At 38.7% G+C, this 117,932-nt stretch overlaps 4 protein-coding genes across 12 annotated transcripts; 2 read left to right on the top strand and 2 right to left on the bottom strand.

The window, feature by feature from the left end:
• Positions 1-1,936: 1,936 nt before the first annotated feature.
• Positions 1,937-40,130, top strand: WDR64 (WD repeat domain 64). The gene is given in 21 exon segments (XM_054062334.1): positions 1,937-2,016; positions 3,122-3,138; positions 4,091-4,212; positions 13,074-13,145; positions 16,123-16,233; positions 17,493-17,685; positions 17,688-17,706; positions 18,216-18,298; positions 18,301-18,346; positions 22,593-22,648; positions 23,750-23,891; positions 31,118-31,239; positions 32,725-32,876; positions 34,832-34,895; positions 34,898-34,948; positions 35,541-35,589; positions 36,252-36,435; positions 37,839-37,890; positions 38,542-38,587; positions 40,020-40,093; positions 40,096-40,130. Coding segments are annotated over 21 exon segments (1,770 nt in total).
• A 456-nt stretch (positions 40,131-40,586) lies between these two features.
• Positions 40,587-46,895, bottom strand: LOC104057993 (uncharacterized). Of its 4 annotated transcripts, XM_054064002.1 has the most exons (3): positions 46,587-46,766; positions 44,318-44,491; positions 40,588-42,146 (listed from the first exon to the last, which is right to left on the bottom strand). In XM_054064002.1, the coding sequence occupies exons 2-3, from the start codon at positions 44,356-44,358 to the stop codon at positions 41,147-41,149; spliced, it is 1,041 nt and encodes a 346-aa protein (XP_053919977.1). In that variant the 5' UTR covers positions 44,359-44,491; positions 46,587-46,766; the 3' UTR covers positions 40,588-41,146. The 4 variants fall into 4 exon arrangements, with proteins under 4 accessions (XP_053919976.1, XP_053919977.1, XP_053919978.1 ...); XM_054064001.1 differs by lacking the exon at positions 44,318-44,491 and having other exon boundaries at positions 40,587-42,146; positions 46,587-46,895; XM_054064003.1 differs by lacking the exons at positions 44,318-44,491; positions 46,587-46,766 and adding an exon at positions 43,833-44,305.
• Positions 44,317-75,764, top strand: EXO1 (exonuclease 1). Of its 6 annotated transcripts, none has more exons than XM_054063995.1 (14): positions 44,317-44,406; positions 60,328-60,504; positions 62,796-62,915; positions 63,770-63,893; positions 64,658-64,795; positions 65,000-65,212; positions 65,993-66,180; positions 67,046-67,142; positions 67,747-67,963; positions 68,912-69,161; positions 70,380-70,857; positions 71,335-71,436; positions 73,584-73,777; positions 74,964-75,764. In XM_054063995.1, exons 1-14 carry the CDS (start codon positions 44,342-44,344, stop codon positions 75,103-75,105), a joined length of 2,505 nt encoding a protein of 834 aa, XP_053919970.1. In that variant the 5' UTR covers positions 44,317-44,341; the 3' UTR covers positions 75,106-75,764. The 6 variants fall into 6 exon arrangements, with proteins under 6 accessions (XP_053919970.1, XP_053919975.1, XP_053919972.1 ...); XM_054064000.1 differs by lacking the exon at positions 44,317-44,406 and adding an exon at positions 46,913-46,995 and having other exon boundaries at positions 60,331-60,504; XM_054063997.1 differs by lacking the exon at positions 44,317-44,406 and adding an exon at positions 59,258-59,377.
• Positions 75,765-98,500: 22,736 nt separating this feature from the next.
• MAP1LC3C (microtubule associated protein 1 light chain 3 gamma) lies at positions 98,501-100,834 on the bottom strand. The gene is made up of 4 exons (XM_009559410.2): positions 100,710-100,834; positions 100,565-100,620; positions 100,315-100,421; positions 98,501-99,313 (listed from the first exon to the last, which is right to left on the bottom strand). The coding sequence occupies exons 1-4, from the start codon at positions 100,831-100,833 to the stop codon at positions 99,103-99,105; spliced, it is 498 nt and encodes a 165-aa protein (XP_009557705.2). The 5' UTR covers position 100,834; the 3' UTR covers positions 98,501-99,102.
• Between the last annotated feature and the right edge of the window lie 17,098 nt (positions 100,835-117,932).

Genomic DNA, 117,932 nt, shown 5'->3' on the forward strand with positions numbered 1-117,932 from the left:
GCTTGCAAAAATACATTAAACACAATATACAGTCAAACACCCAAGCATCGTTAGGAGCAATATGCCAGTAAGGAATATGTAGTTTAAAAACACAATATAGAAACATATTGGTAGCTAGCATGACGCTAGAATATAGTATATGTTAACACAATTTGTGTACGCAGTTAAGGAGGAGGACAGGGTCGAGTTCATCAGCTGATTCCAGAGAAGTATTGATGGAGGGTCTTCCCAAAGATTTCCCTTTTTAGTTTAATTTTTATAATAATTTGTACCTTTGGACAGAGTTTTGGGTGGAGCTTCAGTGACTTTAGTCATACCTTCTTCATTTACTGATTAGTGCAAAATTGTTCTCACTTCATGTTCCAAAAATTAACCTCACATTCCCAGTGGGAGTGGTTATGGGAAGGATTTGCCTCAGAGGCAGGAAGGAGGTGTGTAGCCTTTGGCATAGAGGTACGTTTTGGTATTATAATGACATGATGAGCAAAGTTCAGATAAAGTGCAAGTTTACATCCATGTTGCTTAGAGAGCAGCTGCGATTTGTTTTTCTTGGTAGGGACTATGCAGCCTGGAGAAGAGAAGGCTCAGAGGAGGTATTATAGTGACCTTACAGTACCTGAAGGGGGCCTAAAGGAAAGGTGGAGAAGGGCTATTCATAAAGGCTTGTGGGGGTAGGACCAGGGGGAATGGGTATAAAGTGGAGAGGGGCATATTTAGAATAGACATTACGAAGAATTTCTTCACTGTGAGAGTGGTGAGGCACTGGCACAGGTTGCCCAGGGAAGTTGCGGATGCTCCGTCCCTGGAGGTGTTCAAGGCCAGGCTGGATGGGTCCTTGGGGAGCCTGATCTAGAGGGATGTGTCTCTGCCCGTGGCAGGGGGATTGGAACTAAATGATCTTTAAGGTCCCTTCCAACCCTAACTATTCTATGATTCTATGATTCTATGATTCTATGATCTTCTTGGATCTATGTACATAATGCCCATTACTGATAATGGAACCTGGGTGCACTGTCATACCAGCGCCCTGGCATTCCATTACAGTTGAGTCAGAACGTACTGTTTTGGTCAGGACAGGGCTCTCTCAGTGGCAACTGCATTCCTGTCCTAGGAGCAGCCTGCTGCAAGCCTCAGATGTATTTCTTCACTGAACTTCAACCCTGCTTTATACCCAGCCTGACGGGGGGGATTTAGAAAAACTTTGGTGTCCTTGCTTCTCCCCACATTTCATTGTTTTCACACAGATGCCTCTGTTAAGTTTAGGAGCATGTACACTAGTTAGAGTCAAATGGGATATTTTGGCCTGCCTGTTGCCATCAAATTTTCTCAAACAAAACTTAATAATCTGCTTAATAAAGCAGTAACATGTCCACTAGTATAAAAATGAAAATAATCTAAGATGATGCAAGTTACCTTGGTGGGGGGAATAGAAAGCAGGGAAAACGTATTTTTCATGATTTCTTCATTAACTCCTTTTTTTCTTTTCAATGGCAGAAGTTACCAGCCTGTAGTCATTATCACTGATGTGCTTCTCCATAGCACTTTAGAATTTTGTGGTTGTGCTAATGAATGTGAATTAATGACTTCACTAACTGGAAGGTCACTGAATAAGTACAAATGCATGTATGTTGAAGCATAGCTAATGCCATGTACAGTGTTGTTCACCTTCAATTACAGTTCAGTTACATTTATTGTGCTAATAATATTCATGTAAATGTGCAGCGGATATGGGAGCAGAGTGGTGAAAGGAAAGTTGCTAGAATTTAATGTCCTCATAGTGTAGTGACAGAAAAGGGACTGCAGATATTACACAAGTAAAATGTGGACACTAACTTATAAGAATAACTAATACTTTAAAGGAACTAATTTGGGGTTGGGCTACTTTTGTTTTACAGGTAGATTTCAACAACCTGATAAGGTTACCAAGAAAGAAAGAATGGCAGAGCCACAGCAGGAAAACAGTTCTTCTGACTTCATAGCAGAACACGCTCTCTCACATTACAGCATCAAAAGATGGTAAGCCTTTCCAGTTTGCAAAATGTTATCAAGCATGAGGAGTCAGATTTAGTAAAGGATTGTAGGAACTCAAAGTTGATCATCTGAGGTGTAGTGTTGTATCCAGAACCCCGAGTAAGATAACTAACTTCCATATGAAGAGAATCTACGACCATATCATGATCCAAAGTAATAAGTAATTACCATATTAATATATCAGATACTGATATACTGGTACATATGGCCTTTTTTTTTTTTTTCTTCAAACTGTGACTGTTTAGACAACAGAAGACATACTAATAATCACAGGTGCAAATTGCAAAACTCCTTTCTCAAGCACCTTGTTTTCCAGGAAAATGTGTCCTTCTTCTTAATTCACTGCACTGAGTAGGTCTTTGAAGCTGGCTTTTTTACATCATTCCTTTCCAAAGAATGAATGGAGATTAATTCTTTAGAAAATTCCTCACAAAAAATAAATTCACTTTTCTACCACTCCAGTAGGATACCCTACAGTTCCAGTGTTCTTTAAAGAATTTAAGGTACAGTGGGATAGAAAGACAACACAAATATAAACACAAGAACTACTGCTCTTGCAGGGCAAAAATTCTGTCTGATCTCGAGTCACTGGGTAACATATAAAACAATTTTGATTAGTTAGTGAGAGTTCTGGGCTGCCACTTTCAAAAGAAAATGATAGCTGCAATCTTGCTTTCCGAATAGTCCCATCCTACTTTTGTTTAAGTATGTCCCAAGGACAAAAATCAGAAAGGTCCTTGTGTTGTTGTGGTATAAGACTATTCTGACCTTAAGATCCTGACTGAACGTAGGTGTAAGTTAAATCCAAACCTTTTTCTAAACAGTAACCATTTGAGACATAAAGCTGAGCTTTGGCCAGGCACAGGTTAAGAGCCAACACTTAATCTCTGGGCCAATTATTTGTGTTAGGAGAAAGACTAACTTGACTAGAAGTTGAGTTAGAGAAGTAATGGGAGTTTGAATGGCTGTAAGAGCTTAAGGGAGAAGAAATTGGACAGCTAAAAATAACTAATACTCTGCCACTCCATTGATGGGTTTCTTGCAATCTCAATTATAATGATTTATGCAATTAAAATATTTTTTCCTGCAGGATACTTGGATTTCTAGGTTAGAAGTCCAAATAGGGATTTTGAATACAATAAAGAGGACAATAAGGCAGATATTCAAGAAATGGAGAGAGATTTACATTAGGTATTAATCTCAAGAACTAGCTGTTAAAAAGTCCTTTTCTAGTTCTCTTTGGATTAGATTGGATGTCTTTGGCCTCTCTGTACTATGTGAACAGTAATTTATAACTTAACATCCTTGGTAAAATTCTATTATTGCTACTGTAAAACTAGGCATCCCCACCTAGATTGAGTTCCCTGGACAAGCCTTGGATCAGTAGCACCTGCTTGAGTATCATCAGGATGGTCTCAGTTCTCCTGTCACACAGCAAATATAAACGGAGAACCAAGTCTAAAAGTTAGGATAAACTTGCAATCGCTAGTCTTAAAGGTGTATTCTTACTGAACAATGTGATCTCATATTGCTAAAGAAAAGCTAGCTATAGCAGAATTGCACCCTGATGAAATCCTTGTCTGTCTCTGGAAGTTTGAAAGTTCACGTCTGTTCAACCAGCAATTGCACGAGACACCATGAAATATTGTAAAGAATCGAGGTGAAGTTTTCCTTTTCCCAATGCAAGTGGCCATTGTTGTGTGAAAGGATAAACTTTATCCCAGGACAGGTTCAGTTCAGCAAATCAGAATTGAAAAGGAAGAAAGAAGAGGTGAGAATTTTTCACCTATTCTTTTTTTCTATGTTTCCATCACATATTGCAAAGGAGGTAGTTTTGAAAAGACAGAATATTAAGACTAAGAGGGGGTATTTTGTGTTTGGGGTTTTTTTTTTGTTGTTGTTGTTTTTATTCCAAAACGTATTAGTGAATAGAATGTGAGGAGCTGGAACTTGCATGCTATTGATATTGAAGAAGAAATGAAACAGGAGATAGGGTGATAAGGAAGGAAGCTGTACCTCACTAGTTTTTGACTCCATGCATATTGTTTTTCCCACACAGGTGAAACAAAGTATGCTAAGTTCTATATAACCACACAGACACTTTTTGGTCCGGAAGTCAAGATTAAGGCCTTTTTCAGGAAGATTAGCAATAATCCTGATGCAAGGACAGAATGGCGTGAGGTAAGGATTACTTAAGGTTTATTAAATAGAAACAACTAATTGGAATCTTAGAAGGTAACAATATTAGACTGTTAATTATGTGTTCATGAGTCTGTTGGTCATGAATTCCATGGTATAATGGGAGATTTTCATGTTGTTATTTATCTTAGCCCATTCATTTCCTAAAAAAAGAAAATAAATAAACAAATTTGGAAAGCAGATATGCCTCTGAAGCTAGAAAATTAGATAAAAGGTATTGTGTTTTTTATCTAGACAAAAGCTAAATTGAAGAATTGCCTAGAGAACTTTGCTTGTTGCTATGTTGTCCCATTCAAGGAGTGATGTTTAATTTTAATAAGTTCAGAAAGAAAGGAACTTCATGTTTAGTTGGATAGTAAACAATTTACAAACTTGCATGGGCTTATTTGTTAATTAAATGCAAATTTCCAGGGAGGACATTTGAAAATAGGCAGGTAAAAACTGTCTTTGGAATTTCTTCTGTGAAGTTTTAGTGGTAATAGACATTCTGGTATGTGTCTTGAGGACTCATGTAGTTTGTATTATTATAAAATTTAGTTCTTTCTAGCTTGCATTATTCCACACCCTGTGCTTTATAATTTTAATTTAAGTAAGAAAAATTCAGTGCTCCTAGTGCCAGCACCTGGAATGTGAAGCTTGAGCACCAGAAGATCAGTATTTAGTGTAAGTGGCAGTTGTAAATAGAAAATAATCCCTAGAGACATCCCTAACCTATTTCACCAGAGTGAAGTCCAGTTCTTTCAGGCCATTGTATCAGTGAAAGATGAAGTACAAAAGAGCATTGCTGAGCCCTGCCTTTCCCCCCTTTCTCTTGTGGGTAAACAGGTGGGTATTTTGCAAATGACAGCGTGATTTCTACAAGCCTTTTGCTAAGAGATTCTCTGTACTGGATTTTCTGCTGAGTATCTCTGGCTAATTTTAGACTATTTATAAATATATCATGCAAAACAGCTTAACACATGCTAAAGACCATGCTGCTATTTCTTGCAAATTCTTAAGACCAAGATTTGCTCATAGTGTGCTGGTTACAAAATTACTCCATTAATTTCAGCAAGAAAAAATATTTCTTATTCCAAATACGTATGATTTTTCTCTTTCCACTCTTTCCAGCTGAGAGGCATCTGTCCTTATAAAAGCACACCATTGGAGGTTTGATAAGACCTGACAAGGCAGCAGTATCTGCACTATGGAGCCTAAGTATGTTCAGGTTTTCTCCTGAACTGCTTCACTGGTATGCATTGTCCTCAGGCTTCCTGAGAAAATTCAAAATCTCTTATGACTACAGTATACAATTTGTGCTCTGAGGATAAGCCTATCTTCATCTAAACCATCAGAAAAGTCTCCCCTCTTCTTTCCTCTTTCCCTTCTCTTTCCTGTTTCCTCTTCCCTTTTTCATGAGGATAAATATTCCCTTTACTTTAAATGTGAAGCATTAAAAGCATGTCAGCATTTTAGTAGAGAGTTTTTTAACAGAGAATTCTCTGTGTATTACTTCATTCTGTAGATAGGTGAGATGTAATCCATTTTTCTGTCTTTAATGGTAGTAATTAGCAAATCTTTGTGTAAGAATGAGGCAACTGTGAAAGATCTGTTTTTCTCTCCTTCTGGCTGCATATAGCTTAAGGATTTTTCAGAGTTGCAACTGCACTCTGTGTTTAGTGTCCCTTGATGGGTTTTTAATTTATCCATTTGGAAATTATTTCTGAACCCACCTAAAAAGGATACTTGCATAGTATCCACAATTTACACCTTTTGTGAAGAAGTACTTTGTCTTGTTTCTTTTAAACACAGTGCCTTTTTTCTTTTCATTTATGAGAAAATATGAACTCTATAGAAGTACCTTTTATTATTTCCCACAGAGAGCATTTCAAGCACCTGTTAAATAAAGATGATGGATTTTTACATTGTTAGAACCAATTTGTATCAAATGCATCCTTGCTCATGTTTTAATACAAGATTTGGGGTTTATTTTCTACCTGAAGACAGAATTGTGCAGATGGGACATAAATTACAATGCACAGTGACTTCCTTGTGATAACATGTATGGCAAGTCTTTACTGGACTTGAAGCTGTAAGGCATGGTGTTAACAGGTGGCATAAGCTACCAATTCCTTAGCATATTTCCATTTTACACTACACTGGAACATCATGTTGTTATTTCAAACCTTGAAGATACTCAACCCCCGTTCTTTACACATTATCAACAATTTATATCAAGGAATTTTATAATACCATCCTAAAAGCAGTTTATTCAATCCTTTCAATTTAACAAGCTCCTATATGGGAACATTTCTGGTTAATACATTTATTAACTTCATTTCTACTTACAATGCCACATTCCTCACAAGCTTTGCTTATGTCAGGCATTAAAGGTTTTCTTCAAAGAGGGTGTGAGGGAAATCTGTGAAGTAGCCAGCTGCAGAGGACATCAAAAGTCATGTAACTGCCTTCTGGTCAATTTGTCCACAAGCCCTCTTTTTCAGATAGAACTTTTGGCCGCATCCATTTCCTCTGTTATTAAATTCTACTTGTGAGAGGTAAATTTGAAATCTTTTATCTTCACATGTCTCCTACTTGCATATCACCCTTCTTCTTTGCTTCCCCTTTCAACTTGATAGGATACTTAAAGGCAAAGTCCTGGCTTTGCTCAGCACTCCTTTGAAGCTCTCTAAAAATAGGAAACAGAGAGAAGGATGTGGGCATTGAAGATTCCACCATGGTGTACGTGCAGGACAGTACGGCTGATGTCCTTGCACTCAAACACCACAGAACAGATTAGGGAAAGTGTTGTATGTATTGAATTATTTAAATGTGTGAAAAGGTCAGGGAGTAGAAGAATCACCTATAGTAAAGAATTTTTTATCTTTATAAATGGAGAGTAAACAACTCAACAAGGAAGGAGCCAAAGTATTGGTAACATCTTTGGAATCAAGTCAATGGGAAGGGCCATATCAGTTAATAACATGGGGCCGAGGATATGCCTGTGTTTCCACAGGTCAAGGATCCAAGTGGGTGCCTGCACCATGCGTTTGACCATATTTGAACAGAGAGATAATCATGATGAAGATGATGGTGATGATGGCAGTGATGATAACATGGACAGCAGTAATGCTGGGGATAGGTAAAGGTCTGGTTCCCCCATCAACAACAGCCATATTTGGGTGTCTTTAGTGAAAACTTTGAATCACACAAGTCTTGTGTGTCAATGGCTCGGCCAGAACAGCCATTTCATATTTGTCTGGTAGCACTCCCCCTTGATGACATGTTGGGAGCTATTAAAGGATGGGATCCCACAGTTTGTCAAGCTGATGCCAACATGACAGAAAGATGTTTGAAGGACATAGGGAACAACACATATCAGCTACTGGAATCAAAGATGGAGCCACAGGAACTGGAGATCTTAGGATGGGTAAAAATGGATTATTGTATGAATTTTAATTGTAGGTCATATACAGGAGTCAATACAGTTGTCAGTCATTTAATTATGTTGATGCAGAAAATAATGTTTATAAAAATGAAAGTTTATGGTGTAATGAGAGTTTGTTAACATTCCCCTGGGATATGAAGGCTAGGTAGCTCCCACCTGGGGTGGTTTTTGTATATGGTGATTGAGCTTGGACAGGTTTACCATCAAGCATTATGGGAGGTCCATGTGCCTTAGCGCTATTAGCCATGCTTACGCCTAATACATCAATGATATTTATTCACATTGTTTTGAGCCATCAGAGGAAAAGGTGATCTTTACATGCATTTACCAGTGACTGCGATGACAATATACAGCTGTGGAACTGCGGAGAAACATTTGCAGCAAGCCTGTTGCTTCCAGGAGCAGCAGCAGCAAAGGCGCTAACTCAGTTAAACAGGATGGTATGTTGGCTGGGTAAGCAGACAAACACAACATCAGAGATTTTAACAAAACTGGCAAATGGCATCGATTGTGCAAGACATGCAATGCTACAAAACTGTGCTGAAATTGACTTTTTCAATCACCACAGAAGGGCATTTCTGGATTTGCTGGTACATGATGTACAAGCTAACTTCTTTAAATGGCCAGCTACCATCAGACATGTTGAAATATTGCATTATTACAACACTAGCCAAATTCTTGCACTATTCAAATTCTCTAGCCTATTTCAAACTTCTTACTCCTCTTTGTATGGAATTTGAGAGAGGTGACATAATCTCTTGTGTAGATGTGGCAAGTAGACACATGTCCTATACAGAATCAGATGTGCCTTATGGATATGAAGCAGGGAACAGTTGAGATAAGTACTTCTCAATCCATGATGACTGTCAGACTGACAGTCCTTTACTTAGGGAAGCAGAACAGTAGCAAAATATGTTCAGGCTCATTCATTTACAAGAGAACTGAAGGAAGCTTTATTTGTTTACTGGAGCAAGCGTCTCTTACTCCAAAACCTTACTTGAGTTTCTAATCCAATAAGACTAATTACGTGGGTTACATGATTACACAAGCAAGTACAGTATGGGGTCTAGTAAAAGAGGTCAACCCTCTTCAGCTTCCTTATGAAATCTGTTGAGATTTGCCTGCAACATAATTCCCCAGAACTCTTCCTATGAGGATTCCTTAAATTTTGCCAACTGTGAGCTGACTGATCACAGCATTTTAAAAAGCCCTGTGTATAGACTTTCTTGAATAAAGCATGCATTTCATGTAGAAGATGAATATCAGTTATACTATATCAACTGCCATCAAAAATGAGGATTCAAAAAAAAATCCTCATTGAAGTGTTAATGTGCTTTTTCAGTTATTTTCTTTTGTGCAGAGAAATATTTAACATAAAATAAATGGAAATTCATCCATGATTGAAATGGTAGTTCAGCTATGAAATAGACAAAGATCAGACTATTTGAATCAGCTTCAGTCTGATATTGATTTCTTTACCTTAACTTGGCCTTATCCAGCACAGTTTGAAATATAATACTGCATTGAAAAGCTGCGGTGAGTTTTTCACTTTTGGGTTTGAGGTTTTTTTCTGCTTAAAGGGAAATCTGATTATATGTGTTATGAGCTATCTATACACTATGGAACATAAATATAAGCTTCTATCGGGAGAGAAGGATAAGATTTGTTTCACAGGTAGGCTGGGTGTAGGGAAATAGGTAAAAAATGAATTAAGAAAACTGCTGATTCCTGGAGTTCTTCAGATACAGTTTACACTGAAACAGAATAATCATTGTATTGATCACCTGTTGTCTAAGCCCAATTTACATCAACCCTAACCTCAGCAACAGCTTTTGATCTACTGTAATTATAGTGACATCCTATCTGTAATGACAGGAACAGGTATTTCCAGGCTTATTTGAATGGATTCTAATAAAATAAAATGGGATTAGTTGGTATCCTACATATTATGTGGTGGTGGTCTTTTTAAATTTTTTTAGTTACTAATCAGGAATGAAGTCAGTGTTCTGTGTTCTTTGGACTGCACCACAGGCTTCTAAGTGTAGCTGCACTACAGCTCCTCATCTATCTCGCCTCTTGACTTTCAAAGATATATATATTTACTGAGTGACGACGATTACAAATCTTTGGGTTTTGTTTCCACCCATGTCTGTAGCTCTTCCTCTTTTTCATTTTCTTTTCCTGCTTTTTGCATCCTTCTTAGCCTTTTCTTTTCCTTTAAGTGAAACTCTAGTTTTTCTGACAGGAAAAAAAAAGTAGCAAATCTGCTCCTTTGCATGTTGAGAACTATTGAAATTGGCCTGTTAAGACTGGGAAGTATTCTGGGTATTCTAGCTGAGACCAGCTGATTGAAAGAGATGGTGAAAGAGACAGATATGCTTCCCTTGCCTGATACATTCATTCTTATTGTGCTCACTAACCTATTAGTTATACTAGATAAATTACATCTACAAACTGCAACTCTGGTATATCATTAATTACCCCCTGTGAATGATGTAAATAGCCTTAATCTTCCTTCAGCTTCTTTTCTGTCACTTAATTTTTCAATGTTTCTTTGATAACAGTTACTTTCTGTAACAACTTAAATAGCCGTCTTGGTTTCTGATGTCTGTGCTCCAGTTTTCTAGTGAACATTTTCTAAAAGGACTGGATTTCATCCTTGTTCTTCGGAGTTCCCCTGCTGCTTTTGGCACTGCTGAGCCTGCCGTCAGTCTTGAGAGTCAACAAAGAGGGATGTCACTTTGTTCATTTGATATTTCTATTTTGTCATCTCTGTCTCTCATCTGTCCCCTCTGCCAAAACTCTAGCCCTGACCCTTTGTTCCTCTCTTCCTACTCTCACATATCTATTTTTTTCAAATTTACCTCTCCTTATCTGGGCTCTCTTTAGCTTGAGAAAATCTTCCAGATATATTTCCATGACCTGAAAGATCACGGCCTTGTGTGAGTGTTCCTATTTCTTTATCTTCCTAATGCTTCTCTTTTTCAAGTACTTCCATGTTCAAGGGTTTCCTGAGTTTCCAATAGTCTCCACAACAATATATTCATACTCAAAGGACAATTTTTTATTTTAAAAAAAAAACAACAAAAAATTAAATTAACTTTAAATCTTCTCTTTAGTTAAATTAGGATCTACCATTGGTTGTTTACTGGCTTAAAAATTTGAAAGACCTATGTTGGACAGACAGTGTGATTTATCAATGACTTGGGAAACTGCCTTCTGCATCTGTTTCCCAATTTTTTTAGTGGCAAACCTCTGAAATAATTGCATTTTGCTTCATTGTTTATACCCTTCATCAGCCTCTAGTAGATATTATGGGGTGAGGCTTGTTGGGGTTCCCTCTCTCCATGTTGGAGTCAGCAGAAGGCATCTATGCAGTGTTCTGCCTGCTGGGAAAAAGCAAAAAAATCAGAATAAGATACAGCATCATCTCATGTCTACAGGAAGCATGACAGGACACATCTGAGTGTCTCACTGAGAACTTCCACCTCTGTTGGCTTTAAGGCAGCTACTGGCTTAGCCCAGACACTGCATCCAGCATCTTGTCAGGACTCAAGAGTGATCTGATACCAGGTCAGTCTACCTATCATTAAACAAAAATTCCTCCAACGAAAATCTTAGTCCCCAGAAAGCTGAAGAGTCTGTTCTTCACTGCCTGGTAAATGGAAACATACTCTTAAGAAAGTAAAATGTCAGTCCCATTTTCAATAAGGGTAAGAGAAAGGACCCATGGAAGTTCAAGACAATTAGCTTCCCCTTGATTCTTGGTGGAGAGGATGGAGCGACTAATTCTAGAAATCATTTCCACACACGTGTAGGACAAGAAGGTGATCAGGAGTCGTCAGCTTGGATTTACAAAGGGATAATTATAGGAATCATGTTCAACCAACCTGATAGGATTCCACAGTAAAGTGACTAGCATGGTGGGTAAGGGAAGAACAGTTACTAATGTTTTTTGTGTTGTCCCCCATCACATACCCATGGACACCTGGACAACGTATGCATTAAATAAGTGGGCAGAGGGGTGGAAAGGCTGAACCCCATGTGATACAAAACCCAGCTGAAGCCAATTCACTAGTGGTGTAAAAGAGTGGTGTGGCTTACAGGAGCCACAGTGAGAATCAGCTGTGAGGTGCTATAACATGAAAAACAGTCTGTAATTATGAATCACAAGTATTGTCACTTTTTGATTCATGCTGGATATCATGAAGATAATATTATTATGACTTTGCAGAAGGAGCATACACCTGGAATTTAGTATATTAAATCCTGTGTCCGATTTGGATACAGGATGGAAAGACAAGGCAATATTACAAGAAATCAGAAAGAGAATGTGAGGGTCTATAACATTAACTGATGATGTAGGATAGAAAATAATTGTGTGCAGGGTAAGGAGGGAGCTGTGAAGTAAAAGATGAAGAGTGATGTTGTGTGAGAATATTTTTTTGAAGATGGACACCTGAATCTTTCACCATGAAGAAGAAAAATGTTAATTCTGTTGTATACCATGAAAGTGTTGAACTAGAAAAAAGTGTAAAGTTTTGTCTTGTGTCCAAAGGGGCATTGTTTTTAGAACTCTTGAAAGAAAGTGAGTGTATATAATATCTGTAATATGAGAAAGGAGATTTAAAAATATTTCTGCATAGATGAATGGAGATGAACTAATTTCCTGAGGATATGACTAACCTGCTCTGTGTACAGAGCTCGAGGTTTGGAGAGTATTTCACGTGAAGTATTTTTCATATCCTGGAACAGAGATGAGCTCCTTACCTGAATATCCTGTCTGGGGATCTCCATCAGGGTCGGTACAAACAGAACACTGCCTCAGGCTTAGGGAGATTGCTGAAAATGAATTTTAATAATGGACTTCATAGTCAATCTTTTTCAGGCAAATGGGAATTTACATATCTTCGTGGGAAAAAGCTTCTGTGTAGGCTATACACTATGGTGCTTTGAATCTCTCAATTTACAAATATAGAGTGATCTGTTTTGCCTGCCTTTTACTGTTTTTTCTTCTAGCTAAGGTGTAGCTGAGGAAGTACAAGTAGGTAAAACTGAAAAAAGAGAAATCAAAGATGTCTATTTACAAACAAGTATTACAAGGCAAGGCTGTACTAACAGCTCTATCAATAAGATGTTTTTGATTCCTGGAAACAATGTATGTGCTGGCTTCTTTCCAAATGCTGAAGAAAGATTGTGCCTTAGTAGTAGATCTCAGTATTTAAAGTCATATAGACATCTGATGGTTAAGGCAAACACTAGGGAACTTATTTGAAGAATAAAAAGTAATAAAAATATCAGATAAATGACTTTATAGATATAAATAGATAAATATTTGACTTTATAGATATAAATGTGTATTCCAGAAGTTAATTTGTTATAAATTACTTGATTTGTTCTATTCTGTTTTGTTTAGGTTTTTGGCTATTTCATAGGAGAAAGTGATGCCATGTCTTCCCAGCTGAAAGAAGAAAACAAGATTTTTCTTGTATCTATCTGAAGGACAATAGATTACTCATGCAGGTGACATATGTCATCTTGTATCCAAAACTATTTTTTTCTTTCATTTCAGGAGTTGCACACTTTTTTGAAAGTGCAGTAATAATGTCTCATGTCTTTTTGCATCTTATTCATACTTCTTCTTGTGTTTCAGAACATGTATTTTATTAAGCTCATTGTATCCAACACTCCACTGGTGCCCTGCCCAATTCTCCATTTTCCCAGATTATTTTCAACTTCTGAATTTGTCTGACTCAGACTATTTATTTATGCAGTTATTCTTTGCCTTTCTGTTTATTTTAAATAATGTAGAAAGAACTAGCACATCTACAATGCATAAATTATATTTAAAAATGCAACATGATTATTTTAATCAAGTATAGGATTATCTATGATATAATACCTTACTGCCTTGGAGTTGGTACAAATATGCGTGTCAGGAAGATAAGATGTTCTTAATGTTATGGTTCTATTAGTTTAGATTTTCTGTGTCTGTAAGATTTTTACATCTACCAACAAGGTAACTGTGACTGAAACAAACTTTTATTATTCCATTAGTCAGTATATATGGGAGACAAGAGAACTGTGAACTAGCATGTAAACTTACCCATAAGGAGAGCTAGATATCTTTTTTACTTAAAGTTAACTTTTTCTATATATGTAGAATATATATATATATTGTTATTTTCAATTATAAACATACTGAACAGTCCACAGAACTTGACAGAAAGTAGAGGTGGCTAATAAGATATATTCTTAACAGAAGTTAGTTTAATAGAAAACAATCTGCATTTCTTTTTTAGAAAAAGTTTCCCTTAATTCAAAATATGCTATTGGAACCAACTTTTGCATGTACAATGGAAACCAGGGAATTATGCCTTTTCTACAGCTACTGAACATAGCTGGAATGGACAGAAACATTTATCAGTTGTTTGCAAAGATGAGTTATTCAATATAGTAACACTGAACAGCTTAAAAGGCTCAAATATTCTGACAGTCTGCATGTCTCTGCTTCACTGTTACTTCACTCGTGTATGGAACTGTATGGAAAAAGGTATCATTTCAAGTACAACTTCAGGCTCGAGACGCTGTTTAAATAGAATTTGCAAATGAGTCTGCTAGATGATTATATTGCCATTTAGAGGTATGCACTTCTAGATGCTATGAGGTACGTCATACATCTGTGCTTATTGACACTTTACTTTTCTACAATTTTAATATAACCAGTTTATTAAAAATTGGCTCAGACAATGAAACAAAGCTTTTAAAAGCACTAATGTTTTCTAGAGATTTCAGCTAATTAGTGCATAATGCTTATGACAGGAGCATGTAAAGCAAGAAAGGACTCCTGTGGATGATTAAGCAACAAAGCAATACTGCAGTTTTGGTAAATGCTGAAATAATTTATTTGAAAGCCTAGTTCTCTGTCCTCCAGAGCATTATCCCTCCTAAGTACCTATGGAAAATAATTTCATCAAGTATAATAATAATGTTAAAAATAGCTCTCTTCCCCACCCCCCACATTCCCATGCTGATTTTAAGTCGAATTGCTGCCTCCTCATAGACCGGACTGATGTCACTCTGACATCAGTGACTGCAGCGTAAAGGATTTTACACCCAGCTGCTAATGCAATGAATTAGAGACCTCAAGTCTCACTTATAAAACTTTATGTTCTGCAAATGACTAAGACATTATGAAAGCAGTTGTTTACTCATTATATGATCTCTGATCTCGGTTGAACCGAGCAAATGAATTTTGACTTCTGTAGAATAGCTCTGATACATCTTGATGCAAGGCAAAGAAAACTCTAGTTCTTTAGCACTGCAGTCATCTGAGTCCTGTTGCTAGAATAATACTTCACATCACAAAGGCAAATATAGAATTGGCTTCTTTTGTGTCAGTCTCCTTCTCTCAAAGACCCAGAAAGAGACCTAGCCTTGAAATCTTAGCTAGTGAATTGTTTTGTCTATTTGGGCTTTACAGCGTATTGGTAAGGGAATGTGAAGATGCTTGCACTGAAGATACTGCTTGGTGGGACTTGTGCTGTGGGCAGAGAGTAGCCAAAATATGAGTTCACAAGCATTACGTTGACAAATAGACAGAGGCTTATTTTTGTATAATTGTTGCATTTTTAAAGCACAGATTATTAAACATATAGTGTTCTTCGATGCACATGTATCCCACAGAAGTCAATGTACATGAATGAATAATGATTGTTCTGATGTAATTAGTGAATCTAATACAATTCAGAATTTAAATGTGCCACTTCTGGGGCATTTGACTTGTAAGAAACATACAAGACGGCGAAGAGATAGGACCATATTCTATTTGTTCACCCTGGAATAAACTGATGTCCAGTGCATCTCTTACACTTTGCAAGAGAAATTATTAGACATTAAGAGCTGTATAATGACAGGCATATATGACATATGGCTAAATATGGGCAGATGCACTGTAAATCTTTGTAAATACTTGATACTATTGGGAGAATTAAAATTATTTAATACAAGTTACTTATTTTCATAAACATTCATAAGCATTCATTTCAGTAAGGTTTGTACTATTACAGCTGAAATTTTTACTCTCTTTTAGCTTTTTCTTTTGAACTAAACTATATCCAAGAAAAAAATTAATCTGTTGTTGTAATGGATGTTGTAATTTAAATTTCCTCTGCTCAGAGTGTTTTTTTCAGAGTTTCATTACATTTCAGATAAAAATATAGGTATATTGTGTCCTTTCATGTGCAACACCTCTGCATGTGAGGTGAGTAACTGAGAACAGAGGTTGAGCCTGGCACCTCTGTAGCTTCACATATGAGCTATTACTGGAGTTATAACTCAGCCGCTAGTGCAGAATATACAGAATTTATGTGGAGATAGTTTAACATATGCACTTAAATAACAAAGAAGGTTATACATTTACAGAGAAAATCTTTATTTAGCTACCCTTTTTTCATTTACTTCAGGATACTGCTTGGATCACCGGATGTGATTTCCTACCCCAACTGAAATTTGTTGTGACTGTAACTAAAATGACAGTCATTGTCTGGGACTATAAATCAGAATGGAGTTCAGAGGTGTGTTGGATCAGGTTAATGTTAAAGAGAAAGCCTGAAAAAGATCAGTCTTTGTTTCCAATGTACATTCACATTCTTTTCGTCTAACAGGATGAAGGCATTAACTTTTGTCTTTGTAGGAACTCAATGAAACAGTGGAATTTGAGATTATTAGATTACTTTAAAAGCTCAGAAGAAAGAGGAAGATTTTGTACTATGTTGCAATGAACCCTCCAAAGAATTAATTTTCTATGTATATCTAATGCATATGTGTACACATGTATAGCTAATGTGCATATGTATATCTCAGAATCCATTACTAATCAAGGCACAGGTTTCCCAAGGACTTTAACCAAGACTCCTTTGAGGTAACTTCCTGGTTTAAAGAAAATATTTCTTCATATCCTACATTTTGTTTATGACTTTCCAAGAGCTAAATCATCTTCATGTTGACAGTGTATGTCCAAGAGGTTAAAGTTTTCTTGAGTGCCTTATTACAAAATATGATTTTTGCAAGGATTTCTGACCCATACCTTAGCTTTTTCATCCTGTTTCTGCAGATTTACTCAGCAATTACAAGTTTGCTGAGAAAACCCGAGAAATTAAAGTAAATGTTTTAGGATAAGATCGAGTGTCAGGATTTTTTTTATTGTTCTCAGTACTAAAAGGCCTCTCCTCAGGCTCAGACAGGTCAATTGAAGTCTTTCTGTGAATCCAATTGGACTCTTGGGAAGGAAGGCTCAAAAATCTATTCTGCAGTGACTGTTTATCAGGTTTTGTCTAGTCAGAACTGAAACTGTCATCTGAGTAAATAGAAGCAGTTCTCTTTCAAGACCACAGGAGTAATGTTATGTCTCTTCAATGTTTCTGTGTTATGTGGACAATATTGAAGCTGTCAATTCCTATGGCATATAAACAGGTACTAGTTTAGGTGGGTAAGGATGCTTTGATTGTCTAACAGATGGAGTCAGACAGTAGAACCAATGAACTGGGTAGTGCAAATGACCCCAAATCCCATTCCCAGGACTTCTCAGCCTAGGAAAATACAACAATGGCTTGCAGCTGTATTCATTCCTACTATCTCAATTCCTGAAAATTCAAACACCTCCGATATAAAGTACACTTGGTACTCCCAGGCTGTATTAATAATTAGGACTCTGATATAATTGAAAGAACAAAGTCAAAACCTGAATGCTAATTTGATTAGATAAGCAAAATATGTTCAGTCAACTTAAGGGCTTGTGTGTGATATCTAATAAACTGTTTACCATTTTTCACAGAATAATTGCTTTATCATCAAAGCAATGGAAAATGGTCTCCTCTGGGTTTGCATGGTGGCTATGTCAGATCACCTGGCTAAGGGTAATATTCCAGTGGGAGATGACAAATGTTATGTTCACCTGCTTACTGTGATCAGTCATCACTTTGGATTGAAGCAATGTAAAGGCAAAACAGAATCACAGCTTCAGGTCTTTACTCCAAAACCTTTAATATGTAAGTTGCTTATGATAATATATTACCAGTCTGGCAATTTGCTTTTAATTTGGGTTTTCCTTGGCCTAAATGGAGGATTAGCATTTGTGTATAAATTAACCCAACCTAACAAAGAAAATGTTTCAAATTGCAATAGGTATGATTTGCTGCTTGTTGTGTGAAGGAAATGCTGCATTTTTTAATAGGAGATCTCACAAGAGATCTTACAATGGAGATTCTGCAGAGTAAAATTCCAGGGAATAACTCACGATTTTTGTTTTCCTGTTTGACATAGGCACACCTTCACTGTGCTCCATTAGATTGAAGCATATACGCTACTAGAGAAGTGACTGGTTCAACCCTAACTTTAGCTCTGCTTGCTTTTGATCTGGAAGAGTGGTTCCATATCTGCTTTGGACATTAAATGCTACCATTAGTTGTGTATAAATTCACTGAAAAAACTCCTGTCCACAAATGGGCATAGTACTGGAGATGCTAATATCCTAATAACGTCTCAATTATATCCCTAGTGTTAAATGCAAGGTACAATATGACTGGGTTGTGGAAGTTAAGTATTTTTTTGACCTAAATTGTTTTGGATCCTGCTCCTCAGACAGCATTCGTTTGTTTTGGATAACATAAAGTGACTAGAGGACAACTTGTAAGTATATGACATATGGACCTTCTTCTTTATAACTGCATGAGATCAGTGCAAGATCTCATTGCAAGATGCCACCCTGTTATATTGAAGTTGTCTTTTGTACAGGCATTGTCAATACGAGGATATAACTTTTTAAATACTTGAACATTTTTCTTTGTTAGATTTTGATATCAGAGAGGACTGTCTATATATGCTCCTTACTCATAACACTTAAAAATAAGTTACATTGTCAGTGTTGCCTGCTTCAACTTCTCAAGGAGTAAATTTTAGTTAGAAAATTGATTGTTTTGTTACATGTATATTATGTATCCATTCATTTAAAAATTATATCTACACAAAAATATATTCCATTGTTTCATTTACAGTTTCAGTTTCACAAGTTTCAGTTCCACAAGCTTAAACCAAGAAAGCAATCCATTCTGAGGACAGTGACATGGATTTACTATGCAGCCAGAAAGGGGTTGTGGCCTCATTATTCGTGCAATACCATTCATATGGTCCATCAAAGCTGTACACGATTCTGAGCCTTACTAGTCCGGGATTTTAAAAGAGTTTATAGCTCAAATAAAAAATAAATGATACAAACACAATTGGATATAAAAATAACAATAACATATAAATAGAACTTTGTCATTCAAATATCTCGGAGCATTGTAAACATTAGATTAGCTAGGCAATTCCTCTGTGAGAAATATCCAGTGATTAATAGATTTTTAAGGTGGGTAGACTTTATTTCTTGTATAACACAAGCCATAAATACTCACCTCGCAATTCTTGCATCAGTCCAAGAACTTTATTTTTTATGACTATTACATGTCTCTTGTGGAAGGGGAAAGTGAAATATGAAATAATTACAGCTTGTCGAAGGTCACATGATATTACAGGACAAAAGCTGAGAAATCCTATTTGACTTTGCTGGGAGTTTTGGAAAAATAGAATTAATTTGAGGAGAAAGTAAAAAAGACTGTGGAGCCAAAAGTACAGTCAGAAGAGTATATGCTACCACCACACTCTGTTATACAGAACATGAACTGCAAATATCTTGATTTTTCATTTAGCATGGACTATAATTGTGTCCCCAGTTCCAATAAATACATGCAGTAGATAAATGAAATTGCATTTAGACAACTGAGAAATTACACAGCTGTTACAATTAATATAATAGCCCTGAAAATAGCTATGGATCAAATTACTTTGAAACACCCATTCCATAAGCAATTGCAGTTGAAATATATGATTTACTAGTGCTAGCAGAATAAATGTTCCCAATTAACTTTGCAGCAAGCAATTGTTATTGTGTTTGAAGAGGCATGGAATGTATCTTATCTCCTATAAGTTTCTTTGTGAATAATGGCTAATGAGCAGTTATAATATTTTCTTGTAAATATCTCTAAAAAGGGAGGTGTGGATGGGATCACTGGCTGCTTCTGTTACAAACATGACTTGGGAAAGGTTTCAATTTGCTGAAACCTCTTATTCATATTGGTGTTAGAAAAGTTTCACTACAGTTTGTTAAAGAGCCAAGACAGTTATATAGAAGTATTACATTTAAGAAATAAAAGAAAAAATATGAGGATTCCTGAGGAAATCTGCCAATCAATTACCTGCATTTTATACCATCAAGAGAATTAAGACTCCTCTGTTAGAGTTCTGGAAAGAAAGATTTTCTCCCTCTAAGTAAGAGAGAGTAAACAGGCTTTTATCTATACCTGCCTACAGAGAACAGCCTCTTTCATTAACCCTTGAAATTTCTGAAGTCTTTTGTCAAATTTACTGTCATCTCCAGTCCTGGTTTTCAATATCCGTGGTTACGCTCTAGCCCAGCTAAATAGACTGCCTACTTGTCTGTATTTGAAAGAAAAAATTTGAACTTGTACTCATTCGGTTCTGTATAGATTAATTACACTGACAGTCACTATTTCTTGGCAGAGATATGTGTTAGCCATGCTGTTGCTGACTCCAAATATCAAGAAAAGATTCACTTATTAGTAGCAATGTATGAAACATTGAGAGAAATGCAGAAGTTGCTCTAAGGATGGGTTTAAAGGGGACGCTGAGTCACAATCTATGTTGTTTTTTTTAATTCCTGTGCCTTTGCAGTGACTGTAACTGAATAAGTCTGTTGAGTTTCAGAAACTTGCAATCTCTTTGTATTATTATATAACACAAAATTGATAAAATAGAGACTATGCATTTTAGAATACATTATACATAAGTGACAGAAAAATAACTGTACTAGCTTTATGTAAAATAAAGGCCACAATACACCTCCATGTCTGAAATGGACGAAGGCAGTTACTTTGATAATTTTCCTCAGTGGTGAACTACTTTAAGCACACAAAAGTGTGTGAACCCTAACTTTGGCAACAGCTATCATTTAGGATTCTGTTTGGAGTACAACTGACAAAAGATTCAGGTATTCAAGTCAGAGATTTATTACTGTAATTGAAAGTGTAGCTTGTTTCCATTGTATTTGTGCGAGTATCTAAGTCACTGTTATAAATGAATTTGCTCTTAACGAGAGATTTTATACATTATGCGAACAGCTATTCTGTATACCACTGAAAAGCAAAGTGGAATGACTGTAGACTGTATTTTCCTAATGTTTCTTACATGGGTAACTCTTTTATTAGTGATAGAGATAACTCTGTTGTGATTTTTTCCCTAGTTAAATAAGATCAAATAAAGCTCATTTTAGTGCCTTAAGAATTTAAGTAACAGCTTCTGTCTCAAATCATAGGAAACAGGGGTCTTGCTTTTAATTGCTGGGAGCCTCACTCTGAAAAGAAACAGTTCTAGGCCGGAATCTATCAATGCTCGGTCTGGGTTAGATTCAAGTATATTATTTCTATAATAAAACAGGAGAAACAGAATGATGAGTGACTCTAAGGCACGTTTCCAAGTCATGATGGAAACCGTCTTGGCCACATTACTCCTTGTGTTACCAGCAGGGTTCCTATCATTTCTTATTACTCTTGACCATCCTTTCCTGTCTTAAGCATTCACATTGGCCCACCTTACTCCTTTCTGTTGTTCTTCTCTCTGATCATGTTCTCTCAAAGCTTTACCATTCCTTCTTTCTCCCAAAGCAGACTACAGAAAGAGCATCCTTACACACATTGTTTCCCTCTTATCCAATAATTTTCTGAGCTTTTCTGTTGCAGTAGTCATATCTCGTGCTGCAGAAATGTGGCTGGAGAGTGGCAGCAGTGTTATTTGTATATAGTGTCTGACACGACGGTGCCCTGAGTGGCATCAATTCTGGCTATCTCCAAGTCTTCAGTGCAAGAGTCTTGCTTAAAAAATTGTTAATATTTTTTTAAAAAAAATTAATCTGCCACTTCTTAGAAGAAAAAAATGCCACTTAGAAGAAAAAAAAATGGCCAGGGCTTTGCTGTCCAGGCTTGATAATATGCAAGACAGTAAAAAAAGTTTGAAAAAAAAGACCTAGACATGGGAAATAATGCAATTCAAGCTGAATTGCACTGAAAGCACTTTAACTAAGGGAAAACTGTGACAGATATCAAAACAAATATCACAAAGTTCTATTATTTTTTTGAGACACAAGATTTAAAGGAAAATCCATAGGGCCAGTTAAGAGTGAAAATTCTGAAGTTCAGCCTTGGGGGAGATCTTATTTACATTGATTACCTTGTCACAAAAACATAGCCTGGAGAAATTTACTGATGACAAAGTGGGGAGGGCCAATAAAACAAATTGTGGTTAGTATTTCCTACAGGTAGAACTGGAGGATTTTACTGTAGTAATAAAAACAGAGTGAAGTATTCAGAAGGTCGATTATACAGAAACTAATAGAAGTTTTTGTTACGCACTGAAAATTGTCCTTACAGAAATAAGAGAGGAAGAGAAAAATCTGAATAAACTCCCTAAGAAAATTAGAATAGTTATGGCAGGCCAGAGCAAAGGTCTGCTTAGCCCACTATCCCATCACCAACAGTGACCAGCAATAAACACCTATGATAGAGTATAGGAATAGGGCCATCATGCAGCAATACTTGCCCTAATTACCTGTATCAGTTGAAATATATTTTCTGCAGGTAGCAAAACATTGGCTTTTTTGAATTTGACACTAGTAAAACCTCATGTTGAACTGGAATCCACTGTATGGCTGATATTAACCATGTTAGAGAAAGATTAATTGAATATCGGAAAAGGGTGAGAAACCTATCACCTAGAGACTAAACGTATCATACAGAGACTAAAGAGTGCATTTTTTATATCCTAGCAAAATGACAATTACAAGGAATACCACTGCTATCTATGAAAATATCAGGAGAAAAAGTAATAAAACAAATCTTAGACCAGTGATGTTCTGGAAGAGTCTTCTGAATAGTGGCAACTACAGAAAGAAATATTGATCTCAGTTAAAAATTTTTGAAAAGGGTAGATTTACTATTTGTTTGTGATGTTTGAAGGCTAAACTTAGAATGCAAGACTTCCTATCCCATCTAAATAGTTAGCTAATCAGAATATCTTAGAAGGGGATAAGATTTCTCAACACTGCACTTTAATTTGTCTTGACTTTCACTGCACGAAAACTACAGAAAGCATGGGCAACATCACAAAAGTTTAATAATGTTGCGTTTAAGTACACTGAAATGATGATTTGGGAAAAGTATAGAATTGTACTTCTAACAATCTTCCAGTCTGTTCCTGCATCATAACATTTCCACACTCTTGATTTGGAATTTTTACATCAGCATGTAAACCCAGGAGTTTAATAATACATTTTTAACCTCTTTGCGTTTTGAGATATTTATGGAAACTATTATGAAAATAGTACCAAAAGATTCATATATAATGCAATTAAGGAATATACCCTAAATTGTAGGTAAATTTAATGTCTGGAAATACAAATGAATATGAAACACCTAATTCTCACTTACTTCAAGACACAAAGTCACTCATCAGCAGTCATTGTTTCATATCTGCCCTCAACTTTCTTGTCTGTTCCCATTCCTGTTCTCTTTCATAGAGATGGCCACCCCTTAATTTCCTGGCTAAGTGGACACAAATGTTGTTATGACATTTTTGTAAATTAGATCTTTGAAGGAAATACAGATCTGAGCCCCAGTTCTATTTCTAATAAAGTATTCTGCTTCTATGGGACTAGTGCAAGTAGTCACATCTAGTGTCCCCAATATTCCTCTAGCAACATTAAAAAGTTCTGAAGGGAAAATCAATTATATGGTTTTAATACAAGTCTGGGGATAAGATGGAATCCAGCCCTTAGAATCAAAAAATCAAGTCCTTATGTGAGAGTTTCCTACATGGTGAAAGCAGAAATTTATCAACACTAAGCTCTCAGTTACAAAGTTTATTTCTAATAGGAGTGGCTATTCAGTCTTTCTGACTATGTATATATATTTTTTTTTCCTTCAGGTCATGACAAGCTACTTGGTTTGTGGCATCCCACTGTTCATAGTAGGCCTACGAGGGGGAAGCTATCAGGACACTGACACAGTGCAGAAATTGTGACAAATGAAGAAGATCAACATGTCATCACCCTTTCCTCTGCAAAGGTAAAATACTTCTCAACTTCATGGAAATCAATGCTATAAATTCAAGTAGGATTCTGGTTTTGTGTAAGTACTTCTGATGGCATATAGTCCTAACTCATTGCTTATCAGGTCACTTATTTTAATGAGAAAGTGAGGCCTTATCTTAGAATTTTCAAATTCTTTTTCCTTGAGAAGCAAGACTACAGTGGAACTATTTGATGTATTTTTTTTTCCGAATGTGACAAAAGAATAATTACGACAGTTGATATTAACAATTTAGTAATTTCCATACTACATCAGCAACCACCGGAATTATAACATAACCTATACCTGAATTCAGTAGTGATTACCTGAAAAATCTCCTGCAGCTTGATTTATCCTTCTCTCAATTTGCTAGTCTAATAAATCCATGGATATAACTTTTCTTACTCTGGTGACTATGTATCAAGCTCAACTATTGACCTCTTTCGGAAGAGTGTCATTTACAAGGCTTACTGATCCAGAATATTGCCCATGAACAGGAATATTAATAAAATCAGTGATAAATCTTTTTCAAGCAAATATTGCAATATTCTCCTAGAAATTGATGTTTTTCCCTTAAGTTATTGGCGGAATCATGGCATCAGTGGTCTATATAATTTTTTTCAAAATAAAACTGTTCAGGAGAGAACAATAATTTCTATAAATAAGTGCATAAAAGATTTTTAACACAAGGGTCAGTAATATGCACTGAGAGAGATTGTCTCAGTGCCATAACTAAAACGAGCAAGTACATTGTTGCCTTTCTGTTGTAAGGCCTTTTAGCATGTTTTATTTGCACAGTGTGCAAGCAATTGGTTTGATCACTGCAAATATTTCAGGTGTTTTCTGCAGCTGCAATTTTTTTTCATCCAAAGCCAGCTTTTAATTTCAATTCCATGAGTTAAGTCTTTTTATTATGAAATATGACCATGCAGCAGTTTAATCTTTTTTGTCTGTGATGAATTGTAATATGTAAAAGAAAACACCAAACAGCCTGATTTTCTGAAAGTCTAGTTAAATATGCCAAGGACCAAGTAGAACTACGCAATGCCTGTTGTATTCAAATTATTTTTAAGATCTATGTGCTTTCTTTTAGAGGACTATTCTGCTTGCTTTTCATCCGTTACTGAATAGTCTGACTGGATTTCAGATGACCTCTTCTGGCACTGCCCAATTCTGTTTATGTGGCTTAACTTTGTGAGTTAGACAGATGATTTCAAAAGTACAGATTACTCAGCAGGTCACTTGTGCCTACAAAGAAGTCCCATGTGTGTTAGTGGGGGAGGGAGGAAGAGGGTGAGGGAGGGAATGGGTGGAGTGGAGCTCTGAAAGGATTGGTTGTTATAACACAGGTTTAGGCATCTCTCAGTAAAGGCAGATCTCCAGTATAAAGAGGCTTACTGTCTCACAGTCTGCTAAAAACCCCACCTTTCTAAGTAGAAGTCTAATCTCTATTTGCAGCAAAAGCATGCTCAATCCACCTAAACGATACACAAAATCTCTAATTCTGTAAATTAGTAAACACTTAAATAAGGCTTTAAAATACTGCAAAATTTCATGAGTTACGTTCATTCAGCAGAGTGTAGCTTAGCCTTTATTATGATAAATGTACATTCTACCTCCTGAGCAAACTGGATAATTTGACTGGCAAGCCAAGGTAGACCTTGCTACACTGTGTGTTGACATTATTTTGCTGAAAATAAAACACAAGTACTATGTGAATTATTTTCTTTAAATCATATTCTTACACACCACAGTCTTTATGGTATGTCATAATTTCAAGCAGTCTCTAAACTGTGAATTTCAAGAATTCAGTCCAACCCTGTCATCCTGGTGCAAAACTTGGCTGCATCCCCACTTACCATTAGCATAAGAACCAACATGCACACTATTCTCTCACACCCTACTTCTCAGCAGTTATCCCCACTGAAATGAACCTAGGCATGAACGAAACAGAGATTCACTGCACTGTTTGTCCAAGTTCCCATCCGGATTATCAGGGAGCAGAGACTCTGGGATGAAATACAGCACATTATTTTTTCAGTGTACTGTAGAGTTCAGATATAATGGCAAAATCTACATGTACCAGTGTGGCACTTGACCTGAGCACTGTGATCAAGGTTAGCTATAGACATTGTGCTCTCAGCACTACCTGTGGAGGAAAAAAAAAAATAAAAATCTGAGGCTCACACATTTGAAATCAATTAATCCTGGTTTTGTTAATCCCCATGTATATAAGGTTTAAAGGAAACACCACTTATTTAGCTAATGCTGTAAACTAAGTATAAAAATCAGATGTATAGCTCTAATATAATACAATTAAAGTATCTGGATGACCTTGATATCCTTCACAAAATGACAAGTAAAATCACTTTTGCCCTTCTTCATTCTTAAGCAGTCAGAGAGGCATTATGCTATCTAATACATAGCTGAACGTGGCAGACAAGCTCAGTACACACTGCAGTGAGACCTGGAATTCATGTGAATAGTGTTGAGCAGGCTTCTTTATCTGTACTGTGGTGTTTTGGCCAGTGTTTAATACAGCTTTTCAGGATACATAGAAGAATCCTTCTGTGATATTTAATTTAACTAAAACCAGATTGCTGCGAGCAAATAATAACAAAATAAATGTAATTATGAGAACAATTAAGAAACTGGTTTGGAATTTTAATTCAAATGATGGTTCCACTTAAGAAAACAAAGATTCCTTAAACTGGTCCGGCACTTGAGCACTTTGTTCCAGTATTCAAGGATTGATGAAACAAATTATTAGTAAACTGCTGTCAGTCAGTTGTTAAAAAATTATGTATATAGCTAATTCTCTTATCATGAAAGCTGAACTTGCTTTCTTAGGTTTATAACGTAAGAATACCTACTAATTAGGCAAAGCCATAGATTCATAAATAATTTCTGTGTCCTTTAGTCTTGCAAATTAGTTTTTCCGTAGCACTGACACTAAGAAAGAGGGGATGGCACAGGCAGGGATTGTCATAATCCCGTGTTGGTGGACCTGATTTAGAATGTAATATTCCTGGACATAAATTTGTTCCTGATCTTCCAGGTTGTGAGGAACTTAAAGGTAACACTGTGCATAGACACAATTTCAGTTGTAGTCCATACCTATGTCTTTTTCTTCAGCTGTTCGGTTAAGTGAATTTCCTGGATCTGAAATAACAATGTGATCTATTACTTTCTAATCATAGAACATGTTCCAAATCTTGTGTTGAGATTTCTCACAAAAGCAAACTGTTCTCTGTGTTAAATTACATCCCACAGACCAATAGGAACCAAATTCATCACAACTACACTTACAATGTGCCTATCTTGACTTACGTTTTTGTTGAAAATATTTCCAAAAAGGAAATACTGCTAATTTTTTCTAAAGGTATTAACTTGTCCTTTGTGTTATTGCACCAAAACACAAACTCAGTTTTTCACACAATACATTGACTCTTTGCTGAAGTGTCAGCATCTTGCAGTCATAGATTAGGCCATTGTCATGAAAGTGTGTGTATTTAACTGTAATGCAAATTTATATAACGCTGAAATTATTCTGCAGAAAACACTAACCCAGTTTTCACAAAACATTTTTTCCAAAATGGCTGCAACAGCCTGTTTTCTTGATTTATGGCTGTAATTTCATCGATACATATCATTTGGGAGTTATAAAAAGAGGAATGAGTTATGTATTTCCCACTGTTACAACTATTTTACACCTTTTCTCTTAGGTCTGAGGCAGTGCAAAGTAAAATATCATGGCTTATTCAGACACTGAAGCAATATCTTTTTTATTGAGGAGAAACGCAGGTAGAATAAGTAAGTCCTTTAAAAAGTCCTATCTTTCAACTTGGAATTACAGTTAAGTGGTGTCCTCAGATGCTTCAGGAGATGCTAGATAGACGATGAATCATAAAGTGAGTTGGATATTTCAACCCAGGCAAGGCAAGATTGCCCTGTGGAAAAGTGTTTGATCTGCCTTGTTACTGCATTGGCACTACAGCATTCTTCTGCGAATACCAATTAATAAAAAATTTCTGGCCTTTTTTAACATGGGGCCAATCAGTGAAGAATTATTTCTACAGAGTGTAGGGTGAAGTTAGAGCAATCCATGGGGTAGAGAAATAATGGAAAACTGACCTCACACTCCAGACTAAATAGAGGAATGCTGCATCAGAAATCTATGCTTCGTTTATTATTTTGTTGCTTCATTTCACTCAGCCCTTCCTTGTCCCTTATCTGTAGTTAGTTTGCTCATTCATATTCTCCTCCTGCATCCTGAAGAAGCATTTATTACTTAATTATTTCCAGTTACAGAACTCTTTGAATGCATTCAGAAAGCATCAAGAAAAAAAGCCACTCATAGAGACATGGGCTATTAAAAACCTGGAGACGTGACAGGAAGTGGATTGTTGTCTGAAAGATGATCTTGCACTCATGGTGCTCTGTGGAAACAGGAAGATTAAGGATAATGGCAGAGACCAGACAAGACTGCATAGCCCTTTTACTGAAAGGCTATGAAGCACTGATGATTGCTTTCTCTCACGTATGAAGTGAAGATTCGAATCTAGAAGACTGGAAACTACATCTACTTCAGTTGTCAATGGAATTCAGTAAGTCAAAATTTGCTCCAACAGGTGTTCCACTGATTTTAGTAGAACACATCCAGTCATGGTGTTCATTGAATTAGACCACTTAAGTGCATCAGATGAGCAAGATTTGAGTTTACAGGCTTCAATGCATAAAAAAAAAACCCTCAAATTTGTTTGATGATTGCATCTCCATTCTGGGACATGGCAGAGTTTCATTCCATTCATAATTTCTTCAGCATCTTAATTTAATCTAGTTAATTTGAAAAAGAGTCATTTGGGAAATCTGCTCCAGTCATCCTTTACAAAAATTATGTGACCACATCTAGATCAGATATATTTTTCACATACCACTTTGAAAGTAAGAGTTAATCCTTTCGTTGCTACTCTGCTTTTATTCTCTTCAGTTTATTTGTTCTTCCCAGATATTAAGAACTTTATTCTCCTCTTGTATTTCATAATCTTTCAAGAACATGGAATGTTCTTCTTAATACTTTTCGTGTAATTTACCCAATATTCTCTCACTTCCTGTCCTATTTTCCATTATTCAAATTTGTCTCCTGAGTAGTCTGCAAAAAAACCCTACAAAATTAGGCTACAGAAAAGAAGACTAGGGGGAGATGTCATCAATATATATAAATAGCAGAAGGGAGTCTATAAAGACGATGATGGCAGACTCTTTTCAGTGGTGCCCAGTGACAGAACCAGAGGCAGTGAAAATTGAAACACAGAAAACATATGTATATTTACAACCAGCATGTAGCTGGAGTGTTTGAGGAAAATATCTGTCCTAGCTATGGTATCTTTGCAAAACAATATTTTGTTTCTCATTGTATCTGAGAATGCACAAATTTCCTTCGAGAATGGATTGTTCTTGTATTCTCAGAATGCATGAAGGAAATGATCAGTTAGATGTTTTGTTTCTGGGTAAGTACTATTAAATAATAGTTTTGTTTCTGGGTAAGTACTATTAAATAATTGGTATTTCCTACAGATGGAAATAGAGCGAGACCTTTATTCAGCCTATCCTGATTTCTATAGTTCTACCAGAAAGCTGAGATCTAGGGTTTAAGCTATACTAAAAATAAATTTCCAGACTTGAAGTCTTTTGTGTGCTTATTTTTCTACAGGGTAATGGAGAAAATAAATAAATAATTTAAAAAATGTTCAAAATGTAAATTAGATGCTATATACCTGAAAATTACTTCAAACACAATGTCCAATGTAAGAATGTCGTTCTAAGACAGACTGAAGATTGACAGGAAGAACGTAACTGGTTTTTGAGCTCTTCTGATCCAGGTGCTTATGTTCAGTCACCTCTCTCCTGCATCACTGGTTTCCTGTTTCTCACCCACACACCATTTAAATGTCCACTGAAACTGTTCTCCAGAAGACCTGAACAGTATTATACCTTTGCATTAGGGGTTGAGTAGGTCTACTGTCCACACACTACAGAGACAGATATACAGAGCCTTTATACACTTTCATTCCATAGCACCGGCTAAATATCCTGCAGGCTCATTACTATACAATTTGACTTGCTATTGCATATAACCCAGTCTGATTTCTTTCCAGCATTCCTCCATGTTTGGGAAAGGAAAGTAACCTTATATATTATGAGGTTAATGGTACTGTTTGAGGTAGTGAAATGAAATGTTCATAATTTTGAACTTTGCCAAATTACTATCTCAATAAGGCACTAGTTATAGCACCATCTGCTGCATCACTTTGTATTAATATGCTTAGAGCTAAATCCTCCTTGCCTTAGCCTCACAAGTAATCCCATTGACATCAATTTGTTCCTAAGTCTTCTAATAACCACAGGGAGTTGTGGTGCTTTGAAGGATCACCTTCAGGGATCACAAGGCACACAATGACACTCTCTGCACATAACTTACTTTGTTAAATATCACAGCACACAGAACTGCAGTTTGACCTCTGCTTCATGTCTGCTGATTTTTGTCTTTGAGGGCTCAGAAGTTCTGTATGAATTTGTAATTTTTTTCACTTACACCATGGAGCCTTCAATGACCCCCTGAACAGTTAGTTGAACAGCGTAGCAAAGGAAGACAGATAAACTGAATGCTTCAACAGATGATCAGCTTTATTTTTTGCTTGCTTCTCCTGTTTATGCCTACAGCAAATGCTATGGCCATTGCAACTTCTTTCTGCCCCAAGAGTAGCTCAGTTCTGGATTTTCCTGCACAAGTGTTTTTTTTTTCATAAGTTGTTTTAAAGATTTGCAGTACCAGCATTCTGTAAGAATGAGGAAAATTTACTGTCTTTTTCAAAACACAGATTTTCCTTAACTTACAAAAAGTTTTAGCATAATGTGAGAGTTTGACATCAATAAAGGAAGACATTGTTTTCTCTTGAGAATTATTGAGATATTTCCTTTAGAGCACTGTTTTAGAGGTCACTTTCTTATTCTTAACTAGCAGTAATTTGAAGGGATTATCTTTTGTTTTTCTATAAAATGGAGATAAAGAAATCTTTGATATTTACCTTGCTTTATTTTGGGATGTGCCATGCTTAACAATGTGATTTTTATTGAAGGCTTTATTATTATTGTCAAGAAACAAGAAGCTGAAAATCCAAACGAGGTACAGCACTAGATTTTCTCACCTCTCTCTCCCTTTAGAATTTAGGGTGTGGGAGATACAGACTCCTTCAATGCTGCAGGTCCTCCATGGTCACCAAAGAAGTTGTGGAGAGATGGAGACCTTTGCCATGGTATTTGACAGTGATTGTGTGATGCTTATCACCGATATTTTACTGCAGATGATGTGTGAGAGCAGGCCCTTTCTCCTGGAATCTGATTACCTTTATGATTACATACAACTGAAGTTAAGTACTGAAATAAAGTATATGAAATGTACAGAATACTGGGAGGTAAATGTATTAGCACACTAAGACCATTTTAAAGTGGGTCTCATTACATATGATGCTAATTTCAATAGTTTTCTGCTGAATCTTTCTGCCAACAAACTCGGTTTAGAAGCCTAAATATATGCATTGGAGTAGACACCACAAACTGTTATATGTATTTAGACATTTTGTAAGTAGTGCAAATCTTAAGAAAATTCAGCTTCTGGGCCTTATTTTAAGAATCTCCAGGATATTAAACAGTCTAGTTTTTTAAAGATTTTTAATCACTATAAGACACAGATATGAACTTGAGTTCAAATTTCAGTTAATGAGATTTTTCAAGGCTTGGTAAGTAGGAATTTTATATGGATAAATCCTTAATAAAATGAGGTAATTTTGTCCTTATAAACAATGATTGGAGAAGTGCCTAAATATCTGTAAATATCTGGTCTTGGACTCTGTTAATGATTCCATTAAAAGGCTAATTGAGTGTCTCCTCTCCCCTGAAGAGGGCAAGAGAGTGCGGTTATATGTGGGCAAATTAATTCTCATTGCTAAGTACCTGTCTTTACAGAGGAAATTTTCAGTTATTACTTCACCTTCATGCTTCATTTGAATATTTCCATAGAAGCCTTCCTTCTGTGACCTTTGCCACATATTGCTGGCCTCTGTGCCTGGACTTATGCCAAATATTAGGCAAATCCATCCTTTGCTGCATGCTCACTGTTGACTGCTGCTTCACTGCTGGTAGGACCAAAGGCATCCTGGAACTGCAGTAGGAGGCTGCCCATACGGTCTAGCTTGTGAGCTTGCATTGTAAAAACCTTGTCCTTTCTTTTGTCCTGTCGCCCCTATCTCCCTCTCTATCTTTGCAACTCTTCTGACCCAAGAGGTCTGGAAGGTGTCTGAAAAACACCATTCAGACCTTCAGTGCTGTTTAAAGGAAGGTACTTGAAAGACATCATTACCTGCAGACAGAATAGCTTTGTCTTTAAGAAGGCGGATGCCTTAATTTATTTAAGTGATATATCTGCCAGTTAGAGTTTTATTTATTTGATTCCATTCCGTTCCATGCCAACCTGCTCTGGGACCAGGGGATTTATGGCTTCTAATGTTTTGGAGTCAGGGTATCAATTCCAACAAAGGTGGGCAGGTGGTGGTTTAAGGCATGTAAATACTTAACCATTGTTTAACTGGTGCTTTGTGAGGAGTACTTGTGAATGTTTTCTAGTTTAGAGAACACGTATTCTCAAGAAACAGAAGTATACTTTTCAGAAGAACTCAAATTAACCCTGTGGCTTACATAAAATCTTTTTGTGTCCAGGGAAAGTAACTGGTACTATACATAGAATGTATATATTCTTACTCCTCTCATCTTGTCCAGGTTCAGCTGTCACTGAAATTTATCTCCTAATTCATATAAGACAAGACTGGAGAGAGGTGTCACAGAGACATGAGAAAAGCATCCGTGTTCTGATTTACAACAAAGCTTTTCACTGGATTCTCATTATCTGCTCTGAGTTGATACTGAAGGTGGGTTTAAGTTGTTACCACCTAAACAAAAAAAAAAGTAAAGTCTCAGCTTTTTTTTTTTTATTACAAGTAAGTTACTGGACAATTAGATAAGTGATTAGTGTTTACTATTCAACGTGTTGGCATTGTGGCTATTTTTGTGCTCAAACTCTGTGGGTACATGGTAGCCATGATGAATAAACTATTTTGTTTCATCAGCACTACTTTTCTCAAGTAAACACTTCCCTGACCTTCACTGACATAATTGCACTGCTAGCACCAAGGCAGACTGAGCAGGCCTTCAGAGCCACTGGATTTAATTGTAATTATATTTCCTTTGGCTGAACAGGTACACTTCGCTCGTTCCCACACCAGATTCTTGCAAGAATAGCAGTAGTAATGAAAGTCCATTGGCTATTTAGTAGCTAGAAAGGAGAATTTTAACTGTCATGATGTCAAACTATGCATCTAATGAACAATTCGTGCAAGCACAATTATACGTTATTCTTCCATTCACAAGGCATATCTGATAAGCTTCTCTTTAAAGTTTACGAAGTGCTTGAGTCCCAGTCAGCATAGTAGAATATAAATGTATAGTTTAGACATTCTATGGATTGGAATAAAACATGAAAAGAAGTTACTCTGTAAAACCAGGACTGTGTAAAAGACGCTGCTTTCAGATAAAAGAATGATTCCTTCACCAAAACTCAAAAGTTTCATTGGCACATAAGTGTGCCTAAACTATAAAACCTGACTTTTTATCCCCCCCTATTTTGTTTCTTATTCTTTTGTCTAATCTGCTTCTACTTGCCCAGCAGTTCTGGTTCCAATTTGCTGACCTTCTGTAAAGCATTTACTCATTCCAATAATTTCCTAAAACTTGTTGTTCTGAGCCTTAAGGATTTCAAGTCCCACACTGAGAAAGAAGCGTTCCGTATAATAGCCAGTTAACAGGAAAAATAAAGTGATGGAGATAATCTTTATCACTTTCAACTCTATTTGTGTTGAAATATAAATGAAAGATTAGACTTGCCTATTAACTTTGCCATTTGATTTGAACCACTAAAAATAGTTGTCATGCAAGAGTCAGAAAACTCACAGATGAATAAAATGAATAAATGAATCATTACTGGTATAATTAACAGCATGACAATGATCATCAAAGGTATTGAGGACCTGCAGTGTTCATCAACTGTTGATTGAGTTAGATGGCAAGTTTTGTAGGGAGAGGTAGCATTGGGCCAGCTTGTAATACATGCCATTCCGATGGAGAAAGGCTTGTTTGTGTAAAAGTTTGTTCATTTCATACATTTATTAAAGCTATTATTTCTCACTGTAAACCCCGTCTTCCTTAAACCACGACAGCTACAACACTGTTAGAAATACAAGATAGTTTGGGGCACATGGTGCTGCAGAAAATCATATGCAAATAGTGCATATGACATGAGTAGCTACTTCAGAAATCCAGTTGACTCTGATCTTTCCCACCACAGCAAGCATTCTTTGTACTAGTACTTCATTATAAGGCATTGCTTAAATTCCTGAAAGGACAAGATAAAGATTAGATATAATTTTTCCTACTTTTTTGCACCAAATGTTTGTAAACAGCCTCATTTTGATATTCAGCATAGAAATCATAGCTCAAACCATTCTTTATAGTTAGATTTCTTTGCTTTTGCACTCAAAAACTCATATTTAACAACAGTCTCTCTGACTTAACAAGAGTGTTTCTCATAGCATACTAAATAGAGCCTCCCCTTCCCAGACTGTCTTCTCTGGGGAGGGGGACATTTTCGGGGAAATTACATTAGCATTTCAGTGTAAGAACATGGTAGCGTGCTATTGTAACAGAGAACCTATTTCATGGGAAGTGAAAATTTGCTCTTGAAAGCATTCATCTTTCTTCAATTACACTAGAATGCATTGTGTGATGATATTAGAAGATGTAGTATAAATAATTCCCTTTTTTTTTTCAGGTCTGGGACCTAGGAACAAGATATCAAATGTATTAGACTGAAGATGCATATGGGCTGAATATTGAAGTGCAGCCACTGAAATAAATGATTTTTATCTTGCTACTGGTAAATGTGATGGTAAAACTATTAAATAAGTACCTCATTTTTATTAAATTTGTCTTAAATTACACATTACATAAGCACACAGAACTCTTTGCCTTGACTGTCTCAGTGACAAAAGAATGAATTTTGGCTTTCTTTCAAGGTAGGATAAAGTATGCACAGAAAAGAATGCACAGCTGTTGGTCTGTGGAAAAGGGTAGTGGTGAGGTGGTGCCTTGGTTGGAGTTTTTTTGATAAATGATTCGTGGAAAGGTGATTTTTGGCTGCTTGGGCTCTGGTACTTCGCTAGCCTATTCCTCTCTGAAAGACTGTCTTCAAAGTTCTTGGTCTGAAAAGGTGTTTTCTCATAGGATTTAGGAGTTAAATCTCTAACTAAAAGGCTGCAGATGGAGAGCAATAGTTTTTAATTTTTATGGTATCTAAGCTGAGTTTTATAGTGTCTGCAGACACCAAAGACTAGAATATATCTATCCACACGTTTCTTGAATGTTTTATGTATTTTATGTAAAGTACATTAGTTTTAGGTAATGTGACAAGGCCCCACCAATACACAAGTGCTACACTGAATTCTGCAGGAAATTTTAATCCTTTTGGAATCTGCTGACAGGACGGAGTAATTATTCTCACATTCAAACGTTCAAGAGTACACACTTGAAGTATTAAAATACATTAAATATATAACAGCTGCCTCATAAAAAGGAAACATGGTTTTCCACACAGCATAGTGGCTAATATCTCTTGTTTATACTTGGGAGTGGAGACTGCACCCTTTATGAATCTTAAGAGTACAGCAGAATGTCAATGCTATCAAGATTTACAAAAGTGAAGTCAAATGTTATAGCTGCTTTGCTTACTTAAGATAATGCTGTATCTCCTTCTCCCTGCTAGCTCAATGGGGCAAGTCCAGCCAGCAGGTCCCTCTGCTTCTTGCTGTACCTCAGAACCTGAAGTCTTCTGCCTGACAAACCGTACTCTGCTTGCTCACTGATGACATTAGTCCAGAAGCAGAAGTAAGGTAAGCAGTAGTCTTTTATCCTGGGCTGCAGCATAAAATGGAAATATGGGAAAAATATAGAAAAACAGTGGATCTAGTGGTGAAGGTGTTTTCTAGTAAGTTTTGTGTCCCTAAGGGTGCTTTCCTAAGAAACACACCTGCTGTTACAGCTTTTGAAAGACCAGTGACCTAGCTCTGAACCTTCAATTGGGTTTTCTTTTTTTTTCTCTTTTCCTGATTGATCCAGTTCAAGTTTCTGCTTTTGAAGCACAGGTTATTGCTGAAAGTTCATTCCCTTATGAACATTTTCTTATCCGTGTGTAGGAACAGTGAAAATTTAGGAGTCAGCAAAGATGGATGTCATCCACTGGAGATAGTTTATTTGAAGGCTAATGAGAGTCAACACACACTTCTTGTTTTGGAGCAGAGTGGGAAGATAAAAATAATTCAGGTTTTTCGAATACACTTTATTTTTCCTAATTTCATTTGCCAGCTCCTAATTTTCAAGGTAAAATAGAACTTTTTCATTAATTGGCAGATGATCTTTTAGAAACTGTGAAGGTAAAATTCACTTTCTGCATATCATCAAATTAGGTTTCTGCCTTTCTGCATAAGCATTACTATTTTCATTGGTCCATTGCTGGTTTTCAGCAATTGCAGCAGCAGATATTTAATTGCATGTTTTGGTTAATAATTTCTTCCACAGACACAAATCAGTTCTGCTTTAATAACTGCATCAGGAGGTAACAGAAAGTGTAATATGAAGAGATATTATTTGAAATAATTATAACAAGAATTGACTTTAATGTCATTTGAAAGTCTAGAAGCTGATTTTACACACACATTTACCTTTAAGAAAGGATGGTAGGTAAGGCAGAATGTCCTACTCTTGGTGGAGGAGAAATATGCCTGGAACATTACACTAGATAGCTAGCACTAGTAGGGTTATAAATCAGGAGAAAATAGTGTTCTAACACACAGTGTCTACATCCACAAGAAGCTTGTAAAGCCAGTGGCTTGGTTGTCATATCACCTCAGATCTGTAAGACTATTCCAGAAAACATGTTACTCTAAACAAGACGTAAAAAGCAAACGCAGCAAGGAGTGTGAGTTCCATGATATGACTGGGTAATATTGGTCATTGTGGCAGACAGTAATCACAGTATGTCAAACATGTAAGGCTCTAATAGGAATCGTAGTAAAGGCAAGTCATTGGGAGAATTTTTCAGAAAGACAATGAGGTAGCGTTGCAGATGTTTTATGCAAAAATAGAACATGCTGGTAAATGTCCCTGAGTAGAGTAGCTGTGGGCTTTGTTGGGTTTTGTTGGGCTTTGTTGTCTGCACAGTTGATATATTAGTGTGCTTAGGAATCATCAACTCAGAGAATCATAGAATAGTTTGGACTGGAAGGGACCTTAAAGAAAGAAATATTTCAGTACCATATGGGATGAGTACTGACGATATTCCACAGCAAACGAGAGGTAAGTGGTGAAATAGGGGTAGGTACAGCTAGACTGAATTGACTGAAGTGAAATAGCTTGTTCTTTTGACGTAGAGGAGACAGCAATTCAGAAAATTTTCATCCTTGAATATGTCACTTCCAGAATGTCCATTAGAACTCTTTCCTGCAGACTTCCTACTCTTATAATGTCAGAAGGTCAGGATTTTTTCCCTCTTTTTTTCAAAACTGGGCAGCAGCTTGATGTTGAGTCTGTAAATGAAGAGGTGTTTCCACTCCCCATTGATTCAAATCAGTAAATCAATGTAGGAAGATAGCATGCACTGAACAGGATTTTAGTTGTGGCAAAGTATCCACTCTATTACCTATTCATCTAATACTCTCACTCTGTGTTTGTGCCACTGTGTGTTTGCTTTTCTTGCTTTCCACACCCTTGTCTTTTATCTGCAGTGCTACGACAAATTTCTTCTTCCCATTACAGATTTTTCCTTGCAAACGAAAGGTAAGTTTCTCCGTCAGCCTCCTCGCTTGCTTGCAAATATACAGTCCTAGAAACCAGATGTGGCCAGCATGAATGTTGGCATTACACAAAAGATTCTTTTGTCTAGTAGTAGAAACAAAAACTATTGAAAAGCTTAATGTGAATAGTTTTAATGCAAACTCGAATCCTTCTGTAAGAATAAACCAAATTTAATCTTTCAGCTCTAAAAATGATCTTCTTAAATTTGCTATGAATTTATGGATACATTTACATACTTCCGATCATCACATTCTGACATGGGCATATATGTTTTGTGTTCAATAGCAGTGTTGAACCAGTCTCCTTCTGGGCAGAGTTCTCAGGAGGCATGGGTTACTTAGAAATCAAGCCACAGTGCTTTGGCCTTCTAGCTTAATCCATATTCCTAGTACTGGAGCTCCCAGGTTTATTAATTTATTGGTTTGACCAAACAAACATAAGTTCTGAAGCAGGAATCTTCAAAAGCAACGTGCATGGTGCCTTTAGTAACAAACCAGTCCAAATATGGGAAAAAATAATTTAGGGCTTAAAAAATCATGCAGGCTGTAGTGGTACTTTTTTAGGCTGCCTTTTAACCAAAGCACTTTGGGTCAATAGGAAATTACTAACATGCTTTACTGTTACCCCATTTAGGTTGGTATCTTGCTAACACTTGTCATTCCATAGAGTTTTTACTAATGTGAGTAGTACTACAAAAGTCAGACCAGTAACTTATTAATATAGAGAAGTGCTTGGCTGTGTTTGAAGGACTAACCCCTGTAGTCCTTTGGAAAAGTCAGCAGCTAGTTTGAAACCTCTAGAATCAAAGATACTATAATTAAGCAACTACCCTTAAAGAACCCTTCCATAAATGACATGCCTGTGTCAAACTGTGACTACTTTTTGAGAACTTTTCAAATATTTCAGAAAAAGAGAATGGCTATCATACATTTAAAACACATTATTAAACAGACTGAAAGAAAATAAAAAGCCTTCTAGCTGGAAAGAAAAAAGCCTGCAAAGAACTGGAAAGAGAAAAGGTGGCCACAAGCTGACGGACAGAAAGTTTCAGTCTTAACATTGTACATACTCTGTGTCCTGTCACCTCAAGAGCAGCTTGATTCCTCTGGATTAATTGTACCAGCTAGTGTAATGGATAGCTAGCCAATCATCATCCCAAAGGCAGTGTTACTTATGGATGCTAGGCTTTGCTCTTACAGCATATGGAATCATAGAATCCTAGAATCACTAGGTTGGAAAAGACCTCTTAGATCATCGAGTCCAACCATTCCTATCTGCCACTAAACCAAGTCCACGAGCACCTCATCTACCTGCTTTTTAAATACCTCCATGGATGGTGACTCCACCACCTCACTGGGCAGCCTCTGCCAGTGCCCGATGACCCTTTCTTATTGGGGGTCAAGTCAGTTATCTTCATGATGCTGTTTGTTTGCTTACTGGATAGTTTTCACTGAGATAATATTTTAGAATTTCGATTAACAAATCAAGTTATAAATGCTATTAACAGATGTTCCCCAAATGTGCTTATACCTGAAATAGTACAAACCCAGATGAATAGCACCAGTGCATACAGTTTAAAAAAGCAGCTCAGGTGATCTATTGAAAAATGTCAGCAGGTAGAGAGACCTATTTGCAAGAATAGTCTCAGTTTCTCTCTGTAGTTTACGATTCTTTAGGTTGTGTGATTTGACTTAATTTTCTGATTATAAGTGAATTTATCTACACTAGCAGACATTCTAGATCATTTCTTCTTGTGATTAACTTTGGAAACCAGATATGCGAGCCAAGGAAACCACACAGCAATTGTAATCAGAACTGACAGAAAGGCCAAAAAGCCATTATGACGCAGCGATTTAGCACCCAGCTGTGGTAACTAGTGTTTTTATATTAAAATATCCAGCCTTCTAAAGATGATAAGCAGAATTTGGATTGACAAAGTGTTAATGAAGGACTTCATGACACCTGTGAAGAACCTAATAAAAATTATAATTTCAAGATATATGTAATAAATTATACTTCAAAATAATTTTATTTTAGAGCAAGCTAAGAATATTGTGTTCAAAATTGCCATTTGGTAGGAGCTTTAGATTTTTTCTGTCTTGTGTGTACAGGTGGAAGTCACTGACCAGATCATCTTCGGTTATAATAAAGCCTAAAGATGTGGACATAATTCAGGACTTGAAGTTTTGAAATCTCTAGCTTCTCCAAAAGTATGTATATGACAAATCTGTTTCTGTTCTGCGCAACATACAGGAAATGCAATTACATTTCTAATATAGAAATTAGCCATAAATAACCCTACATATTGTCCTCATTCAATGGGCAAGCTGGAACAAAAACGTATCACCAGGGGGACTGAAAAAACCTCTTTGGTTTTCATTCTCACTGTTTCACATCTATTCATGCCACTATATTCTCCCTTGAGCAGAAGAGCCCGCCCGTAGTGTAATATTGCTCCCAGTAACAATGAAGTATTAAATCCCACGCTGAAGAAAATCAATGGACCAGGTCACAGGAGGGAACCATGCCGTAAAGGAGACTGTCAAAAATGCATAATATGCATGTGTAATCTTTAGCATCCTTCCATCCAGTTACAATCTTACCGTTGTGCTATTTTAACTGTGAAAAAAATACAGTGCTACAATGCTTTCATGCTTTTTATCCCCATAATTCATTTCATTAACAAAAAATGACTTAGTTTAGACTGTGTATCCTTGTTCAGCATTACTGTTTATTTGAAGAGTTCTAACTCTTAGGGCTTTATAAACAACAAATGGAAACTGGTCCCGAGCCCAAACATTTTACACAATGATATTATCCAATTGTCACAAGTAGAGATACTTCATTTCTTTGAACACATAATCTACGAAGGTACTGCACAGAATTAATTAGAAAAAGTACAGTTGTTTATTGTGTGATAGAGAACAGAGGATGCTACTGGAAAGAAATTAAGCCCAGGAAAGCATACCAAACAAGTGATACTTTCAAATATACCCACTCTTCTTCAGGCAGTGTTTTCAATGCTGGATCTAGTACAAAGCTGTGTGTTAACAGACTTGTTGGTATCAGCCGTGGATTTTCTCTATGTCAATGTCTCTCTATTCCTTCGTAGGTTAGTTCCTTTCCACCACCATCCACAATTCTATTGTAGGCTTAAATGGTCCTGGTTTATCAGTTATTCTGTTGATCCAAATCATTACCTTTATTATGGGAAGGTATCTTAAGAAGACAGCCGCTTTCAGCATGGCAGAAATTCATGGTTATACTGGCTGCAATAGTTAGTGTGCCAGAATTTCATTACAGCCCTTGCTAGTGCTTTACAAAATCTGGGACGTTCTTCCACTGCCCTCACCCACTGGGGTAGCTCAAGCTGAATGGCATCGATGGTGCCGGAACTACGGGAACCAAAAGTCTTTGTTATGTATCCACCACTATAATAGCTCCCATTTTGGGGGCTAGGATTGGATGGAGAAGGCACACAAACATAGCTGTTATTTTGTTCTTCAATATATTTACCCAAACTTCTGTTCCCTGTAACCAAAGTCTCAGATGACACATTGACTAGCTGACTGGCAAGATGGCTAATTGAGGAATATGATGTCGAAAAGACACCCGAGTTAAGGGAAGTTTTTGAAAGTGTATAACCTAGTTCTATCCATTTTTCAGGATGTGCTTGTCCATGGATATCCAGAATCAGGCCCCCTGTCATCTGCGATTTTGCAGTGGTCAAAAATCCCATATAGTCCTCCCAGGCCTGTTCTGCTTGGGGAATTCCAAAGGAGGCTTCTTCCTTTTCCCTATTAGCATCCATCTTGAACCTCTGTAGGTGGTTTATAATGATATGTGGGAAGAAGGCATTAGTAATTTTGTTGATTTCTTCAGCCAGAGCCTGAGCCACCTCTATAGTAAACCTGTCTTGATTGGTGGACACTTTGCATTTCTTATAATTTTGAATAGTTCCAGGAGGACACTCATGAGAGAAAATACAAGAGGAGGTGTTTGCATCCCAACAGCCAGCCTCTCGATCTGGGATGTCTCTGGGTTCCATTGATCCACCATGTGGGACAGAGAGAATCAGGTTCATGTTGCCCACTTGATATTCTGTGAAATTATTATGACCAAATATAACCTCTTTGGTGCCAGTGGCTTTCAAAGGCAAATATAAAATGGAGAGGAGGAACAGATGCATATTCTTAATTTGCGGCTGGAAGACTCGGCAATATGGAATATAGCAGTACCTACATAAAAGCAAAAGACAGATTTTAGGTTATTTAAGGCTGAGAATTCATGAGAGACTGTTCAGCTGTTGCTTGAATAATTAGTTACTGATTAACCTACTTTAAATTTATTCCATGTAGCACAAAGAAGAGTACTTACACGAGAAACAGAATTGAACAGGGCACTTAGTATGGCTAGATGTAACTGATGCAATGTTCCCAAAAGAGAGGATTCTGACAGAATAACAGAGTAAGGGAAATGACAGGTTACTGGGCCTCCTTCATTTTCCCAGAAAGCACAAGCACTATTCAGTCATCCTATCTGATCCCAGGGAATTACTAGATCCCAGCAAAATATTTTTTTCTCCATCAAAATTTCCCTTTTTTCACCTCTGAAATGTAAGAAAATTCTAACAAAATTTGGTAGAACATCTGTATCTCATTGACTTGCATGAAATATGTTTCCTTTACCCACAGTTACAGCAGAGTTTATGTCAGCTTAGACCAGCACTGGGCTTGTCTGAAATAAGCAGATTGATAAAAATTGAACACTACTAAGCCTTATCTGTAGCTATGCTCCAGGCTGAGTTAATTTGATAGTATTATAGATAGGTAACAGTAAGTACATTAAGGAGTGACTCTGTCCTCTTTAGTTCAAGTCTCCATTCTCTTGAAGGGAACTAAGATATCTTTAAGACATCACTAACTGTGCCTTTTTCTTTTTTTAAAGCTGTGATTCAGTTAACAGTGCTTTCTGGTTTGAAGGCATTACATCTATAGAAAGATCAGAGTCAGGCATCCATGTTGGATGGATGTAAAATGAGTGATTAAATCAATTAAGAGCAGAATAAAATAGGATACTTTTCACATCCATGAATAATAATAATAATAAAAAAATACAGGCTACAAGAAGAGTATGTAAACAGATGCATTTGCACATGAGACAGGGTGCCCTGTTGTCTGTCCTGTGCCTATCAGTACATCACCTGCAGAAATGCAGATGACAAGAAAAGCAAACAAGGGAGAGAGTAAGAAAGAAGATCTGCAAGAATCTATCCACAGCATCTGGCCTGAGAGGGTGTATGAGAGCAGTAATACTGAAGGGGCAGGGGGCAGCACGGAAGCACTCCTCCCATCAGCTGCCTACTCTAAGAAAAAGAGAGTGAAGTTTCACCCAAATAATGCAGCAAAATATACTTCTCCCTCTATGATGGAGTCCTGCTGGCAGTTTAGAGGCAACCTCTGCTGCCCACTGAGCTGATCCACACTGAGGAGACTGCATGAAAAGCAAACATCTGTCTTTCTCTCTTCTTTCTGAAAATCCCATAAAAGTCTGTGAGCTAGAAACATTCTTGAGAACCTACAGTTTTCCTGCAGAATATGATTAACAGCTTTTTTTGTTTCCTTTTAACCTTTCAGTGAAAAGGTCCTTTTACTTGAGTTACTAGCTTAAAACAAGTTTTCATCCAAGTCCATGTTTCCCTAGATTTCATTGAGATGCAGACCTTCATCTGCTAGTTCACTGTTTGCATGACAAGAAATGTTATGGAAAAGAATATTTTCAAGCATTATTCAAAATCCCTTTTCTTGGAAAGAAAAGACTGCACGTGCACAGTGTGTAAATCTAGGCACAGCTTACCTCAGTTGCAGTGGGGCCCAGCACCAAGTAAAGTAATTCAACAGCAACAACTCCTGGGTGCTGCTCACCTGCCTCAGAAGGACTCAGGTTTCTGTTGCTTCAGGCTCTCACCTTAAATATGATGACACAGCTGTTCCTTTCCCACCATCTGCCAAACTGTTTGTTGTTATCTGTGGCAGTTTGCTTGTCTTTTTGCAATTTCTTGTTAATGATTGAATCAAGCTGCTAACATTACTAGATCATGCTTTAAAGCTATGTGGAGAGAGATCTCTGTACGATTCCCAAACTGGAAGAAAGTTGCCTTGGCACAGCTCAGGCTCTGGGCAGACTTGGAGAGTTCAGAGGAACTCAATGACCCCAGACTGGTTTAAAGAGTTTTCTGGACAACATACAGGGGAAAAGTGTTACGTCACCATATTACTGGCTATAACTGCTATTCTGAACTTTGTTGTAGAAAAACACAAACGTTTCCGAAGGGTTTTAACTAGAAACGATGGTGTTCAGAGGAGCACAGAAGCACCTGCAGCTAAGAGGAATATGCTAGAAAATCTACCTGTTTGACTTCTTCAGCAAAAGGATGAGGTCCATGCGCATAAGGAGCAAAATAACTGCAACACGCTCCAAGTTCTTCGTTGACCACAGGTAAAATTACATTATTGTGAGGTTAAAAAAACCACAACATTTTAAACTTGTTTGTAATCACTGCAGGACTAGTTTGAAGACATATCTGTAAAGAAAGGGGGAGAGAGTTGTTCCTGCCTCTGCACCTTCAAAAGCGAAACTGAACTGACCGTTGCACTCAGCTTCGGCTGGGGCTCCCTCTGTCGGAGGTCTCTAGAGGCCAGGTTGAGCCATGCAGCATTATGGCACAGAGTTTTCATGTGCACCTGGATATTTCACAATGAAAGATCACAAAAAGGGGAAAAAAATATTCAATGGTATACTAGAAGCTTAGCATGCTTTTGTTCTCTATACTGACATATATTTCTAGACACCAAAAAATCTGTCGCAAGCAGCATGCCACACCAAAGGTAGGCTCTAGAATGGTTAATATAATCAGCAAAGGCAGTAAAGCTGGTAATGCAGACGGTTTTGAGGATTAATGGCAAGAATGGGTGCTCTAACACTGGTTTGGGTTTGGGGATCATCTAGGGGAAGTCTAGGAATTTTTTCAGAGACTTTATTGTAGCGAAGGTGATAGGATACATCTGTCTGTGTGCATGCTCATGTATGCATTTGAAGCCGTCCATTGTCTCTTCCTGCCTGAGGAAATATATTCCCTCCACTCAGAATCATTCCAAGGTATGTCTGGCATAGAAAAGAACTGAAACAACTAGAGATGATGAACTGAAAAGAACTCTGAGTTGCAAAATAAAGACAAAAGGACAGATTGGCAGGGAGGGATATCCTTTGGAATACAGGAAGGAGGTGAAAGATCTCAATATGAAGAATGGAGGAAATACAGCAACTTCCAGTAAGAAGGCACAGAGACATGAAAGAAAGCTAGAGAAAGATGGGACAGACTACTTTTCACGGTGAACCAGCTAAGTATATCTAAATGCAAGAGCCAAATACAATCCATGATGCTTATTCAGTTTTGCATCCATAACCGAGCATGGTATGATTTCTTTTCCAGGTGGTCTCACTTAGTTTGGTACCGATGTGCAGCAGCTCATAGCTACATATTGCTGACTGATAGTATCCCATTCTGTTTCTCATTCTATAGATAAAATTATAGAATGGTTTGGATTGGAAGGGATCTTTAAAGGTCAACTAGTCCACCCCCCTGCAGTGAGCGGACATATCTTCAACAAATCAGATCAGATTCCTGAGAGCTCCATCCAGCCTGACCTTAAATGTTTCCAGGGAAAGGGCATCTACCACCTCTCTGGGCAACCTGTTCCACCATTTCACCACCTTCATCATAAAAAGTTCCTTCCTTATTTCTAGTCGGAATCTACGCTCTTTTAGTTTAAAACAATTACCCCTATTACAACAAGCCCTACTAAAAAGTGTGTCCCCAGCTTTATCATAAGCTCCCATTTAAGTACTGAAAGGCTGCTATAAGGTCTCCCCTGAGACTTTTCTTCTTCAGGCTAAACAACCACAATGCTCTCAGCCTTTCCTCACAGCAGAGGTGTTCTAAGCCTCTGATCATTTTTGTGGCCCTCCTCTGTATCACATCAGATTTTTAGTACTTCCAGAAACATCCTGAACCTACAGGATTTTATGAGTGTTACAGGCAATATTCCTGCATGCATGTACCCACTTGACGTTCAGTTGCTGTAGCTGCAAATTGTTGCTGCAAATACACATACCTGGATATTTGCATTTAAACATAGAATCACAGAATCATAAAATGGTTTGGGTTGGAAGGGACTTCAAAGGTCATCCAGTTCCAACGCCCCTGCCATGGGCAGGGACACCTCCCACCAGACCAGGCTGCTCAAGGCCCCATTCAACCTGGCATTGAACGCTCCAGATGAGAGGGCATCCACAACTTCCTTGTGTCAGTGCCTCACCACTCTCACCATGAAGATTTCCTTCCTAATATCTAATCTAAATCTTCCCCCTTCCAATTTAAATCAATTCCCTCTCATCCTATCACTACATGCCCTTGTAAAAAGTGGTTTTCCGCCCGCCCCACCCCCCCACCCCTCCCCAGCTCTCTGTAGCCCCTTCTGGTTCTGGAAGGTCGCTATAAGATCTCCTCAGAGCCTTCTCTTCTCCAGCCTGAACACCCCAACTCTCTCAGCCTGTCCTCATTGCAGAGGTGCATCCAGCCCTCCTCTGGACCCGTTCCAACAGCTCCATATCCTTACATTGGCGATTCCAAAACAACACAGGTTCCAACTGGGATAAAGTCAATTTTCATGGCAGAAAGCTGTACTTCTGAGTGGATGCAGCATTTCACATTCCGTGAGAGCCAAGCTGCCGCCACACGTTGCTTCAGCTTCTGGTCAGATTCCGGTATGAGAAGAATGCCGCTCTCCATGTTTTGCAAGTAGGCAGGTGCGTAAAGCTGGGAGGAGCCGATCCAGGACGGATGATCCAGGCGGGCCAACTGAAGTATTCCGTAGCATAAGCGTCACGGCCAGTATAAACCGGGAAGTTTCCCGGGGAGCGCCCCCTTGCCGTGTTTCCCACCGATCCGCCGCGCTCCGCGCTCGCCCTGCGCTGGCGCCGCCGCTGCCCTGGCCGTGCGCGCCGCCTGGCGGCCGCTGCTGACACGTGGGTACTGGTTTGGATACTTTGTATAGTAGTAGTAGTTTTTATTGTTTTATTAAAACTGTTTCTATTTCAACCCACGGGTCTTCCTTTCCTTTCCTGATTCTCCGTCCACGAGTGTGGGAGGGGGAAGAGGATGAGAGAGCATCTGTCTGCTGTTTATCTGACGGCTAAGGGGGCAAAACTGGGAGAGAGCCGAGGAAGATGCTTTGTGAGGATGCGTATATTGTGAATTTTGAGAAAAAAACCAAGTAGATCTTGCCACTAGGTCCTGAGACACTTGATCTGACTTTGACAAAAGTCTCACAAACTTCAGTGAGGCTTTGCTTCGGGCACTGGAACAGGCTGCCCAGGGAGGTGGTCGAGTTGCCTTCCCTGGAGGTGTTTAAGGAACGGATGGATGAAGTACTTAGGGACATGGTTTAAGGGAGTGTTAGGAATGGTTGGACTCGATGACCCAGTGGGTCCTTTCCAACCTGGTGATTCTATGATTCTATGATTTGGGGTTGTACTACCAATAACAATCCCCCTTGGCTTAATTCTCTTATACACCCCTACCTTAGCACTGACAAACCTCTGCTGAGTAACAAGACCGTGAAGGGAGATTTCGCAGTGCTAGTGTGTTATACAAATGTTGTGTCCACAAGAAGGCTTTGCTTCTTGTGGGTACTCCAAAGGAATGCAGTCAGCGCTAGGTAGTGGGAGGAACAGTAAAAGTTTCAGAGAGACAGTCAGTGACCAGGGGTTATGTCTATGGCTCACACATCCTCACATTAACAACATGTATAAGAAAAGTTTTCTATGAAGGTAAACCAGCAACTTGAAACTTGGCTTTTCGGTATTGCAAAGACTGAGGAAGACTGTGTTTTGTCCATGTTTTCAGTACACTGAGACAAAGCACTGTGGTAGGCTTGTGTGAGGATCTGAGGCTGCTAACAAACATAGAAACAGATTAAATTGAGATGGCGGAAGCGGTGATCACCTCGGGTATTTGATTTTCTGTCTTCATAGAAATCATCATTCTCTGAGGGAGAACAATGCTGCTGGTGGATCAGCTACTAGTTAACAGCAAGAACTAAACCACATGTGTTATATACCCCTTAGGACTCTGGATGGTACACTGGTTATTGCATAATTGTGGTGATCCATACTTTTGATTCGGAGCTTCCATGACTTGTTTCATTCAGTTATAGTTGATCATCTGCTTTAACTTCTTTGACTTAATTTATGGTTCCTGTTTAGACTACTTGAGTATTGGTAAGCTACAGATGAGTAAGAAAGGAGGAACACACTCAGTAGACACTCAGTATTATCTATATATATATCAGATAAATACAGCTGATAAAGCTAAGCATCACAAAGACTTTCAGTCACTGACAGCTAGTATCATTCTTATGCATCAGAGTGAATGTTTCTCGGCATATTTCTCATGGAACTACTTATGAATCCAGACAACGAACCTTTTCCCAAACTCACATCCTGTCACTAGTATCTCAGTTTTTAAATCATCAAGACTAGTCCCTAAGTGGAAAATTTGCAAAGTTTGTGGAGCTTGTGCAAAAGCAGCAGACTGCTAAACAAGCCAAGTTAAATGGCAGCTTCAGGAGCAGAGTCCCAGGTCTGTAGCTCAAAGGCCTCTTTGTGGCCCTAGAGGGAGAGATAAAATGTGTTACCAGAAACATCTGAAAATAGTCTTTATGATTATTGAAAATAAACTCGTTTGGTGTAAGATAGAAATACATGATTATTCCACAACCTCTTTTCTTGCCATCAGTTATATCTTATTTCCTCCAAACAGAAAAACATTAAGTAAAATGTAATGAGTCACAGTGCAATTATTCCACTTGGAATCTGCTCAGGCTAATGGTTCCACCATAAAGAAAATAATAATAAAAAAACCCCTGTTTCTTGGATATGAGAACAACATTCTCTTAATTCAGACTATGTACTGGTTGATCGATAAGGAGGTGGAAGGACTGCCACTTATTAAGCCACGCATACTACATCCAAGCATACCTGAGTTTCCATTAGAGGTCGACGAGGCTGTTCTTTACTGAGCACCGTTTAATTTAAACACAGGTTGCAGCTTGTCCTGGGTTTGAGCCCTGCAGCTGGCAACAAAGAATCATGTAGTGGAGCTCACTACTCCCCCTTCTGAGATGGAAAGTAAAAAGAAACAAAGGCACAACTTGTGGGTCAAGGTAAGGACAGGGAGGGATCATTCGCCAATTACCATCAGGAATGAAACATTCCGTCGGGGAAAAAAAATCAATCTAATTTATTGCCAATCAAATCAGAGCAAGATACTGAGAACAAATCCAGAACCCTAAAAGAACACCTTTCCCCTACTATGTCTTCTTTCAAGTCTTGCCTTCTGTTCCCAGTACTCTCTACCTCCTCCCTGCCCAGGGGCACAGGGGGACAGGGAATGGGAGCTGTGGTCAGTTCATCACCTGTTTCTGCCACTCTTTCTCAGCAGGAGAACTTGTCATTCTCTTCCCCCACTCCAGCATGAGCTTCACCAGTGTAAGTCCTTCCCACAGGCTGCAGCTCATCATGATCTGCTCCAGTGAGGGTTTCTCACAGGGTCCCAGCCTCCTTTGAGACCTCCACCTGCTCCAGCATGGGGTTCTCAGCAGGCTGCAGATGGACATCCACCAGGACTCTATGGGCTGCAGGGAAACAGCCTACTCAACCATTGTCTCCTCCATGGGCCACAAGGGAATCTTTGCTTGGTCACCTGGCGTATCTCCTCCCTCTCTTCCACTGACCTAGTGTTCTCTGCTATGCTATTTTTCTCACATCTGATGACTGCATAGTTGTTTCTGTAGCATCTGGTGTCTGCAGGGCTGTTTCTCTGCATTTGGCTTCTCTCCCTCTGCTGCCATGCCATGCCAGACTGGCACGATCTGTCCAAAGAGCTCCAGCAGCCCGGCTGCAGGCAAGGGAGGTGAGGGAGCCCATGCCTCCCCCATGCTTTGGCCCTTTCTCCTCAGCTGCACCCTCACCATTCCCCCACTCCTGCCCTCCACCCCATCCCTTCTTTAATACGTTATCACAGAAGAATTATGGTTACCACCGTCACTGACTGGCTTGGTCTTGGCCAGAAGTGGGTCTGCCCCAGAGCCAGCCAGTCCTAGCTTCCAGCAGCCTCCAGCAGCTTCCAGCAGAAGATGCCCCTATAGCTCCTTCTGCTACCAAAACTATTGCAATGCAAACCCAACACACACCTGTAGAGAGAAAGTACCACCAGAGGGAAAAATGCACTTACATAACAGGCAAGTACAGGCAGAATAAAAGTAGTTGTGTTAGCAACAGAGTTAATGAAGCCTCATTTCCTGTCCTCTTCCCTCAATCTACCTGATTTCCAGATGAGAGAAACCATTTCCTTTAGCAGGGGAAAGATAGACAACAATCAGGCTTTCCAGTTCTAGGTATATTCCCTGCCTACATTGCAACTTCACATCTGAAGGAGACAGAAGAGCGTCCAAGGTCACCCTTTTCTGTAGCTTTCATGCAAAGGAAAGCCTGTAATTATTGTGACTTGTAAATCATCATCCATATGTATGCATGATCATGGCAGCAAGATGCTAGGGCGCTCCGTGACATGGAGCAAAGGTTAACCTCTGTATGCTACCACGCTAACACCAGGCACAAGTATAAATTGGGATAGGAGTGGCTGGAGAGAGGCCCTACAGAGAAGGATCTGGGAGTGCTGGTTAGCAGCAAGCTCAATGTTAGCCAGCAGAATGACTCTGGCAGTCGAGAGGGCAAACTGCATCCTGGGGTGCATCAAACACAGCACAACCAGGTCAAAAAAGGTGATTGTTCTGCTGTAGTCAGTGTTGGTGCATTATAAACCTGGAGTACTGTGTGCAGTTTAGCCCACACAATTTAAGAGGGATGTGAAGGTCCTTGAATGCCTTCAGAGGAGGGCAACAAAGCTAGTGAAAGAACTGGAAGGCATGTCCTGTGGAGAGCAGCTGAGGACTTTGGTCTCGTCTCGTTTGGAGAAAACAAGGCTGAGGGGTGACCTCATTGTTCTCTCCAGCTTCTTGAAGAGTGGAAAGGGAGGGAGAGGTACCTGAGCTCCTCTCTTAAGTTTCCAGTGACAAGACTCATGGGAATGGTTCAAAGCTGTTCCACGGAAAGTTTAAATTGAACATTAGGCAGTATTTCTTTACTGAGAGGGTAGTCAAACACTGGAACACCTCCTAGAGATGTGATTGTTGCCCTAAGCCTGTCAGTGTTTAAGAGGCATTTGGACAATGTCCTTAAAAACATGCTTTAACTTTTGGTCAGTCCTGAATTGGTCAGGCAGTTGTACTAGATGATCATTGTGGGTTCCTTCCAACTGAAGTATTCTATTCCATTCCATTCCATTCTATCCTATCTTACCCTATCCTATTTCTATCCCATTCCATTCCATTCCTTTCCATTCCTCTCCACATTTTCATGAACTGCACAGAGTATTTTCAAGACTTCTAGCCCTTAGTCAAATTACATGAAAAGAATTCTATGGTTTCAACATTTATTGAAGGTACAAATTCAGGCAAGAGGCATGAGCTTAGAAGTCTTCTATCCTTAGAAGAATGGGCTGAAAAAAAGGCAAGCCCCAGATGCATTATCTGCTAAGAAACAGGTTGAAACTAAAGTAGAAAGCCAGGAGAGCCAGCTGTAACCCTCTCAATGTCCCTGCACCCCTGGTGTAACAACTCCATCCTTTGTGAATTCCATTGTGTTGGAGGCCCCTGTGGACTCACTGGGATGAGAGAAGATCCTGTATTTTAGAGTAGGGAGCGCAACTGGAGGAGTCCGGAGAAGTGCCTCCTGCCTGCTGTCTCCCTTCAGCCATTACTAATTTAGACACATGAAATTCCAGAAAGAGGCTGTTTAGTGCCAGGGAGAAATCTAAACACACCGTTCTCCCACAAAATGGGCTGGAATGCATTTTATTTTCAGTACCTCTCAAATGTCCTTGTTCTGCATTTTGTTTTCAGTCTCACCTAATGTCCTGTAGCGAAACCTAAAGCAGAAGCAAGCAGAAGGGATTGGGGCCTGAGCAGGACGTGTTATTTCTTCTCCTTTTCTGGAAAAGCAGCCAAAAGCAGAGTGTTAGAGGCACAAATAAGAGAGTGCTTTCTGGGATGGCATTAGTGTTATGTTATTTCTCAGTGACCAGGAACAAAAGACGATTGGCACTTCTTACTGAGAAGAAATCTCCAGAATGAGTCTGTGCCTGGCACTACAGCAATTTAAGCATTTTTGTATCAATTATCCACTTTTTCAGGATTTTTAGAACATGAACAAGTGGACAGTTTCTCCCTTGACACTGATAGATAGCTTTGTTTTCATGATGAATGTCAGTAGGAGATTGCTCATGGGTGCTCCTTCTTATAGCTGAGAATTACTGCTTGAGTACTCAAAGCAGACTCAGAGAACTCAGAGCAAAGGAGCAGACTACCAAATCAAAATGTTGTTAACACTTCATGATGGCAGAGAGCAAGTTTCCACTGGCAGTCAGATGAGAGGAGATCACACAAATTATGCAAGGGATTACTCATGAGGTGCATGATTTTGCTGTTCGCTGGCAACACACGGATTAGTGATCCTTTGCCTTCACTGGAAAAAAACAGGACACAAAGAGAAGGTCAGATGATTTTGGCATCTCCAGCCAAGCATGCTATTGACAGACATCCATTTCAAATATTACATAGCTGGGGTTGAGCCCAATGAGCTTCGCATAAGGTGTTGTTTCACAAAGCTGTGTTCTCTTCACTACCACATCCTCATGAAGAAGCTGATGGGCACAGACCTTACCAGGTTTGCACAGGAGGCGAGTGCTGGAATCACTCTCACAAAAATTCCTCTTCGAAAATGAATCCAAGCGCTGTGTCCACTCAGCAGTGAGCAGATAAGAACTGTGACCAGCCTGATGAGGTTACCTGGGATTCTGATGCAGGAAATTAATACGGCTTTTCTTCTGTTCCCTTCTGTAGCTGTCAGGGGCTGAAGCCTGCAAATGGCATTAACAGTTTAAAAGAATTAGTTGGTAAGGGAGATATCACTCACATAAATCATGCTCTTAGCCTGGCCTGACTGAAGCAGATGGCAGTTGCAATATTAACTAGATAATCCAGGTTTTTAATGACTTCACTAACATTATTGATAAAATATCCTAAAAAATGAGGAGCTTCTAAAATAATTTTTGTCTGCTACTAAATATAGTTTCAAGCATATCTTTCTCTAGACTTCTCTCAAGAGTGTACAAGTATGTACATGAGTTTGCTGGTGCTATTAAGGCCTGGCTCTGTTGGTAAGCTTAAAAAAAGTATGAAAATATGTTATCCATAAATGAAAATCTCTGTAAAAAGCAGGTAGAGGGTGCTGTAACTGTAATACTATTATCTGTCTGAGAGAAATCAAACTCCTTTTCTAATGTACTGATTATATGGGCCAACTAACTGTCAGACAGACTTCCTGAAATAAAAGTGATCAAATTCTTAAGTAGTGAAGACAATATAGTAGCAATAATAAGGAATCCATTGAAAGTTTGGAAAAACTAATATAAATCAGTGACCATAGGTGACTCTCTGATTGTGAGCTTCGGCAAAGAGCCAGCTTTCATTCTGTGTATTTTAATCTGCCCAGTGAGGTCAATTCCAGCAGTGCCAGGTGATGTAGGGAAGGAAGTTTACTAAAAATCTGTAAGATGCCGTTGTCCATTGTATTGCATAGTGAGAACAAAATTTATTTTGCTTCGCCTTGGCTGTGTAAAGGTTAGCCTATATCAGACCTAGTGATCTCATTTCCTCTGTATAATTGGTGTTGAGAAAGAAGCAGTTCTAGAGATACTTTAGCACACTTAGCTTGGCATCTATCTTAAATTCCCAATAGGGGTCAACATGGCTATACTCTGTATAGCCCTTTTTCTTTATTACATGATATAAAACAATTGTAAAGGAAGCATAATTTCACTACTACATTTTCCATTTCCAGGTCTGTGTGAAATTTATTCTGCCAGCCACTATTACAAAGCTGCTCAAGGAAATGAAAACCATACAACAGGGATTTGGCATAGTAATTTCTAGCCCTAGCAAATTCTCCAAATACATGAGCTACTTCTGAAAGGATTGTGTATACATAAGTCTTGTAACCACCACAAAATGGTGCTACTTCCTAGTTCTCTCTGGTAACGATGAGAAATAAAATTGCAATGCTACAGTATCCTTTAAAGAAATAACTCCCCAAAGTATTATCATCTGACAACTTCATAGAATCAATCATAGAATCACCAGGTTGGAAAGGACCCACTGGGTCATCGAGTCCAACCATTCCTAACACTCCCTTTAACCATGTCCCTAAGCACTTCATCAACCCGTTCCTTAAACACCTCCAGGGAAGGTGACTCAACCACCTCCCTGGGCAGTCTGTTCCAGTACCTGATGACTCTTTCTGTGAAGAATTTTTTCTGATATCCAGCCTGAAACCTCCCCTGGCTGAACTTCAGGCCATTCCCCCTTGTCCTGTCCTCAGTCACTTGGGAGAAAAGACCAGCTCCCTCCTCTCCACAACCTCCTTTCAGGTAGTTGTAGAGAGCAACAAGGTCTCCCCTCAGCCTCCTCTTCTCCAGGCTAAACAACCCCAGCTCTCTCAGCCGCTCCTCGTAAGACTTGTTCTCCAGCCCCCTCACCAGCTTCGTTGCTCTTCTCTGGACACACTCCAGAGCGTCAACATCCTTCTTGTGGTGAGGGGCCCAGAACTGAACACAGTACTCAAGGTGCAGTCTCACCAGTGCTGAGTACAGAAGAAGAATAACCTCCCTGGACCTGCTGGTGACCCCATTTCTGATACAAGCCAAGATGCCATTGGCCTTCTTGCCCACCTGGGCACACTGCTGGCTCATGTTCAGTCGGCTGGCGACCATTACCCCCAGGTCCTTCTCCTCTGTACACCTCTCCAGCCACTCTTCCCCCAGTCTGTAGCACTGCATAGGGTTGTTGTGCCCCAAGAGACAATAACCCTTGTGCTTCCTTGCAAGAGACACTGTTGACCTTAAAGAGCAGTACTGTTAACCTGTTTAACACAGCTTTACTGAAACCAACAAAGCCTTTGACTCATTGTGTAAAACTCCTACTATTTTATAGAAGTCATGAAATGTAATGAAGATGGGTCATAGATAATGAGGCTGAAGACATTTGTGATGGACAAAATTAATGTGTATCGTATTAACTCTTCAGCTCCAGGGTATCCACCCTTTCAGATTAATGGATTAAAAAGAAAAATCAGAACTGGGCAAGAATTCTGTATCTCTGGTTTCCTTCAATGCAAGTTCCATGGCTACAGTGCTTCCTACTCTGAGGGTCACCTTATGACTATTTTTGATGTAATCTACAGAAAACAGTCATGAGTAGATTTAATTGAGTTGTAGATGACATTTTGAATGATGTGGATATATTATACTGTCTATCCTGATTATTGTTCTTCCCATGAACACAGCAATTTGAGGGAAAAAGAAAGGTCAGAATTCATAAAAAACATATTCTTAAAAAAGCATTCCTAATCCAAACATAATTCTAACTGCAATTGAATTTAGAACTCCTGCAGCATACCAAATATAGACAGAATCATGGAGTGAAAAAGAAGAGTTAAGAGGAATTTAATCAGTATTTTCAGTTTTAAAACATCTTATGCTGTCACCAAGGAAAAACTATTTCTATGCATTTCTAGAGAAATTACAGTTCAGATGTGCTCTTTTCAAAATGCATGGAATTTGATTCTTGCTTTCCACTGTCTGGAAACATCAGTTTTCTGCCCTGCTGGCTGAGTCATGCATGTTAGGTAGCCAAAATATCAAAAGACCTATACAGACTTCAAAATGTCAAGCAGAAAAATAAACTGTTACCTGGTAGGTATCAGCCTAGACATATTTCTCACTGCAAATTTTGTTTTAATTTAAGCAATCATACCTTTATGTTAACTAATAAGAAAATGAAGCTTTATTACATATTTCAAACTCAAACCTCATCAGTTGTTGATCATTTTTCTCCAGACAGCCTATTATTCACTTGTAACTTGAAATCTTTGCAGTGTAACTGCAGTACTGACATCTCAGATGGCTTATGTTGCGCCTAATATGACTGCCGCTGGCCCCTGTGGGGGAAATATAACCATGTACTCTGACCAGCACACTTCTAGAGGGCTGTTTACTTCATTTCCATGTCTAGCTGGGCCTTCTGGACTGGATCTCATGAGGACATATTAAACAGGTCACACAAGGATGAGCCCATAAGACAGTTCCTACCTGTGTAGGGAACAGAGGGATATTAACAAAAAAGAAATCTCTTGAAGGTATTCTAAAGTGAAATTATGCTATAGCATTTATACTAGTCATTGCATTTACGCAACATTTATTTATTTATGGCAATTACGCTATTACTTTAGGAGAGAGGGACATGCACAATCATGTGGCTCAGGAATGGAAAACTTTATAAACAGAAAGAAATAATTTCCTGTTTGTAATTACAAATGTACCAGATATTCAAACTATGTGAAATTTCAAGTGAAGTACTAGTTTGATTACTCTCCATCTGTATCACCTTTCCTTTTTTCTAAGACAGTATCATAATTTCTCAAACTTTCTTCATAGAGACAGACACGTTCCCTGATCAGGATTCAATCACCCGCTTCACAGATCTCCACAAAAAGCAGCTTAATAAAGCAGTTAAGCATCACATAAAATCAGTAGATAAAAAAATTTACTCCGCTGCGGCTGTAATTTTTATTCTAGACTGTTAACAAGACTTCTGGTCCAGTGGTCTCTTTACTTGCAGTAAGAAATCTGCCCGCATCCTTATATTTGTTCCAGTCTTATCTGACTATTAGCTCAACAAATGAAATGGACATGCAGGTTTTTATGAGTGCAGAGAAAATTCACACAGTTCACCATTGCACACGCAGTCTCCTGTTCTAATTCTCTCTCCATTCTTTTCTGAGTTTCTAGACTGCATCTCTTTAGCAATATGTAAAGATGCATTTCCTGAGAACAAGAAACATCTAGAGTAAGATTAACCTTACACTGCTTACTGTTGTCAGTAGGAAGAAATTAAGGCTGGCACTGTAGAGTCCTTTGTCATCCTGTTCTGTGGTACGTGCAGACCACATGTTGGCTATCAAACTAGGGTTTATTGTGTTTATTGTGTCAAATAGGCAGAATGAGATAATGCAACAGAGGGTTAAAAAGGAACTCATGCATGAGACGTCCCAAAACATTAACTAGACCTATGAAACAAAAAAAAATGTTATTTGTATGCCTTTTTGTGTTTAGTTGGACTATCCTTGTAAAATTCCCTTCTGCATTACTTCAAATTTCAGTATGTTATTTGCACGTTCAGAGCTTTTTGAAATTAAACCAATTCTCATAGTATGTAAATACAGATTTTAAATTCTAACTTTGACCATCAATTCTTACATTAACCCCAGAATTCCACTGATCTAACTGTCCCTCAGCTCTTCCTTTGCAGTCAGTGACCTGCTTCTGCTCTCAACATCCCCACTCACTGGGGTAGCTGCAGGACTCAGTCCCTTGTCCCATCAAAAATCCGTGATGTCTCGTGATGTGAATCCAGTATACTTAATGCTTACAGTTTTCATTTCTATTGTTGTTATCCGTGCACTGTCTTCAACTGCATGTCATGGATCTTTTGCTGTAATTGAACCCATCTAGGGCAATCAGTGTGAAAAATATTGTCAGAAACAGATTGTTCAGTAGTCTTCTCAGAATGACTCATTTGGAATACAGGTTACAGAAATAATAAAACCAGGTGGTTTTACTCATATCTCTACTTAGACCAGTAATTTTTACTGACTGGTATTCAGCTTCTTTATGTATAAATATTATCAGAAAACAACAGGCAGAAATATGTTCTTCTCCTATGGTGGTTTCTCTGCTGGTTTTGTTAGTGTTGTTTTAATTTATAACTGCCTGAATAGCTTTTCTGTATAACAGGGTACAGACGTGACCAGTCGCCAAGGATAAAAAGAAAGAACTGAAAACGAATGCTAAACACTATGACAACACAATCTTTCCAGGAGGTTTACCATGATTTTCTCCACTAGTGACTTAGTGGTTATAGAAAATTTGCATTAGGAAGCATTTCCACGACTAAGCTTTCAAATATATGTGTTAGTCCCAACATAAGGAATAGCTGTTTCCCCATTTTTCTGCAGTTTTACTGAGACAGCAGAACTGAATTTGGCACAGGACGTGCTGACTCAGTGCTACAGCTCTGAAAAAAAATCTATTCCACTGTGTTAAATGACTGCCAATGTTTTTGCAGATTCTTGAACTGGCTGCACTTTGCTAGTGGCACATTTCATGGTTTACCGCTTAATGACACGTCCCCTCGGAACCCCTTTCCCCAGTGGCTGTCCTGCAGACATTCTAGCGTACATCCTTATCTTTCAAGCTGTTTCAAATGAAAGGGAAGGTTCCAGAAAACACCCTGCCACCCAACACAGGCACAATTCCAAAACAATCAGGAGCTCAGAGCCAGCTTGGCTGCCCACTTTGCACCCCAGCACATGGTGACCCTAAAGAGGGTGCCTGGGCCCTAAGGGCTACGGCTTCAGGCTTTTATTTCCTCCCTCCCTTCCTCCTTCCCTCCCTTCATTCCTTCCTTCATTTCTCATACCCTCTATCTCTCCCTTTCTTCCTCCCTTCATTTCTCCCTCCCTCCCTCCCTCCCTCCCTTCAGTCAGTCTTCCCTCCCTCTATCCCTTCCTCCATTCATTCATTCCTCCCTTCATTCCTTCATTCTTCCCTTCATTCATTCCTTCACTTCTCTCTCCATCCATCTCTCCCTTCATTCATTCCTCCCTCCCTCCTTCCATTAATTTATTCCCCCCTTCCTCCCTGCCTTCATTCATTCCTTCATTTCTCCCTCCTTCCACTCATTTATTCCTCCCCCCTTCCTTCCTCCCTTCATTTATGCCTTTATTTCTCCTTCCCTATCTCTCTTCCTTCCTCCTTTCCTTCCTCCATTCATGCCTTCATTTCCCCCTGCCTCCAGTCCTTCACTCATCCAGTCCTTCACTCATCCAGTCCTTCATTCATCCAGTCCTCCCTCCACCACCACTCCCCCCCCCCCCCCCCCCCCCACACACACTCCCCCCACACCCTCCCCAGCCGCGCGGGGCATGCCGGGACTTGTAGTCCCTCGCGGCGGTGGGGCGGGGCCATTGCCCTGAGCGCGCGCTACTTGAAAGCGCCGGGCGGCCGCCGCGCGCCACGGCCGAGCGGAGCGGAGCAGAACGGAGCAGAGCAGCGAAGCGAGTGCCGACGTGAAGGCCTCCCCTTCCTTCCCGTCTTCCTCCCCCTCGAGAGGTGCGGGCGGCGCGGCCGTTGGGGACCGGGGTTCCCCTCAGCTCCCCTCTACCTCTCTCTCTCTTTCTCCCGCTTCTTCCCGGACCGCGGCGAGGTGGAGGCGCCATGCGGGACGGGGCCTCGAGGCGGGAGAGCTGCCTTACTGCTGCGGTTCCCGCTGCGGGTCCCGGTGCGGGTACGTGGGTGCGGGGAGGGGGCTGTGAGGGCCGCGGAGCCCCTGAGCGAGGGCCGGAGCGGGGGCTGTCTGTGCCTTGGGGGTTTCAAGGCTCCGCGTTCCTTCGGCCCCCGCAGCGATGCACCTAGTACTTATTGTTACAAAATGGGATGTTTTGATTGAAGCTGAACTAGAGTGAAGTTTCGTCTAAGTAATCGTATTTTAGAAAGGTTAGACAGAATGTCCTGCTGACAGTGTGTTTTCTTTCAAGCAGCGTTTTTTTCCAGACGCTGATCATTTTTTGAAAATGATAACGTCTTGTGTTCAGTGTGATCTGTGCTGAGCAGATGTGTCTGCTGTAATCACCTCTGTTTGCAACCTTTCCATATCTCAAAGGAAATGTCAGGCAGAGATGGAGCCGGCTCCGAATTAGCAAGAGATTTGACTGTTGTTAAGTTTCATAATAGCATTAAAATTAGGGAAGTCATAGAATATGCATAAGATTTCTGGGAAAATTTATATATATGCATGTAAGTGTGAAATAAGCTCCATAACCAGTTTTGTCTCGCTGTAGACGACTGATGAAGGTCGCTCCCTCGTGTTGCCCAGGCCTGATAAAAGATGCCTACTTTCTAAAACTCCAAAATAAGTTGCAGATTTTTATTTGCTGGTGTTTTCAGTATCGGCCAGGTTTCTCTTGTTTGTCCCAGCACCCTGCCCACAGCCTGACCTGACATTCCTTCGTGCAACAATCAAGTCTCAGCCTTGCGCTTACAATTTTTTGTTTTCCTGACAGCAGTTTAAGCAACATTATGGGGATTCAAGGCCTGCTCCAGTTTATCAAGGAAGCTGCTGAACCTACCCACGTGAAGAAATACAAGGGGCAGACAGTAGCTGTGGACACCTACTGTTGGCTGCACAAAGGTGCTTATGCTTGTGCTGAAAAGCTGGCACGAGGAGAGCCAACAGATCTGTAAGTCTTTGTTATATTTTGGTTTCGGTTCTCTTACAAATCTAAGTTTTGTTAGCTTGGCATTTCTTCAACTATAAACTAAGTTAAAGCAGTTTCACTACTTACTGTTGCTTCTGAATTCTCAGTCCCAGTGGTACTTTTTGGCAATTGAAGTGTTGATAAATAGCTTTCCAGCTGTGCAAAACAAACATTAAAGAATATATTTTGGGGAAAAACCCTCTCTAAAATATTTTTATTAAACCATCAATAGTTAGGTGAGTTAGTTTTTTTTTCCCAGTATGTCTTGTTCTCATATATAATCTAATCTCTCTAGTAAGAATCTGTAGATGCAATCCATGCATTTCAAGTCTAGTATTTTTTTCAGGAACCTTATTTGTATGAAGTGATAGGTTGTAAACACTGCTATGACAAAAGTTGTAATAATACTGAGGAATTCTAATATATGTGTTGTGTTTTGCATAAAGTGTGAGGGTTTTGCTTAACATGCTACATTTTTAGTAAGAGTAGCTTTTCTAATGTAACATGGATTTTTCACTTGTATGGTTATTTCTAAGGAAGGAAACAAACAAATTGTTGCTGTATTTCAAGGTCAGCTTTGGAGCTTAGATCAAGTTTGCGTAAGTCCATTCCCATCTCTGGAAAACTGTGTTGAACTCTTGTTCTAAACTGAATATATTTTTTAAAGAAGGTTAATCTTTATCTTCTCGGAAATAAAGATACACCGATTAGTCTAGATCAAAATTAACTTACGAAATTTTGTTTAAATGTTTGTAGTCAAGAAAGAGTTGGTGGTTTGCAAATGGGTTCAAATCTTTAACTCCAATTTCTGTTGATATAAAGAACTGTGGAGTTTAATCCAACTCTTGCTACCTGCTCTTGAAGATATTGGAGATCTCTCTGAGTCTTGAGATATAATTCAGTTGAGAAAGAAATTGACTGACAGGAGAAACATTAATAGTCATAGGAAACTTTGGAACAGTTGAGTTTAACTCCATGAATATTTTATGACCAAATCTTGTTTCCATGCACATATCAACACTGACCTTATACTGGCACCTTAACTATAATGTAGAGAGTCCTTTGACACTTTAAAATTAATCTGAATCAGAGTATTATATAGCTACAATCCTATTTCCTTCTGTCTTTCAAAAATCATGGGTATTTTTTATTTGTTTTGTAGCTCTAAATTCATTTTCTTCAGTGCTTGCATCCAGTTTCTTCAGTGCTCGCATCCATGTTCTAAGTGCTCCAAAGTCCCATTCTCCCCTCCCTGCCTCCTACTGTAAATGTTGCTTTTTCTTTTTTAAACAGTGTCCCTGAAAGAAAACACAAACTTGACTTCATTTGTCATTGCATTGTTGTAATGCACGTAGTATTTACCAGCACTTATCAGATTTTAGTTTTGTGCAGCTAGTGAAACAATCTCATACAGAACTGTAGAAACAAGTAAGGAGGTATAAGGGAATACGTAAAGCCTGGAATTCCCTACAAATATTTTAAGAAGGGACAAGCTTGGAAAGCAGTGGAGGTTTACCTCCTGGTCACTACACCGTCTTTCGTACACTGCCTATCTGTACTAACGGTGTACAGTTGGGCAGTGTACGAAAGATGTAGTGACCAGGAGGTGTTAGTACAGTGTTACTACAGGTGTTAGTGGTGTTAGTACTGTTATTACAGTTTGGGAAACTCTTGTCTTTTGGAATATTTTCAGCACTGGACCTGTATTTTTTAGCATGGGACGATATGCTTGCATGTCTGTCTGTAGCATGTATCAGCTGTCTGGAGAGAAGGGTGGATGGTACCACAAAGAGAAATTTGGTACCCCATCACTGCTCCAACTCTACGGAAGATCATTTAGTCTGACTTTCACAAGGATTTAAGGAAAGATAATGTACAGTGGGCTTGTTTGCCTCCTGCTTCCCTGGCTGTTATAAATAGAGTTGCCGAAACTAAAATGCTCATCCATGTTTTAACTTGTAAATCTTTTGGCTATGTTGAATCCTAATGTAGCAAAATCAAACTGAATTGTACTTAAGTTCTTATTTCATTTTGTGTAGGAGTAGGGAGCAGTCAGTCCAGTTCCGAGTTGGGAGGTGGGGCATTTCTATTGCCAAAAAAAGCGTTTAAATGTTGTTAATCTTTTTGTGATGCTAGGGAAATATATAGCTCATTAAGATCCTTGAACAATAGTTAGTCCTAAACTTGCAGTTCTCCTTTTACGCAAATAATACAGAATACTTTGATTAACAATAAAGTTTTTCTTTTTCTTACTTTTGTTCTCTTTGATACAGTTATGTAGCTTTCTGTATGAAACTTGTTGATATGCTCCTCTCATTTGGAATTAAACCAATTTTGGTGTTTGATGGATGCACTCTGCCTTCTAAGAAGGAAGTGGAAAAGGCCCGACGAGAGTAAGTACTTAAAGTAGTGAACTGTATTGATTAGCAAGCAAAGCAAGTTGTAACACCTCAGAATTCAGCTAGGTATCAATCTCTGCTAAACTTCCCTGCAATGTAGTTTTGTCTGGTTTAGTTTACATTTAAAAATCATACAAACCTTCTTAGAGGTTTTATTCCAAAAATAGAAATGCACATCATAAATGAAAGCACGTTTATAGAGGAAGGAAGTAAACCTCTGAGAATTAATTCCTGTAATGTACTAAAGGTTTTAGTTTACCCATCCTTGTGATGTCTGGGCAAAAATATTTCTTCCCAATATAATTTTATTTTAAAATAACACTACCTCATTTTTCTCTACTAATAATCAGATGAACTTGTTTCAGATTTGGTTTCAGGTCCTTGTATAATGAGAGTTCTCACTAAAGCAGTGAGAATTTTTCCTTAGTGGTTTTTATTTATAAATTCTCATGGGACATTATGCTTTCTTCAGCGTGGAGCAAACAATTTCCAGTATTTGAAATGAAGGAAATGATTCCTTCTGTCCTCTAAACCACTAAGTATCTAATATCAGGTACTCTCAAATTTTATTTTACTGCAACCTGAGAGTAGGCACATCTCTTCTTTTATGCTGCTGATTTCAGTTCTTGAGTTGTCACTGTTTTATGAGAAAATATTGTGCATTTCAAAATGCCTGTCTAATGATCCTTGTAAGTACAATGTCTTGTTTTTTTTAAAAAAAAAATATGGAGTAGAAGTGCGGGGAAGCGTTCATCTGCAAAACCTACGAGTCTCAGTCCTTCCTACTACTTGTTCTTTTGAATGAAAAATAATCTGAGACTAGTGGATATTTTTGTTTTATCTTTCAGGAAACGTCAAACAAATCTTCTGAAGGGGAAACAATTATTGCAGGAAGGGAGACTGTCAGAAGCTAGGGAATGTTTTGGGCGCAGTGTAAATATTACCCATGTTATGGCTCATGAAGTTATTAAAGTAAGTTGTTAATGCTGTTGATACCAACAGTTTTTAAGAAAAAAATTAAGCAGTAGGTAGCATTTCTTAGTCTCCTTTTGTATGGCTGGATCACTGCCTCTTCTATGTATGCAAGAAACATATTCCTTCCCTTCTTAGCCTCTAACTGTCCTGCATATATTGGGTTATGTTAGGCACAGTTAACAAGCTTTCACATTGCTTCAAGTTTACTATGCCCAGTTGTATTTCAATTGAAGCATCATCATTATTTATACACTTCTTAGTGCTATGAACTGACTTTGATAACACTTAAGTTTTACTTTTACCGCATAAAAACTAAACAAAATTTTTTAATTTTTTACCATGGGCTAGTTCCTGAGACTACAAAAAAAAAAGTTTTTGCTTTAGAACATTTCTAGTAGTTTTTTGCTGTCCTCCCACTGCAGTCACAGAATCTTTATCATAGTAGTATTACATTTGTTCTAGTGCTGTTTTTCTTGGTCCAGAATACAATTGCATGAGAGTGAAGCTTGCTTCTGTGGTCAGGTGGAGTGAGCATAGTGTTACAGGCCACAGGAAGTGTTTTTTGTAAACTGATCTATATAGGTCTAAGCTGCTTGAAATTTGAGTTTTGAAGATGAAGTATTGGGCTCTAATGGGTGGAGTGATTTTAAAAGATCACGGTTTCAGTTTTTTAAGGTAGAAGTTCTTATGTGTTCCAATGCCTTTAAGGTAATTACTGAAAATTGATGCAAAATACTTGTAATCTTTTTGTTTATGTACAGGCTGCACGAGTCCGAGCTGTTGATTGCATTGTTGCTCCTTATGAAGCTGATGCTCAGTTGGCTTATCTTAATAAGACTGGCATGGTTCAAGCTATAATTACAGAAGACTCTGATCTTTTAGCTTTTGGATGTAAAAAGGTATGGAAGAAAACACTGAGAGCCTTTACTTCTATCTTAAAAACAGATTTTGAGGTTGCCAACAGTATTTGATGTATGGATTTACTCTTCTACAGTAGATGATGGAAACAGATGAGAGTAGCACTCAGCCTCTCTTGTTTCCATCAAATGCAGCAGTCCAGGTTATGTAGGTGAAAATTGTTTTCACTTCCTCTTAATTTCCAGGTGTTTCTGAAAATTGACAAGTTTGGAAATGGATTAGAGGTAGATCAAGCTCGACTAGGAAACTGCAAGCAGCTTGGGAATGTGTTTACAGAAGAGAAATTCCGCTACATGTGTATTCTTTCTGGTTGTGACTACCTCCCATCAATTCATGGAATCGGGTTAGCTAAAGCCTGCAAGTTAATCAAATTGGCCAACAATCCAGATATTATAAAGGTAAACTTGGATTTGCTTTGTCTGTTGTTGTTTTGACGGCCTACAGCAGTATATGTGAAATTAACACTGAATTGAAAACGCAAAGGGTTCTTGACTTCTTCTTAAGGAGAAATACTAAAAGAAGTATTTTTAAACCTGTTCTTTAGAACAATGTCAAGTTCTGAGCTAAACACAGCTGTTTTATTTGGAGAGAGGGAGATAGTCTTGCTGCTAGGAGTGTTATAAACTTGCTCTTCAGAAAGACATAATCTGCCATCTGTGAAATTGGAAAACGTAGAGGTCAATGAATTATTAGGAACTTCTTTTAGAGTAGTGCAGTAACAATATACAGGAGGAGCTACTGGATCAATATGTAGTTTTTCGTGATGAAGAGGAGAGAAATTGTATTAGTTTTGCTTTTTTCTATCCTAAAAACATCCAATTATTGCGTATGTGTTCTGCTAATTTGAAAGATGAAATTTGATATGCATTCATTTTCACAAATACACCTCAAGGAGATGCTCTGTATTTCTGTTCTTTATTTTTGTATTTCTTTGTTGAACAAGAAGTATTTATAAAGATTTAAATTGTTATATTGATGTGATTGTAACCAACTTAAGAGTGGGGGAAATAACATATAAAACTTTTTTCCTTTTCCCTGTTTGACTTGAATCTACTTGTTGTAACAGTACTCACTTTCTACATTTAATTACAAGTAAAGATACTTAATAATTGAAATGTATGTAATGGTTTATGTAACCTGCTTAAATGAAACTGCTAAGCAATGGTTTTTTTTGACAGGTTATTAAGAAAATGGGGCAGTACTTGAAGATGAATATAACAGTATCAGAAGAATACCTAGAGGGTTTTATACGAGCCAATAATACATTTCTTTATCAGTTAGTTTTTGATCCTATCAACAGAAAATTAATTCCTCTGAATGCATATGAAGATGATGTTGATCCAGAAACACTAATTTATGCAGGACGGTATCCTTTGTATTGAAACAACAGAGTGGGAAAGTAAGGGTGAACGGATGTGTTGTCTTATACTTTTCATTGCATCCATGTTGTACTTACATTTTTCATTGCGTGTCTGCCATTGACTAACATCTAGCTTTTCTGTAATCTTAGAAAGTGCTTTGATTCCCTCCCCCTCTTTTCTCTTTTGCTCTGATTTTATTAAAAGTGCCGGGGGTAACTTAATGACCTGTCATTGACATATCTCTTCAGGCAGAAGTTATTGTTTTGGTTTTTTTTTTCTTTTTAGAATGTACCTCATTAAATATAGGTTATATGTGAACTGTTTGAGCCACTTTACAGCTGTCTTTAATTTCTCCATGTGTTAAGTGGGTTATAATCTCTGTGATTTTAATTTTTGCAATCCATGTTCAACTCATTCCCCAATCTAAGTATTTCCTGTTTTACCAGGAAATGTTTTATCTTCCTGTAGAACAAGTAGCATTTTGCCACATTTACGCAGTATAAGTTTCAGAAGGGAAAATTAGGAAAGTGAAGAAAGTGAGGGAACTGTTGAAATAGTTGCTGGCTTTGTGTGTTCTTCAAACCACCTAAACTCTGGCATTTCCAGATTAGGAAGGAAAGAGATGGTAACGTTCCTGCTGATGATTAAAGGTTTTCCTGTTGGATTTTGAGATTTTTCCGAGCACTGCAGATCTATTGCAATTGCTGTTGCACCAGACTGAGTCACGAATAGTAGTATTAATGCTTTCGATTAATCCTCTAGCAATACTTTTTAGCACAAACATGGGAAACAGCTTGTCTAAATTTTGTGCTACAGTTGTTGAAATGGAATGTAATATCCAGATGTTTTCCTTTACTGTGATGGGAACAGGCATTTTGGAGATAATACTGCTTTTCAAATTGCCATTGGCAACATTGATATTGATACAATGGAACAAATTGATAATTATAACCCTGACGCTGCACAGGTAATATCTTTGCTCTGAAGCTGTATATTAACATTTTGATTTGGGTGTGAACATCCATGGAAAAATGTGATTGAATGTTATCTGCAACTGACTTGGCAGTGAAAGCTATTCTGCTATTATGGAAACTATATGCTCCCATACATATTATTTCTCATTCTCTGTGCAGGTGAAATCTTACTTTTCATGGCATTTTACTTCAATGTTTGTTTTACTTTCAGACTTTTTTGATAAGTCCTTAATGCTATTGACAGAAGTAACTGATTTAAAAAAGAACACTCAGATTTGGATCTTTTACATATATATAACTCTGAGGAAAGTATTTTCCCAAATTAGGTTTTCTGAATAGAAATAAAATTTAAACTTAGAATTTTGTCTAAGAGGAACAGTTAGTCACTTGCACCATATTGGAATGAAGAAGTCATAACAGCACAAAAGAGAATTTTTATGGATAGCATGACAAGTGTGTGGATAAAAAAGTAAATGCTCGTGTAGTATATGTCACTCTTTTTGTGGTGCAAATGTCAAAATGTCCTTATATGCTAAATCCTAAGTAGAAGGCAAAATTATAAACCTATGTCTTGCTTTTTAAATTTTCTCTTTGTAGCCTGTGCAGCAGAGAAGTTCTGGTTGGAATGACAGACATGCTAATCATGTAAATAGCATTTGGAGCAGAGACTACAAGCTTGGCCTTAATACACAGACTGTTAATCATAAAATGCATTTACTAGATAAACCAACAACCAAAGGCATGGAGAAGATAATTAGTGTTAAAGGACTAAAACTTCCAGGCAAAGAGTTCTTGGCAAAAAGGCCAAGGAGTGGTATGTTTTTATTAAAATAAATATGTAAATAACAGTGAAGGCTGTGGGGAAAGAAGATTGTATCTTTGAGTTAACGGCATGAGGTTTTAGAGGCCTAACTTACTGTCTGTATTCTCTTTCTAACAAACTGCAAGACTAATGAGCCATAATATTAAGCCTGTGTAACAATTAAGGGTGACAGCAAACTTTCAGCAGCACTGAATTTAATTTTCTTTAGTTTGCTGTAAAACTTCAGTTTCAATTTGAAGTAGTTATGCTTAATATAATCTGTTCTATTTTTAGATTTTTTTGTTTGAATTTGTCTTAAAATAGCTTGTGAAGAAATTAAAATAGGCTACTTTTCCTAGAGTTGATATTTGGCCAGACAGAAAATTTAAAGCACGTTTTCTGTACCCCTCTAACACTGTGCTACTTGTATCCCCTCTATAGGTATTCTTTCCTCCAGCTTTCTCAGTTTCTGTAGTAAATCTGTGCTATCTTGTCTTCTATACTGCCTACATTGTACATGCTGAAATAAACTGCAGACTTGTAACAGAAGGGGCACTTCTTGGTTGCCATTGTGATTTGCCTGATAATTTAAGTATTTTCCTCTGCTTCCTTTGCTTTCTGATTATGCTACTAGGGTACCTTTTTTTGCTGATGTTTTCCTGGTTTACCAAAATTTGTAATTGATTTAGCAAGCTGCGTTTAAGTCAAATTTAGTTTTGTTTTCAAAGTGTTTAAAAACCAAAACCAAAAACCCAAACAAACCTCATGTTTCATTCAGCTGCTCTCCTTCACTCTGTCTATCTTTTCATGGAAAGTAGCGTTAAAGACTTATAAACTGTAACGTCAAGAATGTTCCTACCAGATCTTATTATTCTCTTTAAGCCTGTGAGTGTAAATACATGATGCTCAGTTCTCTCATGATTGCTTAATTCTAGAGCATGCTTCTACAATTGTCTTTAGATTTAGAAGTCGTCTCGGATGGAGATCTTATGAACCAATATTCATTTTCAAAAGCAAAAAAATTCAAGGAGAGTGATTATGATGGTCAAGCACAGAGTGTCTCAGCAATGCGAAGCCTTGATTCTTCAGGGAATTCTGTCACTCAAGAAAGCTCTAACTCCCTGCCCAGAGTTAGAAATAAATTTGCTTCCTTTCTACAAAGGAAAAACACAGAGAAAGATGCTGTAATTGTTCCAGGAACAAGAAGCAGGTATGCTTGCATCACATGATTTAATGAGTAGCAAAATACTATTCACTGTCCCAGCTGCTGGAATAACCTGAATAGTGAAAATGAGAAGAATGCTACCTCAGGCTTTTTTATGCAACTGTATTAATATACATGTATACGCCTGAGCTGTGGTGGGAGAAGCCTTTGCACTAGGCAAGCTATCTATGTGTGAGACAGTTGGATAAAATGTCCTTTTTTTGTGGTATGAATGAAGACTGTGAGACTTTCAATACAGTCTAGCCTCTGCGTTTCAAAATTAGGAATTGGTCATATTTCTTTTCCCAGTAAAGGTCATATGACATCTCAAAACAAAAAAGAAAAGCAAGCAGCAGCTTTGTGTCAAATTTGTAAGCAGTTAGTGAATTTATTGGCTTATGTCAACAGTTTTTTTTGTTTATTTCAGTGAAGACAAACCTGGTCATACTGTCTGACAAACACCTATGCCTGTCCTATCCCATTCAGCAGATGCACCTGATTTCTGTACTAGCACTTTGTGAAGAGTGACTTAGGGTTTGTCAGGTTTTTCCAATTGGCTGTGTCATGGTTTTTTTGATTGCATTTAGCCACAGCTACTTGAATTGGTTCTACAAAGCATTGTCACAATTATTTCTCTTATTGTATAACTTTTATCTTAAATAATTTGAATATTTTTGAGCAGTGTAATTTTACAGAAAAGCCTTAATACTGGCATTCTTTAGCTTTAATGCATGCTTTCCTGAACTGGAAGTTTTGTTATGTTGCATCAAAAACTAAGAGTTGACCATGGTAGGTTCTCCTCTAAAGCAATGCTCAATTTCTTAAAAAGCTCTGACTTGTTCTTATTTTTAGGAGCTGCTGCTATAGCGCTGAAAAGAACTTGATAAGAGGTGCTGAAGTGTTTCACTACTGTTTTAGCTTAATGATAATTAAAGAATATAGTCTTAAATTCTGTAGGATTTCTAGATATTTCCCTTTGTCAGATGAAGAACCTTATTAGCATTTCAGGCAACGAATGGCATATTTACCCATGCTTCCCCCTTCTTTTTTATACGTTCAGTTGTGCCTAACAGAGATAAGACTTTGCCTATTGTCAAAATAATTTGTCTGTAAGCACACAACAAAAATAAAATTAGATAGAGACAATTATCTGATTTTGGGGATGGCATGCTTGTTTGCAGTAACTTTCTTCTCCCTTGCCTTCACCTCTTCCTACTTCTTTAGGTTTTTCTGCAATGATGCAATTATGTGTGATGGTAGAGCAAAGAAGGATGACAATGATCTAACTCAAGATGCTGAGCGGGATTGCCAGGAACAGGAAATAAAACATGTAGGGGAAGGTGCTTCTCCTTTTTCAGAAACTGAAAAATCAACAAGGACTATCTGTACAGCTCCTGGAGAAACACAGAAAAATTGCTTCCGGTGGTTTAGCAGCCTCGTGAATAATTCAGGAAATCCTGGTCCATCTCATGTGTTTTCACAGCAGTTTCGCCAATGGAGAAGCAACTATGTATCCCAGGAAGATCAGATTAGTGGGGTACAAACAGAGAGTAGGGCAGTGTGTGACAAACTGGAAGAAGAATCCCTCCTCTTAACAGAACTGGAACAAACATCACAGTCTCAAAGGTGTTGTGAGCCATCAGAACACAGTTTGGAGTCTTCAGAAATATCACAAGTGTCTAACAACAGTTCAGATGCAGAAGTAAGAAAAATAGATATTGTTTCAGTATTTGCTTTCACTTTAAAAGAAATTAGGCAGCAGAGTCTTCTCTCGAAAATTATGCCCTGCAGGTTATGCAGCTTATGCTAACAAAACTTGTAAATGCTTAACGTAGGTGTGTAGAATGGATTGATTTACCAGCTTAGAGCAAGTCTGTTCTCTAGCTTTAGTTTTTCCTCCGTCTTTCTACTGCTATCACTGCAGTGGGTCATACAAAACCCTGGTAGGATAGGTTTTGTCTTCTGCTTTTGTTATTCCCTGAAGAAGCCTTTTCAGAAAGCATGTGTGTCACCATAGGGTTGCTTGCTGAAAATAAGCCCAGATTTCTGTATACATTCTTAGAATTGCTGAAAACATTATACCTTTTAAAGTATGTATGTATAGACATAAAAATATACATTAGAGGTGGAGGAGGAAAACAACCTATTTTAAAACTAAATGAATTTTCTCTCAATGCAGGAATCTGACTCTACTTCAAAACTGGCTGATGATCAATGTACTCTGTCTCCAGTATTTTCTGCTGTTAAAACCAAAAGAAAAAATACAATAATAAAGACCAAGGTAAGAATTCTTTTAACTTTACTATGAGCTCTATTAAACTCTGAAAATCACTTTTTGAGTTCTACTAGTTAATACTAGAACTCTTAATGTCAGAATCTTAAGCAATGCATACGTTGGCAAGAGAAAACTCTGTTCTTTTTTGTTTATATGAGAGGTGAGATACACTTTAACCAGGCCATCTATAATCGATACAATAGCTGCAACTTCTTTGGGGATCTTAAACATTTCAGTATAAGATAAGAAGCCAAGCTAAGGCAAAAAAAAAAAATTTCTTCATTTTCCTTCGGCACAATAAATACAGATGTTTTATCATGCAAATTGTAGTCTTGTTCATAATCCAGTTACAGCCACAGGATACAACCTAATTACATTGCTTATCTTGATAAATGTGCTAGTTTAGCAGTCTCCTTCCACTTTGACTGGAAAGAGTGCGTTCAAATTTAAAAATCTGGGAAGGTTTTAGTCAACATTTCTTGTTTAATTGTTAAAAGTCTTGTTAAACACAAATGAATCAGTATGGAAGGACAATCACTTTTCTTTCAGACCATTCATTTCGGTTATTTATCCTACTTGTTGGGCACCTGTAATTTGACTTTTATGTGGTTTCTTAGGTATTTAAGGATAAATCCACGTCCCTTGTCTTTGTGACATTTCCAAGAGTTTTCCCCCATTTGTCTAGTTCACAAAAGTACTAACACCTTAACAGCTAAAAGTGCTCTGACTCCTCAGGCATTGTCATTAGAATAGGCCAAAATATTCATAAGTCAAACACAGATGCTTTCATTATTTTGTGTATACCCCTAATGACTTCTTTATCATAGACAGGCTAAAAATCACATTCTTCTCTCTCCCTAACAAGTATGCTGTGTTTTTTGTATAATGGTGACATCTTGTGGTTCTTTATAGTAACTTCTAGAGTTTACCGTTTTATTCTGGAACACCTAATTATAAAAATTGATGCTTTTTCATTAGTTTGGTATTTTGCCCACTTCTCCTCAGCAAAACTGAGCAATGAAATGAAATCATCCTGGGATTCAGAATTTTATTTCATTTTAAAAAATGTATTTAATATGTTTTGCTCACCTTAAAAGTATATTGGTAGAATGAATATAGTAAATCAATATTGAGTAATACACAGTATGGAAGTATTGATGTATTATAAACATCATATGTAAACAGATGTTTAGTGTGTTTCTTCTGTGGTGAAAATAAACTCATTCATTTTGTTCATGAAGTTTGAGAAGGCAAAGATTATCAACAACATTGTATCAGTATTAGAAAGCTGATAGTCTGAGTAGCTGTCAGCCAGTTAGCCTAATAGTGATCTCAGACAAATTAATCTAAGAGATTATTGGTAGCGATGAGAACGTGAAATGTAAAATTGGCACTGTCTGACTTAATAATAGGAATTAGGTCATGTCAAAATGAGTTTCATGTGCTTGTAAGTATTAAAAAACAGATTCAGTGCTTAGAAACTGATAAGTGAATTGAAAATGAGGCACATACTTTTTTAATAATAAGGGTGGTGAATAGCTAGAATAAATAATAAAATGAAACCATGTATTTTTAAGTGTGTGAACTTAAGCCTGGTTACATTTGAGAGAGATATTCTGGCCAAGCACAGCTGTTTTCATTTCCAGGTAGAGAACCTGGATATGATGGTCTGGCTAGAGGCCAAATGATCCTTGGGTTAATCATATTGCTATTTCTTCTTTACTGAGATTTCATGAAAAATTGAATCATATTGTATCACAGTGATCCCTGAGAGAAATTTCTCTTAGAATCCTGAAGCTGACATTGAAGAGGTTTTTTTTTTCTGTTGTGCTCTCCTGTAAATGGATGAGAAAATAAATATTCAGTGGACTTTAAAAGCTGCATGCAAAAGAAAAGTATTTGTAACATCCTAGGATACAAAGACCTATGCAAACTAGTTTGCCAGTTCTTACAGCTAAATTACGTCTAACATGTTCAAGATGCCACTTTTTAGATTGTAGAAGATATTTAAATTACCTTGTTGTGGCAGTTCAAACTGCATTATACCAACACAATGTAAAGCACTTCATTTTTTATTATAAGCTTTGCAGCATACTATCTGTTGCTTACAGTGTCATTTTAACTATTTGTCCTGTAATGTTAAAATCTCACAGGTTCCTGGTTTACATAAACCCAGGTGTATAGGGTCGCATATTGTAACAAAGCTCAAACCATTGATACCAGCTAAAGTAAGTGGATTAAGTAGGAAACTGTCACCTGTGCAGAAGAGAAATCACTGTGATGATGAAAATAAGCTGGAAATGCAAGCCACCATTAGTGAACTCTGGAAGAACTTCCAGTTTAAGAGGTGAGTTGGTTTAACCCTTTACTTAGCACTGTGTATACTTCCCCCTCTCCCCTACCACAAAGAAACAATTTTCAAAACAAGACCCTACAGGTCTCCTCCACACAATGCAAAAAAAAAAAAAAAAAAAACAAAAAAAAAAAACGTAAAAGCTTTCAGTTTCCTAGGCTTGATAAAACCATGAAGTATGATTTAGGGTAAATATGCTCTTCTAATTACTTTTTTCTTTCTAACCAGGAAAAGCACTCAGATAAAAAAACCCCATTTATTGAAGTAGTTCATTTAATTTTAACATAACTAGAAATATTCTCTTTGCTCTGAGTAATAGATGTGAGACTGGTGAGCATGTGCTAAGTCAGATGGGTGTATTTTTGTAAGTTTAGGATTTACAATAGGCTATTAGGAATATACAACTGATTTTGGATTAAAAATATTATTTGTGGTATTAACATTCTTAGGAATCTTACTTTTTATTATCCTCTTGATGCATGTTAAGAATGCCAGTTTCCAAGAGGAAGTGCAGGGAGCATGTTTTGATTTATCAGAATACAGGCAGATAAGACAGAATGAGCCTAGATGGCACTCTGTTACTTTTCTCTGCTGGTAGCTGGAAGCCTTAACTTCCAACCTCCATGTTTTATCCACCTAGTTTTGATTGATTGGTAACTTCTGTGTATCTACTGGGGATATATATTTTTGTATATATTATTTACTATATATTACTCTATTTATTTCTATGTGAATAAAGGACTTGTTTACTAGTTTTAAGGGATATTTCTCTTAATTTATTTTGCAAAATGTTTTTCTCCCTAACAGGATTTACTTAGCTCTGAGTATTCTGTTAATTGGAGGGGGTTTTTTCAGATTTTTAAAATGTTTATAAATTAACCTTTGAATTGTACAGTCTGATGGCCAATAAGTCATATGGGACACTAATCTATTCTGTTCTAATGTCAAGACTCACAGAATAGATATGAGATTTAAAGCTATCGTTCTGTCAAAGGATAATTGGAAGTGTTGAAATAACTTTCAGTGAAGTTGTTCAGTTGCAGTCAAACTGAAATTAAAACTTTCCACCAACAATTTTTATTTTGGACTTATTCATAAATGAGTGGGGTAGTTAAAGGCCTCTGGTTAGAAACATAATCTCATAACATTCTTCCGGTTTGTTTTTTTTTCTTTTGTGCAGAGAGTACAAAAAACTTCCTTCTTGTAAAAAGCCAGATCCGTTGTCTCCAATCAAAGATAATATACAGCTCACTCCAGAAACAGAAGAAGAAATCTTTAATCATCTGGAACATAGTCATGTTCAAAGAGCTATATTCCAATGAACTGCATGCTGTGCACAACAGGATGTGTTTTTAATCATTGTCAAAATTTACCTTCTGGATATTTCATCAATATAGAAAAGATGCTTTGAAAACCAACTGTATATTTAGTCTGACCAGTGATTTGTCATCTTTGTTTATAATAGCATAAGTTGAAAAGTACAGTTCTATATTGATAGGAATAAAATATTTTTATTCCTGTGTTGCCTTATTCAGGCAGATACCTGTGTTGCCTTATTCAAAGTCCCATGCTAAACTCTTGTCCAAACCTTTTTCAGCTGCCCCTGGAGATATCACGTAGGCCATATAGGCCAATCAACAAGTTAGTTTTCTGTTTGATACAGTCGTGTTATCTGTGGGAATAACTTGTGGGCTGCATAAAGCAATATCACAAATATTTGATACCCAAATTCTCACACCGATAGAGTGATCTCTGAAGTAGTAAAGTGTGTTCCTCCATTTTACATGCTTTTTCCATGTTTGTAGTCTTATCAACAGACACTGAAGATGTCAGTCCTTGGAGCTAATGTTTACCAAGGAGTATTGTCCTCACAACAATGCAAGCTTCGGTCTTCAGCAGCTGATCAACTAAAGGGAAAAAAAACACAGAGACTAGGGTCCTTGCTTTGGATGACTGAATTATGAAACTTCATAATGGAATTTCAGATTTTTACCTTTTAAAGTCAAGATTTAAGTCAATGTAAAGATATGTCTTTTTCTTTTTTTTTTTTTAAAGAATAGTATCTCTTTCTGCAGCAGATAAAGATACAAAGGCATATCTTAACCTGTGAAATGTATCCTTTCCATTCCCAAGAAGAATGCTTTCCCTCCATGTTGGAAGTTTTGCAAAAAATTGAAGTTTGAAATTGACTTGTAAGAGGCGGGGGGGGGGGGAGGGGTCTTGAATGCAATATACTTTTTTTCTCTTGTAGAGAACTTGTGCCTGTGAAATTAAGGTGACTGTGTGCATTAAATTACAAAGAAGCTGCTTACAAGAGTAGGTTATGAGTACATTTGTGGGAGAAGTTCTCTTATTTCTACATGTGTGTCGAAGGTATGGGATATGAGGAATTGAAGCAAATAATGGTCTAGGACAGGCTTCCTCTCCCATGTGCATCACTAGAAAATTCTGACTCCTGAAAAATGGGGCTTTTAACATGGATCTTAAATGAGAATTTTTATCTCAGATATGATGTGACAAAAAGGCCAAGGTTAATATTCCCAGTCCTAGAACTATTGCCTGGAATGAATTTTTGTGTTACTACAAATACATTAGTAATGACAGAATTAATTGTTGAAGGGAAAACATAAAAATAACTTGTTTTCCTCATTCTTTGTTTATTAGTGTGGGAGTTGCAAGATTACTGTGTATAGTCCATCCTTACTTGTCTGCCTCTTCAGTCAGAGCCAATTGTTCCTGTTTTAGTGGGTCACCAGAAGAGATAAACTACTCGTGTGTGTTCTTTGTTCCAAGGACAGGTAATTTTAAGGGAGTAGAGGACATCTTCCATGCAAGCTACGTATGAAATACTGCCTCTTAATTCTGTCTGCAAATACTGCCTTACCTCTCCTTGTAGTTCATTTATTGGAAATACCATCACTTGTTTTACACCAGCTTCTTTGAAGGGGCAATCAGAAGAAATAAAGCAATTGTTGCACATACATCCATATTGACATTATTTTGTTACAAATGGGTTCCCTGTTTTTTTCCCCAAATGTATTCCTGTATGGACAGGAGAGTAAAAATATAATTGGCAATGCATAGGACATGTAATAACTTGCTGGAGTGCTATTTCAGTGGTAGGTATTAGAGAAATTATTAATGCAAAAAGTGCTTATTGATTGTATTATGTTGTATAATCTTAGAGCAGATTTCTTGAAGTTCTTCTGTATAGTTTCTGGTTTGTGCTTTGGAGGTCTTGCGTTCTGACTTCACCTTATAGGGGATTCTTCAGAGAAAGCAGAAAACAGAGTAGAGGCCTCTATCATGTTACATGTAAGTATGTAGTACATTTAAGCATATAGTAGCATGTAAGTTCTATAATTAAATGTGGAGTTCTTGGATTAGTGTTGATTTTATGAAAGCTAGGATAACATGTATGCAAATTAATTTGTGCAAGACTCTGTTCCTGAATTAAAATTAGATAGGGTAATATTCCATAGTAAAAAAATATTCAGCATCAAATTAGGAGAAACCCTTACAATTTATGATGGGTGTGGAGAAAATTAAACAAAACATGCCCCAATGAAAACAAAAATAAGACAGAAAGAAAAAACTTGGAGAGAAGAAGAGAGAGTTGGTTGTTTTAAAAAGCAGACATTTGAAAATTGTAGGATGTGAGGGTGGCTGGAAAACATGAGTAGGAAGAAACGAAAGCAGATGGCAACTTGGAGGCATATGTCTTTGTTTATTATTTTTATTTTTTTTAGTTTCTCTGACTAATATTCTCTAATTTTATCAGTAGGCTTTCCAAGTATTCTTACAAAATGGATGGCGCTGCTATATCCTGTTAAAAGGGTGAATCTGGCCTTGAAAGACTAAATTTACTGGTGGTGGTCTAATCAAACTTCACTTTTGAAATTGCTGACTAGCCATTCCTTCAGTAGAATGGTGTGAATATTCAGTATCCTAGAAAATTAATATGAAATTCTGTGATCATCCAAATCAAGAAATGGTTTTGAAACTGTAGGTAAATGACTTGTCCAAATTCAGCTAAGTCATTTTGTTTATATCTTTTTGTTCTAATTAACAGTGAGAGGAAAACAAAGAATTAGATTGCACTTGAAAATGCATGTGATGTGTTATTTTGTTTAACAGAGCTTTTAAATATAAGGCTAATAAGACTGCTTTCTAGAAACTTAAAAATCCAGATGATATACTTTAATTCCTGCAGTGCTTGCCGGTAACTGCTACAGCACTATGACTGTATTTTTTAAAGAAACAATTACCCTTCCTGTTCCCTGTATTTGAGAAGCCTTCTTGTTTAATCTTTATTTTAGAGAAGGATGGATGCAAAAGCTTTTTTTTTTTCCTTATGCTCTATAGTGAGAGAATTGCAAGTAGTAAACAAATTCCATCTTAACATTATTTCATAGTAAACTATAACAATGTTAACAAAGTTAACTTACTAGCCTAGAATTGACTAAGGCACCCTTCAAATGCTTACTCCAGATGTTTACTGCTTCTCTTCAAGCTGGATCAATTTGAACAGTTTTGTATACCTGCGTATTTGTCATTCATGTGTATACAAGTACATTGGATTTCCTGTTTTGCTGCTGTCACCTAAGTCGCCTTAGGCACACAAATTTCCCATACTTTGCTTTGCAATTTTTGTAATGAGAATAAGAACTGTTCCAGTACTCTGTAGGAATAAGTTTGCAGAGATCTGAAAATTGCTTGTCTAGAGACAGAGACAAAGGTTTTGAGGCATATTCCAAATCCTAGCCTGATTACTTAATTACTTGTTTGTAACTCTTTATAAAATCAAGCCTACATTAGTTATCCAAAGTGACCCAGTTTTGAATTACAATGAATTGTTATTCTGATAGGTGAATTATCCTTGTTTATACTACAAGCAATTGCGTTGAAGGGATGCAAAAAATGGAATTGAAACTGTCCTTGTCCCTGCAATATTTCTGATGTATCTTGGCCATAGAGAAGCTGCAAGAATTAGCATAAATGCATATGAAACTTTCAAAAATACAATTGTGTAACTGGGAAAGTACCAGTGGAAGGATAATGCAAAGAAAAATTTAAAATCATACTTTTAGGGACATGACTATATGCTGCTGTGAGTTATATTTATACTGAGAGAATGAATACATCTAAATTCATATAAGATACCGTGGAACATGCAAGGGAATTTGTTGCGGTCACTTGGTGCAAGAGGCCGGCATTTCAGGAGGTTGTGTTATGGTTCACCACAAATCTCAGGACAGAGACAATTCACTGCTCTCGTCTTTTATCTTCTTGTCCACTCATGAATTGAGAGCCCACTTGTAGTAAACTGATTATTCTTTCCTTTAAAAGAGAAAAGGCTGATATATATGGAGCCGTTTGATAACATTGTATTTTTACAATAGTTAAGGACTTACTGCCAATAATCTAAACAAGAATTTAAGTATTTCCTACATAACCCTTATTGTATTGGTGCAAAGCCAAGTGGTAGACAGGGATGACTCTGCTCTGTTGTACTCGGATTGACACTTAATTCTCCTGCTCAGTGCTGCATGCAAGTGCTCAAACGTAAGGAATTTAGAATACTGATACTCAGAAAGCCAAGAACTGTTGTCTTAGGGAGGTTCAGCATCTTCTAGCTTTGATTCACTCCAATTCAAGCAGTCAGAGGTTGCACATACATTTGTTCTATAACAATTTAATTGGCGATTGTCATTCTTTATAGTCAAGGAAAAAGAGACATAAATATATTTATATTTGTGACCATCAGACAACGAGGGAACTCTTCTCCACCTGAATAAATACACTTGCTGTTTGTAGAATTGCAGTGTCCTGATTTGGGAAGATTCTAGGAATCAAGAATGCAGTACCAACTTCATTCAGTTAATTGGCTATTTGCCACACCTGGAACTGTTGAAGCAGTTGTTGCTAAGTAATACTGGCTAAAAATAATATTAATTTTAGTTCACAGAATCGTTTAGGTTGGAAAAGACCTTTAAGATCATGGAGTCCAAGCATACACCTAACACTGTCAAGTTCATCACTAAACCATGTCCCTAAGTGCCATATCTACACATCTATTAAATACCTCCAGGGATGGTAACTCAACCACTTCCCCGCACAGCCTGTTTCAGAAGGCAACGTTACTGAAAATCCAGACCATAGCTGTCTTGTTCATTATTCTGTTATTTAGAATCTATGATCAATCAGGAGAAAAAGCTCAGAAGCCATTCATGTGACACAAATAGAGGCAGGTTTTAAGTAGGATAGTTGGCAAATATGCTTTCAGCAGAAAATTGTTCATTCGATGCATTCAGTGGATGCATGTGAATGTGGCTGTTCTGAGGTCAATTAGCAGCCATGTTTCTATCATTAGCATATTTTTTTAACAGTTAGCCTATTTAGCTGTTAAATACAATTTTAATTAGATCACCTTTTAACAATTTTCTGCAAGCATGAAGTAATTTTAAACGGTGTTGATAACTTTAGTGTATTAAAACTGACTTTTATTAGCAAGTGCAATGACCTTCAATGCTCACCTGAATTACAATGGACATTTAAAAAACTTTACCTAGAACTAAATAACATAGTATTGATTTATAAAGAGTTTCTAGAGTAAACATAGAGTACACTGATTTCTGAGATTATAGTTGCAAAGTATAAGACCATTGAACATTTTTTGTTTTGTTTTTCTAAAGGGTAATCAGTATAAAGAAAAAAAAAAAAACAAACTGAAACAAACTTCAACCCCGCTCTCCTGCTCTGAAGTCACTAAGCAAAGCAGGCATTGGTTAATGATCTAAAGCTGATCAAAACTAGTTCTGTGTCTAGCGTTATATGACTTTTCAGAGATAAAAACAAGCTAATATTTGTATTGGCTTAAAAATCTAGTTCTTGGAGGTCAGTCACAGTGGGAACATCCATCTTCTCACTCAACTATAAAAATTATACTATTTTGGAGGCTTCTGTGGTTTGCCTTATTTTTCTTGGTTTCCTGTGTCTGGCATGCACATTTTACCACTGCCAGAGTCCTGAAATGGTATCACCTGTAGCTTACCACTGGAAGATGCGTGCTCACAGGAAGCTGAACTCTCTCTTCCCTGTTACCACTTTCTGACAGACTTCTCACAGATCTGAGAGCAGAACTTGTTCCTGGTGGCACAATTGAGACTTCTGTTTTTAATATGAATGAGGGATTTGCATTAAACTGGAATGTAAAGAGTGCAGGATGTTTTAAGTCTTTTTCAGAAATGTGCTAGTGTAGGAATGTTCAGGTTCATGGATTCTTGGATTGCAGTTAAGTACATTTACATCCACCTAGAGCCCATTGCAACTAAGTTACATTTACATTAATTTTGGTATAGTAACAGATAAAACCAGGGTATGGTTAGAAAAAAAAGATATAGAATCATATCTTCTACCTTTCAGGGGCTATCAGAGCTGTCTGCCACCAGAGTGTGTTGGGAGGAGAAGTACAATTTGAATCCTTTACCCTTCCCTCTTCCCCGCCCCCAATCCAGTGCACAATAACTGCATTAAGAAAGAGCTTCTAAAAAAGAATTTATACCTTCAAACCATAGTAGCAGATCTCAGAGCAACAGAGGTCAGCAGTACTATATTTATTTTTTAAAAATGAATAGAAACAATAATACTTGAGCTAGGAGGATTAGCCACTGTTATGTGAACGAGTGACAGTCAAAAATAGCACTTGGGTACCTTGAATCCCAATCCTGCACTGTAACAAGGAGACAGCACTCCTGAAAACACCTGGAAGCACCCTGAAATTTATATCAGAAATTAAACCTTGCTGTAGGACTATTAATGGAACACTTTGCAGTGGGTCATAGATGGTCAGAAGGGAATGATATAAACATATAAGACCAAAAACTTTGGTTTGTAAGGCTGACTATAAACTTACCATTACTTACATTTCAGGAGGCTAGGAACACCATTGCCTCTCAATGTATTTTAGGTTCTGCACCAGAATAGCAACATGGAGTTGTCTTGGGTGATAAAGATGTATAAAAGCGGGAGCAATGTCCATCCTATTAGAATTTACCTCAGTCATAATTCCAGGAACAAATATTCCTGTAATTATCCCTCTTTCCTGGCCCTGAAAGTTCTACTTGCATATAACTTTGGGTGATACAACAGTATTCTTGGAAAATAGTTGCATTTCAACAGGAGAACAAATATGTAAGTTTATTCTGTACAATACTAAATGTATGGATGATGCACAAGAATGCGTTGATCCAGTGAGTTATACTGGTCTAAGCCTCCATTGCCTGGTGTATCACTTACAAAACTGTCGCTCCACTTGAGATGCATACCTAATGCTATTCTGATATCACTGTGGTTGAGATTGTCTGAAAATTCCTCAGCAGTGCCTGCAAGAGAATGAGTGCAAAAATGTTAAATCTCCCACATTTATACCTGTTATGAAATGCTGGCATGCCAAGCATTAATGCTTGATTTGGTTTTGTGGGATTCTTATTTAAATTCCACTAATTTAAATTTGGAAAAACTTTGGTCTCCCATATGTGATATGGGTTTCAGATGTGAACGTGTATACATCTGTATGGAAATAAAGAGGTTGAAATAACCTTAGGAGTCTTCTGTAATTCTTAAATACCTGTGGGACAACCTCTAAATATTACATATGCATAATTAACTTCTCCAGGGCTGCATTCCTGGACAACTACATGGGTATGTCGGTACAAAGCCAGTTAATTTTCAGTGGTTTCTATAATGCCACTGAAGTTACACATACTGGGGTTTAAACATCAAGAAAAATAGTATAGCTTAATTAAAAAGAAAACAAAGCTGACTTCTGAATTGATATATTGTAGTGTATTTTCATATATGTGATAAACTATTTCAAAGAAATTATTAGCCAGTGAGATCACTCAATTGGCTACATTTGTGCTCTTCCAAAAATAGCTGCAGCATTGTGCATAGAGAGTTCTATTCCAGCTGTGCTGCTGGAGAATCCATTACTTATCATAGATTTCTTCGGAATAAAACACTTATATTTTTCTGGGTTTTTTTTTCAGGCTAGATTAAATGTTTGAAATCAAGACTGTGGGAAACCAGGCATTGGTTAGAGCTGCTGGCTGCCCTTCAGTTCAGAGGTTGGTCTGTATCCCGAGCAGCTGCAGCACCTGGGGATTTTGAATATTGTTCAAACCTACCATAGCTCTTTGTATCAGGCTTGCCTACAACCTGGCTTGACTGGACCAGAGACTCTTGCTCACAAAGTGTCTGTCACAGCTAATGTGAGGCAAATTAATCCCTGAAAAGCACGATAAAAATAATAGATTATGGCTGGGGGTCTGGAAAATGGTTAATTTTGACAGATTTCAGTTAGAAATACATCTTATTTTTGTTTTATATTTTTCCTAAGTGACTATATTTTTTTCAAACAAAACCTTACTCTTTTCAGTTTTTCCATGTTTGAAATTCACAAGAAATTTTGCGTTCAACAAGTAGCATTAAAGCAGGGCATTTAAAAAATGCTTAGGAAAAGTGACATCTCTTGGATAACAAGGCAAGTAACTGCTCAAAATCAACACTATCTAACAAAGTTATCTAGCAATCATGATACATGAAGGAAAGGTTTGGAAACGGACCTTTTTCTTCACTTTACCAGACTGTAAATACCTGGCTCCATTAATCCAATATTCTTGGTTAGCCTTTGTTCTACACTCTCTGCTCTGCACAGGAAGGTATCCTAGGCCGTTGTTATATGTGACTTTAATCAAGCAGGTGTCTGCGCTGCTATCAGAAAAGATCAGCGTTGTCTCTTGTTCTCTCAGTAACCCATTGCGTCTTCCCAGCTGCTTTCTGTGTCCTACCTATTGTTTGCACTTTAGTATAGTAACCCTTTGAGTTAGGCAAAAGAACTTTATCTGTCTGAAAACTAATATGAAGGAAACAAAAAAACCCAAAACTCAGTGCTCTTAGAAGGAAGCAGGAATGTCTCTCTTATGGGCCATTGTAGATTTATACAGAACTGAAGTGACCACACAGCCATGCTCTCAGGGATTCAGAGAAAATAGTACCTGGAGCTGAAGAGAGACCAGCTAATCAGTAAACGGGAGGAGCTATCATAAATACCAACTTCTGCATGAAGATCACTTGTGGTCTCTCTTTCAATATTTCACAGGTAAAGGTGGAGATGGATGTACCCATCATATATGGTACATCGGTAATCAGAACCCATAAAAAATGATCAGGGTACACATCTGCCACCTTTGTTGAATGCGGTTTTGCCAACAGCCAAAAGACTGTCCTAGACTTCAGGTAACAAAGTCCTTCTGTCGTGGACAAAGGTGCAATAACCATGTGAAAGAAAGCATTCCAGATTGCCTGGGTATGAAAAGGAGCACGGTGCTCTTGACTTGGATGCTTACCTGCGAAGAGAGGCTGGAGTTCTGCTCTACCATAAAGTTTCCATGTTCCATAGTACGCAGGATGTGGAGAGAGCAAGAATAAACAATAAATTTGAAGAAACAGAAGCATACATAAGTTCATACTGCCAACAGTCATGTGCATAAAAGCTTTCTTACTGCAAACTGCACCTAGGGTGTTCAAAAATCCTGTTTAGATAATATTTAAATTCAATAAGATATCTTAAGGAAAACCAGACAGCCATCTTGAATGAGAAGCTGGACAAAGATTTTATGGTTATTCCCCTCTATGCCAGAAAAACTGGCATTGGAGCAGGAGCAGTCACAACAATAGGTCAAAATCTTGTAGACATCAGCAGTTAAACCCAGAGGTGTGTTTGACTCTGCCCCTGTAATTTATATGCACAAATCCAGCCTAATTCCATCATAGTTTAAAGATATGTCTTCCCTGTCTCCCAGGTAGTCTAGGCTTGGAAAGCTCATTCCATGTCAGTCAGGTTTTCTTTTAACAGTAGTCACTTTTTCTATCACAGCAATGCACAACTGATGTAAAATTTCATTTATGCTATGTAACAAAGTTAATGTTCTTAATACTCTGCTGCACATCCCATGGCACCTTTGCAGGAGGGATGATTCATCTCAATAGGCCTAGCTAGTGAAACTCTTTAAATAACTGTATGTGAAACATATGGTTCAAGACAGAAAAGATTTTGATTGTGGAATAAGGCCAGGAATAGCAGCTGTGGCTAATACAGTGTAGTGAGATTTGATGTCTCATAGAGGACAAACCAAAGGAAACTTTAATCTCTAAGAATCTTTGAGTTTACAGACTAGCTCAAAAACACAGGGCTACAAAGCGTACACTACTTCTAGGCCAAAAATGACTTGTCTTTTCTACCATGGCTCCATTAAAACATTTCATAAGCAGGGCAAAGTTTCTGTGTGTTGGTAGGCAGAGACACCTGGAAGATTCAGAAAAGAGGAGAGCTGGCAGGGAGGAGCTCAGATATGTGACAGTAGATCAGCTTCAGGACTTAGAGAGGCAGGGGGTTATTCTGCTGGTTCATTGCTGAGGGTTAGGCTGGAAGTTAGAGCAGGTGAGACTTGCATTTATTTGACTCCAGGTTTTTGTGCCCCTCACTCCACTTTGGGGAATCCAGTGCCATCAGGGAGCGATATGTGTTTGAAAGTAACAAGAATATTGTAAAGAGAAATGTGTAGGTAGGAACAAAACATGTGTTAAGGTGAACTTGTAAGGAACTGTCTTTGTAGTTGAGGAGAATTTATATCTGAAAGTGATGGACCAGAACCTCAGGGGAGAAGCTGTTTCAGAGGCATTTTTTTCAAGTTCCCCTTGTTCAAGATGAGAATTCTCCCTACATTATTCCATTTTGTTTATCTATCTTCTAAATGACAGCATCTGTGAGATAACCTGACTAGTTGAGCAGTCTTTTCTAGGGATGAAAGAGAGAACTCTTGCGTTGTGAATATGAAAGCATAGTACCTGTCTTTTAATGCCTTCCTTACTCTTCTTTCCCTGAAAATATGAGTTTAATGCTTCTCTCTTTCAGCTGATGGTGCTGTGGCTTGTTAGGAGTTCACACACTGCAACTGTAAGAATTGGCTACGTTGAAACTGTCAGAAAAAGGAACAGAGCATATGGCTGTGGATGTGTGTGATCTTGTATGTTTAACAGGTAATAAAGAGCTTGACCAGTGATAGGACCACGGAGACAGGACTGTCACAAATGGAAAAAGACTACATTTTTGCCTTGGACAGTTTATATTTGTCAGTTTTGTCTGAGACAGAAATTGTCTTACACAAAAATAACATGGTTGATCCTTTGTATGAAATCAACACCTGTATGATCTTTCACATCTGCAGACACAGGCTGTTACATAGGAAAAACATAGAATACCTCTCTTCAATTTGTCTGTCCAGCCCATGTATGTTTCATGACATGTCAGTCTCAGTCTCTGGACCTAGCATGGTAAAACAGAAATTTTAAACGGTATGTACCCAGTTCTGGATGATCCCAAGGTCATCCTAAAATATGAGGGTAAAACATTCCTATCTTAGCTTTCAGATGTGGGTGTATCTGGCCAGTAAGGGAGCAATAGTCTTCCTCTGGCACCAGGCAGGAAAGAGAATGACAAGTCATACCTCAGATTATATCAGCAGGACACAAATGGTGAACCCATCTGACGGTGAACACCTAGCTGTGTGTTTGAATTCTCTCTGCTCTTTGACATTATATAATAATGTTACATGCTGGCTCAAGAAAGGAAATGAAGAATGCCATTAGAACTGCAGTGGGTAGAGATCTTTATCAAAACAAGCAATTCAAGAATTTAAATAAATGCACTAGAACACTATTTTCATTCTTCTATCCTTTTCTCTCTTCTACCATGTCCTACTTCCATTTTTGTCTTGTTAGTTTTCACATAGATGCAAACATAATGTAGACGTCAGCAGTCATCTTAATGTACCATAGAACAGCTGTTAGACTTTATTAACTCTAACTGAGGGTTTGAGCTAGAGACCACTTTTCAAAAAACACCCAATCTTCATTTAAAAATTCCCAGAGATGGAAAATCCACGGTAACTTCTAATAGAGTGTTCCTGTGTTCATTACCTTCACCAAACAGAAAAACCTCTCTATGTATAGTCTTGCTTCGTTTAGTTCCTATGCCTACCTACTGGGCCTTGTCAAACTTCTATCTGCTGGACTGAAAAACCTACTGTCAATGCTTCCCACTTAAATTATTAAGGTTTTAAAAGGAGTATTTTAGACATCTATTATCCATCTCCTTGGTAATGTATGTAAGTAGAGTTTCTGGAATATCTCTCTCTTTACATTGTTGGTTTTGGTTTGGGTTTTTTTTTTTCCCAACACTTGAATCATTCTCCTGGCAATTCTCTGAACTTTCTCCAAGTTGCAACAGCTATCATAAATAGTACGCTTTAGATGGGATGTAGCAGCAGTCATTCCAGTGCCAGCTACAGAAGTAAGACTAAAATTATTTTCTCTGCACTCAGGTCCTAGGATTGCATTTGTCTTTTTTGACAACTGGCAACACATGGTGACTACCATAATATAATTATTCTCATGTTCTTCTACAAGACAAGGCCCAGTACCATCTCCTATAATTATAGCTTTAGTCAGACTTTATATGTGGCTGTTCTGTTCCCACTGTATTTACTCACCTTCACATCATCCAGTAGCAGTGACCTGCCCTTCAGTTTTTATCAGTCTTCTTTGAGACATCTGCAGGCTTTATTAGTGATATATTTATGTTGGGGAACACTGATTTGTTTTTCTTCTAGATTATTGGTTAAAATGCCATGCTAAAAATAGCATAGGCCTAGAAACATTGTTATGCAAAACTAAAGTAGAAGTACAATTACTTGGTGATGATTTCCCAGTTGTCGAGAATCCTTTAATCAAAATGCTGTGTAATACCAAGGTGGAGAACTGACAGATTAAGTGGAAGTTTTAACATATTAATATCAATACCTATTTAATCCTAAACTGTAATCTTATTGAATATTCTGATAGACAAGATATATATTCAGTAAGTAAATGTTAGAATCAATATTCATCTTTTAAATTCTCTGTTAATCAAATCCTTGATATGCCGTGTCATTACTGATGTCAGGCTGGAAAATGTGTGTTTAACTTTGGCAATTCATTTACTTTTTCAAAATTTTGTCACAATATTAGCTTTCAGTTAGTCCTTTCTGAGTTTCCAAGTGTCTTAAGTGATATCAACAATGACTCTTTTATGGTCCAGGAATGCTAAAAGCTATTTGACTCTAAGAAATTCAAAGCATGAATTTCATTCTTCAACTTTACTTCCTTAACAGAAATATAATACTTGCCTTAATCGTAGGATTCACTTGCATTGACTAGCCAAGCAAAGATATTTCACCAGTTGTAGGGGCTCTGCTGACCTCCTGGAGACAGCTGTATCTTGGACCTGGAGTTTGTCAGGTTAGTTTCAAGCTTTGATGCTTTCAGAAGTGGCATGGATTTAAATCGCCTCATGCTGATTTGAAACCACTCCATATGCCTGCATCAGTATAAACTTACTGAAAGCAGATCTATAAAAGTAACTGCATGAGTGTAAGTAGCCTGTACAGCTATTGCGTGTGGGGAGTAGGTGATGTGTAAAGAAAAACTGATTTGATTAACCTGTGTGTTTTCAGCCCAGTGATTGTAAAGAGATTTTAGGCATTGTACAGATGCACACACAGACAAGCACACATGGCAATAAAACTTGACTCACAGTGCTGTAGTGATCTGTCAAGCTTATCATTTTCTTCAGAGAAAAAAAAAAACCCATAAGAAGATCCTATATGCCCACCACAGTTCTGTATCCCCTTCATTGTGACTGCACAGGAGTATGATCTAAGAGCTCTCACTGCCAAGAAAAATATTTTGTCTAAAGAGCAAAGATGTTTTAATAGAAAACCGAAAATCAAAGAAATCAAGATCTGGGAAAGAGCCTCCAGAAATCTTCTCCCTTGCCTCCCAGCAGGATTAATTTAGACTCCTCTTCTAGAGTTGGACAATCCACAACTTTCCAGGCAAGTCATTACACCATTTCACCAACTATTTTTTCATTAGGAAGTTTTACTAGGTTTTTCTTGCTGCAGTTTAAGCCCATTACCGCTTGTAATAGCCAATGTAAACAAGTGAAGAAGATTCTTCCCCCCAGCTCTTCAAAGAGCCTGTCGTTTGTAAGCAATATTATACCCCTTTGCCAGCTTATTATTCTTGCGGCTAAATCACCTGAGTTCTTGCACCTTTTGTCATTTTGTCATTATTCTTGAAGCGTAGGCCCCAAACTACACACAATATTTCAGGTAAAGCCATACCATTGTTAGGTACAGCAGAAGGCTTATTTCACACGTCTTGCAGGCTCTGCTCCTGTTTAGAAATCCCAGTGTGGTGTTTGCTTTTTTCACAATAGCATGATAGTGTTGACTCATGCTTAGCTTGTGATTCAGTATATCCCACGAACTCTTTTAAGAAGAAATGCCAACAGCCAGTTGTTTTCCATCCTGTATTTGTGCAGCTGATAATTCCTGTCCAAATGAAATATTCTGCATTTATCCCTCTTGAACAGTGCCCAGACAGTGATGAGAGCCCTCTTCATTCTTCCTGTAAAATCTTTGCAATATTTTTTATGTTTCTTATTCCAAAACCCACAAGATAGACAGGACTATCTCTTACATGGAAGTTTTTACCTTTGGATTTACATCTTTGTTGAGAGGGCATAGGGAATAAGGGTGTTAGGTGAGCACCAACTCTATTAGCAAATACCTTTTATGGGGACAAGGAGATAAGAGAAGAAACTTCTCAATTTATGTGGTAGGCTCCATAAATTCTGATTTGTTTAACCAGAGATTAAACCCAGATGTGAAGCAAACAGTGTTAAGAAGAACAAGACAGGAGCTGACACTGATTAAACTTTTGTAAAGTTCCATGACGTTAAGCAGATGATTAAAATTTTAGTTAGGAAAAACATCTCCAGCATGTGTAGATTTCTTTTGTGCTCGCTTGCAATGCAATCATGACTTTAGTGCAAAGTAATCAGACTTAGTTACACAGAAAACTTCTCTTTCCAATATTTTGTAAAAACAGGTCGTTATAAAGTGCTTAGCTCATACTTAATAACCAAAATTAAATAAACAGATTTCACCAATTTTTTTCTGGAGCCAAAACTGGTGTTGAACACACCTGAGAATATGATGAAAATAGGAAAAAGTGAATAAATAAAAGCATAATTTAGTGTGTTTCTGAGCACATTTTTCTGAGCTCTAATTCTTTCACTGGTGGACTGAAGTATTCAAGTGTTGGAGCAACTATGATATCAGATGCTAGGTTGATTAGATTTAGCATGTTCACTTCAAACACCACAAAGCACTAGGATTTGTTCAGACCTCATCTCTACAGTTTTAGAATTACTGTTCAGCTATTCTCTGTTCAAAATTAGTAAAACAGTAACTGGGCCAGACTTATTAATTGGAAAGACATATATATTGGACAGCGAGATCTGTTCTTAAATTCTGGCCTCCTATAGATGGTTAGGTTGGGGTTTTTTTGTTAATAATCTGATATATTTCCTCTATTGACCGAGAACTAGACCAAGAACAACTTTGAAGCATCTGTTTTTATAGTTTGCATAATCTAGCGTTGCTCAAAAAGATATTCAAACAGTTATTGACTAAAGTGTGTTTCAGACTTCAGTATGACATTCACTTTGATAACTACATAAATACGACACAAGTACTCATAGGCCTAGTGGAATGGTCAAAAAATAGAAGTGTAGAGAAAAATCCTGAGCTGTCCAAAGGATTTTATTTTCAAATTTGTTGAAGATAGGTGCTGGCTTGCTATCTGTTTTTCTTATAGTATTAATCACACAAAACCCAAAGGTTTGTTAACAGATTTCCTGAAGGGTAGGCCCTATATCGGAATGAGAAGGAATACACATACAGCTAGAAGATTGTTTGCAGCATGATTGTCTTTCTCAGCTTCAGTTTGACTGTAACATCCTTCAAAGGTTTTACCTTTGAGATTCATGGTCCATGCATAGACAAGTCGTGTTAAACACTTGTTGCTATTTTACAAACATACTGAAGGCAACCTTGATTTAGTATTTTCTGACTTCAGTAAAATTCTGCTGAGATGCATAAATAAATCCACTGTTGGGCAAAGTAATTCTCAAAACTATTTTTTGCGAATCCACAAAATTGGCTAATTGTTTGATGCTGTGGCTTTTCCTGGTTTGCATTTGCCAAAGTACTTTCAAAGAAAATCTGCAAACCTTCCCTAACACTGTGATTTGAGCTTTCAATCTAGTTACATAGAAAAGGTGGAGTGGCACACATTTTCTGTATTTCTGTGTAAGTATGAGGAGAACTAAGAGGTAATTACTTATTAAAGAAGTATTTGATTTAGCTACCAAAGAGTAGACTGCTGTATCCAGAAAATATTTATCAGCAGGCAGTCAGGATGTGTGGTTTCTGCCACGCACATGTTGGGATGGATATTTCCTTTAACTGTGCTTCAGCCATACACCCTTGTGCTCCTCTGTACCACCTCGTGATATGAAGTGTTGAAGGATACCCTGAAGCACAGTCTTGTGGCACGTTTGATAACAGGAGCCTCACTGTATTGCCATGTAAAACTTTCTTCCCTCTTTCTCCCTTTGGAAATTGTGTACTTTTGGCTATTCTCACCTCACCTGAGACTGTGTTTCAGCAGTGTATAGCTGGGGGATGCATGGTGGGGGGGGTATGCATATGCGTGTGTAGGTTCTGTGTCCTTCATAACAGAAGTGCTTTGGAAACAGTTGTGGAAAGAGCCTGGTAGGGCAGCTTGCCACTAGAATCTCCTTCTGGAATTTTTCCTGAGTGAACAAATGAGGTAGTCATCTAATCACACAATAGACAAGTTAGACAGGAAATATGGGAAGTCAAGACTAACTCTAAGATGGCCTCCAATGAGAACTCAAATATATTTCTTCAGCTCTGTGTCAGTACTAAGCCACAACACTAAAGCCACTACGGTTTCAAGACATGCTTTGTGAATAGAGAAAACTGTTAAAGGCAGCACAGCCTCAGCCTGCAGGAAATCTGCTGGCAACGCTTTGGGAGAGACATTTTGACAATACATCTTTTCTAACTGCTCACCTTCTTCATCTTCCTATATCTTATTCTCTTCAATGAAAATACACGTGGGTTGTCCACTCTGCAAACTACTGTTGGCATTATTATGAATTATTATGGATTTTTTTCCTCTGTGTGCTGGCAAACTGCTCCCTCCTCCTTCTTCATGCTTTTTTTTTTTTTTTTGTAATGTGACATATAGGTACTCTCCTATAGCTTGTTACGAGGTACCGCAGTTAACAAATCGTTCACTAGTAAAAGAAAGTTAAACATAGCCTGGCCAAAAGTGTGTGGATCTCATTTATAGGCAACCAAAACACACCCCAAAAAACCTCACAAAACACAAAACTTCACTTCCTATGCTGAGAATTACCAGAAAGCTCCACTTCATTTTAAAATTAAAAGACATATCTAGAGTAGAATAACTCATGTTTTAGCTTTTCAGTGTTACCTGACCCCCTGTTCCCATACATATTGCAAATTTTATGGCAGTCACACAGATGTAACTATAGACTCAACAAGCATTTTCTTATTTCATCTTTTCCCTCATATAAAAATAAGTTGAGATTCGGATTTTTTTTCTCCTGACAAACTAGCATAAATAAAATTAATCTGATGGGGAAAAATACAGGAGTTTGAATTGGGAAACAAGGTACTTGGCAAAACCGTATTTTGAAGAAAAACTTTCCAGAAAAGTAAACATAAAATTTTCATGTCTGCTACGGTGCTTGACCTTTCCTTCTTCTCTCCACCTCCTGTAGAGAAGTGCTTCCTCCCATGAACTGTAACATGGTAGATTTAGCCCTGCAGCATTTATGGCTCCAGGCAGTAATTTCAGTTTATTCTCCAGCTTCTACTGGAATTGCTTCATTCACTTTATAGAGTTTGGCCTAAATTTTCCAGTAGTAAAACTGAAGCCTCTCACGGATCTCACAGTTGGATAGTTATTTTCAGAAAGGAAAAGAAGAATGGGGGTCTAGTTTGGGAACTTGGTTCAAGCCTCTTACCTGCACACCACTGTTACTCTGGGCTTTACCTAGAAAGGTCCTACCTCCCAGCTCCAGAAAGTTAATTTTCTGTCCTGGGTCCAGAGAGATGGAAGCTGCTGGAGGTGCGCAGTGTGGTGTGTGGCTTAGCCTTTTCAGGGAGAAAAGGGGATCATAGAAGGGGCTCCCCCACTCTTTATCCACTGAGTTATAAAGGATGATCCTCTGTGAAACATGTGACAGTAACCTTGCTCAACACTTGCCTAATGGGCCAGCTGCCTCGGATGTAGGAAGGAAGCCTTCCTGTAAGGTCCTGACATGGCCTAGCCTGCAGAACCATATCATCTTCGACAACATCTGCTTATACCAGTAGCAGTTCCCTCTCTCAGTTTCTTGTAACATTTACCCTCTGCACCAACTCTTCTTGAAGATTGTCACCTCTCACCAGCCTACCACTTGATGAGCTCACGTGCGCTCCTCCTTCCATGGCCATATCAGTTGGGTGAGCCGGGGCACAAAACTGAGCTGCTACATTAGGTTACCTTGTGCCTGTGGCAAAAATAGTTCATACTGATAAGCAAGGCTAACAAGCTGCTCTTCAGCTGATTCAAGAAAGAAGGTGACACCTTTTCTGTCTCCCCCAAATTCACTAGATGAGGGGTGCTACCTAAATAGCAGTAACAGCCTCAGACATCCCATTTAAATTGCTGCTCCAGACCTGAGAGAGACTGAGGCATAGCCAAATTTTGTGGCTCCAACAGGGCCTGAATTACAATAACAGAACAGCTATGAATTGTCATACAAGTTTCTTACATGGCAACTAAGGGCACGTTATTTATAGTTTTCAGCAATCTTGGAATCTGTACCCAGATTCTGCAGACAGAGAAGGCCTGGTCCCTTTCCAGAAAAAGAATGGGAACAAAAGTCAGGGAGCATGACGATGGCTGGGAAGAGCTAAGAGTTAAATCAAATCCAGCTGCCTCCTAGGAAAATGCAGTATTTCTCCTGCAGCCTCTCCTGACAGTTTTGACAGGTTTATAATGGAGCCAATATAATTTTGAATAGCAAAATTGTCTTCATAAAACCTTCAATGCTTGGGTTACCCTGACAGTCTAGACAGCACAGATGTGTTTGCACTAAGCTGGTGATCATGCCCTCACCTGTAGCATAGCAGCTGTTATTCCTATCGATGGCTCTTTTTATTTTGTTGATGACTAATGCATCAAGCTGCTGGAAAATGAGTTACTCTTCCTTAGCCACTGAGCATTCAAACATGCAGTTCATATCACTATGTGACTTTTAATTTCTGACTACAGATGCTGCATTTTAGGGGAGGAGGGTCAGACAGAGACCTTACAGATATCTATCACTGGATATGAAGTTTTTAAGTTCTCAGAGTAAGGGGTAGTGCCTGTGCCAAGAATAGAATTTCTTTACTTGTCATGTCTCCCTTTCAGCACCCTCCTGTGTGGGTTTTTTCCATTGACAGAATTCACTTCTTATTCAGGAAATGGATATATCCACCCTCTAACTGTGAGCATGTGTGCATGTTTTCTCTCATAACTTCTCTTTGTGAGCTAATGGGCGTAATAGTCGCCTTAGTGAAGTCATACTGAGGCTCAGGCTTTCCAGTCAGTCACAGGCAGCCTTGTGAAGAATATGTGGCTGCAGCTGCTCTGGGTGGAAGCACTGATACACATGCTTAATTCCTTGTCCCATTCTGTCTCTTCTCCTTACCCACTGGTTGGCTGACCTAAAGATTTCCCTACAAATACATCTGGCAGGCTATAAAATCTTGGCTCTGTTCTTGAGAACAGGAAATAGCTTTGGGTCTACCAGGGATCTATTGATCAATGGCAGATGGACCTGGATGTTTTTTGCATCATCTTATGGACGGCGCAATCAATAGCCTTCTGACCTTTCTGACGTACAACAGGTTTGGGCTGAAGATCTGATTAGGAACCAAACCATGCCATTACACACAGAAAGTGAAGCCAGGATCTCAGAGTATTTGCAAAAATAAACACCACTGGACAAGCTCACCCTGCAACAAATCATAAGCAGCCGTATAAAGGCCCTTTACAGTCTCTGCTGGACATGATGCAAGTGTCGAGGGGCTCAAGCAGCCCCACCTCAATCCTTGCCTGCTCCGGAAACTCCATGTGCACCCAGTGGGGCACACTCCCTCCCTCACAAGGGTCTGTTACTGGGAGGTGGAAGATACAGCTTTTGAAACTCTGGCATCAAAACTTCCCACATGTTCATCAAAAACCACCTGGACTGCATGGCCACAGTTGTGTGTCATAGGAACATCACCATCACAACAGAGGCATCAGATGGAAAACAAGAGGCAAAGAGTGGTATGATTATGACTTTCTGGAGGGGTGTCTTAAGGGCATCAGCCACCTTCATTAAAGTTATATTAATGTTCCACTAAGCGAGAATCAGACCGTTATTAATTACAGGACCTAACTACCTTTGCACGTTGTGGACTGTATAGGAACAAATAGCAGATACCCAAGGAACTCATGCTCTTAAGCAGCAAACTAAAAACATCAGGAAAAAAACAGGTACAACTACTGTTACAAAGCATCTTGGAACAGCTAAAGAAACTAAACACGTATCTATAGGCAGACGTTTTGGGGTTTGATTTTTTTTTTTTTTGATTTTTCATTAAAATTTGACAGAGTTGATTCAAAACTGTAGAAAAAGAATGGGATATTTTAAATTCAGGAGAGTTGCCTGGAAATCTTTCTGGAACATTGATCCTTAAGGGAAGAGCCATTAGAAGTTTTGTACCTAGGTTTTACTGTAGCACATATGCATTTCTCAATCACCTTTCAGGGATCTCTTGGAATTTCCACAGAAACCCTCCCTCTCTCACCCTCCACTTCATAATCCATAAATTAAAAACCAGTGTTCTAAAAATTGTTTCTCTCCTGGTCAGATTTTTTTGGTTTTTTTGCCCCACAGTTTCTATAGGGGCCTTCCCAAAAGGTAATACAGCAGTGCAGTTTGATGCTGAAGGTTATATTGTCCTATTAATTCATTTGACCTTCTTAATTTACTGTATCTTACATAAACGAAACCAAACCTCTTATTTGAGGAGGAGGATGCAGTCTGTCACTTGTGTTTAATAGTGTATCTTTAATATTTTTACCCTGAAGCTGCCACCATCTGGGAGTAGTTAGCATGGGAAAACAACAAAAAGCCCATCTAAGGTCACAAGACTTGTTGCGTACTTGAGTGAGAGGATTAGTGCCACCATTCATTCATTTATTTATTCTATCCACCCCCCCATATTAAATAATTTTTAAATCCAAACAGTTTGGAAAGTTCCTGCTGTTGCTTATCTGCTAAAGCCCAAGCTGAGGTTATCATGTTTGCCTTCCAGCAACAAATGACAATTTGCAGTCTATAAAGAACAGTACAGTTTGTAGATGGCTGCCCTCTTACAAGGGGTCAAGTGCTGTGGACCCTCTCTAACAAGTTACTTCAACAGAGCACGTACATATGCACGTGCTTTGAAGCCAGAACACCAAGCACCTTCCAAGGTTTAGTTGGTAGTCTGTGGCAGAAACAGAAGTATCCTCAGAATATTTTCTTTTCTCTGGTGGATATTTCAAATATTAAAGAACATAAGTCCACACCACGTTTCAGAAATGAAGATACTTTTACAAAAATGGCATCTCTACCTTCCCTTTTTACATTTGGGCTACAATTGGAACTTGAATAAAGTTCACTTAGCACAGCATAGCGTCCTTCATTGCAAAAAAAAAAAAAAAAATATATATATATACACCCATCTCTGATCAATAGGCATTTGCTCAAGCAAATATTAGCCCTTCAAACGCAGCCACATTGGAAGCAGCTGCAGTTATCTCAATTGATTATGTCAGTCAGAGCAAAGTATTTTCTGTTTGCTTCTTTTCTAATTCTTGTTCCTAGCACTTCAAGAGATGATAGGTTGAACCCAAAGCTTCTAGTCACACCAGAGCAACTCCACCAGCAGGGTAACATTTATTTGTGCACCTAACTCCTAGATCATTATTTTAAGAGCTTTTGAAAGCTGTCTTTAATTGTTAATCCTATGTGCTCTAACACCTGGTAGAAGGACAGGTCTATTACTATTACTCAATGATGCTTTCCCAGCTCACAAGACTTCTCTCTAGGCTCAGCAGGCCAGTTTAAACAGGTTTGCAATGGTGTTCTTTACCTGCAACTGACCTCTCCTTGTGTAACTTTTTTGGCTGGATCTGTGACTGAAGCCTGTTAGACACTATAGCCTAGTGTCAATAAGTGCTGGACGGAATCAACACTGACACCTCACCCACTACATTACAGACCACAGAAAGCTGGCTGTCAGGCATAAAATATCTCCAGCCAAGACTCTGTAGTGCTTTTCTCTTTGTGTATGAAATAGCACAGAAAAGTCAGAGGAGCCAATGAAGCAAAATGTTCACCCATCTCTTAGATTGGCCTCTTAGAGGGCTTGAGCATAGCCAGACTCCCCTTTACTCTCCCCACCCCAAGGTTCCCACAGCTGTTCAACATTGCTCTGTGGTACTCCTGCCAAACAGGTGTCCCTCTCTTCCCGAGGGCTGGTAACAAATGACTGAGTTCAGTTTGTGCAATGGAAACCGTTTCCATTACCAGCATAAGTGAAATCTGTCCAAGCAACAGATTCCGGGATCCCAAAGCCCACGTATTTTCATAACCTATACTGACATAGCTTTAGCCTTTCCACTGAGCAAGTCAGGTCAATGATTTCTTTGTTCCTCAGCTCAGGAAACACAAGTTGGCAAACTCTACCTTCACGAAGGCAGGTACGCCTCTAAACCACCTGGTCTAGAGGCTTGAACACAGGTCTGCTCAGAGTTTTAATTTCAACAGGTTATTAGTGCAAGAGAACCACTTCAAAAAGCTTACACATGCATTCCTTCCTTATGTATAATTTAAATACTGTCAACACTTTTTCTTTGCAGTCTAGTAGTTCCTACATTAATCATGCTGCAATTCAGTTTGGTACTGAACAGAAGAATTGCATCATATTCTAACAATTTGACCCTCCTAAGCTGAGGCTGCCAGAGGTTGATTAATAAACTGCACACTGTGACAGATTTTTAAATGACCTAGTGTTTTAAGTTGATTATGCACAATCAGAACACATACAGCTTTCCAGTACATTCCTCACATATGAGAAGACCAGAAAAGATAGCTTGAGCTATCCTTCACACTAAGCTCCAAGTCAAGTGTCCCTTTAATACATGTTAAGTAAGCAAGATTATGTTAGGTCAGTCGGCATCTCACTACGTGACAGTTTCGATGTTTTTTAGAGACATTGGTATACCTCTTTATCACAACGTACATCACATAGCTCTATCCATCCTTGAAAGAAGGTTCACTGAAGTCCTCCAGGGGAACTGACAAGCAGGTGCCTGTAGGGGACTGAGAAGACTGTCTATCTTCAGATACCAGACTAGCAGAATTCAGTAGTAAAAACAGATCCTTGAACCCTTGATTAAGTCAAGTCATGCTACCTGCACTTACATTATGCTGACTAGCAATCAGTTGTTCTTACTTAAACAAGTAGCTATGCATCTCACAGATACTCAGTGTTTTCTGTTACAGCTTGCAGTAGTTTATTCAGGTGTTAACACTGCATGTGAACCCTGGTCTAATGCTAGTATAGTATGTACTAGTACAGTATCTTGCAGTTCAGATATCTAGCTTTACAAACCAATTATATGTGCTCCTGTGGGACCCTTCAGCTTTATTATTCCATTCAAAAACTCAGAATGGCTGTGCAAGCAATGTTTCATTTAAGAGACATTGAGTCCAAATTCCCAAAATTATTCCAGGACCTCCTCTGAGACAGACTTTCACAGGCTTTCCCCAGATTAAAACTAACATTCAAGTCTATACTTAAAAGCTTCTTTATTTTATTCTCAGACTTGGGCTTTAGGGACACCTTAAAAATTAATTACATAACAAAGACTGATATTGCAAAAAAGTGGAGGTGCTGTTCCCAAAACCCCCATAGTGTCTTCCAAATATAAAAATATATCCGAATTATTATATAGAAAATGTGTACCACCAGTTCTGTCTTAAGCTGGTCCTGCCAGCTTTTGGGTTGTAACTCCCCACTACAGAGCTCGAGAGTTCATACTGGAAGGAACATCTCCGAGGTTCATGTCACAAGCATCATTCATAGCAAACTACTTCACTGCAGCACATGGGCCCAACCTTAAATTTCTTGAAGGCATTCCACAGTTTTTCCATAAGCAGTGGGTAAAAAGCATCCAAACATCTCCTGGGAAGCATATGTCATATACACAAAGCCATCTTCATCTTTGTAGTCTCTGTACACTTCTGCCATTGTCAAGGACATACTGGCTAGGCTTTTGTTGTTCACTAGCAGGTAGAAAGCTTGTGTAGCAGTTAGAGCCATCCTGCTTCTAATTGAGGAAGGGAGGAGAAATAGGGTTACGCATTAGCAAATTTAAGAAGGCTTCAACATAAGTCTATGACATATATTAATCAGAGCAGTTGCATGAACTATGTACAAGAAATGCCCTGTAAAGACATTATGTGGTTTAACGTCGTCATCAGCAAGAAGTTAAATATGCTTGGAAGCTGAAAGGCTTGTGCTCTAAGGATAGGCTTACGTTGTTAGACTATGAGTGCTACTGAGCCTGGGCTCCGAGGTCCCTACCAGGGAGAAGTGCCGAGTAGAAAACAGAAGCTTCTGCAGTACAGCTGTGGTAAAGGATTGCAGCATGGTCTGTTACACTTAAAGTCTGCCTTTGAAAGAAGAGTCCTTCTTCAGAGACATTACATACAAGGAACAGGACCTCTTGGGCAACTACCCAAGAGCCAAAAGCATGTTTTACATAAGTTAACAGCTTTCCATACTTTAAGAAGTGTTTTGGAAAGCACATAGCATACTTTGTCAGAGAACATCACTAAGTACTTTAGGAGACTTCTTCCCTGCAGTGTTTTATAAAGAATAATTTAAAAGCACATTTCATGCCAGTCACACCTAAGAGTTGCCTTGAACTTAAGCAAATTCAGCAAGGTGCCGTGAGAGAGCAAGGCAGTAACAGCTACAAGCAGAACAGAACCACAGAGCCCCAGTTCCAAGTTTGTCATGGAAGGAAGCAGAACAGGAGGTCTGATATGACCTTTACTCATTACACAGTTACGGCAAAGAGAGAAGACTACGAATCCAGAAAGCGTAGACCACTTTCCCCCCCCCCCCCCCCCCTCCAAATGCACTTGAGAAAACATCTATTTTCTTTAAACACTTGCAAGGGAGGGAAGCTACTACTAACACCTTTGTTCTACTCCCCACCAGAGAAATGAAGGTGTTCCAGCACAGCACTAGAAAACACTTGCTAGAAAGCGGCTTTGAGTGCTCACTGCAGCGCGGCCCTACGGCTGCTTGCTCGCTACCTACCTGATGATGGTTATGAACTGTGTCATGGTCAGCTCCTCAGGAACAAGAAATTTGGTTTTATCCAAGAGAGGAAGGTATTTCTCTTTATGGTATCTCTCAACAATTACCTGTTTTAATTAGAGTCACATTTAGCAAAACCCAAGACATTCAGGTCCCTTCCCCCCTCCCCTCCCACGCTTTAAAGGGAGGTTCCAAAAATTTCTTTTTACATAGGAGCAATAACTCCGATCCGCTAACAAAACAGATTTACCGGGATTTTTGTTGGGAACTTCGCCCGGATCCCTGCTACTTCTTCCAGCCGGGTGGCTGCGCGGGAGAGAGAGAGAGAGGAGAAGAGGAGTTACCACGTGCGCCAAGAGTTACGCGTGAACGTAGCCCGCACCCGCCGCCCCTACCGAGACTCTTCCTCAGCTTGAACGGCCTGGCCGCCTGCATCCCGGGCGCCGCCTGCATCCCGGGCGCCGCCTGCATCCTCCCTCCGCGCTGCTGCCCCCGGTAATGCTGCAGCCGCCGCTGCATCCCCGCCCCGCGCCGCCTATGGGGCGGGCGGGGACCCCGCCCGGTGCGGCGGTCAGAGCGCGCCCCGCTCGGCTCCGGTGGGTGCTTTCCCATCGCTCGTTTTCCCTCCTCCGCCAACGGGGCGCAGAGAGAACGTGGGCTGTGCTGCAGGAGAGCCTGCCTTCTTAGTCGGTCCTAGCAGTGTCCTTTCTGTTCTTGGCTTTCTTTGATAGGTATCATCCAAACTGCGAGGTATTTGGGGCACAAGACTCCGTAATGTTTTGTGAGAGGTTTTGACTGTCCAACAGTGTGATTGAAAGGCGCAGCTCAAGGCTGGAATGTCTCCGTCTTCCCTTTCCAGAGGGCCAGTCCAGAAGTTCAGTTACCTTCTTCCTGTTTACCAGGTTGAGAGAGTTAGGCTTGTTCAGCCTGGAGAAGAGAAGGCTCCGGGGAGACCTTATAGCGACATTCTGGTACCTAGTTGAGCTACAGGAAAGCTGGGGAGGAACTTTTCACAGGGGCATATAGTGATAGGACGAAGGGGAATGGCTTTAAATTGAAATTGGGAAGATTTAGATTAGACGTAAGGAGGAATTTCTTCACAATGAAGGTGGTGAGGCACTGACACAAGTTGCCCAGGGAAGCTGTGGATCCCTGGAGGTGTTCAAGGCCAAGTTGGATGGGGCCTTGAGCAGCCTGATCTAGTGGGACATCTGCCTGCCCATGCCAGGGGGTTTGGAACTGGATGGTCTTTAAGGTCCCTTCCAACCCAAACCATTTTATGATTCTATGATACCAGCTGCTTTCAAACTATTTCTCTGGTTTTAGAAACAAAGGAAAAAAATACCTAGCATTGTTTACATCGTCAGGCTACCAGATTGCTAATTTTCTGAATGACTTGGGAGCTGAGTTTTAACTCTGTTTTTGTCTCTAAGGCATGGTTGTGATTGTAAGGGTTTAGCAGACTTCAGGTCCATCTGTTTCCCAAATCCGATTAGACATATTCCCTGCCTTTTGGATTGCTTGTTCACCTGCTTTTACTTCAGCTGTAAAGATGGCTTTGCTGCCAAGCATGCCACAGCAAGGAGTGAAGTTAACTCAAGGATGGTTGTTGTGTATAAAAGTCATCTTAATGGATGGCTGGAATTGATCCCCATTACTCATTTGCTTTTCTTATGCCTTTAAACTACAGCCATCTTCATTTTATTTGATATACCTGGCTAAAGGCAACTGAAAGTTTCTAAGTTTTATGAGCTACGGTTTATGAGTTATGGGTTTGGCTTCTTCTCCAAGGTAAAATCAAGGACTGTCACCTAAGTTCATTTTGAAAGGGAACACCTTTATTATAGTGCATGTGCATTATGTATGCATGTCACGATTTACAACCAGCCTTTCCAGAACAGTTTCCAGTGGCTGAAGTCCTTGGTGCTGCTGAGTTGTCCTCTCTTGATCTGGAAGCTCCTCCATGTGGTGCTGCAGATTTAATTGCTCAGAGAAGACAAGATTTTTGCTTTGAGGACCTCATGAGCAAGAGCTCTGAACCCGGAGAGAGGACTTGAGCCTATGCTGGAATGGTTTGGATACAGCTCCTCCTCAGAGCAAACCTCTGCATCAGGGCAAGTAAGCTCAGGGGTTTGCTTATGGACCTGGTTCTAACTTCAGTTCTTTTGAGTAGAGGTGGGGGTGACAGACTGGGGAAGTGTGAGTGGAGGAGGACATGTGCCACAGAAGTGGTATGATGACAGAACTCAGTCTGGTGATGAGAAATTTAAGAAGATGAAGAAAGAGAGTTACAGAAGAGTAACTAGGATAAAGAAACGGCATAGACCTACATATAGCACAAGAACAAAGCCTCTGGGAGGTAGAAGGATGTGTGGAGATCACAAAGTGTGTCTTTGGAGTTGTGGTCACTGTGGGGCTTCCCAAAGCTGTTCAGGAAGTGGGGCAGTTCTTCCACACACCTCTGCTTACTTCTCCCCAGTAGATTCAGTAGAAAGATCTGTGATCCACTGTGCACAGACAGAGGGAACCTGCCACATCAGGGCTCTGCTTTCTGTGCCACCTCTCACAGCATATAAAGTACAGCAGTGTGGCTTCATTCAGACATCAGTGGCCTACCTTCAAGAGAGAGGCGATTTCTTTCCATAACCATAACCTCCTATAGCATGGTAAGAAAAAATGAATGCCTGATAAGAAGGGGAGCCAAGAAAGAATAATTCCCTGGTCATCAGCGAACCTGATGATCAGTTACTGCTCTAACTTCTGTGAGAGCTAATAATCAACACAGAGCCAGGCTTTTGTTAACATGCGCTAATGAACGATGTAGTGTGTTTCACTATCTGCAGGCAAAGAGAATGGGAGGTCTAGTGTGTGGCTGCATGACACCTGCACTTGCCCCTGCATTGAAAAAAACAGTTTCAGACCAAAATGTGGAATTTATTCCTTCTTCTTTCCTTTTCCTTGTTTTTCTTGCATGCACACAATGAACTCTATTTTTACCTGCTTGAATGTCCAAAGATTTCACTCATAGCAATCCATTAAGTCCCTGAACACTAATGCACAAGCTCAGAGTTGCATAACTTATCTGGTCCAGTTTCATTGCTGTACTCATAACCTCTCTCAATGTCCAAGGTTTGCAGATGTGTAACTGAATTCTGATGTATCTATTGCCTCTATATTGACATGATCCCAGCTTCATGGGCCTAATCACACACACAGCCTGACTCAAATAATAGCATAAAAGCAGGGAAGAAACAGCATGTACTTCACATTGGCCCATTTCTCCTGAAGACATTAAAAAACTTGCTCACGGTGGTTTAATCAGGGAATTATTTTCCTTGTACATGAGGGTGCAGAGTGTCTGAAATTTAAGGGTACTCTTAGTTTCAGTTTCATCAGAAATCACAGAATCACAGAATCACAGAATCACAAGGTTGGAAAGGACCCATTGGATCATTGAGTCCAACCATTCCTAACACTCCCTAAACCATGTCCCTAAGCACTTCATCCACCCGTTCCTTAAACACCTCCAGGGAAGGCGACTCGACCACCTCCCTGGGCAGCCTATTCCAGTGCCCAATGACTCTTACTGTGAAGAATTTTTTTCTGATATCCAACCTGAACCTCCCCTGACGGAGCTTTAGGCCATTCCCTCTTGTCCTGTCCCCTGTCACTAGGGAGAAGAGGCCAGCTCCCTCCTCTCCACAACCTCCTTTCAGGTAGTTGTAGAGAGTAATAAGGTCTCCCCTCAGCCTCCTCTTCTCCAGGCTAAACAACCGCAGCTCTCTCAGCCGCTCCTCGTAAGACTTGTTCTCCAGCCCCCTCACCAGCTTTGTTGCTCTTCTCTGGACATGCTCCAGAGCCTCAACATCCTTCTTGTGGTGAGGGGCCCAGAACTGAACACAGTATTCAAGGTGCGGTCTCACCAGTGCTGAGTACAGAGGGAGAATAACCTCCCTGGACCTGCTGGTGACCCCATTTCTGATACAAGCCAAGATGCCGTTGGCCTTCTTGGCCACCTGGGCACACTGCTGGCTCATGTTCAGTCGGCTGTCAACCAGCACCCCCAGGTCCTTCTCTTCCGTGCAGAAATGAGGGAGCTTCTGTGAAAGACCGAATTACAGTACATGAAGAGATTCTGAAATAAGCTGGTGGGAACTTTTTGGGAAAGACAGACTAGTTTGGCCAAAGTCTGAATACACCACACTGTTGCAGGGAAGAAGTGACTCAGCTGATGACTGAGCAAATGGCTGAAGGCTTTGCTTCCTGACCAAGCGAGGGAGTGCTTCTTTCATACGTTTTCTAGCATATCTAAGTTGTTCATCCGAAAATCTGATTGCTTTGCCTGCCAATTCATTTTATGCTTTCAGGAGTTTTCCCTGCTTACCTTGTTTCTTGCACTTTTTCATCCCTATTTCCTGCATTTTTTGGAACTCGGAGAGGGAAGCAGGGAAAGAGTAATGAATGGGCTCTAATGTGTAAAGCCTTTTTGTTAGCCTGTTCTGTTTCATCCATACTCTTGTTGCTCAGAAAATTGTCTTTATTGGTGTTAGAGAAAAGCCCTGAAGAGATAAAAGAAGTACATTTCCCCCAATTGTTCTTGTTTGGTAGTTATTTGTCATTCAAATCATATAGTTAATGCATATGGATATGCAAGTCTTCCTGTGCTAAGTAAAATATAAGCAGCTCAGAGGAACTTGAAATCTGAATTTCCCAACCAAGGCAAAATAAGGTAGAAATAATTACGGCAGCTGCAGAAGTCCAAGATGCAAATAATACATGCAACGTTTTGAACACAATTTCATGAAGAAGTCTAATGGCAAAAATGATAGCTGGTTCTGCATTTTTGGAGAATCATAGAATCACAGAATCAGAGATCAGGCTGCCCAAGGCTCCATCCAGCCTGGCCTTGAATACCTCCAGGGATGGGGCATCTACAACTTCCCTTAGCTACTGTTGAAGAAATTCTTTCTTATATTAAGCCTAAATCTGCCTCTCTCCAGCTTATACCTGTTCCCCCTTGTCCTATCACCAGAAGCCTTTATGAATAGTCCCTCTCCAGCTTTCTTGTAGGCCCCTTTCAGGTTCTGGAGGGTCGCTATAAGATGTCATCAAATGCATTGAGTTGATCACAGAACCACCCTTCCTTTTACAGAATCAAAAAAAAGAAAAAAAATCCTAGACAAATAAACATCAATATTTTATATGTGATGGTATTTAAAAACTAGAGAATTCCTAACCAGCTGCCTTTGCATAGCTGAATGCTGCATACTAGAATCACACTTCCAAAGATTTCCAGTAGCTGCTGCAAGAAGAGAAATGAAATATAAAGTACTGAGTGCTTGAGTAGAGAGTGACAAGGACTTCCAAAAGGGCCTAGCCTCAACAGATCACAAGGCAGGATAACACCCTAATGTTGACCTGTCCAGTGTATCTGTGTATGTACATCCAGTTGCCATCTAGTGGACTTGTAACTTAGTGTTTCCTTAGAAAGAAATGTTAAACACCTCTTTGAATGATGAATTCTCCTTGAGCTTTGTGAATTCTTCTCTGTTCTTTCCTGCTCTGAAGCAGAAGTTCTGAATTACATTATCTGAGATCTGCTACGGTTGATCTGGGTGGCTACAAGTGTAAAATATTCTGAGTTTTTTGCATCAATGTATTGGAATCTCTTCCTCCTCTCTGCTACTACTTTTGAACACTCGGATGCGTCACAGAGGCACAAGGACATACCCAAAAGCAGGCATCTCCTTTTCTCCAAGTGCTGCAAGACAAACAGTACTGCTTACAGGTGGATCTGTGAGTTATTATGGACCTGAGGATGAAGAGCTGCCTATGTTAACCAGAGGACTGAAGTGCTCTGATCAGACTGCTCGAGTAGCATGTGTGAATGCTATGAGACTCTAGCCAAGATTTTGCCTGTTGTGGGAAGCACATAGCTAAAATCTGGTAACTGCACTGCATTCAGCCTTCAGAAGCCTCCCAGTGCGCTCTTGTGCTCCTGAACCCTCATAGTTAAAAGCCCATGAGGTTTAAGGAATAAGAGTGATCAGAGGGCTCTGATTCCTGAGCTTGAGGAATTTAAGCTGTGGTAGTTTAAAACTAACCACTGAGGTGTATGACCTTCCTCATAGCCGGAGGCTGCCTCCCCAGCAGGCACAGCTTGTGCCAGTGCCACAGAGCTGATCCTCTGCTTGGTTAATGCACAGTGCAATGGTCAAGGACAGGCAAGTCGTCAGTGCCTGTCCACTCCTGCCACTCCTGCCACCTGGGCAGTAACATTCATCACATCAGTAGGGTGGGGGAAGCAATGTTTTAAATTGCTGAAGCTTTGCAGAGCTCAGGAGGCAGAGCTCCTAGCCTGAAGCTGGACTGAAGCTTGTTAGTCTGTTCTGCCGACCTCACTGAACAGTGTGATACCTAATGAAAGCAAACCAAAGGGCCAGACTTAGTCCTAAGAGAAAAACTCAATAAATAGAAAAATGTGGACAGCATTAGAAGTGATTTGCTTTCCACTTGTGGAGAGATTTGGTCCACTGTTACATGGTGGAAAGCACTCTAGTATGCCATAAACTGAGATTAGCTTTTCTTCATAAGTCGCTATGCAGGTGCTACTGAATTAATTCCAGTGTAACAAAACTTGGATGACAAATGGGGCTTCACTCTGGCTACAAATTCCAACCAGCACTTAATAATCCTGAACACAAGCAGGTATGTAAGCAAGAGAGGCTGAGAGATTAAGTGCAGAAGGCACAAAACAATTATATATAGACTAACAATTTAAATATGAATGATACAGCCCTAGAGGGACTGAGATTTATTTGTTTAAGCAGCCAAACTGAATAGGAAGAGAAACTGCAGCATGATGTTCTGGGGAAAAAATGTGACTTGGCAAAATGAAGGCTTACTTGTTGTGCTGAGAAAGCCTATGACGTTCCACAGTATTATGCATAGTTATCTTAAATATGTGCCTCCATGAGGGCTGTCTATAAGTGAAAATAAAATAGTCTAGTCGAGAGGGATTTGAAAAGCCCTCAAGCAGTCAGACTCAGCCAGCCAATTCAATGTTTTTTAAAAGAGCTTCTGAATATTTGCATACTCCCTGAACATGGCTAGTCACAGATAGGGAATCCTTTGCCTCTTTCTTCCCCCCTGCAACTCTTAACCTGCCTGTTTCTCCTCCTGTGACACAGAAGAAAATCCACACTTGTGTACAAACCTGGAGTTATAGTGTGCCAGTGACTAAATTTCTGGAGTCTTTATACCAAAAAGCTAGCTGGAGTATACTTATGTTTTTTGGGGGATGCTTAGTCCTGTATCTCAGATTTATGGTCCAAACTAATCTGCTAATAAGACTTAGATCACAAACTGTGCCCTTCTTAAAATGCTGAGATAAGTGCTAGTCAGTAGTGGTATTTCTGAGTTGATTGGCTAGTGTTTATATGGGGTTTTTTTGTTCTTTTTCTTTATCTCCTTATATTTTAACCTTTATATTTAACTTAGATAATATCTCTGAAGGCTTTTGATGTAGCCACAAAGATTAGAAATGAGTTCTGTTACTTTTCAATGAAAGACTATGCGACTGTTTTGCACCAGAGCTTGGGATTCTGAGCTTAAAATGTCAGTTGTGCAAAAGAAACTTCAGTTAGACTAGTTCCATCTCTGTTTATTATCTTTAACTCTCCTGCTGTTCTTCAGCTCATTGCGGTGGAGACGCTTCTTTGTGCTAGTTTTTGGTTTCAGGTACACTAATCATGCTTCTCTTTTCCATTTAAAGATTTTAAGACTCCTGTCAACATTAATTTGCTAAATTTTCAACTGTGTTGAGAGTGCTGAGTAGGCTGAGGTATAATAAGGTACCCACAGTAGTTTTTAAGGTGTTCCACATGGTAAGTGCTTCTGGTTTAGCATTTTAAATTTGAGAATAATTTGAGACCTGGATTCTCAGATTTTTTATGCAAGTGTTGTTCAAATTGGATAATCTAACTAGATGTAAAAAAAAATAAATAAAAAAAAAGATCAGTGGCTCTTTTTCAGGAAAGCTAGCATAAGCTGGCAAACTGTTGATCAGAGTCCCTTTGCTTTACTGTTTCCTGCTATACCAGCAGTTCACTGGCTTTCTGTCCCACAGGTGATGAACTCAAATTCTAGAAAGATGCTAAAAAAGGAAAAAACATCATTGGATCCTCCTTTCCCATCCACTGCTCTCTTGTTATCATTGCTAAGATGCAATGTTTTCTATCTACTGAAGTAATAGAATTGATGTTGTTCTTCCTAAACAGTTTCCTTGGTCATCTTTTTGAGAAACCAAAGAAAACTTTCTCTGCCTGGACAAGACTTTTAATTTTCTCTTGAGGTATAGTTCTTCAGTTAATGGATTTCTCTTTCTAAAGTGTCATAACCTTCTGTACTGATGGCTGCTTTACAGCTAGCAATAACTGAATAATGCTGTTCAGATTTTCTGGATGACAAGGCTTTTCTGTGGGACTGGGCCTGATTAATGGGTGTTGTTGCTGAATTGTTAGCACCTTTTGTAAAGTGTGCATATTTGCTCATTATAATGGACTGCTGGTAGTTCACATACATACCAACAACAGTTAATGCAAAGGCATGATAAAAAGGGAAAAGCTTCAAATTTAACTCTGAATAGAATTTCCTAAGCATCTGTTTAAATAAATCTGGTTTTTTTGGATGGAATTCTAGTAACACAATTTCCCTTTTCTGTTAAAGTATCTGCTGAATGACTCGGTAGCAATTTGTATTCTGTGTTACTGGTTTTAGCAGTGCTCCTACAATGAATACGCATCTCAGTGCTTGTGCCTGAGAGGAACAAGAAGCGAGAGGGAACAGCGTCTTATGCTCTGCAGAAGTGGATTTAAAAGTTACAATTTGTCCATATATGATGATAAACTTGTTTAGGTTTACCTTTTATACAGGGTTTTAAAGTATTTTCTGCTGTGTGGCTGAGTTGTTTTCAGATAGGATGTCAGTGGCTGTATGTCCAACTGGCCACCCTGTTGAGGCTGCCAAGAATGTGTCAAACAGTGGCAAAAGTAACTGTTGGGGTTTGGTTTGTAGATGCTGGAAAATGGTTTCTATTTTAACTTTCAGAAAGGTTATAACTGACAGAGAGCAGAGGATTTTAAAAATAGCTTTAGCATGTCCCTATGAAGCTGGCAGCTTTGTTATCATCTTGCTGGAATGCCTGACAGAAGGGTCAAGAGAGTAGATCCTTCTTTGAGGTCAAAAGCATGCCTCACCATGAGAGCAATGCACACTTTTTCCAATAGTGGATGGGACCCTTGGATACCTCCTTTTTCAGGTGCATGCTAAAGAGGCCTGATGCTTACTGGGAAATTGCTCTGCACTTCATGAAAATCTAGACTCTTGAGGTGTCCACACTATGTACTTAGAAACTGTAGGTCTTGGGACTTGAAGTCCCTATTTAATGCTTTCAGCAGAAATGTGTAAGGCTTAGGTAGGTTCAAACCCCAAAACTACAGCAAAATGCATTTAATACAAATGAAAGATAAATTTCCTGCTCTATAATTCTAAATTGTCATTTTGTCTTAGAAATTCTTTTTCTGGGGAATTTTGTAAGCTGTTAGGAAATATGCCAAAATGAATGGATGTAAGAAAGGGGGATGTTGCTTAGCTATTTTAGAAGAGGGCTCCGTAGATAACTTCCCAGAGTCACTTCTGAGTTGTATGGTCTTAAACAAGCCGTGGAACCATGGCCAAGTCACTAAGCCATATCTTCTATGTAGCTGCATAACAAATGTGTCGTGGGGCTCAGTTAATACTCAGTGCCATGAACAAAGTTCTGTAGAAATGCTAACAATTTATTGAATACGAAAATGTTGACAAGTGCTTTGGACTGATAAGGGATTACTGCAAATCATAGCCCAAATGTGTACATTAGCAGATATTCAAAATCCTCTACTTCAGGAATCTAACTGGAGATCACTAAGTTCAGAGTCCAATCTTCTCAGGTTCTGTATATGGTCAAGGGAGGGAGAGAGAGAGAAACTCTTGCAGAAGGTCCATTCAGTGTCAGTGCTCTGACCTGCCTTCTGTATGAGTCCTTCCCTTTATACTGGCCGCACTGAATGCTTGACTGGTGTACCTGAAATAGGTACTGTGAACACTCACCAAAGAGCACAGCCTCATAGAAGTGTGCTTGAGTTCTGCTCTAGTCCTCTGCAGCTGCATTTCTTTTGCACAATAATATGTAGGTTTGCACAGTCCCTCACTGCAGTAGAGTGAAATTGTCACAATAGGTCACACCAATGTAATCCAGCCTATTTATCTTGTGTTTTTAAAATGAAATCTTGTTAAAACTGTTATACAGAGTGTGCCTGAATAGCTTCGAAAAAAATATATACACCTTTGTACTACTAACTATTATTATCTATAGGAAATGTATTTATAATGAAGCGCTGAGGAAAGCATATGTAAGACACAGATGGAATCAGAGGCAGTTAACAAAGGTCAGACTGGCAAACCCGAAAGTGCAAACCACTGCCTTGTTGCACAGCTCACAGGCTTTGGTTTGTGTGACTAACATATATGCAGTAGATAAGCCAATTCTTCCCAGCCTTTGCTGTACTGTGGTTGCAGTGGGAATCTTTACAAAGGGATGAATTGATCTTAAACCACAAATGGTTTAAGAGCCATTATATTGCTTGAGGGCCCTGTGGACTATGCAAAACATGTGCCACTGTCTTGCTTCTTCTCTTTTTGAGCAGACCTAGATGCTTTGAAAAGAAGGCTTTTGTTACCTATTTGCTTTCAGGTTCCCTATCCTCTTTCAAATAGTATCTTGGAAAGCAATGAAATGCTAGTTTCACAGTGTAGCAGATAAGAACTGAAGGCAAGAACAGATTTACAATTGTTATTGTTGGTGACTGTGGCCATACAGTTGTTGCCAGCAACAGAGAATGGCCTTTGCCCAGACACCCCTGTCCTTTATGTAGCATTAGTTCTATGCATTAGTTCTATGCAATAGTTAAAAGCAAAAGCTGAAAAGATATGTTTTGAAATTTCAGTGTCCTTGGTGAACTGAGTTGAAAAATTCTATTCTTATGTTTTCTTTATTGTAAGATGAGATGCTGTGATCACATCAGACACTGCATTTTTTTTTGTGTATATACAAGTATCTATAAGTACATATTAGTGCATATAATTCTAAGTATATACTTATACACACAGAGACATGTTTATATGTATGCTATTTCTTCTTTTTCACTGAAGGTTTGTGGTCAGATATACACAGCGGATTAAATAAGTTGCTATGGATGTAAATGATACTAAATCGTTAAACAGTCCAGCTGTCTGTGGTTAAATGCAGCATCTCACCAAATGCTTCTTCCAAGGAATGATTTATAATTTAGACCTTGCAAAAAGGTTTCCTGGATAGCATTTATTTCCCATGTGTAATGTGGTTTGAAATCTACTTTCTGATCCAGCTTTCTGCTGTCATTTGAAGTGGGCTTGGTGATGGATAATGGCAAACTGCCTAATGATGACTAGATATTTTGCCTCCCTAACATATGTCTCCAGAGCAGTGAGTTAGTGTCTAGCATCATGCTAATGTCACAAAGTAAAGGAAATGTGATGAGAGAGTCAATAATCAAAAATTGCTTGAGCTGGACTCAGGAGAAGAGCTAGGGAGCCAGCTGCCCAGTCTGGATTCTCTTCTTGCATGAAGCCTTAAATCTCTTCTCAGAAGAGATCTTGATCAAGCAGAACAACCTTTGAGATTTTTTCATCCTCAACAAAAGCAAAAATAAAATTGTGTTGAAATCTTTGATGAATACAGATGTGTGTTGAGAAAATCAAAATGTCAGAGTGGGTCAGAATGATGTAGATCATCAATGTAGTGGTGGGATACTTGGTGTAGGATGTAGATGATGCTGAACAAGCCTCTGCTCAGAGGAACAAAAGTAGGTTTTCATCCTTTATTATTTTCAGTATCTCTTTTTCTGACCCTCAGTGTCCTATTCATAGTTGAATCTTACTTATCAGTATACAGATACGTCATGCCAAGACAATCTTCGATGCGGTACAGTTTGGTAACTCCCAGCAAAAACAGTCTTACCATTAAACCCCACAGAGCTGGGCATCTTCCCACTTTTGCAGGGCTCCTTTTTATTTTTCGGTTTCCCATAGCTGAAAGTACAAGTAACTAACCTGGGACAGTCCAAGCTCACTGTGTGAGCTGGCTGTAGCATTCTGGCACTATGCAATGATCATTATAGAATCATATTTTTTCTACTAATGGAGAAATACTCCAAGAAAAGCTTGCCTTGTGTGAAGGCTCAACTTTGAGATTCTGGATTAATTTCCTAGCTGCGCTGCAGCCTTTCTGGATGCCTTCAGAGCTTCTCTCTCTTCGGGTGGGATTTTCTACAGGATAGAGGTGCCAAATTTCTCATTTGTACTTTGTGCGGTGATTAGCACTGTACTGCTCTGTCCTCATTTGGAAGATGCTTGATGTCTTGAAATCCAGGGAGAAAGAAGTAAATACTAAATAAATATTATCTATAAAAAATGGATTTCAACAAGGGTGTTTCTCCATGAAAAAAAACAGAACTGCACACTGTGACTTGTACAAGTAATGTTACATTATGGACTAGGTAATTTTTGTGAGATTGCTTTGAATAATGAATACATTCAAAGAAAGTGAAATCTGTTCTGACACCTAGTAAATATGCAAGAGCAAAAGTCATGAAGATAAAGGGTTACAATGCATTTTTTTTTGTCTTTCAGCCCAATGTTTCATTTACATCTCTGGTGGCCAGAAGGTCATCTTCTCTGATATGAGAACTGTAAATTGCATACATCAGTGATGCTCCTGACTGACCTTCAGTCAAGTCAGTACAGATGACAGGTTTGTGTCTGTCTCACTCCGCTGTGTTTCTGTTGGCAGCAACAGCCTTCATGCAGCAAGGCCTGAGTTTCAGTCCAGCTCTGCTATTCTGTTTCTAGTTGTGGTGAGTATAAATGGCCACATGTAGTTAGTACAAAAGCACTGTATTTAAACTATGCATCCACCACTGACTAAAGTTGAGAACAGACTATGGGGCTAAATGGACCTTTGGTCTGACTCAGCTTTTTTTGTTCTAAAATAACTAAAATGTCTAAGGAAAAAGAAGGGAACATGAAATTGTACTTGTCCATCCTCTGCCATTTGAAGTGCAATAATTTCCTGAGCTGGGCATAGCACTTAATACACTCAGATGTACTTTTGCCCATGAACTTGTCCAGTTGTCCTTTGAATTCATGCTGGTATAATCATAGAATCATAGAATCACTAAGGTCGGAAAAGGCGTCTAAGATTATCAAGTCCAGCCATCAAGACATAACTTAAGTATCTAGCAACAACATGCTAGTAATGATTTTTACAACTTAGCTGCATGCGGTGTGAGGAGCTACCTCCATTTGTTTATCTGAACCTTCTAGCTGTTAGTATTTTCATTGATTCTGATACTGAAGGAAAGGACAATCCTCCCCTGTTCACCCAGTCTGAGGTACCATTCATCTTTATAAATGCTCCTGCTGTGTGAAAACAAAACACTGCTTTTATTTTTAGGTATAATAGATTAAACCCAATATTTTCTGCCTTGGATGAGCAACAAGAAGTGGCTTGCCTTTTCACAGCATGCAGTGCTGTTCCGTAGCTTCCAGATAAGACTGTTGATGCAGGTACAAGGTATTTCTTCTGTTTTCAAAATTTGAGTGCCCAAGTTAAAAGATTTTTGTGCATTTTCTGATTGGCCTTTCAGGGTTATTTAAAAATAAAAAGGGAGGCATTGGGGTTTCTGTAACATTAGCAGTGCTGACTCAGGCACATGAGGAGCATGTCTGCAGAGGGAGAAGATGTAGTTTTTCATAGAATTGGTTTTCTCACTGTATTCATACTGCGGCAAACCGGAATGAAAATTCCAAAACATTCAGTCAGTCCCTGGCTCTGTACAGAACGTCTTGCCCTGTCAAACCTACAGGGAACATTTGTTTGTTTGCCTGATAGGCAGAAGACCATTTAGAGCCTGGGAGTTTCTTCCCTGTGATCCTCTGGAAAGATATGAACAAAATGTGAATGTGATGTGTGACTGATTTGGGCTCCAAGCATGCAATGAGTAATATTTTCTTTTTACCAGCTGATAGTAGAAAGCGCCATAAAAGGTCTGCCTAGCAGAGGATTATATGAAGGTTTTTAAGAGCACAAAACAATTTTTACACCATACAGCATGTCAGATGCAAGTGGAAACAACCCAAGAGGGATGTGCCGCAGCCTAACGTTCAGGCATGGTTTATTTCAGATAATTGCCCAGCAGGGTAGTTGCCCCTTTCCAGAGCACACTGAAAAGTCCAAAAGCACTAGAATTATTATCTTGCAATATTTCCAAGTATCTCTATCAAAATAACAAATACCTTCAGTTTTCCCTGCCTTCATTTCTGTGCTAGAAGTCAGCAGCCTCTTTCTCGTACTAAAGGGTACTATTCTTACCACAGAGCAGCTGGACTGCTCATTAGGCTAAAATTCATTTTCATCTCCAGAAATGATATAGCTGATAAATGACCTGTTAAAGAATTATATATTTTGATAATTATTTTAATGGTGGTGCTGACGGTGTTATGGTTTGTATTTTCTTCTTTGCGTCAGCTGACTGCTAGAGAGTCTTCTGGTTCTGAGTGAACAGTAAGGTGTTTCTGGGCAGCATAGGGGTCAGTGGGTTTGGAGTGCAGGCAGCTGAAGCTCAATCACTTTCTCTAGACGTCACGTTTAAAGAGAGGCTGGAAAAATATTCCTGGTATCTGGGTATGCTATGGAAGTTTCCATAAACTGAAACTTCAGTTCCTATTGTTGTTAGTGCAACTGCAACTGCACAACACATGGTCATTTATCCATTTGTTTTCTTTCTCCTTTATGTTGTGAAATTTTGTGCCTTAGACGAAGTTCCCAGATGAAGAGTTTACATTTGAAGTTTTCTCACAGACCAAATTTATTTGCTAGATTCCACGTTTTAAAGACTAAAATTTCTTGCACTCAGTGAATTTTTACTGAATGTCCTGAGTCCTGAGGTAACCCTATCTCCCTCTCCATAGACATCTGCCCACAGGCATCCCCTGGGAGACTGGCCAGGGAGTCAAGGAGTCTGGAAAGCCCCAGCATTCATTGACACTGATACCTGGCTTTGATCTTGGTATTAGGATGGAGGCAGCTTAGCTGAGCTGTTCCAGTGCCTGAGCAGCTTCCTGCTGACTGCAGGATTGGAAAGCAAAAAAAGATTTCATCTGGCTCAAGCTGAAACCCAATTCTGAAAAAGATGAAGTTTCTTTTTTAGCAGGAAACCCCCTTGCTTGGCTGTCCTCAGTTCTAACTTTGATCCTTGGATTGCCTCATCTGAACTCAGGATATTTGTGCTGCTTGACTTCTGTACTTTGAGCACACAAAGGAGATGTACAAAGACAGTCAATTATAATGATTGATGTTAATGGTAAGTGTGGAAGGGAATTAACTGCATTTAAATTAATAATGTGTCTCCTAAAACTGTTTCTCTCTAAATCAACAGGAAAGTCAGACTAGATTTCAACAGATGGTACTACATAATTCCTGAAACAAATAATCTGACTGTTGACATTAGAAGCCTAGATAGAATTTTTAAGTACAACAAAATGTATGTAGCAATTTCATAGATTTATACAATTTGCAGGCCAGAAGCAAAGGTTAGCCCTTTCACTCTTACATCACAGGTTACACAGGCAATAGATTTTCACCTGGTTTCTCCTGTCTTAAGCCTTTTCTTATGTGACAGCAGGTTCTACCACTTTATCAGGTAGATCTTCAGGTCTGTCTTCTCCCTTGCCAAACATTCAGATCTTCTTGTTTATTATACACTATGCGTGTTTCAAATGTCATCACCATAGAGAACGTGGGATAATATCAGAGTGTAAATTTCGAGGAAATAACTCGTTCATTCTTCCCAATACTCTCAATGAGGGTATTAAAGAAGTTTCTCTTCCACCTCTCAACTTCATATTGGCTGTCAGCTATTGTGTTGTGCTTAGTTGGCTTTGAAAAAGTAATTGAGTTAAATTTTTGGTACTGTAGCTTGCAACACTGTTCTGTTTGACCTCTTAAATGAGTGATAAAATGGTGACTTTAGTGTACTTTCCCATTAACATTTAGCACATGTAAATTTGAGAAAAAAATTGTTAAATTGGTATCAATAATATTTGTTACACAGCTTTCAGCTCCCTGGATGCTACTAATTCTCACTTGGACTTCTGTGCCTTAAGTCGCAGGATCATCACAGGGGAAAATTCAGAGGAGAGTTGTTTCCCCAGTCTGCTCCCTGCACCATGCAGAAGACTCCAAACAAGGTTTTATCCAGGGACAATTCTTAAGTCAGCTATCTACTATGGCCAGTGTCAATGGCACCTTCTGCCAGCACTTCTGAACCCCAGCTCAGGTTCTGCATTTTCATACCTGTCTTTGGGGTGGAATCTGAGAGGGATGAATGAGCCTTCTGGTGAAATTAGGATTCTTTATATCACCAATCAGACTGCAAGGTATAACTAGGCCTTAAAGGGAACTGCCTTTGAGCAGCTCAAGAGGAAATCTTCCTCAGAATAATAATGGCATCAGAAACTGTCCTTTCAGTCCACCATTAAATATAACCAAACCTATGACCAAAGTTATTGTCCAAAGATGTTCCTTCAAGAAGTTCAGCAGGTCAGATAGCAGATCTTGACTCTCCTTGATGCCACATCAGCAATTCTTAGAGCAAGAGGCTTCTGCAAAATGGTGAGGGTGGTAGCTCCTGTGGAAGAAGATAGAAGGCTTCCATACAGAAGGGACAGGAGGAAGAGTCTGTATAAGTCTATAGGTCCTGATGAGATGCATCGCAGAGTCCTGAGGGAATTGGCTGATGTGGTTGCCAAGCCACTCTCCATGTGAGCCAGGTGAAGTCTCTGGTGGTGGAAGAAGGGCAACATCGTACCTATTTTTAAAAAGGGTAGAAAGCATGACCCTAGAAAACTACCAACCTGTCAGCCTCACCTTTGTGCATGGGAAGATCATGGAACAGATCCTCCTAGAAGCTATGCTAAAGCACACGGAGGACAGAGAGGTGATTCGAGACAGCCAGCATGGCTTCACTGAGGACATGTCCTGCCTGACCAACCTAGTGGCTTTCTATGATGGGGTGACCGCCTCGGTGGACAGACGAAAAGCAATGAATATAATCTATCTGGACTTCTGTAAAGCCTTTGATGTGATCCTCCAAAATATCGTTCTCTCTAAATTGGAGAGATATGGGTTTGATGGGTGGACTGGTCAGTGGAAAAGGAATTGTTTGGATGGTTGCATCCACAGATGTAGTGGTCTATGGCTCAACGTCCAGATGTAGTGGTCAACGTCCAGATGGAGATCTGTGGCAAGTGATGTCCCTCAGGGAACAGTGCTGTTTAGTATTTTCATCAACAACATATACAGTGAGATCAAGTGCACCCTCGGCAAGTCTGTAGATTACACCGATCTGTGTGGTGCAGTTGTCACACCAGAAGAATGGGATGTCATCCAGAGGGACCTGTACAAGCTGGAGAAGTGGGCC

Source organism: Cuculus canorus, chromosome 3 (assembly GCF_017976375.1).
Source record: "Cuculus canorus isolate bCucCan1 chromosome 3, bCucCan1.pri, whole genome shotgun sequence".
Lineage (NCBI taxonomy): Eukaryota > Metazoa > Chordata > Aves > Cuculiformes > Cuculidae > Cuculus > Cuculus canorus.

Coding starts and splice junctions, on each gene's coding strand:
- EXO1 (XM_054063995.1), top strand. CDS start 44,342: ATGAGGTCCATGCGCATAAGGAGCAAAATAACTGCAACACGCTCCAAG. Junction 63,894..64,657: donor TGGCTCATGAAGTTATTAAA/GTAAGTTGTTAA, acceptor GTTTATGTACAG/GCTGCACGAGTCCGAGCTGT. Junction 73,778..74,963: donor AAGAACTTCCAGTTTAAGAG/GTGAGTTGGTTT, acceptor TCTTTTGTGCAG/AGAGTACAAAAAACTTCCTT.
- MAP1LC3C (XM_009559410.2), bottom strand. CDS start 100,833: ATGCAGCGGCGGCTGCAGCATTACCGGGGGCAGCAGCGCGGAGGGAGG. Junction 100,621..100,709: donor CAAGCTGAGGAAGAGTCTCG/GTAGGGGCGGCG, acceptor TCTCCCGCGCAG/CCACCCGGCTGGAAGAAGTA. Junction 99,314..100,314: donor CAGTTCATAACCATCATCAG/GTAGGTAGCGAG, acceptor TTCCTCAATTAG/AAGCAGGATGGCTCTAACTG.
- LOC104057993 (XM_054064001.1), bottom strand. CDS start 46,759: ATGGAGAGCGGCATTCTTCTCATACCGGAATCTGACCAGAAGCTGAAG. Junction 42,147..46,586: donor GTTGTTTTGGAATCGCCAAT/GTAAGGATATGG, acceptor GCTTTTATGTAG/GTACTGCTATATTCCATATT.